This window comes from Mangifera indica, chromosome 8, assembly GCF_011075055.1.
Source record: "Mangifera indica cultivar Alphonso chromosome 8, CATAS_Mindica_2.1, whole genome shotgun sequence".
Lineage (NCBI taxonomy): Eukaryota > Viridiplantae > Streptophyta > Magnoliopsida > Sapindales > Anacardiaceae > Mangifera > Mangifera indica.
This window is the reverse complement of record NC_058144.1, coordinates 12,184,468-12,328,646: the sequence shown is the minus strand read 5'-3', so window position 1 is coordinate 12,328,646 and position 144,179 is coordinate 12,184,468. Positions and strand designations below refer to the sequence as shown.

General features: G+C 32.1%; 4 protein-coding genes, 2 long non-coding RNA genes and 1 other non-coding gene across 8 annotated transcripts; 2 read left to right on the top strand and 5 right to left on the bottom strand.

Moving 5' to 3' along the window:
- Positions 1–6,350: 6,350 nt before the first annotated feature.
- On the top strand, positions 6,351–17,207 carry LOC123222353. The gene is made up of 3 exons (XR_006503616.1): positions 6,351–6,443; positions 15,837–15,935; positions 16,832–17,207. It is a non-coding gene; the product is annotated as an uncharacterized LOC123222353 (long non-coding RNA).
- Positions 17,208–59,272: 42,065 nt separating this feature from the next.
- LOC123224331 (AT-hook motif nuclear-localized protein 23-like) lies at positions 59,273–60,760 on the top strand. The gene has a single exon (XM_044647965.1). It carries the CDS (start codon positions 59,540–59,542, stop codon positions 60,392–60,394), a length of 855 nt encoding a protein of 284 aa, XP_044503900.1. The 5' UTR covers positions 59,273–59,539; the 3' UTR covers positions 60,395–60,760.
- Positions 60,761–90,316: 29,556 nt separating this feature from the next.
- On the bottom strand, positions 90,317–92,442 carry LOC123222856. The gene is made up of 3 exons (XR_006503725.1): positions 92,257–92,442; positions 91,088–91,996; positions 90,317–91,057 (listed from the first exon to the last, which is right to left on the bottom strand). It is a non-coding gene; the product is annotated as an uncharacterized LOC123222856 (long non-coding RNA).
- An 826-nt stretch (positions 92,443–93,268) lies between these two features.
- Positions 93,269–93,634, bottom strand: LOC123223987 (auxin-responsive protein SAUR77-like). The gene has a single exon (XM_044647474.1). It carries the CDS (start codon positions 93,632–93,634, stop codon positions 93,269–93,271), a length of 366 nt encoding a protein of 121 aa, XP_044503409.1.
- An 898-nt stretch (positions 93,635–94,532) lies between these two features.
- Positions 94,533–99,935, bottom strand: LOC123222491 (AT-hook motif nuclear-localized protein 8). Its single transcript, XM_044645294.1, has 5 exons — positions 99,204–99,935; positions 99,063–99,118; positions 96,462–96,593; positions 95,172–95,333; positions 94,533–95,063 (listed from the first exon to the last, which is right to left on the bottom strand). Exons 1-5 carry the CDS (start codon positions 99,670–99,672, stop codon positions 94,797–94,799), a joined length of 1,086 nt encoding a protein of 361 aa, XP_044501229.1. The 5' UTR covers positions 99,673–99,935; the 3' UTR covers positions 94,533–94,796.
- Positions 99,936–101,583: 1,648 nt separating this feature from the next.
- LOC123224126 (AP-2 complex subunit mu-like) lies at positions 101,584–106,974 on the bottom strand. Of its 2 annotated transcripts, XM_044647665.1 has the most exons (13): positions 106,593–106,970; positions 106,323–106,500; positions 106,148–106,238; positions 105,029–105,123; positions 104,712–104,801; positions 104,580–104,628; positions 104,371–104,509; positions 103,796–103,912; positions 102,982–103,072; positions 102,768–102,910; positions 102,318–102,432; positions 102,135–102,179; positions 101,584–102,065 (listed from the first exon to the last, which is right to left on the bottom strand). In XM_044647665.1, exons 1-13 carry the CDS (start codon positions 106,673–106,675, stop codon positions 101,985–101,987), a joined length of 1,317 nt encoding a protein of 438 aa, XP_044503600.1. In that variant the 5' UTR covers positions 106,676–106,970; the 3' UTR covers positions 101,584–101,984. The 2 variants fall into 2 exon arrangements, with proteins under 2 accessions (XP_044503600.1, XP_044503602.1); XM_044647667.1 differs by lacking the exons at positions 101,584–102,065; positions 102,135–102,179; positions 102,318–102,432 and adding an exon at positions 102,439–102,578 and having other exon boundaries at positions 106,593–106,974.
- Positions 106,975–125,620: 18,646 nt separating this feature from the next.
- On the bottom strand, positions 125,621–125,727 carry LOC123224595. The gene has a single exon (XR_006504004.1). It is a non-coding gene; the product is annotated as a small nucleolar RNA R71 (small nucleolar RNA).
- Positions 125,728–144,179: the final 18,452 nt, after the last annotated feature.

Genomic DNA, 144,179 nt, shown 5'->3' with positions numbered 1-144,179 from the left:
GACCGATCTTAGTTTGTTTCTAGAGTCAACCTAAATCTAGACACCACTAACGCAATAGAGAGCTTATGGTCACATGCATATAAGAGTTTATTTGAACTTTTGAGGCATAGGGTTGTTTTGTGATAACCCAATATTCCACTCATTCACATGGTTGTTCATATTGTTGTTAATGACTCTAGAATTTCATCGAATTTCATATACAAGATCATGAATGATCGTCCATGGAGACTAGCATACTTGTTTAAGGTAAAAATACAATTTTAATCTTATTTTAAAGAACAAAGACTAAACTGTATATTTTCAGTCATTTAGATAGTGCAAAATTTAAAGGACCAAAATATAATTGAACACTTGGCTAAATAATTGAAATTAATTAAATTTGATTTTGATTACAACAAATGTATGTATGGATGTATATGCATGGTGTTTGATACATAATAAATGACATATGGTTGTTCCAATTTTCTTTTTGGGAATGTATGCTTGTAAACTTTAAAATAACGTCTGTAGGTCCTCTCTTCTCTTATTATTTTAGATGTTCTTCTCTTCTCATCTGACTCCCCTTGAATGTAATTAGAGGTTTCTTTTATTAGAAAACATGTAATTAAGAAACAAGGCCTTGTACATTTGAAGACGAAAGAGCTTTGAAAACCTGAAGACCACGACCTAGGTTGACTAGTCAACCTCTTATAGCTTGAGGGGTTTGACATTAGAATATGTTTTATACCAACACGTCTACTTTACATTATAAAATGCATGTTTAGAGTTTTATTTTTCACAAAATATCACCTCACATATGAACTAAAACTTGTGAGACATAAATAATAAAATCCCTCAAATAATATTAGTTCAAAGATTAATAATTAGTGTCTTCCAATATGACACCCCAATTAAACCTTTATCATTAGAACTTTATTCACCAAAGCAAATGGTACACTTCTACTAGGTGAAAAGTCAAGTAGTGGTCATATTGGGTCCAACTTAACTAATGTACTTTGTTTGTTCATCAAAATGGAGGTGAAGTATGTTAAAGGCAAATTGGAGATTGTATTCACCTTACTAACACTAAGAGTCACAATTAAGATTGCATAATTTGTTAAGATAATCCCTAATTTGAGATTATGGACTTTTGTGATTAATTTCCTTATTTACCTAATCAAGCCAAATTTAGCTTATTTACCAAAGTGAAGGTTTAGTTGGTTTGATGGGATCTCAGTCCACTAGGAAGTCCATTGAGACTTCTTGAATCCAATATTGGGGGTTGTTAACTTATGGAAAAAAATAGAAGTGTTTAATTTAAAATCCATAATTGAACGAATTAATAAATTAATTAAATTACTAATTCTTTATAAACAAATCACCACTTCAAACATCATGTTTCGTTCAATTCTTGAAAATGAAAATAGACTCAATAGAGGCAAGTTCATTGACTTATATAGAAATTTGAAGAGTGTACTCATGAGAAGAGATTGTATATCCTTAAAGGGGTCCCACGTATTGAGCCTGGTCCCAAGCCACCTAGGAGTAGAAGGATGCTTACTATAAGTATCTTGATAACTTTGTGGAGGTTCAGTGCCTCATATTAGCCTCTATGTGATGAAGGCATCGTAGAAGTATCGAGTTATCAAAGAGATCCGCTACACATTCCGGTTGGGCTAATTACGAAAAACAGAACTAAGAAGATGTAGCACGCCTTAGTTAGGCTCATGGAAGGCTTAGAGACTAAAACTAGCTTACTCAAGGATGATTGGATGCTTGAAGGAGCCAACTGAGAGGTCAACTTGATTCAAGGTCAAGCTTTTACGCAAATAAACTTTAAATAGCCATAACTTTTGATCTGAGAGGAGTTTTGGGGCCACGAAGCTCGTTTTGAGCTCTATAACAACAACCAACTTTGCTAGTTGGCCCAATTTGGAGGCTCAATTAAATTTTTTTCAGTCTGTATTATGCAATTTTAGTTTACCCAAATTTAGGGTTTTTGATTTTTATGATTTTAATCTTGTTTGTGATCAGGTTAGACTTTATTGAGCCCAATTGACATATTTTATTTTAATTCAATTAGTGTTTTGGGTAGTTATTTAGGTAATAGGCTTGGAAAGTTTGGAAGTTCATTGGGTCATGGGTAGTTTAGGGTTAAGTTGGCATTGTACTATATAAACTCACATTTTTATGATGAATAGATCTTTTACCGACTTGCATAATTTTGCTTACTCTTGAACTATTAAACCTTTGAAGTTATCAAGCTTTGGTCTTGTGGCATTCAATATTATGATTCCAAGATTCATTCGATTCATTCGGGTCAAAGGTTATTTAGTAACGAAATCGATTCAGTCCCAGGAAAAATATCTTCTTGGGTGTTAGGTCTTATGTCAAATCATCAAGGTTTTCGTCACTATGACACTTGAGCTATAGAAGCAACACGATGATATGGATGCACCATCCATTTTTACTTACTTACATGAACTATATAACACTCATGTAAAGGCTGAACATTATGAGATGTCAAGTACACTATACGATTATAAACTTACAAAATGAGGCCAAGTTAGCTTTATGTTGTCAAGATGATTAACTACATTGAGCAGTTGGCGAGTTTGGGCTTTTTCATAGACAATGAGCTTGCTATTGACCTAATATTGAAGTTGCTTCCTTTATCTTAGGCTAACTTCATCAATGACTTTAATCTGAGTGAGAAGGAAAAGTCCCTCAAAAAGTTGATGTAAATGTTGAGGGTTATAAAGTAAAACATGAGAAAGGTTACTACCAATGTGTTTGCCACTACTACATAACCTACTAGTGGTATGGAAAAGGGAAAGTTATTTGCTACTTCTGTGTCAAGTTTGGTCACCTTGTAAAGCCTTTCTTGAAAGCAAGAAGAAGATAAATGTTTCTACTTCAGGTATGTTTGTCATTGAGATAAACTATTCTCCTTGTACATCTTAGGTTGTAGACAAAAGATATGGTTCTTATATTTATTTTGATATGTAGAAACTATGGTAGAGTAGATTGGGCACCAAATGAGAGGTTAACCGACGTGTTATAAATGAAGCACACATTATTGCATTAACTATTGAAATTTATTACCTTAGGTTGCCCATATAGCTAGTTTTAAAATTAAATAATTGCTATTATGTATTATTTATTTCAAATTATTTAATTTCTATATCTATTTTAGATACTGAAAGATATTGTTTTCAAATTGATGGTGGTATTATAACTATCAACTTAAATGATATTTATTATGGAACAATAACATTGAGTAATGGATTGTATAATTCAAAACTTGATAAAGAGATTTTCAATGTACAAAATAAACTATCTGAATACCACATATATGTGATATTAGAGGCTAGGCCACAGAGGACCAAAATGCATATTGAAACTTCTTAAAGAAGGAGTTTTGCAATTATTTGACTTTCAGTCATATGATGAATGAAAATTGTGCCTTTTTGGCAAGAAGGCCAAAACACCTTTCACTTGACATAGTGAAAAGACATTTGAACTGTTAAGGATCATATAGAGTGATATGTTATGCCTATGATAATGCATGGTAGATATGGGGAATCTTATTTCAACACATTAACTGATGATTTTAATAGATATAACTATGTATTTTTTTGTGAAACACAAGTCTAAATGCTTAGAAAAATTCAAGAATAATTGAGAGAAACATTAAAATCCTCTTAAACAATCGAAAAGGTGAACACATAAGTACTAAATTCAGAGAATATTTGAAAAGAAAATGGGATAGTATCTAATTCCAACATAAAGGTGTATCTGATCAGAGGAATTAGACCTTGATGGAAATGGTTAGGTCCAGTATAAGTTTCACATATTTACCCTTATCTTTTGGGAGTTGTGCCTTAGAAATTGCTACCTATACATTGAACTATGTCTCATCTAAATATGTTGACAAGGCTTCATATAAGTTGTGGATTGGGCATAAGCCTAATTTAGATTACTTAAGGATTTGTGGTTGTGAAGCTTATGTAAAGAAATTGACTCTAAACAAACTAAGCTCTGAATTTGAAAAGTGTCTTTGTAAGGGACTTGAAGGAAACTAAAGGGTACTAAGAGAAAAAGGTCTTTATTATTTGAACTAGTGTTTTCCTCGAGTGAAATTTTATTCTAAAGAGTATTAGTGAGAGGAAGATAGAACTTGATAAATTTCTAGTGCCATAAGATACCACAGATATTAGGCAAGATAATGTGTCATCATAGATGGTTGATTATAGTAAAAAGGTTACTCTATCTTAGGTGGAACGTAGTAAACCAACTTAACTCACACAAGACCTAATAGGTCTAACGAAGTAGGCCACAATCTTGAAAGATTCAAGTTGCTCATAACTCAACACGATGAAATATTGGTCATCAATTATGATGAGCCTACAACCTACACTGATGTAGTTTGGAGTTCAAACTTCAAGAGATAGCTTGAGGCCATGAAATCTAAGATAAACTCTCGTGGATGCACCTGAAATGGTAAAACGTATAAGGTGCAAATAGGTTTTCAAAAAGAAAACTGATATATAAGGTAACGTGCATACTTATAAAAATGACTGATTACCTAAGGGTTCATTAAAAAACATAGCATTAACTATGATGAAACATTTTCATCGGTTGTAATGCTAAAGTTTATCCAAATTATACTTGCAATTGCAGTGTGCCATGACTATGAAATTTAGTAAATGGATGTCAAAACCACCTTCTTGAATGGTAACCTTATAAAGGATGTGCATGACGTAACTTTATGGTTTGGTTCTCGCTAGATTGGTTGGTAAGGTAAACAAGTTATAAAGGTCCATTTATAGACTCAAGCAGGCTTCGAAGAGCTAGAACATTCATTTTGATTAAACTCCACATAAGCTCATCTTTATCAAAAACAAAGATGAATCGTGTGTGTATAATAAGGTTAGTAGAAGTATAATTGTATTTCTGTTATTGTATGTCAATGAAATATTGATTATTAGGAATGATGTACTCAACTTCCAAATAGTAAAGACTTGGTTATACAAGTACTTCTCTATGAAAGACTTAGGAGAAATGGCCTAAATACTCAATATTAAGATCTATCGTGATAAATCACGTAGGCTACTCAGACTAAGTTAAAACTTCATACATAGACAGAGTGCTTACTATATTTATATGGAGGAATCCAAGAAAAGATTTTTTGTCATGTCCCATGGTGTATATCTTTCAAAAGAGCTATGTCTCCAAACATAATCTAAGAGGGATGATATGAGTCAGATCTCATACACGTCTATAATAGGATAAATCATGTACATCATGTTATGTACTAGGTTTGATGTCTCATATGTCTTTGAGTGTTTGTAGCGTATATCAATCTAATTTATGTGAAAAACATTAGATAATTGTCAAGAGTATCCTAAAATACCTGAGAAAGACTAAGGATATATTTTTAGTTTATAAAGGAGGCCCTAAGCTCATTTTGAGAGGATACAATGATACGAGTTTTCAAATTGATTAAGATGACTTTAAATCTCAATCGACATTTATGTTTTGTTTGAATGGTGGTACAGTTAAGAGGAAAAACTCCAAACAAAGTATAAATACTGATTCTATAATGAAGTCTGAGTACATTACCCTTTCTGAAGTGGCAAATAAAGTTATTTGGATCAAGATGTTCATTACAAAACTCAAAATGGTTCCCTGCACTGGATGTATCTTTTCATTGAAAGTCTTTTTGTTTAAGGAATGATTAGAATGGTATAGAAAAATTAAGACTTGTAATATAAAAGTGGGGTGAAATCAATTATATAGAATGAAAAATTAAAAATAATTAATAAATTTGTTATGTTAAAATTTATTAATAAAATAGTTTATTTTAGTCAAAAGCAATGAGGAGTGCACTTGTCTATGAATTTGTGAGTTGCTTTTCAACTTCACCTTCATCTTCTTTTCTCGATTCAATTACCTGAAAAGGTCTGTCTGTCTTTCCTTCAATCTTACTGTTATATACATATTTTTTTAATAATTTCACTGTTTTATTGACATTCAAAAATTTATAATGCTAGCCTTCATTGATTAACATTTTCCATCTTTGTCCTACATGTAATAAGCACTAGTTAATTTAGGCCTAACTCTTTTTCACTTCATTTGATGATTATTATTATTATTATTTTATAATTTACTTAGCTTTATGTAGTCGTGTTCTTCCAAATTTTAAAGAAGAATGCCCATTTCTGGACTCCAGTCACTACGGCTCAGTTGGAGGCTTTTTTTTTTTAAAAAAAAAAAATCAGTGATTACTTCATGGTAACATTGATTTTTTCAGAGGAATTTAACTGGCATTTGTTGTTTCTTTCAGGATTTTAGAGAAAATGGCTCCTGGAAAAGGCAACTTTTTTTTTATTTAGTGATGTTTAAAATAGCCAGGCTTTCGAGAGGGCCATTGAATGGCCGTGCTTCCAAGATTTCAGCTGGTATGTTTATGCCTCTCTCTTCTATCAGTATTAAGCTACAGCATTTTTTTTTCCCTTGTTGCATCGTCTGTCTCATTCAATTTCTCGTGGGATACGTAATTATCAATACGAATGGTTGCTTGTAGGATCCTTGAGTTGTATATTGGCTCACTTGGAAAAAGAAAAAGCCTAAAAGATAAGCACATCATACATTGATCATGGTCTGTTATTCTGGTACTTGTGTTGAACCATTTTAGAGTAATAGTAGTATCAGTGCTAGCAGTTACATTTTCTCTGTAATCCGAGCAACTTGCCAATATCATTTGCTGTTAAATGAAGGGAGGTTAAATAATCTTCTTAGCCTGCTGCTAAAGGTCTCCTTATCAATAAGAAAAGCTGGGTATCAATTTTCAAGAAAACCTGTTAATAGCACTGTCTTCAAGCGCATTTGTGTTTGTTAATACAGACCAAATAGGGTGGACAAAATCAGAAAGGAATAACATAACCAAAAAAAGTATTTAGGGTGTTTTCTAAGGTAGGACTCTGCTCTGTCAAATGTCAGGCACTCAAAACTACTGAGAACATTCTTCTAGTCTTTTTTACAACTAAATACCTTATATTTTAGGATTCGCTTGCTCATCTACTAAAATGTTATAAAAATTCATGGGCACTGTTTCTAGGTATGCCTTGTCCACATGACTTAGTAGAAGTTTTTTAAAATGATATGTCTTGCTATGTCGGATTCTCTTGCCAGTCTGCCAAAATGGTATCACATTCATTGTGGTGTCTCTGGTTTGTCTTGCTCACATGAGTTTGTAGAAGTATTGCTTGTTTGTCACAAGTCCAGCCCTTGCTTTATAAATTTTCTTAGAAACACTTTAAAATGATGATAATTAGTTTCTTTTAGGTTTGCAAAACCAGGCTGATTGAGTTGCTTATTTTTTTGAATCATAGCATATGTTGGTCAATATTGTATCAATGCCAATGGATTCACTTTAATTTACTGAATCTGATTTAGCCCATCGTATGGATGACTCAGTTATTTATAATGTGAAAATGAAATTAAGAAAACATAAGTTAGTTGAATGGTACTTGTTAACCAAAGATAAAGAATGTTTAATGATAAGTCTATCTTCAATTGTTTTGGTTATTAATTCAAAGTCACAAGTGCATTGTTATCACCATTTGATGCTGGCTTATTTATCTAATGGTCCCAATAGAAATAATATCACATCACTAACTGTGTACTTCATTCAAGAGTCAATCAAAATTTATGTCTGTTTTGTGTATGCAGAGGACATAATTCAACTCAAGCAACTAAATCTTAATTAAGGTTTTGTGGAGACAACAATTCTATGTGAGGGAAGCAAGGCAACAAATGTGAATAATTAGCATTGATGTGAATCATACTTTCACTAGTTCTATTAAAATTATATCCTTTGTTTATAAATCATATTAGGAGGTCAATATGTAGTTTTAGATCACCTAAATTGTATAACTTCTATATGGCACGTATGAGTTTAGCAACAAATTGTTTTAGTCATTATAAAGAGGAATCACACGATTTCATTTCCATGAATCTGTTATAATGGTTACTTTAGTGTATTGTTTAAAGTAAGTTGAATAGTTGCGTTACATTGGAGCAGAGAAAGCACTGAGTTCTATGACAATTTCTATACCATGCATTTTTCTCTTGTAAAAATAAATAGATTTCATTTTTTTTCTGAAATAATGGCCAAAGATTATTTTCTGGCCTGTGGATATTATTCTGTTAAGACTGATAGAGAATCTGTTTCCTGCTATTTTGTATGGTTACATTCTGCTATGCTATGTAGTACCCTGTCAAAAGAATGGAATACTATATTTGCATGAAATCTACGTGCCAATTACTTAACTTTATTTAGAATTTCATAGGAGTTTGATGAAAATCAACTATATTGACCATGCTTGCTCATAAAATATGTTAGTTCTAACCTAATAGAGATTTTTTACTCTTAGGTGAAATCAAAATGACTAATTTTGTCACCTTAGAGACTAATAAATGTGACAAAATCGTAGCTTACATACCATAAGATTTCTTACATGCTTTAAAGTTATCATAAGTTTTGTCTCACTGGTACCATAAAGAGCTCTCTTTCGTAGTTTTAGCTTTCAAGTTAATGAACTTACTGAATACTGATAATAACATTAAACTTGTAGAAGAGAAAGGCACATAAATCATCGCATGAATTGTGCCATTGATGTTGTTTTTTCCAATGTCAAGTGTTATTTGTTTACTCAATGCCTTGTGTGACACCCTTATAGCTGAGAATAATTAATAGATGCAAGGTGATATTCAATTTGTTCTTTTATGTACAAATCAAAGGGATAACTACTCAATTGTATAATTGTGGTCTTTTACATTCATTAGCTTATGTGTAGCACATCAGAAAAAGATCACCTCAAATGTGATTATTGTGGGAAACCTGGACATACTAAAGAATATTGTTGGAGGCTTCATGGTTGACCAACTAATTGTCGTGGTGGTAAGCGATTAGGTGCTTCCTGATCATAAGCTAATTTGTCTGAAACTGTAGAAACAGTAGTGATAGATGAAACAACCAATAGTGGAAGTCTTTTTAATGAACAGGTTTCGACTTGATTCTCCCTCAACTATGGTTTCTTACTCTAATTTTGCCAACTCAAGTACCATAAGTCAGAACAATTACAAAAGACAAACTAAAACCAACATAAATAACCCAAATCCATTTCCAGCTTTTAAGAGGTTGGTTCTCTCCTCAACTTTCTTCTTTTTCAGATGACTTTTGTGCCTTCTCCATACTTTTTAGGCCTTTTTTCTTTTCTTCTTCTCCACTGTTGCTACTCCAATCTTGATTCGCTAGCTTATCAGCCAATATAACCATGGGTCCCTCTTTATTCTGCACATCCCTCTTTTCTTGCTAATGTACTATAGCCTGAAAAGTTGTCACCTGTAGGCTTTCTGTCATAATCTGCTATTTGTATTATTTCTAAAATGCTGCCACTTGTTGAATCCTCATCTTTGGCACTTGTACTTCCATTGTTAGAGCTATTTAGTATTTTCACAGCCTGTTCATTTGGATTGATGTTTTTACTCCTAATTTTCTTTACGTATACCCGAGCTTTAACATTACCCCACCCATCCAAAGGCACTTTGTCCTCAAGGTGCAAGTGAGGAAAGGTCTGAATTAAGTTCTTGTACATTTCTCATGAATTTTTATGGTCTAGTAGATTATGCCATTTAATGAGTAGCTCCAAATCCCATTACTATGAATATCTGAAATTTAAAACTTCTTCAGGTTGGACCTCTAGCTCCCTTCTTCATTTAAGCAACGTGGAAGGGGTAGACTTGGCACTGAAGGTCCTACTTACCTCTTGAGCTGTGACACGTGAAAGACAGGATAAATTCTCACTGTCTCAAGAAGTTTTAATCTGTAAGCAACTGATCCAATTCTTTTTTCAATCTCAAAAGGTCCATAGTAGCGAGGCTGCAATTTTTCGTTTGGTTTCGTAGCTAAAGATCAAAACCTATATGCCTATAGCTTTAAAAAGACTTGGTCACTCATTGAGAATCTAATTCTCTTCTGTTCTTGTTTGCCATATTTTTCATTCTTTCGGTAGCATGCAAGTTCCCCTTTAGTCTGTCCAATATTTCATTTCGCTGTTTAATCATTGCATTCGCTTCGTCTATCTTTGAAGGCTTATCTACCAACCTCAGAAGTGGTAAGGGGTCCTTGTCGTAAACCTTTTTAAATGGTGTCATACCCGTGGAGGCATTAAATATGGTGTTGAACCAATATTCAGCCCAGGATAACCAATTCGGCCATATGCGCTATTACTCAAAACAGAAACATTTGAGATAAGTCTCAAAACTCTAGTTTAGCACCTCAGTTTGCTCGTTAGTATGAGGATGGTAGGCCAAGCTAAATTTGAGTGTTGTTCCAGATGCTTTAAACATTTCAAACCAAAAACTACTCATAAAAACATGATCATATCTGAAATGATGGTGCAAGGAAATCCGTGAAGCTGAATAATCCCCCTAATGAATATGCCAGTGATATCTCTTGTTGTATAGGGGTGACGTATAACTATGAAATGTTTGTATTTGGTTAACCGCTCAACCACTATGAGCATAATGTCAAAACCTTTCACTTTTGGTAACTCCATTATAAAATCTAGGGATACGTCTTCCCAAACTTTGGAAGAGATGGGAAAAGGCTAAAAAAGTCCTGCAGGAGAAATGTTCTCATACTTGGCTCATTGACACATTTCACATTCGGCTACGAATCATTGGATATCACTCTTCATTCCTTCCCAAGGACTGTAAATATTCTTTTATATGTCCTAAAAAAACCAGAATGCCCCCTATAGGAGAATAGTGAAATTCAACCAAAACAATTAGAACCAACCTGGACTTGTGCGGCACCACCATTCTGCCTCAATACAACAAACTTCTATTCTTCAAACTATCACTTTTGTGTGAATTAGAACCCTTCAATAAATCTTAAATAATTTGTCGAATCTTATCATCTTTGAGTATACATAAGAACATAAGAAGACATAGCTTGCAATTCCCTATCAGTACCTGGTTTCCTTAATAAAGCATTTGCTGTTTTGTTCTCGTACCCTGGTCTGTAGATGATATCAAAGTCGAATCCAAACATTTTTACTAGCTATTTTTGCTACTCATGCCCCACAATTTTCTATTCAGTCAGGAACTTGAGGCTTATTTGGTCAATTTTATGATGGAAATGCCACCATAACATATAATGACACCACTTTTGGAAGGCCATGACGATCACCATTAGTTCACATTCATAAACTGATTTCTCTTTGTTTCGAGGTGACAGTGCCTTGCTCAAGTATGCAATCAATCTCCCAGACTACAGAAGAACTGCTCCTAGCCTGAACCTAGATGCATTAGTTTCAACAATGAATTTTTTAGTGAAGTCAGGCATTGCTAACACCGAAACCATCCCTATAACCTTCTTAAAGGCTTCGAAAGCTACCTGTGCTTCACTGCTCCACTTGAAAGAATTTTTCTTTAATAAGTTAGTTAAAGGTTCGACAATTTTTCCATACCCACAAACAAACCTTCTGTAATATCCGATTAATCCCAAAAAACCTCTCAAATCTTGCAAGTCATAAGGTGATCGCCAATTTTGTATATCGTTAATCTTTTTAGGGTCGACTTCGACTCCTCTTCGCGACACAATGTGGCCCAAATAATTTATTTTGTCTCTACCAAACTGACATTTCTTTTTGTTAACCACCAACTAATGATTCCTTAACAAGTCGAATACCTTCTTAAGATGCTGGCAATGATCATCAAGTCTCTTACTGTAGACTAGAATGTCATAATAAAGAACCAACACAAATTTTTGTAGATAAGGATGAAATATATCACTCATCAAGCCCTGAAATGTCACTGGTGCATTCGTTAACCCGAATATCATCACTAAAAATTTGTAGTGGTCATCATACGTACAAAATGTTATTTGCTCTATATTCGACTCCTTCACTCTTTTCTAATGATAACCCGATCGAAGGTCTAATTTACTAAAAGTCGCAGCTCCTACTAGTTTATCAAAAAGTTCATCTATTGCTAGAATTAGGAATTTATCAAGTATGGTTATTTGGTTCAATGCTCTGTAATCCACTCAAAATCTCTAACCTTCATCCTTTTTCCTTACTAACAACACGAGGATTGAGTAACGACTTATGTTGGGTCGTATTATTCTTGCCATTAACATATCATTTACAATTCTTTCAATCTCGTTCTTCTGGAAATACGGATAACAGTATGGCCTCAAGTTTGACGGAGATGCTCCTTTTATCAAGCGAATGGCTTGATCCCTATTCCTTTTGGAGAAAATCCGTGGGGTTCCCTAAATAAATCCTCAAATTCATTCAGCAAAAGCACCAAAGCAAGGACTTTGTCAACTTTATACTCAAAAGATCAGCCTTTTCTCTTGATTTTAAGTAAAACCCATGACCCTCATTCGTGACAATTTTCAGCAGCGTACTTACCAAAAACTCCAATTTCAACAATGAAATATCCCCCTTCAATTCCACTTTTTGCTTCTCCCATTCGAGTCGCATAGTTTGCTTACCCCAAGTTAACTTCACTTTTTCGAGTCAACTGAGCCAATCAACTCCAAGTATCATGTCCATTCCTCCTAACTTGAAAAGAAGAAAATTTATTATAATTTCTCCAAGTATCATGTCCAATCAACTCCAACTATTCTAACTCCCTACACCATCAACTCAACATCTTTGCACCTCTTAACTCCTGTAACTTTTCAGCTATCCCCTAACAATACTATGAATTTGATAAATTTAATAGGAATTTGTAATTCAGTCACCATTTTATCTAAAATAAAGTTATGTGTTGCACCTCTATCCAACAACACTAGCACCTACTTCCCTTTCACATTTTCGATGAATTTCATTGTTTTTGGGGAATCAATTCCCACTATAGAGCTAGAGTTTAAACTTGCCTCTAACTCCCTCTTTTCTACCACTAATTCCTCTATCCCTTCTTTATCATCTTTTTCTAACTCTTCTTCGCAAGATATCATTACACTCATCACATCTGACGTGTACTTCTCATCACATCTGAAACATAGCCCTTTTTCTATCTAGGATCGATACTCTTTATCCAACAACCATTAAGTTGTATTTGTGTCGTTGATTGGAAATTAAAGCCAACGATTGGATGGGAGCTCTCATTGATGACATTGCACTGGTGTAGGGTAAAGCATTCTCTATTTTGTTTTGGCCAAATGGACGAAAACTTAGTAGGGGGCAGTTTGGGTCGGAATTTAGGTTTGTGGGTGGGTTAGCTATAGGACAAGTGGGTTAGGCAATAGATGTATGAGATGGGTTGAGGTTATTGGAAGCAGTGGGCTGGGGATTTGGATAGTAAGCTCAGTTACTAGTAGTGGATATTTGGCTCGGATTTGAGGTAAAAGTGTGACGGGTCAGCAGATGATAGGTTTTTGGGTAAAGCTTTTCGGATTGATTACTTGCTTTGTCTTTTATCATCGTATTTTTCCTTTCTATTTCTTGCGCTTTCTTCATAGTCTCTTCCAACATTGTTGGTTGGAATAAACGAACCTCCTCCCTAAGCTCTTCTGTCAACCCATTCAAGAAGCTTACCATCAATGTGTTATCCGATAATTCTTTTACCTCCACTGATAATAGTTTGAATCAACACTTATACTCCTTAATTGAATCGATGAGACGAATGGAGAATAGATCCTCTTAAGTTGTTCGTTCGTCATTTGGGTAGAAAAGTTTAAATGTCATGCTCCAAAAGTCTCTCCAACCATCAAATGGTTACCTACATCTCCTCTATTGGAACCAGTGAAAGGCTGCTACCTTCATACACATTCCCACTACCGTAATTCTCTCCCGTTCTGGTATTTTGTTATCATCAAAGTAACATTCAATCTTTTCCAGCCATTCCAAGGTTTTCTCCCTATCAAAAAATGGTAAATCCAACTGTCGAAACTAGACATCCCTCCTGGTCCCTTCGTGATAAATGTTATCATTTCTATCATTTTTCGTGGCTTCTTCATCGTTGCCTAACTCCTCCATTCTTGCCAACGAAGGTGCGAGCCTTTCCCTAATGGATGGGTCATGAAAGAGAGATGGTTCCCTATTAATGGGTGTTGTGTTTTGTTAAGCAGGCGTTTGAGATGAAGAAGGTCCAGCTCCCATAGGAGTCTTCCTTTTGTCACCCTCATTTCTCCTAACCATGGCTTCCTTCAAGTCTTTAAGGTATCCTTTCATCACCTCCACGCTACTTTCCAATCCTTTCATCGTAACTTGATTTTCAGTCATTTTAATCCCTACATCTCTGTTTAGTTCTTCCAATCGTCTATCTACATCTGACATCTTCTCCCAAATTACCGTCGTCTCTTTCTCTAATCCTTCTACTCAACTCTCCATTCTCGTTATGCTCTGATACCAGTTGATAAGAACCTGGAGTATGTAGAGGTTAATTGTGTTGTTCAACCCTGTCTTTGTTGTAGATCTTCACAAGGCCACTATTTAATTACTTGGAACTTCTATGATATTAGAGACTATAAATGTAACATTGTTTGAAATAATATTATAGATAATAACTACTTGTACTGATCACGTTATATGAATAAAAGAATAACATCATATTCGAGCATTTCTCATGCTAAATCCAAAACAGAAGAGAAATTATATTAAGAACTCAATGGCTGACTAGTATCATCAACATCATTGTTTACATACAATAAGTCAGAACAATTACAAAAGGCAAACTAAAACCAACATAAATAACCCAAATCCATTTTCAGCTTTCAAGGAGCTGGTTCTCTCCTTAACCTTCTTTTTTTTCAAATGACTTTCGTGTCTTCTCCATACTCTCCAGGCCCTTTTTCTTTTTTTTTTTCTCTCCACTGTTGCTTCTCCAATCTTGATTCACCAACTCATCAGCCAATATTACCATGGTTCCCTCTTTTCTCTAGACATCCCTCTTTTCTTACTGATGTACTACAGCTTGTGTTATTTCTGAAATGTTGTCACCTGTAGGCTTTCTTCTGTCATGATCTGCTATTTGTATTATTTCTAAAATGTTGCCACTTGTTGAATTCTCACCTTTGCCACCTGTAGTTCCATTGTTAGAGCCATTTAGCATTTTCACAGTCTATTCATTTTGATTGATGTTTTTGTTCCTTCTAATTTTCTTTACATATACCTGAGCTCTAACAATTTCTAAGAGTTGTTTCTCCGAATTCGCAAGCAGATAACTTAGTTTGTGATGCATTTGGTGAGTAGCTTGGGAGTGTCGTAATTAATTTCTTAGTCAATTGTTGGGTGATTTTCATAATGAATTTTACAAAATAAGTATAACAGTTGTTCAGTAGGCAATTGCTACCACTTGATCTTGACTCTCACAAATACTATCAAAGCCCAAACTAAATGAAAGATCATTGAGTCTATCAAGTCTGAGTGTGGTTACGTTAATGCAAGCTCTTAGGATCTGAGAGTTGTAATACACATTGTCTAGTGTACTGTATGCACATGCCTTGAAGTAGAAAGTGATAGAGGCTCATCATTACTGATGGCTAGTGCACTATTCTCATTCTGATTGTTTTGCCACCAAGTAACTAATAAGTCAAGACAAACATGCATAAACTAAAATGTAGCAGATAGCCGGGTTGGTTAAATTTCACCCAAGCTTGATCTAACTGAGACTGTTGTTCCCAAAATAATTCATTGTTCCAATATCTATGCATATTGTGTCAGTATATTAACTTTGTAACATCAGTATGGTCACTAGAAGTTTCAGATTCACCCATCACTCTGGGTTCAGTTTTTGGTCATCACATTTTTTTTCATTTTTTTCTTTTTCAGGTTGACAACTGCATCAATTTCAGCTAATACATCTAGAACGCTTGTACTCCCGTATGTACAGTGGACTTGATTATTGAAGGTTAATCCTCCATCTTTAAGGTATTTTATGGAGAAATTATAATAGATATCTATTCTACTTGGTAGACGATAGTTGGTATTGGATGTTCTGAATTAAAGCAATGTATGACAATCACAACTGTTTTGAGTGGGGCACAGAGTCTCCACAAGTGGAAATGAGCATAATATTTATGAGTTTTTACACAATTAGCACATTAAAAACTGTTTTAGATCTGGTAAGATCTTTATATATCTTTATGAAAGTTTGTAGGATGAAACAAAAATATATTTTATGAATCATAATCTTTCATAATTTAATGATCGATACAGAAAAAATAAACGCAATAAACATTTTTAAAAGGATACAAATCTGGTGAATTTGAAATATGCTAAGCTAAAAAAATAAAAAGCATTAACTGACTAAATAAATTTGAACTTCTAATGCTATCCTTGTTTCTTAGACAATAGGTTTTGCACATTTGCTGGGTGTGATTGTAAGACTTTGTCGTGTGAGAGACATCAAATGAGATCACACATATTGGTATTGCAAGGTTTGTGATCTAATCTGAAACCAAATGAGAAATCACAAGATTGCATACTTTCAGTGAATCCCAGAGCTAAAACATTGCCTAGGATTGGATTATTAGAACATCAATCAATCCCAGATGTTTGTAATAAAAACATTATCAAAGTAGTCCCTTCTACCTCATTGTCATGTAATTATGGCATATTCACTGGGCAGCCTTGATCGAGTCAACTAATAATACTAGATATACAGGTACTTTCAATAATTATATTACACAACACTGTTAGATGATTATTACATTTATTTTATTTCTCATTCTATAACAATTTAACATTGTATTGTTTGGAAAATTTGTTTGTGTAGTATTCTTACTTGCTTTTCATTTATATAAAGCTTAAGTTTATCAATGCAGTTCAAGCCAAACAAGCTGGCTGGGCTCATATCTAAGAACCCGTGAGCTTCAGGATGGCCGTGTTGGTTGACCTTGGAGGTTGAGTTGAGGGAGCTTTGCTTGTGTTTGGAGCTTCATCAAGCTGCCCACCACCATTGCCAGCAAGGTGCAGACAGGAAGAATCAATGCAGTTAGCAGGCAGCGTTTCTCACGGCTGGTCAATCTCTAACCACTCTCATTAACACCACACACACGTCACCACCACTTGCATATTCCTTCTCATCCTGGAAAAGAGGACTCTTCTTTGGACTCTTTTAGCTCAAACAACCATGCTTTGTTTTTCGTTTTATCATCATCTACCAATTAGTTTAATAATTAATACAAAATTCTCTTATTAGGACTTTTACCTACTTAACTCTATTCAAATATAATATTGCAAGGATTCCTGTTCCATTCATGAAAAGAATTAGTTATATCTAGGAAGGAACCCACATAAACAAAGCTCAAAAGAATCAGAATAAAAAATAATTTCTAAAACAAGAAAAAAAAGTTATAATCAACATGGTCTCTCTCTTTCTCAGTTGTGATGATCATTGTAATTCTTTGGACAAAGTTGGAAATTTTGAAGAAGAAATCACAGAGTCAAAATTACACTCATCAATTTATCTTCATGCAATGCTCTAAAGAAACTCGATACTTCCTGAATTGGTATCAGAGGTTGTTATATTTATATAAAGGAATATTGCTAGTATATGAGTAAGTTCTCTATAATTTATTAATGACGAATGTTGTGCGCAAGTCCTACATAATCTAATGTACAGTGTAATATTTTATTTGCTTTTTTTAATCCTTGGTAGTACCACTTTGTGACCAAGTCAAGTTAGATTAGAAACAAAAAACATATGGTAATCAAGGAAATTGTTTTGTTGAACCATTTTGGACTGATTACTATAAATTATTAGGTTATTTCTGGAAGTTGTGTTTTAAATGTTTTCTGCAATTTTATAGTAACAATTTAGACAACTTAACCTTGAAAAAATCCATGTTTAAATTCTCTTTTAAAATTTCCTGAATTCAATAGAAACTTCAAAATGCTTTATCAACTAATCTTGAATTTTTTTTATATAAATAGTGTGATTAACATTTTTTCATCCAAGGTTTGACTTTAAAACATATTTATATCCATTAAATGCATAAATTACACCTTTTCACTGAAAATTTAATTTTATTAATGAAAAACTAACTATAGAATGGTATAAAAGTAATTTAGCTTCCCAAAATTTTTTTAAAACAATATAATGATCATTTTGTCCTTTCAGATGAAATGTCAACCCCTATTACTTCGAAAATTGACTCTTTGACCCTTGTTCAACTAAAACATACAACATAAAAATTTTAAGAGAGAAGATGATTGTCATTGTGACAATGGAGAAGAAGAAGAATTTGAGGGTTCGACTTTCAAGAAAGAGAAGAGGGGAGTGCAATGATGAGTGAAGAGAGAGAACGACAAAACATGACAGGTTTTGAAGGTAGTAAAGTGAGACATAAATAGAGTTCATCAGTGACTGAGCTAACTTGTTAATTGGAAAGGGATGATAGAGGCCTTGCAATGGTCGTGAAGTTGAAGGGAATATGATTTTGATTTTGTCAAAAGTTATCTTGTTTCCATATTTGTAAGAAGAAACATAAAAATTATGTGGGAGATGTTGAAAAAATCTGTGCAATTTTCCAACAATTTGGCCTTCTTTGTAAATGTGAATGAATGATGTGATATGGAAGCCATATAGTAATAATTCATCGGATTATTGGTATTAATGTAAATTATAAGCTAATTTTCTTTTAAATGTGAGGCCTTACCCCCAGAAAAAAGCAAAATGGAAGAGAGTTAGCAACAATTTGCGTCCTCATCTGAGTTATCTTTCTTATCCTTTGAAAACAAAATAGACAATGTTTTTAAAACTAAATTGATGGTCAAATTGATTATATCATTGGTTTGTGGTTTAATCGATTCAATGAAAAACCAACCAATTTATCATATTGTCAAATTATTATATATTTTTAAATAATATTAAAAATTTATTATATTTTTTAAACATATGAAATATATAAAACATAATTTCAAGAGAAATTAAACAAAAATGCCTCATGTCTTAAATTCTAAGCAAAAATACTCTCTTTTTTAAGTTTTAACCAAAAATGTTCCAATTTTTTTTTTAAATGTCAATAATACTCTTGATCACTTCTATATAAACTGTCACTCTCATACCTTCCTCATACCATTCAAAAATTATCAATTTTCCCCTTTAACAATTTTCCTCTCTCCCACAAGTTCAAAATATTTAAAAAACTAACATTTCCTCCTCTCACAAGGTAGCATTGTTTAAAAAATCAAAATTCTCCCCTCCCCCAAGGTCCTCTAAGAATACTATTTAAAAAATCAAAATTTTCCCCCTTTCCCAGAGGACACCCGAGAATACTGTTTAAAAAATCAAAATTTCCCCCTCCCCTTAAGCATCAATCCAACTCAAAGGATATTTATCCACCTCAGGATTCCCTAAGGAGAAGCGCCGGCATCATAAATTCATATTTTCTTACCAAACACACATTGTTCGACTACCATTTCAATAATAAACAATTCTACACCTACTAAAGCATAATAGCCCTCAACTTATTCACTCAAAACAAGCAATAATAAATCCACAAAATCAATTATTCAAAACAAAAAGTCCTAATCTTATAATGCCCAAAATCTTCATCTAGTCGGTGCAATCTAACTATTAAAATAATTTAAACAAGACAAGAGATAATGTACTCATATTTTTTGTCATTTTTATCGTCGAAAAGCGTTAAAAATGTTGTTGAAAAAGCTAAAATTTGTGGAGAATGTCAAACCCGTGGAAGAACTCCAGGATTCTTAGTTTTCGGAATAGTGATTTGGGAAAATTATGGGTGGGGATTTGAATTTTGTTTTGTTTATATATGAGGACATTTGGTCATTTCATGTTAATGGGGATTTTTGCTTTAGTTATATAAAATTGGATAATTTTGTTTAAAACCCTATTGTTTAGGGAAATTACTTTAATATCTCTAATTTCAAATATGTTAATTAAATAATTAACATTCTATTACATAGATAAAGAAAAAAATCAATTACAAATTTTATCATTAATTCAATTAAGATCTTACAAATTGTAACTCTTTTAAGTTTTAATAAGATAAAAATTATGTAATATTATGTAAACTTGATTTTATTGGTTTTAAATAGTTTTTTTTTTATTCAACAGGTTTACCAAATTTGATCAAATTTCAAACAAATCAATATTCATATATAAGCTAAATCAGATTGTGATACTAGACTAGATTATAGACAAGCCTATGGTTTAATCGATTGAATAGACTGATTTCATCTAGTTTAAAAATAATGAAAATAAGCATGTTAAATTATCTTGCTTCCTAACCTTACAAGCTCACTCTTTTTGGTATTGCTCCAAGATCTAAAATCCAGTAGTTGAGAGCAGGGCAACTAAGATTTGTTTGTTTTTAAGGGGATTAGGTCTTTTTATGTTCACTTGATCTGGGCTACGAAGTATGTTCAAATGAATATAAATTTGCTTGTTATGAGTTATTTTGAAGGGAAATTATATTAAAAGGCCAAAACTAAGGGGGTCTAAGCGAAAATGCCCAAAATAACCAGGTTTAAGCAAAAATGCCCAACATTTGTGAAATGACCAAACTGCCCCATATATAAACAAGGCAAAAATTTGAAATTTCCCACGGTAAAAAGAGGCGGTTACTGTGCAAATCCAATGAAAAAACGTTGTCTCTCCACTGTCCCACTGTCACGCGGATTTTCGACGATTTTCTTGCTTTCCGACGACCTAAAATGGTCAAGAAGGTTAGTATGTCTTTCGTAATCTTGTTTGAATCAAGTTATTGTTCATATTATTGAGATTTGAGTGAGATTTTGCGGTTTGAAATTTTAGGGTTTCGATTTTGTACAATGCTTAAAATGTTTTGATTATTGGCTGTTTTGTTTGAATTTGTTGAGGGGTTTTGTGTTATAGCTTATGTAGATTTGATTTATGTTGAAATTTGAGGTCGAAATGATCGATTTTTGGTCGGAAAATGCCTCCAAAGCTTGCGGCAGCTCGACAGTGGGAACAGTGAATCCCACTATCGGGACGAAAAATCCCACTGTCAAGAGACATTGACAGTGGGTTAGGGGGGTTTAGTGGTTTTTTAAAACATTTGGGAGATGGCAATAATTAATTAGTCCAGTGTGGGTTCTCCTTAAATTTAACATGTCACAGTGAAATTTAACATGTCACAGTGGGCTGCCGGTGATTACAGTGGGTTGGGGGGAAATTTTACTTTTCTGAAACTGTAGGGGCGATAAGAGATTTGGAAATTACTGAGGGGGCAAGGGATAAATATTGGACCTATGTAATATAAATTTTTTAGGGGTGTAAATTGATATTTTTTATATTTAGGGTTTTTCAACGTGTAGTTTTCGAATTTTATATCCGTTTTTTTTGTTTTAGGGTTTTTCAATATATAGTTTTCGAATCTGAGATTCAATTTTTTGATTTTTGTGCCTTTTGGAAACATTTTACTATATAATGACCTAATTTCACTCAATATTTCAGTTTTTTCGTTTATAGGATATATCAACTCGTATTTTTAAATTTCAGTTTCATTTTTTTGAATTTCATCATTTTATGATATATCGATTCATATTTTCCAGATTTTCGAACGATTTATTCTATTAGTGACATTCTTATGTATTTTATCTGATAGAGTTCGAATTTTAATTCCATTTTTTCAATTGTTGACATTCTAGGGTATATCAACGTATAGAATTTGAATTTCATTTCTGTTTTTTTGAATTTCACCATTTTAGGATATATCGACTCGTATTTTCCATATTTTGGAACGATTTTTCGATTGTTATCATTCTAGGGTATTTCAACGTTTAGAATACGAATTTTAGTTCAGTTTTTTCGAATTTTACTGTTTTAGGATATATCGACTCATATTTTGAAGATTTCTGAACGATTTTTCGATTATCGACATTTTAAGGTATTTCAAAGTATAGAATTCGAATTTCACTTCCATTTTTTTCAATTTTCGTTCTTTCAGGATATATCGATTCATATTTTCATATTTTCAGTTGATTTTTCAATTATTAACATTTTATGGTATTTCAACGTGTAGAATTCGAATTTCATTTTTGTTTTTTCGGATTTCGCCCTTTTGAGGATATATGTACTCATACTTTCTAGATTTTCGAGTAATTTTTTAATTGTTGACATTCTAAAGTATTTCAACGTTTAGAATTTGAATTTCAGTTTCGTTTTTTTAATTTACGTTCTTTTAGGATACATCGATTTGTATTTTTTAGATTTTCAAACGATTTTTTGATTATTAACCTTTTAGGGTATTTCAACGTTTGAAGTTCGAATTTCAATTTCGTTTTTTCGATTTATGCTCTTTCAGGATACATCCACTCGTAATTTCCAGATTTTCAAATGATTTTTTGATTGTTGTCATTCTAGGGTATTTCAACGTTTAGAATTCGAATTTCAGTTCCGTTTTTTTGAATTTCACCGTTTTAGGATATATCGACTCGTATTTTGAAGATTTTCAAACGATATTTCAATTATTGACATTTTAAAATATTTTAAAGTATAGAATTCAAATTTTAGTTTCGTTTTTTCGAATTTCACCGTTTTAAGATATATCTACTTATACTTTTCAAATTTTCAAACAATTTTTTAATTGTTGACATTCTAGGGTATTTCAACGTTTAGATTTTGAATTTCAGTTTCGTTTTTTTATTTTGACCATTTTAAGATACTCAAAATCTTATTTTTAAAATTTTGTCATTTCATTTTTTATTGTTTTCTATTTTTCATTTTTTTATGTTTTTTTCATGAAGACATTTGTTTACATATTTGCTATTTATGAATGTCTGACGAATTTTTAAAATTGTTGCAGGATATTTCTCTTAAAAGACAACGTGTTGAAGGTGATCTGTGAATCCCTGATGAGTCCAGACACTTTTGGGCAGACCTAATATGTCGTTCACAGCGTACTGCATTATCTAGATTTTTATGAGTGGTCGATTATGGTGTACGATTCGGAAGAATCATATTTGGGGAATATGGGGTGTCTGGAGCAGCGGATGCGACCATGCATGGCATTTATACCCATATTATTAGATGCGACGAGCTTCTGGACATCTTCTGGGCGGACTCCATGATGTGATCCCCTCGTGTTATATCGAGCGACGAATGTCCCTCAGCAGGGGGAGGGCTCCAGTGACTGTGGCGTTTTTATGTTACGATTTTTTAAGTGTTTAGCGTTGTCACGGAGTGTCGATTTTCCCTGAGAGTCATCTACCTCCATGCGTCGACGTTTTACGTCGCAGTTGTATTTTCACTATATCAAGTAGCTCACGGGTGTATATTTAGTTAGCTTGTTTATTTATCGTTTTTCATATGTTCTTATGTATATATTTATTGTATGTGCGTATGTGTATGACATATTTTATCTGTCATTATATATGAATATGTATTTGATTTCATTTTTATGTGATTTGAGTGATGTTACTATCAAACATGAGTCAATATATCCTAAAACGGTGAAATTCAAAAAAACGAAAATAAAATTCGAATTTTATGTGTTAAAATACCTTAGAATGTTAACAATGAAAAAATCAGTCAAAAATTTGAAAATACGAATCGGTGTATCCTGAAAGAAAGAAAATAAAAAAACAGAACTGAAATTTGAATTCTAAAAGTTAAAATACCCTAAAATGACAATAATCGAAAATTTTTTCAGAAATCTGGAAAATACGAGTCTATATATCGTAAAACGGTAAAATTTAAAAAAACGGAACTAAAATTCGAATTATAAAAGTTGAAATACCCTAAAATGGCAACAATAGAAAAAGTCTTCAAAAATCTAGAAAATACGAGTCGATATATCGTAAAACGGTGAAATTCGAAAAAAACAGAATTGAAGAACGAATTCTAAGAGTTGAAATACCCTAGAATGGTAACAATCAAAAAATTCTTCAGAAATCTGAAAAATACGAGTCGATATATCGTAAAAAGGTGAAATTCGAAAAAACAGAACTGAAATTCCAATTCTAAAAGTTGAAAAACCTTAGAATGGCAACAATAGAAAAATCCTTCAAAAATCTGAAAAATACGAGTCGATACATCGTAAAACTGTGAAATTCAAAAAAACTGAACTGAAATTCGAATTCTAAAAGTTGAAAAACCCTAGAATGGAAAATTCTTCAAAAATCTGAAAAATACGAGTCGATATATCGTAAAACGGTGAAATTCAAAAAAACGGAACTGAAATTCAAATTCTAAAAGTTGAAAAACCCTAGAATGGCAATAATCAAAAAATTCTTCAAAAATCTGAAAAATATGAGTCGATATATCAAAATGCCCCTAAATTTTAATAACATTTCATTTGACCTCTCAATATCTATTCCTAAAATTTCATTGAGAAATTTATAATGCTTTTATAATGTTTAATATCAAAATACCCCCATAATTTTAATAAAATTTCATTTAATCCCTTCTAGTGAGTGAGGAGGTTTATATAAATGAAGAGAAGAGTAATTTTGATATTTTACAAAAAGTCATGGGCATTTTTGCTTAGGAATAGTGAATTTGGGTATTTTTGCTTAAAAATAGTGACTTTGGACATTTTTGCTTAGTGGGAGGGTATTTTGGCCATTTTTAATAATTTCCCTTTGAATTAATTCACTTGGGTTCATTTCAAAGATATGCTTTATCCAAGCCCTTTCTACAATGTATTTTTCAACTGTTAACGGGTAAGTTATGTCTTTTGTTCTTCTTCCAAAGCGATATCTATCATCCTAGCAGCCGCAAAAATGGCATGCTCTTTAGTGGGCGACTATCCTTTTCTTAGTTATAGCAACCTGGTCTTTAACATATGATCGGAGTCATATTAACCAAAATGCGACCTTGACTTATGGATTTACAATCACTCTATTGTCATTGACAGATCAAGATGCAATCCGGATTTGGCCTACGACAACTATAGTTTTCTTTGTTTCCTGTTTTCTCCCTTCTCCGTTTTCAAATTATTCACAGGCATAATGGTATTTCAATCAATTTTCATGTCTATAAATAATTAAAAACATTTTTTTTTTCTGTTAATGAAGTTAAATTTTAAATGAAAAAATATGTTTTATCTATTCAATAGGTAGAAAAGTGTTTGTTGTCAAATTTTGGGTGCCAAATTGTTGATCACTCTTACAAATATTCGTAAAATTAGTATAATAATTTATAGAAATAAAAATTAGAAAAGATTGGATTGGATAATTGATGCTGGTGTCACGTGGGAGCGTGGGAGGAATGAATGGGAAATCGCCCTTAACGCACGTGGAAATACATAGATGTTAGAGCCTCGTCAACCACAGCTTCCTAGGTGCCGAGCTTGGAGTAATGGCTTTTTCTTCCAACTTCAACTTCACTTTCTTAATTACCGCACCCTCTAGGCTTTCTGTCAATCTCATATTTCTTCTTCCACACAGATTTGCACGTGACCCACGCCACCCATTGTCATCACCTTTCCTGCTAAATTTCTACTCCGATTTAATCCCAATTCTCACCGTTGGATTCGGGTCTCATAACCGAAACTCAAGGCAAAAACTAGTTTTGAGTTTTATACTTTGAAAAAATAACTGTAACATTTGCTATTAAGAACAGTTAGGTTACTAATTTTATGCTAATTTTTAGTCATACGTATAAAGGCTTATGCTGGTTTTGGTAACTACAGCGAGGGCAAGAGTTTAGAATTTTGGGGGGGTAGGTGTGAAAACCAATAAATTAAGATTATTTATTTCTGGTTCAAATAATAATGATATAAATGTTTCATTTATATTTAACTAGGTAAGGGGAAAATTGCTCATGACATTACAAAGTCAACATAACAATACAATTCTTTTAAGAAACGAATATTTTTTCCCATATTGATCTAACAATACCCATTAGGCAATAAATTTAACAAAAAAGTGAATTACATAGATTTTGTGCAAACATAGATTTAGGCGTAAAGTTCATTTTTAAAACGAGTTTTTTTTCTGTGCAAACATGACATTAGTTTGAAAGAAATTTCATACATAAAAGTTTCTTTTCTTACCATGGTCAATATACAACATAATTATAGATTCCTGTATTTAAGAAAAACATTAAACGTGTGCATGAATGTCTAAAATTCTTATGGAACACATGATTTATAATTAATCAGAGTTAAGCTTGATTAATTGACTTGAAATTCTGTAAAGACTCTTTTAAATGACATGATATATACGGGATCTTAATTATAAATTAATTGATAATATCACTATTAGAATTACAATCACAATTAGTTTGTGTTAAGGTTTAATTTATACACTTATATATCACTCTCTTATGTTCTATTCATTAGATGTGAGACTTTTTTTCTTTCCTTTTTATTTTGAGTCTCCAACACTTCCGTTTAAATGCAAGCACCTAGACTATTAAATCTAGCCTTTCGGCTCAATCAATTTTTGGTTGGGTGTATTGTCACTTGTATTCAAGAACACTTAGACTATTAAACCCACTGTTTGACTTGTGCTCTGATACCATGCTAGAAATATATATTTGAGCTTACAAATGTGAAGATTGAAACTCATATTACACAAAATCAATTGGCTTGTGTTAAAGTCCAATTTACACACTTATATATCACTCTCTTATGTTCTATTCATTAGATATAAGACTCATTTTCTTTCCTTTTTATTTGAGTCTCCAACACTCTCGCTTAAGTGTAAACACCTAGGCTATTAGACTTAGCCTTTTGGCTCAGCCGATCTTTGGTTGGGTGCATTGTCACTTGTATCTAGGAATACTTAGGCTGTTAAACCCTCCGTTTAGCTTGTGCTCTGATATCATATTGAAAATATATATTGGGCTTACAAGTATGAAGATTGAAACTTATATTACACAAAACCAATTGACTTATGTTAAGGTCCAATTTATATACTTATATACCACTTTCTTATGTTCTATTAATTAGATGTGAAACTCCTTTTCTTTCCTTTTTATTTGAATCTCTAACACCCTCACTTAAGTGCAAACACCTAGGCTGTTAGATCTAGCATTTTGGCTCAATCGATTTTTGGTTAGGTGCATTGTCACTTGTATCTAGGAACATTTCAGCTGTTAAACCTGTTGTTTAGCTTGTGTTCTGATACCATGTCAAAAATATATATTAGACTTACAAGTGTGAAGATTGAAACTTATATTACACAAAACTAATTGGCTTATGTTAAGGTCTAATTTATACACTTATATACCACTCTCTTATGTTTTATTCATTAGGTGTAAGACTCCTTGTCTTCCCTTTTTATTTTGAGTCTCCAAGATTAATGCATGTTGGATTTATGTCATATATGTTATTGCAAGAAATAAATGGATATGTTGATTCTAAGTTACAACAATTAGGGCAATTAATTAATAATATTCCACTCCATGAAACTTTGTATCTTCCAGTCCATTTTCGTGACTCGTTAAAAATTTTCTACTTGTTTGCTTATATAATCTGCAATTTTTGGTCAATGTTTGGTGAAAAAATTGTCTCATCCATGCAGCCAATAATTGGATTAGAAGAAAAAGAACGAATAAATAAATTCCATATTTCTGCAACCAGAAATCCTTATTATTTGTATTATCAAATAGATCATAATTCATTAGACTACTGGTTTGTTTATTTATATATTAATTATTTGGAAAACGAGACTAAGGTTAAGATAAAACTGACCACAAATTAAATAAAACGACAATGGAGTCATAATCGGCCACCAGGGCCACTCATGGTCATAGTGTAGCGCCCATTATTTTTTTTCAACTTTTCCTTTTTGCCACCTTAATTAATTAAATTAATTTAAACAATGGAATCTATGCGATAATGGGTTTGATTGATTGATATTAAAAAGGTGTTTGCTAGTTGGCTTTGGTGTAAGCATACATGTATTTATTTATATTTTTCAAAAAGCTGGTTCGGAAGTGTTTGTCAACGTGATGCTGATGAGTTTCGTGCTTTTTTTATTTTAATAAATTAATCAAATAATTAATTAATACAGCTAATTAACATTATTAAATACACTGGAGTTCTTTGTTCACATAAAAGTTTATATACCTTTGAATTTAATCTTGGTGTTGTTTAATTAAGGATAATCAAATTCTGAAACACCATCCTTTGGCTACTAATCCATCTTTTAAACTTGATTTTGATGGGAAACATGCCATGCAAGATCGAGCGGATTTCGATTTGATACTGATTATGATTGGTTTGTATATATTTCCAATTAAATGGGCAAAAAAACTAAATAAATATAATAAAAGTCATTGATATATATGACTGCAGAAGAACTTAAAGTAAAAAGAAAACAAAAGACTTGGATTAGAAGTCTTGTTTTATCTGCCAAATATTACAGTCACGATTAGAACCTAAAGTTTGACCGAATTATTTAGAAGCATATTATGTTCAATATGCAATTAAATAAGAAAGAAATTCTTATAAAAAACACTAATTTTATTGCTTAGAATTAACCACAAGTTACTGAATTATAAATCCTTTGTTGTTATACTTTAGATAACTTCAGAATAACACTTGTACATTTTTTTTTTTTAAATTTTGTTAATAATTTACAATGATAAGTATCACATCCTTCTTTTCGATAATTTTGTTTATGTTTTCTTGAAACAACTTTTTTATAACCCATGACATATTTTAATATTTGACTTATTGTAAATTATAGTTATTATATATCTGCTCATTTTGACAATTAATTTATAAATAAAACCAACTGAAACAAAACTGTTCTTTATGTGGTCGACCTGGGGCGTATTTATTTATGTTTGTGGTTCAATTTTCTTTATTTAATTAGACAAACAACTATATAATAAATTATAATATAGTCCTACTTAATTATAATACGCAAATATCAAATAAACAGGAAAAACAAAATATTTGCTACTTTGTAGTAGAAAGATCCAAATAGGTTTGCAGATTTTCTTTTAAATTTATTAATATTAATTAATTAGGAAATTGATACTTCTGTCAACAAAACTTAAACAAGTGCTCAACATATAATATGACTGGACAAAAAGAGAAATTATCCGAGGTTTATTAGTTTACTCATTTCCATCATCTCCTATCTTAATAAAAAATTTTATAAAATTAAAGTCTTATTTTTTAACAATTAATTACCATTGAAAACTAAAACAGTTCTCTGCATATTATTTTATATTTATGATTCTTCTCTTCATCGTTTAAAAAATTAATCAATCGTGTTGATATATATTTTTTTAGTTGTTTAACTTTCTCTTATCATTAATATTATTTTAATGAAGGCAGATAATTAGATTGTAATATCAATGAATAGATTAAACATTAATCATTGTTTATGCTAACAAAGAATGATCTTGTCTTCTATACTGTCAATTGATTGAAGCACACTAACCTCAGACATGACACCTCAAGATATTAAGCTACTTTAAGGATCAGAGATTTTCCTTTTTGATTAATTTTTACACAAGAAAAATCTCGGTTTCCTAAAAAATTTAATCAATAATTGACACCATAATTTGATGAAGGGTAAGACCATATGTTACAGATTATCTATTAATGTTTGCAAAAAAAAATTAAAGTGTTAATTGTTATTAAGGGACTCCTTAATATGGCTAATTTAGATCATTTACCGACCTAATAATGTTAGAAAACGAATAATATGACAGATTACTTGATAAACCCGATGAGATAAAATGATTAAGAATATTAAAATGAGTTTATTTGAAAAGGAAAGAGCAGCGAGGACGTCGGATTTGAGGATGTAATTAGTGAAAGTTAACTAGAAATTTGGAGTCCAAAGACGGAATATGATTGGTTGAGGGTGATATTATCATAGAGATTATCAAAAAGATTATTACTAATTATTTAATGTTTGAAGACGACAATATAAAAGACGAAGAATTGGTGTACGCACTTGGAAGAATCATAGGAGGGTTAGTGGTTTCAATTATTTGCGCTAGTCAATCCTATTGAAGATAACTACTATGATTTATTTATTTTTATTTACAATTCATACCTCAATGCTTACCGTCTTAACTTAACCATTGATTTAATTAAAATATACCAAAACAATTAAGATAAAAACAGTCTATATGTCAAAACATTGGTTGTTGATACGTTACTACAAAACTATACCACAATTCTATTTACTTAAATCTCACTTCCTTTGACATAATTAATCAATCCCCATAATGAATTTTAATATTTATAATTTTGTTTTATGAATTGTTATTCTTGTTTTAGTGAAAAAATGAGTTGAAAAAGTCAAAGATTGCAACCTAGACGAGGTTCATGGACGAGTAATCGCGGCAAGTGTTATCGAGGTGGCGGGCGTGAAAATGGGGTGATGTCTTCGTAAAATTTGGCAACGGAGAGAATTAGTGGGTGAAGAAGAGGGACCCTTTGGAAAAGAACCCTAGAGAGAGAGGGGGAGAGAGAGAGAAAAGACGTGTGATGCAGACAAGGGAAGATATGGAGGCAGAGTTGGTGGATCTTCCAAGGACGGATCCAATCTAATCAACCAAAACCAAGTCAAGGCTTTGCATTCCTTGGCTTTTATTTTCTCTCTCTCCCGCACTTTGTTTTGTTTTGTTCAAAAGGATAGGCTGACATCAATGTTACGTTAGACTCAGTAGTCGTAGTAGTAGTTCAGACATTGATTGAAAGAAAGAGCGAGAGATTTGATCGTTATTCAGAAAAAATTGTACTTTTTTTCCTTTGAAACTTCGTCAAGAAACTCAAGCTATCTCTGCCACTGACCTAAAATTTGGGGGGCCTTGTAGTTTTTTCTAAGATTGGGATGGAAAAGGTCAAATTACAAGCTTAACCGCTTTATTAAAAATCTCAAGCAATCTGCCGATTTCTCTCCAACACGCTCGCCACGCGCTTGCTAAAATATGATCATGCTAAGCATTACATAGCAACTCTTGTAAAAAACTAAGAAATTACAGCTTTAACATTAATGCTGATAACTGAATTACTAGTTGTAATTATAAGTTGGATTAATTTTAACCCTATCCTTGGCTATGTGATGAGATGGAGAGGTGAGAGAAGAGGTCAGAGGAGGGCAAGGGAAAAGGCGAAAGAGAAGGAGTGGGTGTGGGTCGTGTTATTACAGACCCCCGGGATTTAAGGGGATATATTTTCAGAAAAGAAAGCAATTCCCAATGGAATGTGATAGCTGCCTCGTGGCCGACAGCTATACGGTGACCCTTTAAAGCGTCAAAACCTTTCTCTCTCTCTCTCTCTCTGTCTCTGTCTGCGTTTTGACTTGGAGACCAGACCACACCGGATATCGTCTCAATGTCAATCTCTCTTTATTTCTTTCTTTCCTTTTCCCAGCCGGCCAACACCCACCACCCCCCCGGCTCCCTTTCTCTTCTTGAATCTATGTACTGACAAAGAGACACACTTGACTTCTGATTCTAAAATACTTCACCAACAGCTAGGGCACGGCCTTTTAGACATGGGCAGCTTGTGATTTTTGTGCCGGCATGATTTGATTTGATATGAAATGAAATGAAAGCAAAAGCATTAGGGGTTTAACTACGTACACTTCGACCATACTCCATCTACTCATTGCTTCGAATATCATTACCTAAAAGAATTTTGATTATGGATGGCAATCTAGCTTATTGCGTCAATAAAAATGTTAAAAGAGCTTATGCGCGGGTAGTTTATAGGTTTATTGGTAGGGAGAAAGACTATTTCCCACCCAACTTTTGATGCGTTCTCACATTGTCACCCACGGCAGATAAAAATTCAGCTTTTTCATCCGTGACCAAACTGTCATCCAATTTTTCAGTTAGGGATAGGGGCAAAATCGTCATTTACTATTTAAAACCTTAAAACTTTTAAATTTTATCGTTTCCCCCTTTCAGGTTTTAAAAACTAATAACTAACCCATCCTCAAAGTTTGAAAAGTTTAGATTTCACCCCTGGGGTTTGCTCCTTCTCCGACCACCATCGACGGTCGACGCATTCGACCGATCTCCCATCTCCGACTACAAAGGACGATGAAGGACGACCCTTCGTCTCCTAGATCTGGACGACGAAGCGTCGTCTAGATCTGGAAGAACAGACGAAGGACGACGTTTCGTCGTCCTTCGTCGTCGTGTCTTCCAGATGCGACGAGCCACGAAGAGAGACCTTCGTCGAGTGATCTCCCAGATCTGGACGACGAGCGAAGTTTGAAACCGATCTCCCAGATCTGGATGACCAGCGACAAAGAGAGGTCTCTTTGTCGCATCGTGCGACGAAGAGATCTCCGTCTCTTCGTCGCACCGTGCGACGAGGAGATGAAGATCTCTTTGTCGCACCACCGCCGTCGTACCAGGAGAAGGAGGAGACCGATGACGACGCCGGAGAAGACGTCGGGAGATGAAGTTGAAGAATGGGGGTGAAATGCTAGTTTTGAAAGTTATGGGAGGCGGCTGTATTTTGAAAAATATGGAAACCCTAGGTTTGGGGGTAAAAATGTTAGTTTTTAAAGTTTAAAAACTTTAGGTAAGCTAAAAATGTTAGTTTCTAAAACCTAAGGTGGGTGAATGGTAAAACCCTCACATCAATTTTGAGAAATTAAATTGAGGGGTATTTTGGTCATTTCATCTAACAAGGGTAAAATGGACATTTTACCCTTATGCAAACAAATATCATCCATTTTAACAGCTCATGGGTGGGAAAACCGGATTTTCATCTGCCGTGGGTGGCATTTTGAGGAAGCATCAAAATATGGGTGGGAAATAGTCCTTCTCCCTTATTGATAAGAAGTCTTCTTGGTGCAAAGTTTATTAGAATAGAATTTATGAAATATATTTTTTCATAAAATATTTAGTTTTTTGTTTAGAAAAATACAATAATATACTAATTAGATTTGACAAATTTTAACATAATTTATTAATCTAATAAGATACTGTACAATATAATTCAAAAAAATCAAGTTAAGAGTACAATTTTTAACATGAAAAGCAGTTCAGATCGAGATAAAATTGATCCTAAAAAAATTAGATTGGATTAGGGTTAACATAAAATAAATCTGAATTGACCCAAACAACCCTAGAAATTTTACATAAAATATTGTATAACATCATAACAATAAAAAATCTCCAATATTTTTAATTTTATTCATTTGGCCAAAAAAGTTTCAATTTACAAAATCTCTATTCCCTAATTTGAATCAACAAAATATTATTTCGAGTCAAAATGTATTTTTGTGTATTATTTTATAACAAATCATGTTATTCCTTGATATTTGACAAATAATGTTGTTCGTAACAAATTATGTTATTACATATTATGTTTTGACATGATTTTACTTATTACATAGTTTAGATTATTCGAATCAGATCAAGTCAATTTGAAAATATTTTTGTTCAGTTTAGAATTGAAAAATTTTAACACAATTCTGTTTTGGATCAGGTTAGATTTTATGGTTTTCGATAAAAAACTCAAATTGATACAATATGCGCCACTAGGCCTAATACTAATATTAATTAAGTAACAAAGATATTTTTGAAAATTTAAAAAATATAATAAAGATATTTTTGAAAATTTAATGTGTTAAATTAAGACTTACAGAGAAGCTCGCCATAGAATAGTTTATATAAAGCCCTATAAACACTTCTAAAATTCAATCAAATAATCTAAAAAAATATTCTTAAATACTTCTGATTTTTAATATTCTTGATATATTATTAATATATAAATCATTGCATTAGTTTATAATTTTCTTTCTGAATTTGTGAACACAATATATTAATGAGATTTTTCTTATAAATTAAATTAAATTTTAGACTGCTATACAATATCAATTAAAGTTCTTTTTTTTATTAAACAACCCAAAAGGTGAAATGATATTCTCTCATTAATTAATTGTCAAAAGCTAGTTAGATGCATGAGACCTCAACAAATCTAATGGCAAGACTGGTGCATCTAAAATAAATTTTGAATTCTTGGCATATATCTGTAATTTTACATAAGAGCCAGTTTATATGTGCATATGCTTGAACCTAACGATTTTTTATTCTTTTCAAATTTTTGGAATGTCTAGCTCTAATTAATAATAAGTGAAGAAACAGACAAATGCACCAAAATTGCCCAATCTTGTCTCAGTTTGATTTCAATTTCAATGATTCAAGGTGAAGTAAAAAAAAAATATATATATATATATATATATATATATATATATATATATATATATTGCATGAGTATAAATCATTAATTCGCCAAAACAAAGGAAAATATATAATATATATGAATTAATACGGTAGCCAGTTATCGCTTGCCCCATTAATTAAAACTCAAGCAGTAATGAGTAAACAATATTGAAACATAAGCAGGTGAGTAGAGAATTATTATTAATTCTAATGAAACTTTTAATAATAATCTTTTTAAAAGGGAAAAATCCGAATAAAAAAAATTTAGGTAATATCTGTCATGTCAAGAACAAATGCAAAGGAGATGCAGAGTAAGATAACAGGTGTAAATAAAGTACGACAAAAGTATAATAAACACTCCAGGCTGCGTTTAGGTTACGTGGATCCAAGAATTGGGATTTGACGTTTATGATTCGTTTAGGCCAAACGAATATTTCCCACCCAAGGCTTGATGTTTTCTCAAGTTTCACCTATCCATGATTGATTAAATTTAATCAAATCTTAACATCTAAAAATTTTATCTCTTTTTACCCTCCTAAACTTTAAAACATAAAATTTTTCCTCAGCGTAAGTTTTAAAAAATGACAGTTTCACCCTAGGGTTTGGTTTTGAAATCTCCGACCACCTTTCCGGTTCCGTTGCCGACGGCGTCTCCCTCCTGAAGCATTCTCTCCTTCCGGTGATCCATTTCCTCCCATTTAGAGGTCCAATCGATGTCAGAGACGAAAAACTTCATCGGGAGACCAAAAACGACCGTCTTCTTAGAAGAAGACCTCTGGGAAGATGATCGTCTTCCCAGACGAAGACGACGACTTCGTCTTCGTCTGGAAAGACAAAGAATTTCGTCTTCCCGGATGAAGTTTTTCGTCTCCTAAGACGTCTCCAACGTCGATTGGACCTCCAAATGAGAGGAAAGAGATCGTCGGAAAGAGAGGATGTTTCGGGAGGGAGACGTCGTTGGCAACGGAGTCGGAGAGGTCGTCGGAGATTTCAAAACCAAACCCTAGAGTGAAACTGCCATTTTTTAAAACTTAAGCTGGAGAAAAATTTTAGTTTTTAAAGTTTAGGGAGGTAAAATTTGATTCTATTTTAGTTTATTTTTAACATTATAGAGAAAATGATGATTTTACCCTTACTACTGTTAGGGTTTGATTAAATTTAATCGATTATGGGTGAGTATTTGGTGTTTCTATAGTTAAAGGGTGAAAACTTAAGAAAACATCAAACCTTAGGTGGGAAATAATTGTTTGGCCATTCGTTTATTCAATTACCAATATCTTACATTTAATTTTCTTCTCTCTGCAGGTCTTCTTAAAGTACGACGGGACGGCTGTGTTTGAACCACCAAATTCATTGTTCATCCAGCTGTGCTATTTGCGCGCTGTTAGGGTTTTTAGATAACCCTCTTGTATTCTTACACTTTAGGAAAGAAAACTAGCGACATAGGGAATTGGCATGTCAGTAAAAATTCGGAAATTCTTCATTTTATTGCTGAATGAACGAAAACAAAGACATTTTTATCTTTTATACAATAACTAACCTCAAAAAAAAAAAAAAAAAAAAAATAAGACAATTGTTGTCATTTATTATACATGATCAAAACCATTCATTAAAAATTAATCAAACCATCACCGAAGCATAATCTTCAAAACCGTTAGATCACTCATCTTCGTTAGATTTTTTTCCTCCTGATACAAAAAGTTGAACCATCACTTCTCCTTCTTTTAACTTAGATGAGTTGATTCTCTCTTATTTATTAATTCTTATTATTGAAACGATGTGTTTTTTATTAATCACACCGATTACTTCAGCTCAACTAAAACTTTTTTAACTTTAATTTTACTCTTTATATCCTCCTTCAATTATAACTGGTAAGTTTAAATTTTTCTAAAAAAGATTAAATTATCCCAATAGCAGTCACATCAAACCTATGATAACTATGCATAGCAATATGCCCTACCTTCAAAATAAGTTGCAATATCCTCAATTTTTCACTAATCCTTCCATTAGGCCTCTCATTATTGTCTACACTCGCTATAATCTAATCTGCACCAGTTTGATTGTAATTTCTAAACCTTTCACTATTTTTGTCATATTGATCTCTTCAAGCCTCTGTTTGACTTGAACGAGTCTAACTAGCATAGTTGACTATACAACTATAAGCATCTAAAGCTAGAGGATTGTTCTTTTTTAAACATTGATCACAATTTTATAAAATGAATTTAACCTCAACCAAAGTAATATTATCACCAGGAAAGTATAACTTCAAATACACATGAACTATTGCAGGATCACATTCTACACCCAATCCATCAACTATAAAAGCAATCAATTCCCTCACCAATATAAACTGGCACTGTATTTACTGCATCTGCTATTTCATTCATCTTTTAATATATCTACTAACATCTAACATGCCTTTCTTCAAAGTTTTTAAAGTGTTTTTCAAATAAACCACTCTAACCTTAAACTCAATAACAAAGTAAGACTCTAAAGCTATCCAAGCATCACTAGCTATAAGTCATATGGCCATATGATAAAGCATTAACTTTGAGATTGAGGCCAACAACCAACGTAACAAAAGCTTATTACATTATTTCCACAAACGATACTAAAGATTGCATTATTTCAATGCACTAGTTTCATTGTCATTCTTAATAGAGATAAGAGGAAAATGACATGAAGTGAGAATTCTTAAATGATCTTCTTGTTAGGGTAGTGCCTTAGACCCCATTGATTTTAACTGATGTATGTTGTAATTTAATTATTTATTAATAAAATGTTTATGTTATTCATTCATATTAAAATGTGTATAATATAATCATAATAATAATATACCCTTAGAATAGTAGAATCGCGATGAGGAGATCGAATGATTGATTATGGAAACCTTATGAACACATTAGATGACCATTCTATAAACATCCATAATCTTGATATTACTTTGACTAAGGACATAAGAAATAATGATAAGATTATCATAGTGTTAAACGACTCCACCGAAACTAGTGACAATTCTCATACATCAAAGTTTTTAACTGACAGCTTAGTGCAATAAACGTGTTCATCAGATTGACTTGATGAAAGGATTTTCCTATGGATGGTTGCTCTGCTGTCTATAAAATAAACTCTTTAACTCACAAGCACATGTGATCTTTAAACTTAAGGTCGCCAAACCGTCTTGTACGGAGGCTATGGTGGATTAAGAAAGAATTCGTTACTTTGAAACACTAAAGGTTATATCTTAATAATAAATACTAAAAGGCATCAATGACCATTCAAAACTATTGTCACAATAAGACTGGGTTGTAGCCCAATCCAAGTTATATGTTTTTTAATATGTATCAAGTCATACTAAGGAGTCATTAAGATAGACATGTATCTATGTTTCAACCTCAAGGGATATTGATTGACAAAAGGATCATATTATGCATAACTATGACATTGGCAAAGCTTTAGAATTATTCACTAACACTCTATTGACTAGTGTTGCATCTCGCTTACAAGTGCATGAGGTTTGATAGATTAACCTAGTTCAACAATCCCAACCTAGAGATCATAGTAGGTAGTGATAGGGAGCAATTAAGAGGGTGACAATAGGAATTATAAAGGTAAGATAAAACTTCTAGTCTAAGGGTTATAAAAAGAATTGGAAGTGTTAACAATAAAGGTGAGAGGATCATTTAAGAAGAGATGATCCTTTTGCGTGTTGTAGATATAAGCACAAACATGTCGATAAGTGCATGGCTAGTCATAGGTTGTGCTACAAATACATACAACCTAACCATTTTGTCCGATAATGCACAATATCAGCGCTAACTCTCATAGAGCATACAATTAGGGAGGATAGGCTAAAGTTTACACAACCACTTAAACCTAAGCTAAAACCAACCAATTAATAGTGATAGGTTAGTTTTATTTCATTTTTGTCCTTTAAATGTTCTAATTGATTATAGTCCTACATACAGTTTGATTGCATAAGACATTGCAAAAATGATAGGTTTAAAGCCCATATTAGTCACTAAATTAGTATTGAGATGCCTAATGCTGATAAAGTGATTAGTAATTATATGTGACTAGGTGAGATAATTATTTTGGGAGGCTAGGAGTTGGTCATTAACCTGAGAGGTTTTGACAAGTTGGATTTCAGTGTGATTATTGGTATGGATTTCTTGAGTAGATATGGAGCTAAGATAGACTATAGGAAGAAGAAAGTTTAATTCGACCTTGATAATGGTGATAAGTTCATATTTAAAGAAGGACGAGTTCTCAACATGAAAATTAGCCATGTTAAGGCTAGAAAGATATTGAGCAAGTCAGACAAGATAGTCCTAGGTGTAAAAGATAATCTAGTGGTATGCAAATTTTTAGATATTTTCCTTGATTGTTTGCAAGTGTTGGCACTAAAGAAAGAGGTGGATTTTAGCATTGAGTTAGCCTTAAAGATAATGTCGATTTCTAAGGCATTATACAAAATGACCTTAGTCAAACTTTAGGAGATAATGAAGCAATTATAGGAGCTTCTAGATAATGGTTTCATCAGATTGAGCTATTCACCTTGGGGTGTTCCGATCTGATTTGTAAAAAAGAATGATGGGTCAATGTGCAAGTGCATTGATTATCAAGAGTTAAATAAAGTGACAGTGTAGAGCAAACACCCACTCCCAAGGATAGATTATTTGTTTAACCAACTCAAGGATGCCTTACTGTTTTTCAAGATTGATTTAAGATCGAGTATCATCAGGTTTGGGTAGCTGAGAAAGACATTTCAAAGATTGTATTCAAGATGAGGTATGAGCACTATGAGCTTGTTATGATGCCTATTGGTTTGACTAATGTCTTGATAGTCTTTATAAATCTTATGAATAGGGTCTTCCAGGATTACCTTAGCAACCTCATTGTGGTGTTTATTGATGATATACTAGGGTATTTTAGGACTCGAAAAGAGCATGAGTAAGACTTAAGAATTTTGTTGCAAAGATTAAGAGATAGATAGTTATATGTCAAGTGTTCTAAATGTGAGTTCTGATTGAACATGGTGGCATTCTTATGACACATAGTTTCAGTAAATGGTATCTCTATAAACCCAAGTAAAATTGAGGTTGTATTAGAGTAGAAAGGCCTAAGATAGCTAAAGAGGTATAAAGTTTCCTTAGGTTGGCATGGTATTACAAATGGTTTGTTATGGGCTTTACTGAGTTGGCCTAATCATTGACTGAGTTGATTCACAAAGATATTCCCTTCAAATGGTCTAACTTATGTGAGGAGAGTTTCTAAGAGCCAAAGATTAAAGCTGAACATTAGCGACCATTAAGAGTATTACAACTTTTTAGTATTCCTAAGTGGAAATAGGAAAACATCTCAATAGACATCATAATTAGATTATCAAGGGTCAGAAGAGGTAACAATGCTTTATGGGAGATTGTAGACAGATTGACCAAGTTGACACATTTTGTGGCAATTAAGGATACCACGCGTATAGATCAATCGGGTTATATTTATGTTTGGGAGATTATAAGATTACATGGTGTACCCAAGATAATAGTGTCAAACAAAGACATAAGGTTTGTATTCGTATTCTAGCAAAGCTTATAGAGGTTTTTAGATATAAGGTTAGCTTTCAGTACATCTTATAAAACCTTGATCAATGGTCAGACTAAGAGGATTAATTAGATGATCAAGAACATGTTGATGGCATGTTACTTATATAGAAGAGTGAATTGGATTGATATGTTGCCATTGATAGAGTTTGCCTACAATAATAATTATCAGACAACAATCTGGATTCTTTATATGAGGCATTTTATGAGAGAAATTATAGATCACCATTACATTTGGATGAGATAAGCAAGAGGAATGCTCTCACACAAGTTTTAGGACTATAGATGACTTAGAAGATAATCGAGATGTCAGGCATATTAAAGACAAGATGAGACAAGTTCAGGATCGTTAGGAAAGTTATACAAATCAGAGGAGTGAGATCTTGAGTTTGAGGTGGGTGAAAAAGTATTTGTTAAGATAGTCCCTTATAGACAAGTTATTAGATTCATCAAAAGGGCAAGTTGGTTCTAAAGTTTGTAGGATCATTTGAGATATTAGAGCATATAGGCAAAGTGCCTATCGACTTGTGTTGCCAATGAATATGGATCATATGCATAACGTGTTCCATATGTCATTTTATAACACCCACAGATACATCTTAAGGGCATTATAGTCATTTTCTAATGTCTATATTTATGTATGACTGAATTAACTAGAGTTAAATAATGAATTATGAATTTTTATGTAATAGGCAAACGTGCATGAGATGGTCATGCTCGTATTTTAGTTGTCACATCAACTGAAAATGGATAAACATTGCAATAATTTAAATATGTCACATTTGCCACATTTTAGGATTCTATACCTATCCAAGTATGCACATTTACCCAAAAATGAGAAAAGGAATCGAAGATTGATTGATTTTTATTCATATAAAACTTTTAACAATCGTTTTCTAACGACGTGGCGAGAAAGAAAGAATAAAAGGAAGAGTTATCGATTAACTTAGGAATTCCAACAATTTGGCAAGAGCTAAGTAGGATTTTCTCTGCACCTTCTTGATATGTGTATAATAGTGGAATGAGGGTTCCACCCTCTACTGAAAAGTGTATATTTGATTGTATTTATATGGTTATGATGGCGTGTTATGTTGATCAAATGAATTATTGAGGATTAGGCAAATTGATATTGTAATGCATATATAACTTGTCATAAAGATAACTTATAAATGTTTTAGCATTTGCATTTCATGGGATTAGATTATTGATCTTATAATTTGATATGTATTATATGAATCATTAATGAACTTATGATAGGATTACATTTATGTCAGAGATTTGATAATTACAAGATATGAGAAATGTCTTTGATTGATTAAACCATGACTGCAACATTGATTATTATAAGTACAAGCATGAGTAGTGATTTTAGATGATTGTATAAGTTGTGCGGTTGATTAGGTAGCATATTTAAACTATAGTTCTTATCTTTGACATGTTATATAGTATGAAATTATCAATAGGTTAAAGTGAAAACATGTAGAGATAGATCAATGCGAGAAATTAGGTATGCGTTTTGGTTTCCAGGTTCGTCATATGACTGTGTGGTATGGTACACACGCTTGTGTACATAAAACCTAAAATTTAGATTTAGTTTTCTAATGATCTGACAACTGTTAGATTTCATTGACTGGTGAAGGGTCAACTAGGGCATGAAGTTTGCCTGACCATGTATCGGTGAAAACACTAAAATACCTTTAAAAAGTACATAAATCAAAATAAAGTTGAGTTTGAAAGAAATCTTAAGTTTAGAAAAGGCACACGCTCATCCATGGAATGACGCATACCCTTGTGTAAATAATGTTAAGCATGAGGAGAACATGTTATGAGTGAAAGCTATGTATAATGTAAAGAAGTAACACAACCCATGTTCCAAAGGTATCACACCCATGTGTGTAGCACAGTAATGACCGCCTTTGAGGGGATAGTCATGTCTTATACACAAGGTTAAGCACATGTTTGTGTATCCCAAGGAGGAGGCTCATGTATAAAGAGGTAAATTAAAGGGAAAAAAAAATGAACTAGGCTAGAAGTTTATGGGTCATTTCAAGAGACAATAATAGATTTTAGGTTCGTAAATATGCCCAAGAGATGAGATTTTGATGGGCTATAAGATATGATTGGGGTGAAAGTTAAGAGGAGTCCGAGGTAATATAAGGCTCGAGATGTATACATGTTAGACATATTAGGATCATTATGGGAATGCATTGTGAGTATATACTCCTAACAACGCCCTTAGGAGGGCATATTCATAGTATGTTACTAGCTTATAATAAAACCTAATTATGATGATGTTCGATAGTCCAATAATAGTGTACGTGAGTGGACAACACAATGAGTGCTCACATAGCCAAAGTGTCAAATTATTGTATTAAGTCCAGTATAATGAACCTAGTATACAACTATAGGACATAGGTTCCCAATAACAATCATTTCACCTAGAGATGATATTGTCACACCAGTTAGGAATCTAAGGAATGGGACAAAGTTTAACTTGAGAGTTATGATATATAGTATAGATATTCTTGAGTTTAGTGTGAGTTACAATATGAGATATATGACCCAACTCATCCTAATAGGAGTTTAGTGACAAACTTTAAATGACAAAGTTAGTATAAGACGAGTCAAGGGTATTTTGGAAATTAAGTAAAAGTTAGTAGTAGAGTCTCCAACTTAGTGTTTTGTCACTCACTCCCCTATTTTCATGTGTATAGGTACAGATGATCGTGATAGCTACAAGGCAAATGGTGGTCAGTGGGTATAGAGTAATTAAGGGCATTTATGTCATTATGATTTTATCCAGTTCATGTATTTGGCTTTTGATATAATGTATTTTGCTATACACTAAGATACATTATGGATAATGTTTTATGTAGTTTTGGACATCTTTTGACATGTTTCTGTAATTTGAATTGTAAGGGTACCTTGGTTAATGTTACATCTTATTCGCAAATACAAGAGTCGACAAATAGTGTAATAGATATCGATCTCATAGAGATTAGGAAACTAACTACTAGCTTGTTTCGAAACTTGCATTAGTTAAGGAAACCATATAAATAAAAGGCTTATAATGTAAGAATACTTTTACTACTACATCTTAAACTACTAAAACTAAATATGCAATCAGCTGAAGCAATGGATAGGATACAACTGTGACACTACTATTGAGTTTCATATGATAAAAGACTTCTAGGACTTCAAGCTTCATTGATGATTCTACATAAATCTATAAATCGAATAAAATTGCAAAAGTAATCGTGATCTAATGTTGGTTAGATATAGTTCCTTTTGTAAGGTTGAGTAAGCATGTGGAAATTAAATGAGCTTCTACTTTTGTGGGTACTCGGATAATAACTACTCATTACATTTTGTGATTCCAATTATTTTACAAGAATTTAACCTATCTCTAACATTAGTTCCTAGAATAAAAAGAAATCAACCACTCATATTAGGAACATAAACACAACAACAATTATGTGAAAACATTATACTCAAATAAAATAAATAAATAAATAAAAGATTGTATATAGGTGATGTATGCATGCTCGAGTATTTAGCTATCACTTTCATCTACTATTGTGTGATGGATCAGATACTTTTGATAGCTTACGAAATGCAGCTAGTGAATTATTATATCACTTTAGTTTTTGCTGAGAATTGCTTTGAAATAGAAAGAGAGTATTTGTGTTAATGGGTTAGGTGGCTTTATATATATTCTTCTCTATATTGCAATAAGAAAATTGGATTCTTTCATGATCTCAGTTCAATGCCAAATCCACTCCTTTCTTGATTCTTTGATGTTGACAGTTGTAGATTTGTTTCTTGTTCCTTCCCTACATATTAGCCTTCTCCTAATGTGATCGAGATACTTCCTATGATTTCTTCTAATTTCTTTCTCTTTTTCAAAAATTCTTCCCTGATGTCATTCTTCATTTCCTACAAACAATAATAAAACAATTAATAAAATATCTACAAATATTAAGATTAGTTAATTAAAATCCTAAATTAATTTATTTACTAAAATATAAAAATTTATGCTTTAGACACTATATACGAGTATATATTTTGATTGTAACAATTAATTAAAAAATAATGCTTGAGGTTTTAATTAATTGTCATATGTTTGTATGCTAAAATAGTATAAGTAATGATATCTTCCTTTGGAAAGTAGCATTTCTAGAGGGGATGTTACATATTTTTGCACAAGTATATCAGTGACCTAACCTATCTGCAAAGAATTGAAGATGTTAAGCTCAAGGACAGTTCAACATATGAGAAACGTTTGGTGCATATTCTTGATAGACAAGTTAAGAAATTCAGGAGCAAGCAAATTCCTTTAGTCATGTTTTTTGGAGGAATTACTAAGTCGATGTGGTTATATGGAAGGTCAAGCAGGATATAAGATAGAGGATCCCATAATTGTTCGAGTAAATTTTGAAAACAAAATTCATTTAAGGGGGTATAATTGTAACACCCATAGGTATGGGCATTTATGTCTTTGCCTTGCATTTGAATTTAAATATTTATTATTAGAGAGCAAGGACAGTCATGCACCATAAGTGTGTATGCCTATGCATGCCTTAAGGAGCGCAAAATTGTTATTTCATGCAAGGCACATGTAAATGGCTAAGTGTTTAGGATAGACAACCATACATGCTTGGAGTACATGTTTATGCATCCTCTTGTCAAATTTGAATTGGATAAGAATTCGTTTTCTAGTAATTTTGGGACATGTTTTTAGTTGTATAACTAAAGGAACGACTATGCATGATGGATACATGACTATGTTATGTTTGGCTCACATTTACCCTATTTATGATTCCAAAGCAAAGTGAGAGAGAGAAAAAAGATTTATGTGAAGTCATTGAATGGTAGAAAGGATTTAGATTGCCAGGAAATCACTACCATACAAAGAGTTAGCAACCAACAAAAAACAAGTATGGTGTTTTATTGGTTGAATGTTTTCAGTTCGTTTAATGATATTTATGTTTTGATTTTGCATGATTCTTTTGATATTCTAGATATATTATGATGATTAAGGTGAGTAGAGTATGAACTAGTGGTAAGTAAATTTGTGATAATAGTATGAAAAGTAGACATAATGTGTTAAAGCATGAAAAGTTATATGTATTATGATGATCTAATTTGTTGGTGACTATATAATGGTTAATGATTGTTGAAAATATGTTTAAATTGTTGAAGGGTTGTTATTATATGATTTAGAGATTGTTGGATTGAAGGGTTGATCGAAAATTACAGAAATAGGTTAAACCAAAATCTTTAAGTACTAATGCATTGTCGCGCTTACATGTAGGGATGTTTGTGCATCCTCATTGTAGAAGAGAACTCCTCATACATCAAACATAAGTTCTTCCTAAGGCTTAAGCATCAGCAGTTGTGTAATATGAGATGAATGCCTATTTATAGTGAGTAGAATGAATAAGGAGATTAAGGGTTAGATGATCTTGACTTCAAGTATAGGGACTTTATAACATTAGTGAAATGTTAGGTGCCCGCTAGACAAAAAGGTAGATGAACGCTCATCACTAGTAAAGGCAAATGTTTATGTATGGTCTTAGTGAAATGCACAGTGAGTAAAGGTTAGATACGACTGTTCATGCAATGTAGAAAGATTATGTTACCCTTATGCTATATGTTGGAACAGGGATATGAATTAAGATAGCTAATGAAACTTAATGTGTCTAACTGTATAGAAGATGAAACAAATATTAATCAAAACATATTTGAATTAAAAATAAAAAAAGTTGGGAAAAGTAATGTGCATCAAGTTAGCCACCATTTGCATACAAAAGTGACATTATATGTGAAAGCAATAGGACTAAGAGAGAGTTAGATACCTATGAAATGTATCATATACTTATCACCAAGACACATTAGCTATTTATTTCAGTTCAGTATGTATAGTAAGGGATAATAGTGCTAGTTAGTTTCTCATGTGGCGAGTGAGATGCACCATGAACATGCTTTTGGTAAAGGGCACCCAAAGATGGTTATCTAGTCAGTGATCCTATAGAAATGTGTCTATGATAAAGGAGGAACTACAATCTGATTCATTGTATGATAAAGGTATCAGTATCAGTAGCCCAAAGTTCGACCAACAATCGATAGAGGATATTTGAGATGTCATACGCTTTCATATGACATCAGATATGTCGAGTTCAACTTAGTCTCCAATCATCCAAATGATGTCACCTGTGTTTTTAGGGCACAAAGATACTGAATTAAGATGGATGGGCATAAAAGATTGCTAGAAAACATCTAATAATAATCAAATGGTGTATTAGGGATGAAACATATTAGTTTATAAGATGTTGTGTGCAAGGTGCTAAGAGATCACTTACTTACTGAGTGTCTTCATTCACGCATTCCTTTTTGTTATTTTATAGGTAGACGAGATGAGTAGCGAGGCATGCGGTGAGATAACAGTCCAACTCGAGAGGTTGCATGAGGTTGGGGAGGGCAGATAATTATATCATTTTTAGTTTATATTTTATTTATGTAAAAACTTGATAGTTGGGACTTTGTGATTAATTATAAAGTTCCAGTTATGGTTATGTTTTAGACATTATATATTGGGATTATATGTTCTAAAAATAATGGCATGTTTAGTTGAGTTTGTGAGTTTGCACCTTTTTGCACAAATTTATTATAACTGTTTAATATCATGTTATATATCCATTACAATTGAGTAAAAGTTCAAGCTCGACACATCTCTTCGGGTCCATATTCTGTTTTAGGGTATGTATATGAAAAAAAGTGTTATATATATATATGTGTGTGTGTGTATGTATGTCAAATGACAATATCACATTTGTCATAAACAGTGATAATATTCTAACAAAATGCTAGCATTTTCCTGACTTTACCAAATTCTTAATATTTCTTTTGCCCTTTTATTCATTTATTATATTAAGAGATAACAATGACAACCTAATACCAGAAACTAAAATAGATAATCTATGTTTATCAACACCAATAAATTGTTTGAAATTGCTGTAAAAATCAGTAATTCAATTAAAAATTTTGTTTGTGTATTCGTTAAGACTTAAACTAAACCCTAAACCATTTTTATTTATCTATATCCAGATTATCTATTTTAGTTATTGGTGTTGACATAAAGAGGGATAAATAATTTGTTTTGTAGAAGAATAGGTCAAGAAACCTTGTGAGACTGGTATGATGGTCTACAATAGGGATTTTAGAAGGATATAAAGGCAATTCAATAATCAAATGAATAGGTGGATAAGAGGATTTGTCTTTTAATTTTACAAATTGTAAAGTCAGTAAAGAAGGAAGTGATGAAGGTGAAGAAATATAAGACTTCTTATATTGCTGTGGAAAGTCTTATCATTGATTGAAAGTGTTAGCATATGAAAGTGAATGCATAAATAATGATAAAATGGATGCACAATTGGCAGGTTTGATATTAGAAGATAATGTTAATATACATAATTGAAGTAATGAAATATTCATTAACTAAATTTAAAGACTTAAAGATTTGTGAATTAACAACATTAAACTACACGTTGATCCCCTTGTCATAACTCAACTAATCTTAGGGTATTCACCATCAATGTATAAGTATATACATATGTAATAACAAATGAATAAATACCAATTTATAAATATAAAAAAAAAATGATACAAGTCTAGATGAAATTACAAAATGGTGATTGACAACTAGCTTTAAAATTCCTACTCTAAGAATATCTTATTTGCAATATAGCCAATTAACCATCTATCTAATACCAAATGACGCAGTATGCCTATCATGGTTTTATTATGACAAAGGTTTTATCAGAGGTCAGTTACACTATAATCTATATTTGTATGGCTTTAAGGTGTTGATAACTAGTAGTGCAACAAAATTAAAAATTTAAAAACAAACAATCCTAGAACCTTGACCAGGATACTTGTTTTAAAACATATTTATCATGAACATACAAAACATTCATAGGATGTCGTAAAGATTATACATGCATTGGTGGCTCCTCCAAGTCTTTATGTGGCAAAGAAATGTATGTTATCCAACCTTCGTGAGATAGAACATTGGTATTCATATAGAGTACGAACATAGGAGGTTGTCCAAGAAAAATGCTACTAGGGCTCTTGTGTGTTGGATGGGAACATGTTCTTGGGATGAAGAAAAAATTCAGAAAACCCAACAACTAGGGTTTTTGAATTATGTTTATGTATTTTGTGAGATGGTACTCTTTTGACACAAATAAAACATTTGTATATGTATGTGTGTGCCTGCACAGGAATCTTAATTTAATTAGGATTCTAACTAACCATGCTAAAGTGACATGCATGGGTGGCACACTTGGTGTTGCCCATGCAATTCTCTAGACATGCACAACTTGGACAATACAAGTCTAGTCATGACATGCTTCCTTGAAGCATGGCTAACATCAACACCACCAAGTACATGTGGTTGTGTATTTTACTCAAAGCATGGTCAAACCAAATCTCTCAACCTAATAGACAAACTTGATCCATTCACATCTTTCTCTTTTTCCTTAAATGCCAGGATTTTCATTAAATGATCCTCGTCTTTGGGTTCAAATCAATAATTATATGTGTGTGACTAATAAACTCTTTATCAAACTGGTAGTGTTTGATTTAAAATCAAATTCAGACATAAACCAAGATTGACTTCTAACAAAGCATTATGGCTATCGGACGATAGAGTGTTAGTAGACATCTTTTAAGTTTTAACAACATCACAGTTACGTGCAATTCAATCATTTCATCAACTCATATCTCTCAAGGTTAAGACATAGAATTATGTTTATCTCAATAGTTTCTTGACATGAACTGATACACATTAATGACGTACACGGATTAGGCTACAACCTTATCTTACAGTGGCCATAAATTCAAACAATCATAAATGTCATTCAATATTCTCATATGAGTTATTTTTTATTATGTTCAAGAGTGATGAATCTTTTATTGATCAACCATAGCCTCCGTGTATCCGACGATATAGTCGTTCATTATTTTTATGAAACCTTAGTTATGATAGTATATTAGATAGTGTCAAACTATACTGATCCTTACACAAGACAATTTGGCGACCTCAAGTTATAAGATCACATGCCTCTATAGTGTTCAGTGGATTTATTTCATAAACATTAGAGTAATCATCCATATGGATATCCTTTAGTGAGGTCAATCAGATGAACATTTCTATAACATGCACCTATGTGTTACATCAAGCTGTCTACAAACAGTTTTGACACCTTTTAGTGAGGTTGCTCAACACTATGATAATCTCATCATTATTGCATTTGCCCTTGTTTATTGTAATGTTGGGATTACAAACATTTCTAGAATGTCCACTTAATGTGTGCATAGAATTCTCATAATCAGTTGTCTAATCCCTTCATTACAACAAAGGTATGTTATTCACACAATGATATAAAAAGACATATATATGAATTAAATAACAATAAATCCTTTTATTAATTAATGAAATTGAATTACATTCACAAATGTCAAATCAATTGGCTCTAGGGCATATATCCTAACAATCTCTCACTTATACTATAATTAATCGGTCATATATCTATTGCCCAATCTTACTACATGCTTATCATGCTTTTGTTGCGACATAGGTTTTGTTAATAGCTTAACCAAATTGTCATTTGTATCAATCCTCTCTATATGTATATCATTACACTGAATAATCTCTTTAATAAAGTGATATGTTTGAGTATGTGTTTGGACTTCTGATGAGACCATGGCTCATTTGCTTGAGCAATCACTCTATTGTTATCGCAATAGAGTTCAATCAGCCCAACAATACTGGGAACCACTCTAAGTTCTATCATAAACTTCTTGATCTATACAACCTCTTTTGTTGCTTCTAAGAGAACAATGTACTCAAACTCCATTGTAGAATTAGCCACTATACTTTACTTGAAGTTTTTCCAACTAATTGCACCACTATTCAAATAAAAGACAAATCCTAATTAGGACTTAAAATCATCTTGATTAGTTTGGAAACTAACATCATTGTAACCTCTAATAGTGAGTTCTTGTAGTACAAAAACTTCATCGAGTTTCACCCTTCTTCCATTAGTTCTTTCGAGAATGAATTCCTTCTTAAAGAACATGTCAGTACGTGCAAAAAAGACTTTAGGCTTATGTATGAAACACCATGCATCACATCCATAGCATGTTATCAACCACATAAAAATATTTTGGACTTAATTAATTTGCTTAATTTCAATTTGACCCCTCAAGTTTTTGTTATTTATTAACAGCACGTACAATTGAAAAAATGTCAACTTTTTGAATCTATTTGTGCAAAAAACATTCAACATGTTACTTAACCACAAGTAAAAACTTGTAGGAAACATATTTAAATATATGAAACGACATATATCAATTCAAACTTTTATGCATCAATGCAAAAAGTCTAAAATAACCTTACTATTGAAATTCAGTCCACCACATGAACCTTCCACTTGTGTTTGAAATTCGGTTGACCACATGAGAGAATATTTATTAATTTGAGCAAGATTGAAATTGTATTAGACTGGAAGAGGATGAAGACTGTGAAAGAGGTGAGGAGCTCCTTGGGATTGGATGGATATTATAGAAGATTTGCCAAGGGATTTGTAAGATTAGCTAGATTGGTCATAACTCTCATGAAAAAGGAGACCTAATTCTAGTGGACAAAGACCTGTGAGGAGAGCTTCCAAGAATTAAAGAATTAATTGAATTTAGCTCTTGTTCTTATACTACTTAAAGATGGTAGGGAGTTTTATGTTTTCATTAATGATTCACACAATGGTATGAGAATAGTTCTGATGTAGCGAGGTCAAGTGATTGCCTACGCCTTGAGACAACTGAAAGACTATGAGAATAGATACACCACACACGACTTAGAATTGGTAACAATCTTGTTCGCCTTGAAGATTTAGAAGCATCATCTATATAGGATTAAATGCAATATTTACACGATCATAGAAGTCTGAAGTAGTATGCATGGTCATATGTCATGTACAAATCATATAAAATAATGCATGTCAAAGTCATGTCTATCCTTAAGACAACCATGTATGCATGTTTGGAACATTGATTCTAGGCTATTTTCATAATAATAAACTCTATGGTTTTCTAACAATTTCTAACCTAATTTCATACCAATATAGTTTATCATTATGCATATTTTCTTCCAAATCATGTTATAGCAATATTAACTCATATTCATAAGCAAAAAGTACAATTTCAACATGTTTTCCTCATTACACAAAACATACTTCCTCTGGTACAAAATAAATAAACATAAATTATTACTCACTCTTAAAAATTTCTCATATCACTAGAATTCATTAATCAATAACTCCTATTTCATCATTATAAATCCAAGGTTCGAAACTAATTATCATGTTATCTACATCACACATAAATATTCGTATTCAACTCTAGCATTGACTAATAAACACAACCTAAGAATCCAACTCATAGTTCATCATATCAAAATCAAATATTGGAATAGCCCCTTCTTACTGTTCCTCCAAACTGGTAGATTTGATGTTGAATCCCTTTACTTGTTTGTTAGAAAAAATCCTACTCAGTGGCCAAAAAGTGGTTATGAGCAGTTAGGAATCCCTCTCTCTCCACTAGGATAAGAATGCATTATTATCTGATAATATGGAATAACGCATATGCTTATAAAATCACAAGACATGTGCTTAAATAGAAATATGATTATACTAGATGTTATGACTGTGTCCCTTGATTCACAATTATGGATATGACTTTTACTCTCTAATGTAGTATGATATCCATATCGTCCACATGATAGACTGATGAACAAGTGTGTATCCTCCATGTAGAACCGTACATCAGACCAAATTTCACATCTTCTCAACACTTAGCAAATCTCTAATCCATAAACATATATCAATATATGAAAAGACTAAAATGACCTTTCAACATACCTATGAGTATTACATGAGGCTCTATTCATCGATATTGAGGACTATGACATCACTTAATGTAAGAAGAATATTACGTGGCCTCACAGATGCTAGCCTATGTGAATGTATTGAATGTAAAAGGTATATATCAAGAGAATACTTTGAGAGAAAATTTATCTCTTCTTTTGGTGATATGCAACTTGGGTTCATGGGTTATAAGATGTGTCTCAATTTATACGAGACATCTCATAACCCTTACTCACACTATCTACCTAACTTTTGGGTAATTACACCTTGACCCATAAACCCTGATTTCTCTCAGTTAGGTGTAATATTGCGCCTAATATTTATTCCCACATATTGGGAAACATTTTCAAAGATCTAAATTAACCATATAAATAAAATCTGAGGTGATTCGCTCTTTGTATACTAAAACCCAAACCTTATGAGTCACAAAAATCAACCCTTTATTATGTGTGACCCATAGATTATCTAATAAGCTGAGAGTGAATGAAATCATGATTAATGTATAATTAATCTTTTTTTTTTTCATGGACCATGAACAACTTTTAGCAAAACATCACGATCACTCAACAAGTAGGGAATCAACGTTAATAGATTATACCTTGCAATGTAATGTTACTATTCAACATAATAATAACGTTAAGGCTATAAAGCTTCTAGATTGACCTCTATGTATGCTTACAAGATTCATATGATCAAGTTACATATCAATCTCCTCATCACAGTTTTACTAATATAAGTGTATTCATCATAAATAGTTAAGTACATACATATACAATAACAAATGAATAAATGTCAATTTTTTTATAGTAAAATAGGATACAATGTCTGGATGAAATTACAAAATAGTCATTAACGATTGGCTTTAGAACACCTTTTCTAGCAACGTTTTCATCATAGTAAAGGTTGAACCAAAAACCCTAACCCATACACATGGTGTTGAACGTGGAATAATTCTGATGATATGCTCCTTCAGGTTATGTGCACCAACAATAAGTAAATGTTAAGGTTTCTAGAACTAATAGTAAATTGGAAGTCAAGATCATTGAAAGAATACTTTGATTTGATGATTTGAATTATTTAGAGTAATGAAAAAACTCATTTGAGTTGAGAAAAAACTTTTCTCTTCAGTTATAAGATTGACATTTATCGTCTTTGGCTCTAATATTATTAGAGTATTAGGATTGACTAAATGTGAAATAGAAATATTCAAAAGAGAGAAAAATTAGGATTGGTTCGAAGATACTTAGAGGAATGAATACTAATGTTTCATTGATTGAAAAATTAATACTAACACACTTACATTAATCTCCAAATTTATGGTTGTTATAATAAAAATAAAAGTAAATGAGACAAATGTCTTATGTAATTTCAAGTCCCATTAAATTATATTGCTTATTTTACCTTTCCTTGACTTAGCACCATTATGCACAATTAATTCTAAAATAATAAAATTTAATTGAACGAATATATAGAAGATGATGTTCTTACTAAAAAATTTTTCTTTACAAAATTTTAAAATTGTCTGACTTACACTTTATTTTTTAAATTATCTTGTGTGTTCTTGAAAATTCTTGGCATGTATGCGGTCATGACCTTTTTATTGAAATTTATTAATTTAAAATGTAATGCAAATAATGAAATATTCATTAACTAAATTTAAATACTCAAAGATTTATAAATTAACAAAGTTAAAATTTGTATATTGTATGTTGAAGGGTTGCTACTCATAATCACTTATGTTAATTTAATAATTAATCCAAAAACACTAGATGTAAGTATAAATGAAATTTCCTTGAGCGGATAACACAGGTTAATGGTCAAAGCAATTTCCCTTCAGACTGGTTAATTCATTTCAACATTGAAAATACAAGTGGAAAGTTTACTCCTAATTTAATCCTATGGATGGGACAGAAATCGGTGCTGCTTACCCACATAATTAACCAATTCATTTACTAATCTCCCCTTAAATGGTTCATCCATAACGATTTTTACAAACTTAAAGTACTATAAATTTGTTATTCATGTTTCATATATTATAAACATATTAGCATATTAATCATTTAATGTTTGTAAGAAACAAGTGATTTCTATTTTCTAATGTGCCAGGAGTGCTCAATTAATATATTATAATCTCTTTCAACAATTATTCATTAAATCAATAATTTCGCTTTGTCAATCAATTCGACCCCATAAAGGTATGCTTCATTTTTTTAAAGCCAGTACTATAATAGAACTTTTAGAGACTGGGAAAATCAACAATGCTTGTCTTAATTTTTTATAAATTTCAGCCATATTTTAAATATATTTTATATATTTGTTCACATGGTAAATATATAATATGTTCTCATGGCATAACGAAAGAGCATTAAAATTTCCTTTCAATTCCTGCGTTCCTGAAACTTCACTCATCCCCAAGCTCCCCCTTCTTCTCCTCCTCAAAACCTTAAAAATATTATAAAAATGAGAACCAATTCCAACTTTATATTGATGATTTATAATTTTATAGATCAGGACTAGACTCAAACCCACCATAATGTTTCTTTATTATTAAAATGTTTCAATAAATATAATAAACAATGAAGTTGTCACATAAAAGAACAAAAATGATAATGATTTCATTTATTATATCATAAGAATGAAAAATACAGGATTCATAAAATTCCACATATATACATCGGAAGGTCTATGGTCAATTAATTAGATGCAATTCAAACTTCTAGGTCTTCTAATATGCTACGTGATAAATACATTTTATAATCTGACGAGGAAAATCGTAGTCAAATTTGGGCACTGTTGAGATTCAATGTCTCCACTGCACCTAGCCGTCGTGGGTTGACTGATTAATATTATGATTAAGTTTGTTTAAGGATGAAATAATATAATAATAATAATTAAGACAAACTAAACTTTCTCTATGATAAAAATTTTTTTAATTAGCTATAGGAATTTGAGCTCAATTGCCCGATAATTTCATGAATACGCACAGGCTTTATTATTTTTTTAATTATGAGTTAGGTAAGTCAAAAGTCAATTGTAATTTCATACTGACTCTAAGTTTTGAATCTGCTTAATTTCTTCATTTAGACTTTGTATTTGTTTTTCTTTAATTTTCGATTTTAGGTTTCTCTTTATCGCTTTCTTTTTTCAACTGCAACTTTAGTTAATTGAAGTTGTTTGGTGCGCGACCCTGCATCCCTCTCGAAGGCCAGTAACAAACATTAGACTTTTTAGTTGAGCATTTTTATCATATTTCTTTAAAGTTGAATGTTGTTTGGAATCAATACCAAATCAAAGTTTTCTGTAGCGAAATTTAATTTTGCTTTAAATTTTATCGATGGCAATTAAATATAAAAAAATTGGAATTTTTTATTATTTTAATGTTATAAAATAATGAAATTAATTGAATGATGGAAACTATAACTAAAATTTTATTAAAGGAATAGGAGGAAAACTTCCGAAATTATGACAAGAAGCAAAAGGAAGAAGCAAGAAGAAAGCTTTGAGTGAAGAAAGTGTATGTATTCATGACGAGAGGAAGGGGGTAGTTATAGGGAATTTGCCACCCCTCCAATCAATAAAAATGGTTTTCTTCCGAGCCTTGTTTTCAAGGCATTTAATGCATTTACATTACCATTTGGTTAAAGTCAAAAACATATGGTGGAAAAATCTATCATGCATAACAAATTTGTTATTTTCTAAAGTCACAGTTCTTTAGTAATTGTTAGCTATTTATAACCTCTTGCCATTAGTTTTCAATTTCTTAAATTTATAAAGATTAGAACCTTTTCTTAAACCCAAATTTTATCCTTTTTTTGTATGAGAATTATAAATTGAGTACTATTATACGAATCTATTTTAAGTACATAAATAGATACACATATATGTGTATTATCATGTGATTATGTATTATTTTATCTTCAATTCAAAATCATCTAATCATATAATGACACATATTAATATGTAGCTATTTGTATATTCAAAATAAATACACATAATTTTATTATTATAAATTTCTCATTCTTACTCTCTTCTCCTACAATTTGTTCTTCTTTCAAACAACAAGGTCAATTAAATGACCCACCCTTGCCACAACAGAAATCTTTAATCTTGAGAGTGATCATTGAAAGAGTAAGCTGGTGACGATAGGATTTAGCCTAATCCTTCAAGTGCTTTTTGTAACTATATTTTGTAAATTAGGAACATTGTGTACACACAAGATAAACTTTGCTATTATGTTTTGATTTGACAAGTGCATTGTTATGATATGGATACCTTGTCTATTTGAGCTATGTATTTAAACCAAGCATCTTCTTCTTTTTTAGCCGACTTAAATATTTGCATTTCTACACACTATTTTATTTGGTTTTGGACATGTTCTTGTTTCTTGTTTGTAGTTTTGTTTTGCTATACTTGCTCTTTTGATTTTTTTTTTTTTTTTTTTTTTGCATATTCTTCATGTAAATTTGCTTTATTAATCAAATTGTGGACAGTAAACTATTATTTTAGGAGAAGTTAGAAATTAGTTGAGTGAACAAAGAATGTTTGTTTTGGTTAAGTTCAACTTATAATGAATAGTGAGTTTACTATTTAATAGATTTGATTTTGCTAGACAAAATCCCATGAACGCAAGCTATGTTTTTTATAGTCTAACTATGCGAAAAACTGTTTTGTCCCTCTTTGCATTTCTACACCTTAAATTTGTTCTTGCCATGTGTGTTGTTTGTGTGTGAGTGCAACTGAATCTCAGCTAAATCTAAGTTTAAAATGAATTAAGCCAACCAAACACATATCAGTAACTCATGTGGGAATTCCTACTTTGTAAAAAAAGCTTATATAATCTAACTAATTTAGAGATTAAAAAATTTTATGGTTCAACTTCCCACTTAAAATTCCTGAACTCTAACCTAGGAAGTGAATCATTTTTTAACCCTTTTTTAAGTGGGATGCTTTAAATGTCTCGCACGGCCATTATAAATTAATGTACTTTATTTGTTATACGAGCATTAATTTATAGCAGTAATTATATAATAATAATATGTTTCCTGAAGACATGGTATGGCATCCAATGTAACCCTTAATTTAACAGGGTTTCTATCAAACATATAAACATTAATTAACCTATCTTAATATAATTAATTAATTAAACATAGATCGACCAATTGATGAATTTCAAGTGAATCCAACCACTGGATAACTGAATTATAAACATTATTTAGCATCTCTTATATTTATTACAATAATCTTGAATGGCTTGATCAGAGCATCTCTACACTTCTAGTTAGTTAGGTCATCTCTTTCAACAGTGTTGGGCGTGAGCTGCACTTCTCTAATTTCTTATTACTTTAAAACATTTTAACGGTTGATAATTTATCATTAATCATAAATTAATACCATTATCATGTTACCTTAATCAATCATTTATATCTCTGATATATTCTCAACTACTTGCATAATTAGTTGATCTAATAAAATGTCTAACCACAAATTAATTGATTAACACAATTTAAACTCGCCTTTTAGATATCATTTAAATTACTATCAATATTATATTTAAGGATCCATTTGTTTATGATTTAAATTTTTATTAAAAAACTAACGTCTGAATCAATTTTTTTTTTGGTTGTATATTAATGCTTTCTATACTAGAATATGTATAAGATAAAATATATTAAAAACTATAGAAAATTCTGATTTCTTGCAATGTACTCCCAGGTGGGATACTTAATCCATTAGTTACAACATTGCACATGTCTGTACTCATAACGCCGAGTACCCACTATCTATGCCTAAGACCACTTATCTTATCTCATTCACACCCGTGGCTTTCTTCTTCTCAATGTCGTAGTTCAACAAAGTGCTTTCGTTGTTGGTTCTCTTCTCTATCTCTACACATTTCAACACTCCACCATAAGTTCTCTTTACCTCTATTATACTCCAGCTTGGTAGTTTTCACCATTTGTTTATGGTTAAGTTTAGGAAAGACAATAAAATAGAGAGAGGTCAATTATCTTAATCCTTGTCTCCATCCTTATATAAGAGACGTTTCCTTATCCCTGATACGGAGATGACAAATAATCTCCGTCTCATTTCCTCTCTCCAACTTTATGGAGAAAATTCTCCTATTTTATCTTTGTAATAATTTAAAATTTTGAACGATAATTAATAGTTAAATGTTTATGGGATATATAAAGAATGTGACAAATCAGAGAGAGAATAAATTAAAGAGATAATTTACCAGAGATATATTTATCTTTGTTCTTTATTATAAGGATTTTAATCATCAATATCTTCATGCTTATCGGAGAATCTTCTTTCATCTGAAGACAAACAAGGCTCAAATTGGGTTTGGAAAAACAAATGACTATCCTTAGTTGAGCTACAGGATATGACGGTGGACTGAAAAAACCACCTCCGGACGTTCTATTCCTAATCATTCCAAATAACACTTCTAAAATTGTTTTTGAAACTTTCAAGCATTTTCATAAGATTTTTATAACAAATTTTATTATAGTTAGAGACAATAATCTATCTATGTATTATTATTATAATATCAGTAAAAGAACAAAATACAGATTAACCGATAATCTTAATTAATTTATATAATTAAAATTGATGAGAATTTGAGGTGGTCAAACAAGGGTGGCAGTGATGGCTTGAGGGGCAAGAAGAGAAAGGGCCAAGAAGAAGAGGGCCGTTCAGGGTTGGAAAGGAGAACGACAGAGTAGGACCCACGCGCCGCTGCACCATCCTCCACCAATAATATTAATTAATTTTAAAAAATAAAAATGTCCCTCTCCTTTCACGTTTGTTTGTTTCTTCTCTCAATTACTTAACTAAACTTGGTCAACTTAATCCCCTTAACCATGGTTAATTAATCTAATCTCATTCACCATCAAACTTTAATTAATTAATTATTTTTGTTTTTAAAAAGTCCAAACCCCCATGACCTTCTATCCCCACCCACACAATCTTCCTCATCTAGGGTTCTTTTACTCAATTCTTTATTTCACTGCATCTACATTTTTTTTTTTTTTTTGCGTGAAACTAACGATCCAATCATTTTTTTTCTTCATTTTAATAACATATAATTTATCATTTTACTTACAATACAATTAATTATCACACTTTCTATCTCTATATATACATCAACAAAAGTAACATTTTTTAAGTATTATTTATTAATATTTAATAAAAAAATTAAATCATAACTATAATTTAATTTTTTTATCAGGCATATCAATGTAGTCGACACAAACAAGAGTAACTCCATATAAATAAAATGTGTGTTAAAAAAAATTGCAAATTGAAGTTAACTTGAGTGAGGTTTATTTAATTATTTTTATTAATTTTGGCTTAAACTTGTGAATTACAATTAGACCAACTGCTTGTCAAGTTGTCAAATACATTTCGCCGTCGCGTTGTTTCACGCACTGTAAATAGGAGTTCAGATTGTTTTCTCAATATTTATTTAAGAAAATACTAAGAAAAATGAAATAAAAAATGTTAAAAAATGTTTGCTATTATACCTATTTAAAAGTTATTAGGGTGAGAGAAATGACTGCGTTTTTGGGTCTTTGTCCGCTCTCCTTTCTTCTTCTCCTTCTTGCCTTCCCTTTCTCTGCACCCGATGTTTCATTCTCGCTCTTGTTTTTCTTATTAAAAAAGAAAAAAGAAGAAAAAAAAAAAGTTAAAAATTTCATCTTCTCTCTATTCAAATCTATATTATTTCTCCAGTACTGCAGCCTTCACTTTCCTTTATAAAATAAACAAACCCCAAAACAGTTTTTAATTTTTATTTTAATCTTTTGTTTTCCTTGTTTTCTGTTTTTTTTTTTTTATGTTGGCATGGCTGGTTTGGATTTAGGCACAGCTTCTCGCTACGTTTCCCAGCTTCATAGACCTGACCTTCACCTTCAACACCAACCTGAACCCGAAGACCACGACCACAACAATCGAATTGGTTCTGGAGCCGGTGGCGATCAGTACCAGAACGACGCCGTTGATCATCAGGGTCTTGACCTTGTTGCCGGTGCCAACTCTGGCCATGGAGACCTCGTTGCCCGTCGGCCCAGAGGTCGTCCCCCCGGTTCGAAGAACAAACCGAAACCTCCCGTGATAATCACTCGGGAGAGCGCCAACACACTTCGAGCCCACATTCTTGAGGTGGGAAGTGGCTGCGATGTGTTTGACTGTGTGGCCAACTACGCCCGGAGAAGGCAGCGGGGAATCTGTATACTGAGTGGAAGCGGAACCGTCACTAACGTGAGTATAAGACAGCCAGCGGCAGCTGGAGCAATAGTGACTCTTCATGGAAGGTTTGAAATTTTGTCTCTTTCCGGGTCTTTTTTGCCACCGCCAGCTCCTCCCGGTGCGACGAGCTTGACAATCTTTTTGGCCGGAGGTCAAGGACAAGTTGTTGGTGGTAGCGTTGTGGGGGAGCTCACGGCGGCGGGGCCTGTGATCGTGATTGCAGCGTCTTTTACAAATGTGGCGTATGAGAGGCTGCCTTTGGATGAGGACGAGCAGTTGCAGATGCAGAATAGCGGTGGAGGTGGGAATAACTTGTTTGCTGATGCGGCTGCAGCTGGGACGGCTTCTGGGGGGCTGCCGTTCTTTAATTTGCCACTGAATATGCCTCCGAACGTGCAGTTGCCTGTGGATGGATGGGCAGGAAACGCAGGTGTTAGGCCTCCGTTTTGATGAGAATGAATTAGCGGTGATATATTAGACTGAATATGATCTATGAATGTGGAATTGATTGTGGCTGTGTTGGAGCTCTACTTTGCATTTGTAGAGAGAGTTGGGATTCTTGGATAGGAGATAAGGTCAGGAATTTATGTACTATCATCCTCATCATCATCCTTGTTTCTTGTTTCTTCTTCTCCTTCTTCTAGTTCATGTTTATTTTAGGGCTTTTTTTTGTTTGTTTGCTTCTTTTTTCTCTTCCTCTTGGGTTTTTGAACTGTACTGATTTATGGAAATAGTCTTCTTGTTAATGGTGGAATTCTCTTCTCACTTTTATAAGAAATCAATGGTTTGAGGGTATAGTTATATTATGTTTAGAAACCGAAAGTTTCTTAATCAATCAACTAGGGTTTCTTTTCTTGTGTCTTCCATTGTTAAGGATCTCATCTAACTTTCCATGTTTAGACAAATGGGTACTAATAATCCTTTTTCTTTCTCTGTTCAAATGGAGTAATCGCTGGTTTTTTTGGATACCATATAAAGAGTTTATTTAAGCAAATCTTTGTATGATTTGGTAGTACACATGGGTTTGTGTTTTGTTTCTTTTCTTGCATTGTTTTCAGGAGAAAATAAATACAACATTATAAAAAATACAATCGAAGAGCAAGGATTTTCTCAATGGAGAATTCTTTTTCGTTCGAAAGAAGTTGTGTTGTCCCCCTACCAACACAAATTCATTTATGTTAGAAGGGTGACTTTCTCTTGTTCTACTTCTCTTGGAAATGATCCTCTCCATCTAGTTTTCTATTAAATGACATTCTCTCACTTCTAAACATATTTAATATCAAAAACTTCAAGTTTCTATTGAATGATGATTGCCCATACTTGTATAAGCCCTTCTCTAATTCTTGTCAACTAAAGCTCTCTGGAAATAAAGTCAAATTTAAATCCATCCCTCTGCAAATTAATATTTTCTTTAGTGTTCCAAAATACCTACTCTCTGTCTTTGATATGGAAACTGGTTTGACCACCTTTAAAAACGTCTGTTCTCTCTCTTTGTTATATATATTATTAGCTTATCCATTTTGTATAGGTTGAGGTGTTCGATCAGCCTGAAAATTTGATGTTTATTATGGTGATCATCTACTCAGATTCCAGTGTTTCCTTCTTGATACTTTTAGACATATAGTGTGGAAGTAGAAATAGAAGTATTAGCATTGTATCTCTGAACACACTCATTGGTTAGGCACTTAGCACACTGGAAGAGAAGCACACAAAAATGGAAACGTCGTAGTTTTATTATCGATTCTCTTCCTCCCAGCGATGACAATAATTTCTTCTTCATGTCAAATATTGTGTTTGCATACTTGTCTGTCAACTGTAGCTACCTGTGCTTCTATGTGATCTCTTGAAGTATCTTTCAGTTAATTAAACTGTTCTTTGCCTTGATAAATATTATGTATCCCCTTTAATTACTTATGAATAAAATACTCAGTTTCTTCAAGTAAAAATTAATTTATAAAATAGTTCATAGGCATATAATTAGTACTCAAACTTCAAAGTGATCTGTTTAAAATCTTAAATAATATCTATTATACTCAATATATATAGTTAGTGAACTCTTTTGGGTGCGTTTAGTGAATTAATTACGAAATATTTCATACTATATATGTTTAGATTGTCTATTCCTTTAGAGCTTAATTAGTTTAATAGCTCGATCATTCTCTTCAAAATATTGGGTTTTTATATTTTTGTTAATTATGAGACTAATATATATTTATTATTAATTTCCTGCTCCACCTTAAGGTGTTGACAAATTAAATGGTTGATTGTTTGCATTCCCACCTTGCATTGAAGCTTTTGTAGTAGCCAGTAACTTTCGAGTGATTAAAAGTCATTTACATCAGTCACGATCGATCAGGTTGCTGATGGGCAATTAGGTTAAAATGGAGGCTAATTAATATATATATAAAATATGAATCATCATCTGGCTGTATTCTCCACTGCGAATCATGCCTAACTAGGTTCTGTGTTAATGGAGAAGGTGCATGCCTTGCAAGCCAATAATACTCCTATTGATCATTGACATTGATGTAAATGAAACCCCATAGTGCTTATCTTGGAAGAATTGCATTTGATTCCTTAAAACACTTTGTTTCAGAACATGCTTCAAATTAATTATTTCTTTTGTGATTTCTCTGGATATATATATATATATATATATATATATATATATATATATATATATATATATCTATATCTTTGTGTATATTATATAACAACTAATACTAGAGTTTAAATAGCAGGAACTCGTGCTTTTTAGATGAACCACCATACCCTTCAGCCCGGGAGATCTTGAAGTTATAAGACAAATTTCATCTACATTCATTTAATTTAATCACTCAACTGCATCAATTTGCAGAATGTTGAAGTGAAAACAAAAGCTGTCCCTTTTTCAGTAGAATTATCAATTTCTCGTCTTTTTCTTTTGTATTAAAATCAATACATATTAATTATTTAGTTTATAAGTAGTCTTATCTCAACAAATTGTTTTTCCTCTACCATTTTAGGCATTCTCTTGACAAAGATAAAGGTCAATTAATTAAATCCTAGAACATGCAAATTTATCTTCTTTCTGCAACATCAAAACTTTGAAGAAGTCGAAAAAAAAAAATCCCCTCGAAAGACTGAAAGTAATTTGCAATATATATATATTGAATGGATATAAAAATTTATAGTTAGGAGTATATACTTATACACATTGATCAAGTACTAAACATGTTCTTGCATAGCGAGTAATTTATCTTCACTTGTATATGCCGACATTTTGCTGATACGATGACATATTAAATACAAAAATCTCTACTAAACGACAGTTTTTGTTTATTTTGACGCATTATTTGTGTCAAAGGCCCAATTTTCCCTGTGATCATAAGGAAATATTTTCATATCCTTCATTCAATTGTTTATTTGGTCATCCTGGATAAATCTTTGAGCAAATGAATAAAGAATTATCCAACTTCTTAATCTATATTCCTGTTTCATTTTTATTTCCAAAGCTTCATCACGAGTTGACGAGGAGAAGATGATGGTATGTCTGAGAAACTATTGAATAGTAGTTAGAAATTAATAGGCTTTACCAAGATCCTTAATAAAATAAAGAAAGAATTGGAAGCAATGAGTTGGAATAATGATTTGGATTACCTGGATTGAAACACGAGGTGGCCGAGTCTTATGCGTTATATATATCAAATTATGCTTAGCACATATGCTTACATTGTTTGTAGATAATCAAGGGCAGTTGAATTTTATTTTCAATTCCCACAAGCAATACATAATTAATTAAAATTTTAATAAACTAAGACATAATGTAACCACATTTCCAAAGGCTAGCTTTTAGTTTGTGCGTAGTGATCATGAAAGAGTCGACAGTGATGATGAAGAAATCGTACTACGGAGTTTCTTTTATTTTATTTTCTTATGTCCCTTAATGGGGTTAATTATAATTTAATTTGCTTATTTTTAATTGTCATATTTAATCCTACACTTCAATTAATAAAACTATATTTTATATGTGTATATATGATTTTGTCATATCTTTAAGCATGACATGAAAATGATTTTGACATTAATGTGCTGATAAATTAATGATTGTTACAGCTGCAGGTGGTTTTCCACCAAATCAAGTCAAGAAAAGGGATGGGAAAGCATTTATTATTGCAAGAAGAAATTGGAGAGACTAACGCAGGAGAAGAAAATTTGGCAAAAGAGAATAAGAAGGCATTAAATGCCTTGACAATTTTGGCTTGTAAAAGTGTATTTTTTTTTATTAAAAGGGCGGCCAAATGTTCTATAAATACCCCTCATACTTTGTAATTGTGGCATCCATAAATCATATTTTCAATGCTTTGCTTTCTTCTCATTTTCTTCTCAATTCTGTCTTACTGCCTTCCTTCAATCTTCTTTCATTTCTTTATTTTTCATATTTGTTAAATTAATTCTATAACACGTTATCAGCACGATCTACTTCGGTATATTACATTTTTTTCATTATGTCGTTATGCTGCTTATATACGGATATCATAATGATGTCCTAGTTAACTTTTAATTTCTGTTATATTTCTGTTTAATTTTTCATTATAATAGTATCCTATTTGTAACCCGAAGTTCACAAAATATCATAAATTTGGACCTGAAGTTCTGAATATTATTTGTAACTTGAAGTTATAAAAATTATGAACATGACCCTGAAGTCCTAAATATGATTACGGTATATGATTTGTAACCTGAAGATTATAAAATCATGAGAAAATATATATAGGTTTGAAGTCCTATATTTCACTAAAATATTTATTATAACTACATCCTATTTACAACCTGAAGATTGCATAAGTGATGAAAATAATAAAATAGAAATTTAAAATATTATGTAAGCTTTTCATAATATAATATTATGAATATGAATCATAAAACTAGAAGTTTTGTGAATATATGATAAATAAGAACCTGAAGTTCCCACATAATTTTTCTCATTATATCACTAACTGTTATTTCTTTCATTAACCTGCAGTTGGTGAAAATGACAAATCTTATAAAACTTCAATATGTGGCCCTTCGATTAGATGGAGAAAATTATTTTGAATAGGCTTTGGACACAGTTCTCCATCTACAATCAATAAGCCTTGGAGAAACAATAAAAGAAGGAAGTGATGCATCCCAATAGGATAAATCTAAAACTACTCTTTTCCTTCGTCATCATAGTCATGAAGGGCTACGAGCAGAATACGTGGATATTATGGATCCACTGGAATTATGGAGAAATATGAAAGAAAGATTCGATCATCATAAATCAATTACATTACCAATGACCCAATATGAATGGACTCATTTACGCTTACAAGATTTTAAATCTGTAAGTGAATATAACTCTGTCATGTTCAGAATTGTCTTCCAAATGAGAATATGTGGAGAAAAAATAACTGAAGAAAATATGTTAGAAAAAACTTTTTCCACATTTCATCCCTCAAATATGTGCTTGCAACAGCAATATAGGGAAAGAAATTTTAAAAAATATTCTGAACTAATATTTTGTTTATTAGTGGCTGAACAAAACAATAAATTATTATTAAGGAACCATCAGACTCGCCCCACTGGTATTGCACCATTCCCTGAAGTGAACGCAACTACTAGTAGTAGTTATCGTAGGCGTAGACAAGGTCCTGAACGAAATAAGTTTCGATCCAGAGGTGGTCATAATAGAAAATCTTTCCACCTTCAAAGGACCAGAGATGAAGCAAAACAGGATAAAAGGAAAATGATACAGAGTAAACCATAGAATCATGATAGTAAATGTTATAGATGTGGTTCTAAAGGTCATTGGTCGCATACCTGTCGTACATCAAGACATCTGGTAGATTAATACCAAGCATCTATTAAAAATACAAACCAGAAGATCGAATCAAATTGTGTTGATAATCCAGACCCTGTAGATCTGTCAAACTTTGATCTTTCAGAATTTCTTCAAGACTAAGAAATTATGTATATTATAATATGTAATTAGTACTATATGTTTCTTCCTTTCAAATTTTGTAATCATTAATGTAAATTTTAAAATGAAAGGAAATGGACTCCAAACTTGAAGCGTTAACTTCAAAAGCTGATGATGGAAACCTTTGTTTGGTCGATAGTGCAACCACCCACACTATATTAAAAGAAAAAAAAATTTCCTAACTTTATCACCAATAGAGGCTAAAGTAAATACTATATCAGGATCAATCAATTTGATTGAAGGCTTCGAAAGAGCTATAATTATGTTGAACAATGAGACCAAATTAAGCATCAATGATGTATTATATTTAAGTAGAGCCAGAAGAAATCTACTCATTTTTAAAGATATAAAAAATAATGGTTATCATATTGAAACCATGAGTGAAAATGGTGTAGAATTCATTTGTATAATTAGTACTGCCTCCGGAAGAAGGCTTATACTAGAGAAATTGTCTACTTTATCATCTGGATTGTATTATACCATCATAAATGCAATTGAAACCTACGCAGTATTGAACCAAAAGTTCGTTGTTCCAAAAGCATTTATGCTTTGGCATAATCGTTTAGGCCACCTAGGATCTACAATGATGCATAGGATTATTGAAAATTCATATGGACATACATTACAGAATCATAAAATTTTATTGTCTAGTGAACAATTCTGTACCGCCTGTTTTCAAGGTAAATTAGTAATAAGACCATCCCCTTTCAAAATTGGAGGTGAATCTTCATCATTTCTGCAAAAGATTCAAGGGGATATATGTGGACCCATTCATCCACCAAGTGGGCCATTTTGTTATTTTATGGTCTTAATTGATGCATCTGCACGATAGTCTCATGTTTGTTTATTGCTTACTCAAAATGTTGCATTTGCTAAACTGTTAGCACAAATTATCAAATTAAAAATATATTTCGTAGATTATTCTATCAAGTCAATACGGCTAGATAATACTGGTGAATTTACATCTAAAACATTTGATGATTATTGTACATCTATGGGGATTAAGGGTGAATATCCAGTCCTGCATGTCCATACACAAAATGGATTAGCTGAGTCTCTTATTAAACGATCCAGGTAATTGCACGCACTTTATTAATAAAAAGTCAATTACCTACTTCTATGTGGGACATGTTATATTACATGTTGCATCGTTAATTCGCTTGCGACCTTCTTCTTATCATCAATATTCTCCTCTATAATTAGTCTTTGGTCACCAACCTAATGTATCTCATTTGAGAATATTTGGTTGTGCTATATATGCCCTTATTGCGTCTTCTTAACCCACAAAAATGGGACCGTAACATCGTTTGGGAATATATGTTGGATATAATTCACCATCCATTATCAGGTACCTAAAACCATTGACAGGTGATCTTTTTACTGCACGATTTACAGATTGTCACTTTGATAAGATAACTTTCATGTCTTTGGGGAAAAGAAAATGCTTCTTGAAGTTAGGCATGAACTTGTTGGTATGTACCTACCATGTCCATTTAGATCCTCGCACATCCCAAAGTGAAACTGAAGTACAGAGGATGCGTTTACAAATTATTGCCAACCAAATGCCTAATGCATTTGTAAATACGACAAAAGTAATAAGATCACATGTTCCAGCTGCTAATACGCTAGTAAAAATCAATGTGACTACTGAACAGTCCATTTGTGCCATGACTGATCAATCTACCTCACGCCAGAAGCGTGGTAGACTTATTGGATTGAAGGACACTATTCCTCGAAAAAGAAAGGCAAATAATCAAACAAATATCAATCATGATGATCCTAAGATAATTGAAAAATCCACACTTTCTAATATTCCTCCAGAAAAGGTTATAACCCCTGAAGAGACTCAAACCCCTGAAGTGGCACAAGTCCCTGAAGTGACACAAACCCCTGAAGTTGTACAAAATCCTGATGAATAGGAAAATGAAAATATTGAAATTTCTTTAAATAATATTCATACACGAGAGATGTGGAATCGTGAAACAATTATAACTGATGATATATTCTCATCTGTAGTAGCTATTAAAATTCTGAATGATGATTATTTTGAACCACATATTGTGGCTGAGTGCACAAAGACATGATTAACCTAAATGAGAAGAAGCAATTCAAACAAAATTAGATTATCTAACAAAATGTCAAGTGTTTGGGCTTGTAGCTCCAACACCTCAAGACGTACAACCCATTGGATATAAATGGTATTTGTGAGAAAAAGAAATGAGAAAAATGAAATTGTTAGATATAAAGCCAGACTTGTAGCCCAAGGCTTTTCCCGAAGACCCAGTATAGACTTTGATGAAATATATGCACCTGTGATGAATATAATCACATTCAGATATTTAATCAGTTTAACCGTCTCTGAAGGACTGGATATGTGTCTAATGGACGTAATTACTGCTTATTTGTATGAGAATTTGGACACTGAAATTTATATGAAACTCCCTGAAGGATATAAATTGCCTAAAACAAAAATAATCAATTTAATAGGTATATACTCAATTAAATTATAACAATCATTGTACGGTTTAAAACAATATAGACTTATGTGGTACAATCGCCTTAATAAATATTTGAAAAAAATGACTATGTGAATGACCCTATATGCCCATGTGTCTTTATCAAAAGGTCAGGATTGGGATTTACTATTATAGTAGTTTATGTTTATGACATGAATTTAATTAGAACTCCTGAAAAACTTTCAAAAACTGTTGAATATTTGAAAAAAAATTTGAAATAAAGGATTTGAGGAAAATAAAATATTGTTTCGGCCTGCAGATCGAACACAATTCAAATGGAATCCATTAATCTGCATATATTGAAAAATTATTAAAACGTTTTAATATGGATAAGGCTTATCTTTTGAGCACCCCAATGGTTATTCGGTCTCTTGATCCAAAACATGACCCATTTCGTCCTAAAGAAGAAGATGAAAAGATACTTAGTTTTAAAGTATCATATCTTAATGTCATTAGAGCCTTATTATATTTAGTCTAATGCACGAGATCGGATATATCATTCGCAGTTAATTTATTGGCCTGATTCAACTCTACACTAACCCATCGCCACTAGAATAGAATCAAACATATACTCAGTTACCTATGTGAAACTAGAGATTTGAGATTATTCTATTATGTCAAATCCCCTAAAAATCCTAGTTTGGTTGGATATGCAAATGTTGGTTATCATTCTGACCCCCATAAGGCCCGTTCATAAACGGGATATGTTTTTACTTATAATGATACAACTATATCATATGCTCCACCAAGCAGACCTTGGTTGCAACTTCTTCAAATTATTCAGAAATTTTAGCTCTCCACGAAGCCAGCCAAGAATGTATATGGTTACGGTTTGTCATCTATCATATCCGAAATACATGCAGTCTTTCTTCTACAACAAACACTCCTTCCATATTATATGAAGACAATGCAGCATGTATAACCCAAATTAGAGGTGGATACATTAAAGGAGACAGAACTAAATATATCTCACCGAAGTTTTTTTACACTCATAAGCTTCAGCAGAGTAAAAAGATTGATATCAAGTAAATAAGATCCAGTGAGAATCTTATAGATTTGTTCACTAAAACACTGCCAACATCAACATTTGAGAAGTTAGTGTAAGCATCAGTATGTAGCAGCTTAACAAGCAATCAAGTTAATCCTACTACAAAGAGGGGGAGCATTCATCAGACAAAATTTTGAAGTATTGGACAAAAGGTGCACTGTACTCTTTTTCCCTTTACTAGGTTTTGTCCCACTAGGTTTTCCTAGTAAAGTTTTTAATGAGGCAATTTAAACACGTCCAACACTAACATACAGGATATTAAATAATTATGTTCCTTTGCTTAGGTTTTTATCCCACTGGGTTTTTCTTTAGCAAGGTTAATATAATTATTTGTAAGTGGTGGAAATCTAAGGGGGAGTGTTATAGCTGCAGGTGGCTTTCCACCAAATCAAGTCAAGAAAGGGATAGGAAAGCATTTATTATTGCAAGAAGAAATTGGAGAGACTGATGCAAGAGAAGAAAATTTGGCAAAAGAGAATAAGAAGGCATTAAATGCCTTGACAATTTTGGCTTGCAAAAGTGTATTTTTCTTGACTAAGAGGGCGGCCAAATGTTCTATAAATGCCCCCTCATACTTTGTAATTGTAGCATCCAGAAATCATATTTTCACTACTTTTTTTTCTTCTCAATTTTGTCTTACTGCCTTCCTTCAATCTTCTTTCATTTTTTATCTTTCATATTTGCTAAATTAATTCTATAACAATGATGTTGCTGTCCGAAATGTTTTATACAGTGCTTATTATTTTAACTTCGAAGTTTATCCCATGATTAAGATTGGACAATGGAAGCATATAGCACAAGGATTTAATTTATTAATTAACATTAATTAAATTAATCAGAAGCAAGAAAAATTAATGGACAATTGATGGTAGGAAAGAGACAAGAAAGAAAGAGAGCATTGAATATTTATGCCTCATGGGAGCATCAATATATCTCTAGTTTTCTCACAAACCAAAATAAAAGGAAATGTTTCAAATGAAAAAGGTGAAAATTTCTTTAATTGAATATTATAAACTATATATTTAATTGTATGAAAACGAAAATAAATATTAATAAAGAGAGTGTAAGAAGAAACAAGAATAAAAAGCACAAGAACGACAATTGAAAATTTTCTCAAAGATCTTTATTTGATCACTCACAACACCAAAATACAAAATACCTCACTTCATTATTTATGTAGTACAAGTCAATAAAAATAGTATGACAAAATGTAATCTAAGAGTTGGATCTACTCATAAAAATCGATTATATTAAATAAAAATCATCATCGGTCTGTGAGATCATTTTAAGGAAGTTGAACCCTAGAACATTTAAGAGAAACAAAGAGAAGAGCAAAATATCCAACCTTCTTTTAATAAAAAATAATGAAGACTACACCCATTTTTTTACTTGTATAATCGGGTGTAAAACAATGTTTTTCTAATAGATTTAGAACTCACCATTTTGTAAAAATCTCTGTTAGTTTTCCTCTTTTTGTTATAATAGCATTACACTTCTTAACATCCTCTCTCAAGTCTGAGTACAATATATGGCTTGAAAAAAAGTATAAGTTTTATGACAACATTAACTACCAACTAGTAACTATGCACATATTTTCCAACACAACAATTTCTATATCTCAACATACTCAAACTCTTGGGGTCGGTACCCTTGAGCATAAATGCATGGTATTAAATGCATTTTCTACAATCCCAAAAAGGTGTATTTATTAAAAACATCAATAACACAATAATCCAAATCCATAACAAGGTGTCTAAAATTCACAAAAACAAGTCCCAATGTGCATAATCAATCATAACATAAAAACAATTTAATAAAGGTCTAAAATCATAAATGACCAAATCACCCCTCACCTCATACAATGTCTCGTTTTGACTCGTTGGCTCTCCTGCCACCCTACTACTCTAAAAACTTATCTGTAAAATCATAAAAAGAATACGATAAGTGAAACACGCTAAGTAAGTAGGTGACCTTTTAGCACCATATACACAATAATTAAATAGTAACTATGATTCCAAAGTGTTCCATATTCAATCTCGTTATGGAATTTTGAATGTTCCATCAATATCCCAAATGTCTATCTAAATATTTCGACACCCTATGTCCAATCTCCAATGGTTGTGTTATCCTAGATAACTAATGTCAAATGATATATATCAACGTCTCGAACGCCTAATGAAAGCATGTAACATTCCAAATATCAAATAAAAAGTGCACCTAGTACACTTGTCAATTGGGTTTCGAGCATCATGGTCATATAGATTAGCCATAATACTTTCACTGCCACACTACACATAACTCGGTGGCAAGACCACACTACACATAGTTTGGTGGTATTCACACTATATAAAGCTTAGTGGTAGGCCACACTACACATAGTTTGGTGACAAAAAAAATACATCATTTTGTGTTTTTAACTCGTAAGCCTCTAGTTTGAGTTTGTGTCATCATTCATATAGTCAAGCATTCCACAATCTTCCTTGTGTCATCAAACACAGTCAAACACTCACAACAATTCCATTTGATATTGCCTTCATTAGGGCCAATGTATCCTTAATAGTCTTCATTAGAACTTTATAATTCATTTCCCTTATGCTCATTCCTTATAGGGGTAAAATGTTCATTTTATACTTCATAAGTGTTACTTCCAAATATCCCCAAATAAACACGAGGGTTTATCCCCTCAAACTACACAAGCATGCATACTATGTACATAGGCATGCAACTTGGGTAAGGATACACGGTCATATGTCCCATACCACATGAGCATATGTCTGATCCCAAATTAACATGTATGTTAATTAACCTAATACGAGGACTATTCTATGTAATTATAGATGACCATGTATCCTATCATACATAAGCGTGTAACGTATTTTTTTTTACAAATCATCGACTTGCATAAATTCATGACTTCCGAACAACCCAATCAAAATGTAAAGACATGGCAATTTTATAACACTTCTAATATATGTTTCTCACATTCTGAACCTCTAAACTTCCCATCAATATCTGGATTATGCTTATAATTCATATATGTATATGACTACAGAATAGCTATTGCAATACATATTCCGTGCATGACCTAAAGCCATATAATCCTCAGCAAAACAACATCACATAATCGATATTTTGACTCACTACATCAACCCTAAATAACTTTAGAAGCTTATTCATGATCCATTTAGTTTATTGATCGATCACAACATTGAACAATCTCAACAATAATACTAACAATCTCATACTTCATAATGTCATTAAAACAACATAATCATTATGAACAATCACATCAACAAATTATAAAACTAGAAAGAACATATTCAATCACAACTCGATTTTCATTCAATAATTTTAGAGAAGGTACACTGACTTGCCTTTCCTCTGACAAGTGCATAATTTTTTTCTGGTAAAAATGAACCCCTTGAAATCATTTATGACTTCCAACTTTAATGGACCCTTAAATCCTCTCTTTTTGCTTTCTATTTGGTGGGAAATATGAAAAAATATTTAGCCAAATGTATTTGGACCTTTTTATTTTTATTTGTAATACATGATACATGAGTTGTATGTCATTACCCATAAATGGTAGTTTCCAAAATTTAAACACGTTGACCACATATGGATGTGTACCATAACATACATGTGTGTGTGTGTTCTAAACTTAGCCAATTTTCATACACTTCATGAAAAAGACCATTTCGCCTTACTAGCACACACAAGCATGTGGCTTCCTACAAGATCATGTAACCCCAAGATCATGTACACACAATAAACATTATTCATAAGGAAAAAAGACAAAAATACTTTCAAACATACCTATGAATGTTATATTTCTCTCTCTTTAAAAGAAATTCATCCCTAACATTCACTAAAATAGTTGTGGGACCTTTTTATCTCATGTCTTGCTCCACCTCTCAAGTTAACTTCTCAACCAATGGTTTTTCCAAAGAACCTTTACTAAAGAAATTTGCTTATTTCTTTGTTGGTTAGTCCATCTATCCAAAATCTTAATCAGACATTTTTCATAAACTAGATTATCCTTAAGTTCTATATCTTTAACTATTAACATATGAGTTTGGTCACTGATGTACTAACACAACAAAAACACATGAAACACATTATGAATGTGGTTTATACTTACTAGCAATGTAAGCTGATAAACAACCTTACCTATACGTTTTTAGAATCTCAAAAGGTCTTATAAACCTCGGAGGAATTTACCTTTCTATCCAAACCTCATCACATGATAACACAGTGCAACTCTTACTAAAACCATATCACCTACCTCAAACTCCAAGTCTTATCTCCTCTAATATACATAACTTTTTTTTACGATTCTAGGTTTGTTTTATTCTCTCCCTTATCAGTCTTACATCCTCAATCATTTCTAAGTCATCTTTGGTTCTAATATCTGTGTTAGAGTATCTTTCTTGCCAATCTCATCCTAATAAAAAGTTGATTTATACTTTCTTCAATAAAATGTCTCATACAAAGCCATATGGATGGTCACCTGATAACTATTATTATATGTAAACTCCATAAATGATAACATATCAATCTAACTTGCTCTTCGATCCATACAACATGCCTTTAATATGTCCTTAATCACTTGATTCACTCTCTCGGTCTAACCATTAGTTTGAGGATGGTAATCGATATCGAATGCTAACCTTGTACTCAAAGACCTCTATAAACTCTGTTAGAAAGCTTAAACAAACCTTAAGTCTCTGTTTGATAAAAGATAAGTTGGCTCTAAGGTTTATGAGACCTTTTAAGATTCTGAAACATGTAGGTGAGGTTATCTACTGAGTTGCATTACCAATAATCATGAATCACATTTATAACGTGTTATCATTGTTGCATAAATATATTAGTGACCCAACTTATGTATCAAGCATTAACGATGTGAAGCTTGAGGATAACTTAGTCTATAAGGAACGTCTAGTGCATATCTTAGATAGACAAGTCAAAGAGCTCCAAAACAAGCAAATTCCTTTAGTTAAGGTAAAAAATAGATCTAATACATGACCCCTAATACTAAAAGTTGACTCGGATGCAACCATTGAAACAAGCATAACCAATACATCTTATACAACCAAAAAGAGAATTTGATATCTTAGGGAACTCATCTTCCACCAATTCAAGATATCAAACTTCTTGTTTCTATCATCATCAATGTCTTTGACTAGATATTTATCCAACTTAGATTTAGGTTACATAGCTTGTTATCCAACCCTTTACTCGTTTTATGTAACCATTATGACATCTTTAAGATCAAGATTTATATCACCAATATCAATATTGCTTATGCCTTGAGATTCCTCAATTGATTGCATATTATAAGAAATATTATGAGAAATATTAAGCAAAATGTATTCTTCTAATAAAGCATATAATGTCTCCTTCACTTTTATTTTCAACTTATCAACATCAACAACATCATATAAATGATTAATAACTCAATTCACATACTCTTACTTGTACTAGTACCACTACAACAAACAACATTTAGGTTAATATTATTAATATTTTTTCCAATATTTATCAAAATTTTCCTTCATCTTTCTAGCCATTTGACATAATTTAAGATCATTACTTTTACACCATGTCGAAGTCTTCAAACCAATGTCATATATTTCTTACATATATGCATTACTTATAACATAAAGAGAACCAAACACACGTAGAGTTGAATCATAAAAAATTTTTAAAAAAGCAACAAATAACAAGCATATTCCCAATCAATAAGCATAGACACGTCTTTAAACTTGTCCTTATTAAACTTATCTTTATACTTGCTATCTTAGAGCTCTAACAAGTCAAATGCTTTTTGAAATTTTATAGCGACATCTAATATCAAGTAATACAAGTTATATCTTGTTTCAATATAAAAAGCTAACAAACTTTTACTCTCAGTTTTTTCATACTCAACACAATCTTTAAACCTTTTCAATTTCATTAGAGAAGACCTTGCATAACTTACAGCATAACAAATTCTAAAAATGGAGTCATCCATGTCTTTTAACCCTTTTTTTACAATAAACTTAGTATATGTGCACAACATCTCATATGAAGATAGTCACCATTCAATATACTACCATTTCAACGTTCTAATATTTGCTTAAAATAATTTATTCCCGTATCATTAGAATTCACTTATTAACAGTTATGGTGACATGTCTGTGTTTTTGAAAGATTAAAATTTTTTATCTTTTTTTTACCACATTCAAGGGGTATTTCTTGCATCTATTTAAGTGCTTACATAAAGAATCAGTACCACTTTTAGTAGGACAAACAAAAACAAACCTACCATAATTACAGAAAGCTATCATATTATCTCTATTTTCACATTCATTTTTTGTGAAGTGATCCCACATGCCAATTTTTTTTTTATTATGAGCACTACTTATAGGTTTGGGGTTTTAGACAATAGTGGAGTCACAAAATCTCTACTGTTGTCACTGTTGGAAGACATCTACAATGTGAATAGAAAATATTAGAATATACAGTCATAACTTTGGCATTAGCTTTTGTCATGCTATTCAAAAACTTTATTCATTTTACACTCTTGAAGCGAAGAAAAGAAAAGTATAGTTTCCTAAAAGTCACTAATTAACTCCATCTACATCTAGTGTTTCAACCACTATATTAAGGCTAAATATTTTTGTGTCCATCTAAACAAATGTGTTATTCAAATTCATGATATAATTCTTTTCTTTTAAGATCTTGGAGTGCATAGAAATCAAAACTAAAACAATAAGATAAGCAAAATTCCATTAAACCAAATCAAACAAATGTGTTATTAAAATATAAAGTATAATTTTTTTCTTTTTCCATTGGTTAGGATTTTAGCAAATACATAAATATAGAATTTGCTAAAAGATAAACACGTATGTATAGTTCATTTCTACATGTGTCCTACTTGTCAAAAAAACATGTCATTTACGAATTTGAGCAGCAAGTTGTCACATCCCATATGCTTTATAGATTATAGATTATAAAATAATATTAAAAGAGTGAGTTGGAGCAATATCAACATAGTTGGATGGTGGGAAAGACAACTCTTTCTTTCATTTACTTTATTTATTGTCCTTTGTACTTGAGCTCAAGACAATACAAACTCTTTCCATTAAGTTCAAGCTAAACTATTTTCTTTCTAAAAACATTTTCATACTAGACTTCTTCTTAACAACATAACACAATTGTTTGGTAATTTCTCATTTTGTTTTGAAAACATGTTTTCGATACATTTTTGCAGATTGAAGGATTTTACCAGGTTGTTAAGCTTTATTAATTCAAAAAGTGACTAGTAAAAACCACAAATACAAGCTCCTACATAAACAACACTCAAACCTAAGAAAATGTAAATCAATCTACAAAAAATATTCAAAATAAATAAAGTAATTTTGTGATTAAGCCTAAGTATACTAAAGTTCCAGGTGCCTAAAAAAAAATTCAAGTGAAAACAAACAAGAATTTCTACCTAAATAACCCAATGAATATAAAGTGGATCTCCAAAAGTAACAAGAGAATCATTTTCCTTATACAATCTATATAAAGTGAAATTCAGCTGCCCCATCCACCTATTGAACTTAAAGTCAAACAAGTTTTAGATTGCTAGGAAACTTACAAATTTATCCCCATGTGATATTGTAAAGATGATAAGAGTGAAAAATCCACAACAATTAGTATCACACCTTATGTTGAAATATGAGTCTGACAAAGAAAAAAAAACATAGAAGAAGAGAGATGGATTACAAAGAAGAAAATAACTGCAACGAGAAATATTTGACATAAAAAGAAACGAAAGTTAAGTAAAGGAAAATTAAATTAAATACCCCATCCTACCTTAAACTAAGCAAAAATACCCCTTTTTTTAACTCTCAAACAAAAATGTCACAAAAAATTTTTAAAATACTAAGACTACCTTTCATCACTTTATATAAATGCTCACTCTCATATCTTTTTCATATCATTCAAACTTTCACTCTTACTTGTGGGTTCACTTGGAAGGAAGAAAATCACTTCATAAGAATAAGATATTTATATGAATCTTAATCCAAAATTTAATTTTATTTGTTAAATCAAGTTCATATATTACATAAAGGAGGCATTTAGATATTTGATAATATATTAGGATGTTAAATGAAATGTTATAAAAATATAAGGGCATTTTAATATAAACAATGTATTAAGCTTTTAAATAAAATGTTATAAAAATATGGGACACCTTATCGACTATGTCCACCTGATTCTGTAGCATGTATCATCATTGAGTCTCTGAAGCTCCTTCACAATCATTTGGGACACCTTAGTTTATCGAAACTATAAAAGATGGTCTCTGGTTTGTCACATTTATCATCCTTTAATTGTGAGTCCTATTAGCTTGGAAAACATACTCATATATCGTTTCCAAAACGTGTCAATAATTCGACTACACTACCTTTTGAGTTAGTCCATTCCGATGTATGGGATTCTAATCGAATCATGTCCGTTTTAGGTTTTCGATATTTTCTTACATTTATTGATGATTATTCACGTTGCACTTGGTTATTTTTAATGAAATTGGATTTAGATTATTCTATATTTTTGAATCCTTTTGTATTGAAGTTGAAACACAATTTTCTACTACTATTCATACATTACACAATGATAATAAAAATGAATACTTTTCCTCTCCATTTACTAAATTTATGGCTTTCAAGGGAATTTTACATCAATCCTCTTATGCACATACTCCACAGCAAAATAAGATTGTCGAATATAAAAATTGGCATCTTATTAAAACTGCTTGTATCTTATTAATACATTGTCATGCACTTTTCGTTTTTGGGTAGATGTTGTTCTTACTGCTTGCTTCTTAATTAATTGAATGTCTTCTTCAGTTTTGTAGGATTAGGTACCTCACTCTATTTTATATTTTAATTAGTCGTTGTTTCCTCTTCAACCTCATGTCTTTGGTTATACGTGTTTTGTTCATGATTTATCTCATGATCGAGACAAATTGTTTACTCGTTATATTAAATGTGTCTTCCTTGGATACTCGCGTCTTCAGAAAGATTATCGATGTTATTATTCTGACACACGTCGCTACTACCTTTCTACAGATATTACATTTTTTAAGTGTTCTCTTTATTTTTTGTCTTCCTCTCAACTAGAAAATTCTCCTATCACAAAAGTTCTTCCTGTTTCTTCCATTGTTCCCAAACTAGATTCACACTCTGAGCCTAATACTTGTCTTGTCTCCTCCAAATAGTCACCTTTTTCTACTAGTGCAGATCTTACACCCATTAATTCTTTTACAGGTGATGACCTTGTTTCTCCTTCAGGTGAGTCAATCTTTCTGAACCTAGTGCACTTATTTCCTGCTCCAGAATCCTTTGTCTCTACAGTCTTATCTCTTGATGATCAATTTCCCATTATCATTCACAAAGGTATGCACTCAACTCGTAATCTTCATCCTATCTATAATTTGTTCAGTTATCATCATTTATCTTCATCATACTATGTTTTTGTATCCACTTTATCCTCTGTATCTATCCATGTTACTATTCATGAGGTAATATATGATCTTGGATGGCGACAAACAATGGTGGATAAGATGACTACTCTATATGCTAATAGTACTTAGGAACCATTTCCATTGCCCCCTAGTCATTTAACGGTTGCATGCAGGTGGATCTATGCTATTAAAGTTGGTCGTGATGGTCAGGTTGACAAGCTGAAAGCGTGGTTGGTTACTAAAGGTTACGCCCAGACATATGGTCTTGATTATTATGAAACTTTCTCGCCTGTAGCTAACATGTCATTTGTTTGCCTATTTTTATCTATGGGTGTCATTCACCATTGGCTTTTGCATCAGTTAGACATCAAGAATGTCTTTCTTCATAGTGAATTACAAAAAGAGATCTGTATGGAGCAACCTCCTGGTTTTATTGCTCAGGGGGAGTCTGGATTGGTTTGTAAGTTTTGTCATGCTTTATATGAATTGAAACAATCTCCTCGCGCCTGGTTTGGTCGCTTTAATACTGTTATTCAAGAATTCTACATGCTACGAAGTGAATCTAATCATTCATTGTTCTATAAATATACTCCACAGGGACAATGTATTTATCTAGTGGTCTATGTTAATGACATTGTTATTACAAGAAGTGATCAGAAGGATATTGAGCAATTAAAGAAACATCTGTCTAGTCACTTTCAAACCAAAGATTTAGGTCAATTCAGATACTTTCTTGGTATAGAGTCACCTAATCTAAATCTGGAATTGTCATCTCTCAAAGGAAGTATACATTGAATATTTTGAAGAAAACAGAAATATTAGATTGTAAACCTATAAACTCTCTCAAAGACCGTAATACTAAGCTCTTATCTGGGCATGGAGAGCTACTTACAGATCCTAGGAGATATCAAAGATTAGTTGGGAAACTCAATTATCTCACCATCACACGATCAGATTTTTTTTTTTGTTGCTAGTGTTGTAAATTAATTCCTTCAGTTTCCATGTGACAGTTATTGAGATGCAGTGATTTAGATTTTGAGATAAATTAAAAAAGCCACTAGAAAAGGGTCGTTATATGAGAATAAAATACATACTCAGATTGTTAGGTATTCAAATACTGATTACATAGGTTCTTTGTTAGATAGACGTTCCACTTTTGGGTATTGTGTATTAGTTAGAGGGAATCTAGTAACATGGAAAAGTAAAAAGCAAGATGCTATTACCAGATCTAACGTAGAAACAGAATATTGTGTTATGCGCTTAGTCACTTGTGAGCTTATCTTGTTAAAGTTATTGATTCAAAAATTAAAGTTTGCAAAAATATCACAAATGTCATTATTTTGTGATAATCACACTGCTCTTCATATTTCCTCGAACCATGTGTTTCATAAAAGAACAAAACATTTAGAAATCGATTGTCATTTTGTTTGAGAAAAAATTTTGTCAGACTATATCTCTACAAGTCATGTTAGTTCAAATGAACAACTCGCTGATATACTTACTAAATCACTTTGAAGTCCTCAAATTAGTTTCATTTGTAACAAGTTTGATGCATATGATTTATATGCTCCAACTTGAGGGGAGTGTTGAACTGTATTTTGTTAAATTAGAAAAGCTATCAAGCTATATTATGATAGAATATGCAATTTTGGGATTTGATTTAATTTGTTTCCTTTTATACCTTCTTTGTAACTATATATATTGTATTATTTTGCTATCTATTAAGATAAGAAAACAATATTAGAATTCTTTCATTCTGTTTTTCCTTGTTTTGTTTGAATTCACATCAATATTATCTATATTCCAAAAATATGTTAATTTCCTTTATTCAGTTATTACGTTTTATCCATTGTTTAAGTTCTAATTCATACTTTATCAAGTAAGTTACGATAAAACTTAAAAACTAAAAAAATATGAAATCAAACATATAACTAGTAAACCATTATAAATAAATATATACATAACAACTGTAAAATCATATGAATAACCAAAAATAAATAAAAATGTATATCTGCGATCTACTTGATATAGTGAAAATATAACTGTAAAGTCGAATGCATACACATCAAGGTGGATAACTCGTTGGAAAAATTCAGGGTTCATGAAAGCGCCAAACACTCTATGAAGTGCAATAGAAAAATATAATAGTCGCTCAAACCCTTGCCCTGTTATGGGACACCCTCCGCTACCCGCAATATCAAAAGCTTCTCTCATGGTGTAAGCCTAATTGTGGTCCAAAAACTCATCTCCGCCAGTAATGTCAAGATGAATGTGATGTAGGGTCACATCCATCGCATGAGCCTATCATGTCTACCTATGTAAGTTGTCTTGAAGTCATATATGGTGATTGACTAACCACGCAAATCTAAGACCCAACAACCGAATAAGCACAATCAAAGTTTATATTGATGAAAACCTATAAACTTAAGAAATTGTAATGGACACACATGTTGTATATAAGTAAATTATAACAGAAACACGCATATACAATAACCTATTAACCTCCCTTCATGGTTTGTAAAACAAATTGGGCATGTAATCCGCCTCTACCATCTTCATGAATAGTTTTGGTCGCTCGTACTCATCTAACAATATGGTACTCTAACTCTCAATGTCATCCCGATATGGCTCATGAAGAATGTGTTGATTGTCATCCAACTCTATGAGACAATGACCTACAGCTCGTACTAGTGTTGAGGTAGTAGTGTCAAGAATGAATCTACATATTGAAATAGATATAAAACATTAATTGTATTATATTTTCATGAATATATAAAATATTTAAACAAAGTTGATAGATATAGACCATTTACATCATCAATTAGTCACTCACGCAGTTCAATAACTGTGTGCCAAAAATCTACTTTTGACTTCGTTCATATTCAATATACTTCATGTTGGGCCAATGTTGTAGCTCTAGTGTACCATTTGAGGAAAGGTTCCTCACACTCTGTAGTAGAGGAAGGAATGGTCCTAATCTGTCGTTTCACCCTCGATTTTATTGGATTTTTGTATAAAATGTGAATGAACAGACCCTTCCAAATGACCCTACCATGAGCAGTCTACACCAACTAAAAAATTACATAAAATTCTTAATTTAATAATTCACCTTAATTAACAAATACGATAAAATCAATTAATGTTATCTTTTTGACATATAACGAATAAGTAGGAGAACTCTCTATTATTGTCGAGTCAACCATCTATACCTCCAAGATAAATTGAAGAAGTAATTTAATATTATCAATAATTAATATATCTATAATTATACATTTAATTATGGATATAACTCATCCTACCCTTCCTATAACATAACCTCTAGTAACTTGTCCCTTTGTGAACTAATATGAATAACATTTTGTTCACGCTAGAGAGGTCAGCAATGAACCACGATCGCTCATCTTGAGAAGAAAGAAAAAACAATGTAAATATACATAATAATACTTAACTGTATTCAACTAACTTAATAATAACAGTCTACCCAAACTCCACGATCAAGGAAGGTATACGTGGAGAGCTTTCGACTAATACTCCCTCATGGCCAGTACCCTATACGAATATTAATAATTAATGTTTCAATAACATTTCATATAAAATATACTAACAACAATTAATTACAAACCTCATGTGGGGGAGATGATGCAATCATAAGGCTAATAGGTGAGGACCTTTCAACACCGTTGCAAGTGTTCTATACGAAGTTAATATACATGTTAGACAGATGGGTAAATACAATTTATGAAATGAATAAATTGTATTTACTTTGTCTCTTGCTCGACTGTATCCGATTGTGTACACGTCATAATGTCCCACAAACTAAAAAGACATTTTCTTTCGTAAAACAAACACTAGTCCCACAAACTAGAAATCTTGTCCAATATCATATTACCCTAGCGGGCCAATGTAACATCTAATAAGGATAGAATGGATGATGCAGTCGATGGACACTCGTGTGTAGGGTGCTCGATAGCAAAGGCCTGAATGTCGTAAAGATATGTGGTCTTGGTGGTTGGGTTCTCAATGGTAGGACATGTAGTTTGCTCAGGTGATTGAACATCGATAGGTGTCTTAGGACTTAGGGCCTAAATGTCGACAAGTGGCATAGCTTAAAAAGCTTCATCACTATTGAGGAAGGTGCCGAGGTGGATGAGGATGACCAAGGATCTAACATACCGGTATAAGTAACAATGTTAGTATACCATCGTGTAATTTCCTCAATTGATAGCAGTTAGACCGAGAAAGTATCATTTTATTCATTCAAATAAATAATTATAAATATTTGCATTAATTAACTAATCAATTAACAATTACATACAATATCATCGATGAATATAATTCTCATATTACTTCATCCAGGAATATCTCTTGTATGCAATTGAATATTTGTGGAGAAGGATCAATAACAACCAATTCCACTTAATTATACAAGGTATCGATTGTCTCATAGATTCAAAACTACAATGTAAACATTACTGTTTCAATTCAATTAATAATTTTTTCTCTTGACAATCAATATATATATATAATTAACAAATATACACTTTCTTGGAATGCAAACAAAAACTCATAAATATCATATTTATGCATATTTGGCATTTAACTAGAGTAAATCCTCTCACTTAACTAGGACATCGATTGGTATGTCATTTTCCACACCGAAACACCCCATAAGTAGAAATTGAAACCTTCAAGTGATCGACCAATTGGAGATACTCTGTAAATACCTTCTTTCATTTGTCGTTCCTCAATAACACCATATGAAGGTAATACAACATGGTCATTTCGACGACGTAAATATCATCATCCCCCTATGACCTCATTAAGAAAATACGCTCCAAATCATGATATTGTATCTTCTGACAACCTCAAAAATAGGTATCTCAAATCTTATCTCCAAATCCCCTAGAATATATGATGAAAAAACAATGGTTTGACTAAATAGTAGCCCGATCATAAGTGCAAACTCATATAGGCTAAATCTCACGTCAACATCATTAATCCTAAACCAAAACTTATTTCGTTGTAATCTCCGATACAACTGTCGCAATATGAATGAATGCACTATTACTTCGCTAAATCTTGTATCTATAAATCAAAGCAAATGTCCAAAGTAAGTCCTCTTAAACAACTGCAATTATATCTTTGTCAATGTAAATTTAATCCTAGACGTTACATTTCACTATACACGAAAAGTAATTGTTGCTCGAAAGTTTGTATCTCATTCAGGATTCTTAATTCTTTGTCTTCATGTTTTCTTTTATGAAAAACATTTTGTCAAAAAGAAATTATTATCATGGCAAAGTTGATAAGAATTTCAAAAAATATATATGTACATAAAATCATATACAAAAATAAAAAAGCAGACCTCAAATTTGAAAACTATATGTCAAAAGACCCTAGAATAACAAAAACTAATAAATCGACGTAAAATTTAAAAACTACACATCGAAATACCTTAGAATGAGAAAAATCAAAAATTTAACCTAAAATTTAAAAACTACACATCAAAATATCCTAAAATGATAAACACTAAAAAACTAATTAGAAATTCAAAAACTAAACTTCAAATACCTTAGAATCACAAAAACTAAAAAACTGACCTTAAATTCAAAAACTATACTTAGAAAAATGTGGGAATGACAAACACAGAAAAATAGATTTAAAATTCAAGAATTATACGTCAAAATACCTTAGAATTACAAAAATAAAAAAACCAACTTAAAATTTAAAAACTATACGTCGAAAAACTCTAAAATGACAATCATTAAAAAATATACTTGAAATTCAAAAACTATATGTCGAAATATCCTAAAATTACAAAAACTAAAAAATTGACTTAAAATTCAAAAAGTACACATCGAAAAACTTAAAAATGACAAAAATAAAAAAACCAATATAAAAATTGAAAATTATACATCGAAAAACCTAAGAATGACAAAGATTAAAAAACAAACATTAAATTTGAAAAATACATATAAAAAACCCCTAAAGTGATAAAAATAAAAAAACCAAACTATGAATCACAAAAATCGAAAAGTAGATTTGAAATTCAAAAATTATATGTCAAAAAACTCAAAAACAAATAAAATCGAAAAACAAACATAAAAAAATACTGATTTCCCCCTTATCTATTTTCTACTCTCCTATAGGTCCTAAAATTTAAAAAAATATTAATTTCCCTTCCCCTAAATTCACCCAGGGGGCTATTGTTCAAAATACCCCTCCCCCAAGGTTTCCCCCGTAGTCCCCCAAGGTCCTCACTATTTAAATTTTCGCAATTCTCCCTGCCCACATGGCGTTGACCCAACCCAAGAGAGATTTTATCCACCTTTGGGAATCTTGAGTTCCCTGAGGTGTATCATCAACTAAAAACATCAATTTTTTGATCAAAAATTATTATTTCAACATCTTATTTCAACAATAATCGAATCTAAATCTATTATAACATAATAACCTTAACAAATTCAACCAAAATAAGCAAAAATCATTACATTTTATGTATTGTTAAAAAATAAAACCTTAAAATAATAACGCTTAGAATTTTTAACAAATTGATCAAATCTAAAAAATTAAATAATTCAAATAAGACAATGGATAATATATTAACATTCTTTGCCTCTTTTGTCATAAAAAAACTTTAAAAACTGAAAAAATTTGAAAAAGTTGAGTGGCCATCAAACAATAAAAATCTCCGATTTTCCTCTAAATTTTAACAGTGAATTCAGAAAAAATTTGGGTGCAGTGTGAAATTTTTTTTGTTTATACGTAAGATCATTTTAGTCATTTCAAATAAATGAGATATTTTTGTTTAATATTTAAATTTTGGGACAATTTTCTTATAACTCTAATATTTAAGGCAATTACTTTAATATTCCTCAAGTAAATAGATTGGATTTGTCAATTATTTAATAAGTTTTATCTTTGAAATTTTTAATCAAGGAATATGCACAATTTTTAGGAAAATTTTAAAAAAGTCTTCCAAAATAAAATTCATTAAAACAATTTTTTTAACTAACTTGAAATTTTCCCACTAACTATTTTTATAGGAAGGAAAAGAATATTAATAGTAAAACATAGAATTGACAATTTTTAATACAATTCATTAACCAAATATAACAAAAAATATTCGGTTAGGGGTGGGATTGAATCCAAACCAAGTAGATCAATCTCAGAATCCAGCTCAACTCAATTCAATGGGGCTCAAATTCATTTGATTTAAATTCTAGCTAAAAAATTTAGCTCGTTTTTTAAACTGAGCCAAATTTAAGTTAATAAATGTTTGACTCAATTCAGTTTAAATTTATAATTCAAATAAATAACTTGAATTTATGACTCAATTCAGTTTAAATTTATGTTTCAAATCAGTTTAAATTCATAGTTTGAATTCGTGATTCAAATCAATTTGAATCAATAATTTTATATATTATTCGGATAAAACAATATTGTTTTGTTAATGAGAAACAAACTCGAACCACAAATTCAAACTATTAATTAGAATAATAAATTTGAGTCGAATCAAGTCATAAACTCGAGCTATAATTAATTTTAGCTTGATAAACTCAAATTGAACTATTTTCCATTAAAATAAAACTCAAGCCAAGGAATATTTAGGCAAGGGATTCTAGTTCCATAAATTTTCACTGGGTACTTGGACTTACCCTTATAAAGAATTATCAAACAGAACACTAAGACTGGATTTAAGCCGAACTAGCTCGAGCTCGGGCTCAGCTCGGCTCGGTTCAAGCCCGAAACGAGCCGGACTCTGCTCGGCTCGATCGAGCTCGAGCTGGTTCGCTTGGCAGGGTAGATTTTTTTAAAAATTTTTTATACAAAATGACGTCGTTTTGATCCATATATATATACACAAAACGATGTCGTTTTGATATGAAAAACGAGCCGAACCGAGCCAAAAACGAGCCGAACCGAGTTCAGCTCGAGCCGAACTCGAGCCGCCCCTAAATAAAGCGAGCTGAGCCTGAGCTGGCTGCGAGTCGAGCTCGACTCGACTCGAATTCAGCCCTACAGAACACTACACTTGGCAAACCAAAAGAGAAATTAAACAATCAATGAATAAATACGATCATATTAATATCATATCTCATAGTTGCATCCCTTTTTATCAATTTCATGTTTACCTCTAATAGAAGAACTCACCTCTCTCAAGGGTAAAAACATTACATAATTTTATGTCATATTAAATTGTATCAAATCAAAAAATTTTGATATAATTCTAATTTAAGTTGAGTAAGGATTAAAGATTTATAACTCAAAACTTGAACTAATATAATATAAACACAATCCAATAACAAAAATTGTTTGGTCTACTAAAAGCTAGAAAATTATCACCGATAAAATTTCTTATAATGACAAATATTATAAATGTCACAAAACATTTAAATTTATTTTACTTTTCATAATTTTTAATGGTTTTTACTGTAATTGTCATAACAAATACGCAAGTAAATATATTTATATAGTCAATTATCATAAATACCACAATCAACTTTTAATTCTTTTTAACTTCTCATTATTTGTTGTGATTTTTAATATAAATGTCATAATAAAAAAGTCACCAAATAATACTATAGAGTGAATTATAATGGCAATTATAATAAATGCTACAAAATATATTAATTTTTTTTACTTTCCATATTTTTTTAGTGGCTTTTAGTATAAATTTCACGAAACATTCTCTTTGTGTCACTTGTTATAAATGCCACAATTGGGTATTAATTATTTATCTACATGTCACTTTTAGTGGTTTTTAATTAAATACCACGAAAGAAATATCACTAAGTATTTTTATAGTAAAATGCCATAATACATCATTAATTTTTTTGACCTTTCATGATTTTTAGTGGCATTTTATCAAATACCACCAAAAAAAAAAAAAAAACCACTAATTACTCTTTTGGTTGAATATTGACTCAATTAGTTTACTCTGTAACAAACGTCCATTTAAAGTTAGATAATGTAAAGCTCCAATGATACTTCTATATGAGATCTTCAAACAATTCACCATCCTCACAAGACAACTTTAACCCAACGGCCATAGATGTTGCACTAGCATTAGCATTAAACATGTTTGTTTTTATCAACAAATTTGTTGCATCCTTAGATTGACATAAATGCAACCCACCAGCTTCCCTATGAGCTTTAAGTCCCAAAAAGTAACTCAAATCCCCTAGATATTTTTAGTGAAAACTGAGAATTTAGATCCGTAATTAGTTGTACAATATATCCCTCACCAGACCCTGTTATTAAAATATCATCTACATATATAAGCAGTAACACTGTCACCTTTTAATCTTCAGCACAAACAAACTTGTATCTGAGGCAGCATTTAGAAATCCTCTACTCACTAGGGTTGTTCTCAATTTATCAAGCCAAGCTCTTGGAGCTTGTTTTAAATCATACAAGGCTTTGGATTGCTTACAAACATAAGAAGATCCTCTAAATTTTCAAAACCCTTAGGTTGGGTCATAAACACTTCCTCTTGTAGCTCTCCATTCGGAAAAGCATTATAAGAGTCCACCTGATGAACCTTCCACTCAAAAGAAACATGCAAAGCTAGAATACTGCTAATGGTTACAGTCTTTACAACTGGACTGAAGGTCTCTGAATAATCTATTCCAAGATTTTGCTGGAATCTTTTTGCTACTAACTTGGACTTCAATTTCTGTACCATACCATTTGTATGATATTTAATTCTAAACACCTATTTGTGTCTAACTATATTCATGTTAGAAGTTCTTGGAACTAAAATCCATGTCTGATTTTTCACAAGAGCTTCATATTCCTTCTACATTGACTTAAACCTTAATGGATTTGACAGTGCTTCTTGGACAGATTTTGGCTCACTCACAATTGATAGAGCAGTTTGGGTCAGAAAGACTCTTGGTTTTGGCAGGCTACCGGTTTCGGACCTAGTTATCATAGGATGAGAAGATGTAGTTACATGTGAAGGGTTATTGTAAGTTCTCTCAACTTTTATTTGCCTTTCAAAAGGAAGAAAAACTTCAAGATTTGTTGTGGATTGAGTGTGTAAATTTTCAGAACAGATTGGCAGTGTGGAACAAGTTCTTTGGATTTCTTAGTTTTCAGAATTTTGATTTGACAGATTAGAAGCTTTTGGTGACATTGAAGGATGAGATTCCTGTGTTTTTGAATGAGGAGATTTTCTTTCTAGTGTACTTGTGCTAGAATCAGACTTATTTTCAGTGACATTATCATATGGTTGTGGTTAATTTGTATAATCAAATTCCAAATTGACAGTTGACCAGGGAATCACATACTTGTCTCCACTTGGTTCACTTAGAGCACTTGTATCATTATTGCATGAATATTTAAAACAAAATGCATTATGTGATGGTAAAAAAAAGTTGTTTGATGCATCAAAACATAGTCAAACCTTCGATTTTCTTTCTGAACAAAGTTCTGATTTTCCTTGAAGGGAAAGGAGTTTTCATCAAAATTAACACTTGCTACTATATAGATTTTTCCATTTTGACTTAGACACAAATTGGCTTTTGTGTGATAAACTATATCCAAGAAAAACAAATTTTTGAGTATGTAATTCCAGTTTGTGTCTATTGTAAGGTCTTAGGAAAGGAAAACATGCACATCCAAACGTTCTAAAAGACTTGTAATTTGGTTGTTTTCCAAATAATAACAAAAAAGGAGATTTGAAGGACAAACTGGATAGTGGCATTCTATTTATGAGATAGACAACTGTATGAAAAGCATTCCACCAATATGAAAGAGGTATTCTAGCTTAAGAAAGTAGCACTAATCCTAACTCAACAATCTGTCTATATTTTCTCTCAACTCTACCATTTTGTTGGTGAGTGTAGAAGCATAAATTTCTGATTAAAATTCATTGTTCTTGCAAATAAGGCATTAAGGCTTTATACTTTACCCCCAAATCACTCTGAAAACTTTCTATCAAATTGTCTCTCTACAAGTTTATGAAAATTGATGACTTTTTATTTTACTTCTGACTTTGCTCTTTTGAAGTGGATCAAGCATGTAAATATTAAAGGAATACTTACTTTCATTGTACTCAATTAATATAAACCTACTAAGCTTTGTGACAATCAATGACTCCACAAGGATTCTAATCTATTTCTAGACTTAAATTTCCAAGTTTAATGATTGCATGAACTAGTTGTGTACTTATCTTTCGATAACCTACATGAACCTACAAACATGTATGATATCTGGTCATTAACATCACACAAGACGTTAATTCCTATTCATTAAATCAAAAGCACCATCATAAATTTTATTAAACAAATAATAAAAGCAACTGCATAGTTGAGGATTGAAAGATCTCTTTTAATCCATAGAAAATATATTTAGCCACTCATAATAATAATAAAAACACAAATCAAATAACAAGAATAATTCATGATATAATAAAGAATTAAGAAGAAGTTAGAAATCTTGGGAAGACATTCAAATCTTGATCTTCTTGAATTCTTGAAGTAATTAGCAATTCTTGTTCCTTGATCTTGAGTTTTTGTGTTAAATCCTTGATTTACAATGAGTTTTAGGCGGTTGGAAGGCTGAAGAGGTGGAAAGGAAGTATATTTTGTATGAAAAATGTCTTTAAATAGTTTGGGATTGATAGCTAGCACGCATCTGGGAGTCCTAGATATACTAGGATTTTGTAGATTCTGTCAAACATGCTCGCAAATATTTTCCTATTTTGGTTATACTAGTTTCTTGTTTCTGCTTGCATTAGTTTCCCATTTCAGCTCTCTATATCAGGATACTTCCACCTACATTAGGAAATCTTGCTTGATTTAAGCCAAGATGTCAAATTTTTTCCAAATTTATCCATCTTTGTTCGAAATTTGTCTCTAAATCTTCACTAAATATCTAAGAATCACAAAATAAGGAAAAATCACGAAATTAACATTAAAATTAAATAAAACTAACAATATCTAACTAAAATGAGGAAATATCATTAAATAAAACTAAAAATATTCTAACTAAAATGTACCTAAAAATCTAATGATTAGACACTAAATGTATATAAATTATGCACTCAACAGATAACCTCTACTTCTACCTCTACTTCTACCTCTACCTCTACCTCTACCTAAGCCTTAAATTCTGTCATACAACTTACCAGTACTAACATTATTTTGAAGCTATCCAATGTGAACAAAATCTATATCATCTGCCCTTGAATAGAACACTGTAGCATTTTTCTCTTCTTTAACTCTACCACCTACTTGTGTTGCTACATTCACTAGACCTCCTTGTAAATCAACTACATACATTGAATTTCTACTCATCCTCTACTCAAATTTTTGTAAAACATATTTTGCTTCTGCAAAAGTTATAGTTTTACTAGGAGAATCTAGTTTTACTGTAATGTAAACTACCACAGGGTCAAGTTCTGGACCTACTCCATCTGTTATATACCCAATCACATAATCTCCAGTGATAACTTGCCCACTAGATGTCAAAGCATCAGCAACTTTTGTCATTGTTTTAACATATTCACTGACACTCAACATTCCCTTCTTAAATGTTTGGAAAGTTGACATTAATTGCATCAATCTAATTTTAGAATCAGCAATAAAACTATTCTGCAGTGTATTTCATACCTCAGTTGAGGTTTCAAACCTAGAGTTAATATATTACTAAACATGCATTTTGTAATTGAAAGATAACAACCAACTCATTAAGAACTTGTCTATTCTTTTCCATAATGAATAATCAGGATTCGATTGTTTAACCACACCAAAATTACTTTCATTTTTAACAGCTATAAAGGGTGAAGGGTAGGGTATTAAACCTATGAGATGATCTTCAAGATCAAAAGCGCCCGTTGCAACCAATAAGCGTGATCTCCAATATCGTTAATTCTCATCATTCAGCTTTGGATTGATAGGTTGCAGGTTCAACAATGAAAAAGCACCAAATTGAGTTATTCTAGGGTTTGATGACAACCCAAACGAATCATATCTATCTGGAGTACTAGGAACTCCTGAAAACGAAGAACAATTTGCCATTGACGTTAATCTGAAGCTCTGATACCATGAAAATAAAAACTCAACTCACATAGCAGAAAAAGAAAAATCTCTTCATTTTATTTCATAATGATTTAAGGGAATACAACCTCTATTTATACTAATACAAGATGTGTCTTGAATAATCAGTAATCAATCTCAGCCATTGATCAATAACAGAAAAAAAAAAAAAAACTTCAACAAATAAAAAAAAATTTTGCTTATCTTTGTAGCTTACGCCATCATCATGTTTTGATAATTTGAAATCTTCTCACGATCTTAATGGTTATAGCCTCAGCGAAGAAACAGATCTATTGGATGAGAGAAGCATACAAAAAAATGAAAGAGAGAAGAGGCTGATGAAAAGTTCCAGAATACTCTTCATGTCAATTAATCTAAATCCCCGTTTTTATTATTTATTTTTTTTATCAACATTGCATTTCAAAATAATTCCAACTAAATGTTACTCCTCTGTTAACTTTGACAGATTCCGTTAAAAAAATAAATCTTCCAACTTACATTTTAACATGTTTATTATCAAATTTTTACACATTTCATGCATTTATCGACTTTATTAAGTAAATAAAAAATTTGTTGAATGGTTACATTTGTCTCCTACTTGTCTTTAAAAAAAAAAAAAAAATCATACTTTTTAATATTTTGAAAGAGAGAAAATTTTGGAAATATTTTGTTCTCCAAGAACAGTTGAAGCCCATTATATATAGGACCATTATATTGAAGCTCATGACTCACGGAAAAGCCCACTTCTTGTACACTTGGCAAAATAGCCTTTATCCATGAATTATTAGTTCTTAGTGGAGCTGGGGTAATTAGGGTAATTAAATAGATTAAATCCAAATTATTCTAAACTGTATAAATTTTAAATTAACTCCATGTGTATTTTACCAATTATGGTTTCATATTAGCCCGTTAATTTTTTTAAAGAGACCTCAACAATAGTTTCCCAAATTTGAAGGGGGAAAACGTTTTTGCACCAAACAAGCTATACAGAATATGCTGGAATTAGGCCTGGCTCATTTTACTAATATATACAGAAATTAATTAAAAAAGAATATATGGGGACGACGATGTGGAGGCCGAGAACTAATAAAAAAGATAAAAGAAGAATCTATTGTATTTATATTATCTTATATATTAATTATCATTACAATGACCGATCTGTTATCATACATGTAATCACAAACTATACGATTTTTTTTTTTTTTTTTTTTTTTGCAGAAACATGTAATCTAATAATCATGAGTGTAGAAGTCAATAATCTCTCTGATATTAAGCTGAAACAAAGAAGAACAATCACTGTACAGCAACCACAACATATGCTCAAACAAAATTGCATCTACACCCACTAATACAACTCTCTTTTCGCTCTTTGTTTCATCAATATTATCATAGCCCTCCTTCTTCTTCATGACTGTATCAATCAAAACCCTAAAAGGGTTTTCTTCTAACACAAAAGGGTCCACCAGAAACTCTCTCTTCTCCTTCCCCACCACCACGGTGACCGGTTCCAAGCAGCCAGCTTCTTGTGTGAGAGGGTGATATGCCAAGCGTGAGCGCTTTAGCAGAATCGAAATGGGAAAAACCAAGCAATCCATTGATGGGTTAGAAGAAAATGGAGAAAGAAGGCATGTATGTAATGTATATATGTGTATAATTATAATTTTTATAAATGGATGACGGATGGAGACGTTGGTTGGAGCCTAGAAGTGAAAGTGAAGGTTTTGATGAAGCTAACGGCTATACTCAATTTATAAGCAAACCAAGGCATAAGGGAAATGATAATATATTGCAAAGACCCTAGAGTTTGCAAAATTGTAAAGTGAGATACGGCTATTAGGTTCTGTCAAAACAGTAACTGTTTTCTTTTTTACTTTGAAAACTTGTATACTCATGCTACCCTAGATCCTAAGCTAACTCTATGAGAATATAATTATTTATGGGTGTCAATTGAATTTATCTTTAGTAGCTCTACATAAATATATGTAAATTCCTTTTTTTACCCGCAATCTCAACAAAAAAAGGTGATTATCTTATGTTCAACGATTAATTTGTTCATTGTTGTTGAGTTTGATGCAAATAATAGTATCTTTTTATTTGTCTCAATAATAATAAAATTACATATACATATTTATATTATTATATTATTAAATAATTAAATAATTTTAAATTAAGAATATGTATAAAGATATTACTCATTATTTGAAGGTCCCACTGTTGATTTCTTTGCACTAAAGGATAACATGTTAAACTTGGACTATCTTCTGCCCCGAAACTAAAGCTGCAGAGGACTATAGAAAATGAGAGATATAGGACAATCTTACAGAGCAATAAAATTGGCCGTCCCAGCGGGCTGCAAGTAAAAATAGATTACTATACAATTAATTGACACATTATACAAGGTTAGTCTGCTTTTAATCGTTAATTTTTTTTCCTTCTCGTTGGTATGGCCGTTACAATCAACATGATCCATGGTTATTAAATTTAGAATTTGAATAGATAAAATAACCGAGAAAACATAAAATTTAAAAAACCAATTGTGAGATGTTATGGCATTCTAAGAACAGGCAGCATTTCCATCAGAGATGCCAGAAAAACTACGAATAAAGAGCGAAATACATAAAATAATACCCAATCTAAATAGGGAAAAACAAAAGATCTTCTACCATCTGTATTTCAATGATATGCATGTTAGCAAAATAGGAGAATTGCCATGTCAGTAGCTTTAATGCCACATTTCTGTTAAATGAAGCATAATCTTCATTGCGAAGTTTGGCCAGACCATAGATGATACATATGCATATTATGAATCGATTGAGAAGGATTACTGAAAAGTCCACCAGCCCGGTTAACAGGGCTACTGCCGTTTTCATCTGAAGATTCACTTGAACCTCCGTTGGAAGCAGGACTAGACGTCACAGGTGCACCAAAGTTCAACATACTGGGTGTTGCCGCTGAAGATGGCCCGGATGTCAAATTATTTGAGTTTGATTTTTTCCCCTCCACAATAAAGCTTCCCACAATAATCTATCAGGAATGGAAAATACAGATTAATTTATGTATCAGTTACTCCCGTACCTTATAACATGTACAATAGAGTTCTATAAGTAGATGCAAACAATGGTAGACTGATACCTGCACTGGAGATGCTGCCACTAGCATTCCAGCAACTCCACCACCCAAAACTCTGCCATCTGATCCTGCAAGGGACACACTCAATCCACCAGTTCTACTGCAACTACCATTGTCTTCAGAAAGCAGTAATGATCCTGAGAGTGAAATAATTTCAAATCGTCCCTGCAAAGAAGAAAAGTTAATATGAGAAGGGGAAGTATATAATTTTCGAAGAGAAAGAGTTTGGAATTCAGATCTACTAAAAGACATGGTTTCTCATTAACCCAGAGATATTTTACAAAACAGCGCCTGGGAGAAAGACCCAGCAGTTTGTAGATAGCCCTTGAAAGAGATGGGAGGGAGATGTCCAAGAGTGCATGAACTATGAGTCAACAATTTACAGAAGTATATGCAAAATCATTAGAAGATATAACCACAGAAACTCATCCAAAAATTTGATTTGGCAATAGGCACCAACTATTGCCAAGCCCTGAGGTTCACATGCGCTACACTCGTCATTTGACCATATCATATCACAACCGTTGAAGAAAAAAGCATCCTAACTTGCTCTTTGACTTGGCAGATATGTCAAAATCCTACCATCCCAATACAGTATTTCCATTATACAGTAAATCCAGACATTGTGATTACAATAACTGCCACATATGGGGCCACAAACCCAATAATCACAACTAATAGCAATACCATTACACAATGGTACAACAGAACAAAAATACACCACTTCTAACTGGTATAGAGTGCTCATGTTGGACCAAATTTTAAAGCACAGAAGCAACAGTAATTTTGAACAGCTGCTTCCCCTCGAGCTTTTGAAAATGAATAAACTCTGAAAAGCTCCTCAGCTTAGGTTATCACAACCATCTCTACCAACAGTCCTTTCTTTTAATACAATTTTATTAAGGTTCCTATACTTTTATGTAAGTACTAAATCTTTGTGAAAATACAAAAGATCTAAACTAAACAAATGTTCAAAATCAAAACAAAAGGCGTCACACATGTAAAAATCACTAATCATGAGTGGCTTCCACAATGAGCTAGTTTTTGAGCCTGTTTCAGGAGCCAGTGCGTCTATGAAGCAGTTTCAGATTGCTATTTCCCCCCATGTTGATTATTATTAAGATTTTTCAATAGATTAAGGGAAAAAAGGCTTTTATGTAGAAATATTTTGGTCATCCCAAAGTTCTACATTCCACAGCCTTAATTTTTTGGAAGCCATCTTACCTAAGATGAGTCATAAATAACATCCACTGTATTTAACTCAAACACAGGATATGGTTCATCAAAACGTACCTCATATGTCACAGTTCCACCAGACATTGCTGGTTGGCGAAGGGTAACATTACTGATTGCACCATTTGCAGAAAGAATACATACTGTCCGAGGCCCTTGCTGTGAAAATCCCATTATTTTTGCGGCTATGTCCTGCAAATCAAAAAGGGGCAGATTATATTTTGAACAAACGGATCCCTTTTAAGAGAGAGAGAGAGAGAGAGCTAGACTCTTTACACTCCTTCATGGCCAACATAAATATTAAACAAATTTATAGAATCCTATTATGGAAAAACCAAAAGGAAACAAATATTTGAAGGAAAAAAATAATAAAGCCCATGAATAATTTCACAACATAACAGTATGAAAGAGAAAAAATTGGACGTTAAACTTCTTTCATAATTTTTTTTTTAAATGAAGTATCTATACTCTTTAATATTGTAAAAATACAAAGCATAATAAAACTTTTTTTCTAATAACCCACATCATGAAGCTATTCTCCTATGCATTAATGATCGTCATATAAGGCAGTATATTTATGTAATCTACTAATTCAATAAATTGCAATGTGCATCTCTATCTTCCCCGGTAAATGCATTGCATTTGTCAGATGTGTGTTTGAAACCACAAATGTGAATAACATTTGATAAGTTCTACAGTCACCACACACTGGATACATCAAATGCAGAAGAGGCAAGAACTGCATAGAGCAATCAAATAGATTAAAAACACTACATATATGAATAAATTGTGTTTTCCTTCTTGTTCCAGTTACCACCCACCGACTCTCAAAATATATTTTAAAAACCCATGGAAGATGCCTGCCCAATATCTACACAAGAACATCACAGAGTCTAACTTCTCCAATTTATGTCTGCTTTGCATTTCAATTATCATGCTAAAACCTTCAATGAGGAAAGAATATTGTCTCTGTTGAATGAAATCAATTTTCTTTCCTGGTTACATAAAAGGTAAAATACAATTTCTTTGAATCAAACATGTCAACATACAAATTGATGATTCATCTTCACACTTGGAAACCACTGTTAAAAAATGATTAACTGTTTGCAGTGTAAAAAGAAATCTACAGTTGTAATAATGCTGGCAATAGGATGTAAAAACTTAGCACAAATCAGTAACTCTGAGACCATTCAGTAAAAAATATCATCATACTGCTTGAATAGTGTTTCAAATTTCTGCTAATCTGCTAACATTTTAACCAAATTTACCAAGTTCTTAGCAAAAGCAAATAGAAACTAATTAAGTAACAAAAAACAAGAAGAGGAAGAAGAAACTTTTATGATCATCCAAATCATCATTTTCCAACCAAAAAAAATAAATTAATGACAATTCTGAACATCAATATAACAATATCAGGAATTCTATCAACAATAATCATAGGCTATGCATCTTGAAAAGACAAAAACCCACTGACAAAAGCAGAGAGCACATCAAAAATAGGAGGGTGCATATAAACTGCACATGACATTGAAATTATCATGATAACAAAATCTTTTAGATATTAGCTACAATTCGTTCAGATAAAATCCTTCATGATTTGCATTAAGTGTCATGAACTAATTGTTTAGTGATGTAGAAAATATCATCTTAAAAAGCTTTCAGTATGTTCTGACACACTAATATAAATGTTAGTTCAAGACTATATGCACAAAAAAGGAAGCAGTGCAATCAGATATAAAAAGAACAATACCGCAAGTCAATGGCATAGCCCACTGAGGCTTCAAGATTTATTCATAAATTTGCTAACAATAATTTAACATCAATGAATCATTAATTTACAATTAATTGGATAAAGCATAGGTATAAATTCCATACATGTTTAGAGCTTCTCAGATAATATTTCCAGTTAAGACTCAGGAGTCTCAGAAATGTAGTTTTATGGTGTTTTTTTTTTTTTTTAAATAGTCATTATAAGCATTTCTAATAAGCTTATAGTAGCCATGAAAAAAAATAAAACAACTTGAGATTAACTTAACCTAATAACTTAAGAATAGCATAACTGTTTATCAAGAGGAGAGGTAAAATATGATACAAACCTTAATTGCAAGTCCGTAACCCTAAATATTAACAACTCAGTGACTAATGCGTGTTGGGTGACAAGTTGAGTGATAGCGTGACTGATAATTGTTGGGTAAATGGTTGAAAGATGTTGTACAGCATATGAAGTTGTAATACCTTTGAGACTAAATCATCAGATTCTTTGCATGGAAAATAGCATTTTTCCCATTAATTAGATACCATATAGAGAATGCAATATGTTATCTTTCACATATTCGAAAGTATCCCATTCATTCAGGTGTGTTTTCTTTTGCTCCTCAACAGGGGTTGTGCACACATTCCAGAGCATGGGGCATCCTAACACATTAGATTACGTTAATTAATTTATATGGATCACCTCATGTGAAGCATCAATTTCCTTCTTCAGCTACTAAGCTAAAGCTAAAGAATACAAACAATAAATTTAAATCAATTAGTGATATTATTAAAATACAAAAAGAAAATACAATTTCGATTTATAGCTAAAGCCATGCAAATGGAAGCCAATTGACGCCAAGATTACTATGACAGAATTAAAAAAAGAAAAAAGAGATTCATCTATACCTCGCCGGTTTTCACTGTAATCACATGAGGGGTAAAACCCACCCCTCCAGCTCCTCCTGTTTACAACAAAACGATGATTGAGTCTTGACTCTCATCTACTTCTAAAATTGTAAAATATTTCACATATTCATTAAAATTTACCCAATGCGTCCAGCTGCCTTTTCCCGGAACCCGGAGGTCGGCCTCTGTTTCTTTTGGCTGGAGGCTCGGAGGCTGACGTGTCACCCCCGCCACCAGAATCTCCCCCATGTGAAGCAGGCGACTGGGTAGGCGCCAGTCTGAGCGCAATGTTGCCGTCTGGCGCATACTTTCTCGGCCGGCCGCGCTTCTTCTTCGAAGGATCAATGGCAAACCCACCACCACCTGCCCTCAAAGACTGTGATCCATCAAAGGGGTTGACAGCAGAAAGCGAATCAGGAGGCTTAGACTGAGGCTGAGCCTGTGATTGCGACGGTGATGGAGACGGTGGAGCCAGCGAGCTGAACTGGAACCTGTTAGCGGCATGGGCCGCGGAGGAGGGAGGCGGGATCATGGTGGTGTTGGTGGCTAAAGAAGAGGGCCCCATTAAAATGTTTGAATGCCCATGTTGTAGTGTATCTCTGGCATCCATTTCTCATAAAAATGAGAAAACAGAATGAAGAAAAGGGATTCTTGTTTGGATTCCAAGAAACGTAATATAGATTTGGTTAGTGAGTTTTCTCAAGTGATAAGTTTAAAAAAGAACAGTGATGTTGAGTGAGGTGAGTTATCTACTTGAAATGGAACTTGGAGTTTAGTTTAGTTCTATTCCATCTCAATTACCTCAACAAAGAGAAAAAGGAATTGTAAATCTGATCTGAGAAGTTAAGTAGGGTTTTAAATTGGTTTCAGGGGCCTTGAAGTTAGAAGTGGTGCAATTACGCCCATTGTTTAAGGGAACGTTGGTGGGTAACGTGGCAAAGGGTTATAGGTTATGAAGGGTTTGGTTACTGAGATAGAAGGGTAATATGGGGAAATGGAATTGTATTAAAATCGATCCAAGATTGGTAGATTGGGAAGAATCTTTTTGAGTTGTACTTTAAATGATATTATTTCATTTTCTTTATAGTCATGAATTTTTCTAGTATCAATAAATAATTCAATGTGCGAAAAAAAGGCACAATTTGGTCCTTCTTTAGTGTTGGATCTTCGCGTTCTCAATGTAGCACTTGATATGCAATGTTTATGTTGCATGCCATTTCACTGTATTGTTAAAACTAGTTTGACAAAACAAATACCAAAACAATAAGCTAGCACATATAGAATTGAAGTTGTACTTTTCTTCACAAATGCATGTAAGTTTACTTAATTAATTATTTATTTATTTATTAATCTTAATAGCATACTTTTATGTCTTTTGTCATGAGCCAACACGTCTGAGTGTGACAATGCATTATCGTAATGTAATCCGCATGCACACAACAATGCAATCAACAAGAGTGTCTAAGTTTTTAACCCATTTATGGAATGTGCCAAGAAATGGAGCATAAAATAGTTGAATGATGGGAGATATTCATAAAAGCCTTAAGTGGTTGAATATTGGAAGACAACATTTATTGTATAATTAACTTCGTAAATCTAATATGAAACGGTCATTGTACAGTCAAATGAATCAAGCGAGTAATCAAGGAGTTCAATTATTTTTCTAGAAAGTTTCACTCTTTCATAATATTTGTTTGATCTATCTTTCAGTATTCTTGATTGTGTTTTTCTTACTTTCATTTTGCAACAATTTTCCTATTATTTTTAAGCAAGTTTGGAATAGGAGACTAACTTAGCGTGAGTTTCAATTAATTTGCATTACAGCATCCAACTGTGACACGTTGCAAAGGGAAGAAAATCTTCCTTGGTCAATTGAATAATAAAAGAAACTATAGAAGTGCTTAACCCACCGCAAACTGTTTTCTAGCTTGCATTTCACATAATAGTAAAACAAAAGTGGCTGTATATTTGGTGACGCGCATCGCATGATTGAATCTGAAGCAAAGTCGCATGTTGCCTGCCGGTACCAATAAAAGAGACAATTGGCAACATTCCAAGCATATGTCTCAAGAAGACAATAAGATCAAAGATCCCAAAACTAAACCCTACAAATTACGTATGAGTCAGGCAAGGCAGAAGGTGTAATGCAATTTTAAAAAAACAGCTCAAAAGCGCTTTTTGCTGTCTCTAAAACAAAGAGCAATGATGGGCCAAAAGTTAAGCAACAAAATATTCCAACTTGGTTAAAGGTAGACATATTGCATTGAGAGTCAAAATTTCAAATGCTCATGGAGTTCACAGCGTCAGGACTTCAAACTACTTTTCACTAGTTATGAATGCAAAAGCCAAAAGTTACTATCAATCAACAAGGCGGGCGGAAAAGAAGTAGAGAATAATAGAAAAGTATATTCTGCCTTCAAAGACACTTTAAGTTTTGAGGGTGTAGCACAAAAACAGAATTCAGCAGCGAGTTGTCCTCTTGTAGAAGAACAAACTTTAATATATCTTATAGATCCCAAACTTGAAAAAATTCCGGTCATTTTTATCCACTAAATCTATCACTAAAAGTAAACATAGCTGTAGACAATCGCAATAAACAATGTATGTATTTGTAAACAGAAAACAAAACAAAAAAAAAAGGGCTCGGTTTTCCAGTTTCTACGTTGCTGGCCTTGCCTTTACATCACAAACATCCAACCAAGATAATCAATCACAATAAATAATATTGACAGAACAACTCTACGGTGAGCAATTAACCATGCCCAACTATACAAGAAAGCAAAACCGAGCTGTATCATTCGAGAGGGATGCTATAGGCCAGTTCAACTTCTCACAAGGCAGATCTATGATATAACATAACTAGCAAAACATTCCCATCTCTGCTTAGGTCAAGTAGAATCTCACTGCAGCAATCCCATGTTGCTAGCATCTAATCTCATATGAACCAGCTTTAGTAATATAACGGACCCACTCAACAGTGTTGTAGCCACTCTTCTCCCATACCTAGAGAAATGCTGGGGTCAATTCTGTGTTTTTTGATTAAAACAATGGCATTTTAAAAAGATTAAATACCTTTAAAAATCGAACACGTAAACCAGAAGCTGTGAACATGGGAACCTGTAACAACAAAGACCAACCCTATAAGAGTTTTCCTCCAAAAGAGAAGAACAATGAATTGTGCACAAGAGACAGTGGAATGCTTCACATGAAAATCTAAATCAATGAAAAACCCAAAAAAGGAATATATTTAGGAACCTGGAATTCCATCTGAATTGGTGGCCTTGTCCAAGACTTCTTTTCTGCCATCGTGGAAATCAACTCAATCTCTGCGCTCATGGTTGGCTCAGTTTGGCCAGGAAATTTTCTTATCCTGAATTTTTTGTAAACATGACACTTAAGCAACAGTCTTGGAAATAAATTAAGAAAAATGAACCATATGAGACATTTCATCTCAATCTCCTCAGTCGGGGTTCATAACTAGCTTTCCAAAAGAGACCATTCTTTCATCAATCAGATCTATTTCAGATGCAAAAGGGAGAGAGATGAAAGCATTAGGTAAATTTTTGGGACATCCAAGTATCCAATGAGAATAAGGCAAACAACTATTTTCTGAAGATTACACTGAAACCAAAATAGAGAAAACTGCATAATAATGCAGAATATAAGATCAAATAAAAGACCGACAGAATGAATTAAAATACTCACTTCCAAACCAAGCAATCAATTGAAGGATTGTACTTTGCTCGACCTGATGTCACTCGGAAACTTGTCTTTGCTGTCTGCTTTGGTACAGGAATTTTGATAACAACCCCAAGTGCAAACATTTTCGCACCAAAAGCACTCTTTACCTAAAATTTACAATTTATTAGTTAATTGCAGAACCATGAACATTTTACAGAAAACTTTGAATACTACAGACCTTAACATTTACTTCCATGCGTGTTCGACCAAGCTCCTTAATTGTTGGCAGGACGCGGAATGGAAGATTAACACCCTCAGTTATACGATACCTAATTCACTCATACAAGCAATCAGGCACAAATAAATTAAAACTTGAGCAGCCACTGAGCAAGTACAATACATTAATATCTTCCAGAACTTTCATGTAATAATGACAGTGATGACATCACAAAATGAAACAACCAAGTAACCAACATGGATGAAGAACCTAAGAATTAAAGGTGCAAAAGTTGGTTGAAAGAGGGAAAAAAAACTACTTTTTTAATGAAAAAGAAAAGAAGTAGAAAGAGAACAAGTACAGTTTATAAAGACAAAAAGATTGAGTTTGTCAGACAATATGAAGTAGTTTGGCTTAAATAACTTGCACATTTAACATGAAGACGAATAGCATAAGTGATGAACAAGTGGGAAGGCAGGACTATAAAAGGACATATAATACAATACATGGGGAAAAGAACAACTAGGCTGATACAACGATGTGAAAAAATTGTCAACTGTTAATGCATCAATGCTAATATTATTAAACAAATTTTTTGACCAACCTCAGTAGTTTTTGGCCTATAATTTATGGCTAAGTGATTGGTAATTCTATAAAAAGCAGCTCACTTCAGCAGAGGATGGGTATAAGGAAGCTAATTTCACTTGCACAATACACATAAAACAAAAGTCCACATGCTTTCGTAAAATAGAATGTCATCACACAGTTCTATGACCATGATTTCAAGATTTAAGTTTGCCAGCATAACAAGAGTTTAGACAATTTCTCAACTTACTTCATCAATTCAAATTCACCATCCGGTGGCACAAAACTCACAGTCTTCTCCGAATTAAACCTCGTCAAGTTCACACATTGATGGAAAGTAACATCATCAAGCTCAATTGTTTTACCACTGTAGCAATAGCAGTTTCAATCAACCACATGAAGAGAAAAATGAATTATATTGCAGTTTTTTTATTTTAGATATATATAATTTCAAACAAATGCAACACTCAACATATTGAAGAAACAGAGCATAAAATTTGACTCATATATAATTCTACAAGCTACTCTTTAATTTCAATAAAACTTCTACAGTTGAAAAGCAACCAGATTAAAAGAAAAATTACAGAACAATAGCTAACAATATATAACTTTCTGAGAATGATAAATCCTTCAGACAGAATTTAGTAATGTGTAAACAAATAACTCTAACATTCAGTTAATTATTAATAAAAGAGTGGGCTAAGTAAACCCCTCAGTTTCCCCACCAAAATTTAAATAAATAATATTGCAATGCCTAATAGTAGGGGGAAAAAACAGCAACATGGCAACTCTAGCAGATATTACATGGAAGCCATCAGAAAGTACCTTTTAGTAGGACGGGACTTCAGCTGTGACTCTTTCTCAAGACCAATTTTATCATTCAAACCCAACTTCAAATCAGGCATTCCAGAGAGGAAGCATTTCATAAGAATCTTTCCCGTAACATCACAACGTAGAACGCTACCTATGATCACCAAGTTGCTTGTAAACAACAAGACAACACTCATCCAAACACTTAATAAAAATAAGCCCACCTTTTGATGACATGAGAAGATTTACACTTTCCACAATATCAAGAAAGACCTGCACAAAATGTACAATAAAATTCAGCACATTGGTAAACACCAAGGAAAAGATAATGAGAGAAACATTAACAATTTAATCACCTCATTTTTCTTATAAACAAGGCCCTCTCTGCGCCAACCAACTGCACCTGTAACTTGTAATGTTGCATTTGGTACAGGTTTATCTGTAGGCTATTAATTTTCGAAGTGATGCAAACAAAAGATTAGAGACTACTCAAATGGCATGAACATTGAAAAACAAACTGAGCCTTTCACTGTGAAGATGCAGCATACACATTATTCAAGGACAACGAGGAAAATGTTTCAGAAAAATGAACGAAAGATGAAACATCAAAAACGAAATCATTAAAGATTTTCATAAGAAATAGCATTTCTGAAAATATAAAAAAACAACTAACCTTGGATGAGAATGGTGAGCGCACTCCTTCTTGAGTAATATAAAGCTTTAAAATCTCAGGAGAAAGATTTTGTGGGTAACCAAAATCCATTATTTCTGCATTTCAGAGGTTGATATCAATCACCCGTACAATCTCATGAAAATTTCGATACTAAGAATAGAGTAAACTATGCATAATGGTATTGTTAAAAAAGAACACTTTACATTTTAGCATCAGTAACCTGTATATCCTTATTTCTAACTGAACCAGAAAGTATCAACTAATCTCTTTCATTTGTTATTAGTCAGCAAAGTAACATTTGAACTTGACGGGTTATCAATGGACCGAGTGTGCAATGTATATCTATACAGGTCTTACTTTACATAATATATTTCACGGTTGTATCAATTATAGCATTGAACTCTATCCAAGCTACAACAGGATAATTTCTATATTACCTAAATGTTTATCAGACATTTTACTAATCCAGAATAAAGTTTTCCATTCTGGACTGAACAGGCATTTATAGGCCAAAGATTACAAATCTTAACACAGCATGCAAGGATTCTAGAATGGAAGGCAACAGGTAAAATTTAGGTATAAAATGTAAACTAAGCTCATGAAAATGATGAACCAGCTATTCAATTTCTTATTCCACCTGAGAAACTTACTACATTGCAGAAATATTAAAACTAATAACATCTAATAGATCCAAAAACAAAAGAAACATAGGGCGTGCAACACTTTATGACATATTACGGCATCAAAGACTACAAATTTGTTTTTTTCCTTTACTAAAGTTCTGAAGTTCAATAACCTCATAATGTCAAAAATCTCTTACTAGAGAGTAATTACACCACTTTGGAACTTCAGAGGTTGCGACCTCTAGCAGACTATGGGAATTACAATATTTTTCATTAGTCACAGAATTGTGTCTGTAAAAGCAAATAAGACACTAGTCATGTACATGTCAGAGTGCTTACTATCGTATTAACCAGATGGTACAGCAGTTTTCCATACCAAAGTATACTTGACAAATATTCAAAAAACTAAAGGAAGAAAAGGCGCCCATAAAACGCATTAAAACAAAAGAACAAGAAAGAAACAAAAACAACTAGGATAACAACTCAAACTCCTTACCATCCAACAGCTCATAAATGAGAACGAAATTATTCCGGATAGCATCTTCATCAAAAGCCCCACCAAAATAAGACTTAAACAAAGAAACCGCCTGCATAAATCAAACTTGGAAACTCAAACACAAAAATCGCAGCTACAAATACGAAGCTACAAACAATAAGAATGGGCTAACTACCTCAACGACAAACTTGAAGGCACAAGCCACATTCGCATTGCTGCTAACAACTATAACAATATAAACATTGCTAATTCTCATATAAAAGAACGAGCAACCTCCGATCTGCCGTACAGGACACGTACCAAGCTCTTTCGTTTGCATAATATGCATTCGAAAAGCGTCAACCATATTTCCTCTAAAATTAATTAATTAATTTACCACATAATCGATATACTCGAACCGTAAGAAATGATAAAAAAGATGAACGATAACAGAAGAGAAGCTAACCCAACATCGTCACGATAAAGACGATTGATGAGGACATCGCCACGGAGATTCAAGAAGTATATAGCCGAAGCAGCCACCGGCATGTCGGATCCAGTTGTTTAACGATCGGTATGAAACGCCGGTGGAGATAGGTTGAGATCTAGAAAACTGACGGTGATAATTTGATTTGGGGATCACAAAAAGAATTGACTTGGAGTAATCTGTACCATCTGAAGGTGTCGAGTTATGTAGTGTAAAATGGAATTTCGTCAGTGTAGAAAAATAGAAATTATAATAGAAATTCAAAAAATTTCGCGTTGCATGAGGGAAACTCGCATGTATTTCGAGGAGTGTGTTCGGTTTTTGTATTACCAAGATTGGATTTGAATCAAATCGCATGTATTTCGAGGAGTGTGTTCTGTTTTTGTATTATCTGGATTTGAATCAAACTGAGTTTAAATTTGTTTGAGTTTAAACTTAGTTCAACTTATATATAATAAAGTTTGAATTCGAGTTTGAGCTTGTAGAAGTCAAATTTAAATTTGACTCGTTTTGAGTTTGAATTTTTAATTATTTTGTTATTAAAATGATATCATTTTAATATATATCAGTCAAAATGATATTATTTTATATCATTGAAAAATTTGACGAATAGCTCAAACTCAAGCCCTCGAACTCAAATAAGCTCGAGCCTTCGAGCTTAAATAGACTCGATTCAAATTCAATCCTATGCATTACACTTGCATTTTATTAAGTTTTATAATGAAAATTTTTTTATTTAATTTTTTAAAAAAATTATACATTATTAATTTATTGAAGAAAAATGTTATACATATCCAAATCTGATATACAAAATGGTACCCACTTATGTGATATCCAACATGGCAGGCGTCATCTCAATAGACAGGTTGACTTGTTGCCACATCAATAGATAAAAAATGGCCAAACGACTATTTCCCACCCAAGGTTTAGCGTTTTCTCAAAAGTCCCCCCTTTAACTATGGAAACACCAAACACCCACCCATGGCCGGTTAGATTTAACCAAACCCTAACGGCTGAAAATTTTATCTTCTTTTGCCCCCCTAAACTTTAAAAACTGAAATTTTCCCCCGCCTAAGTTTTAAAAAATCACAGTTTCACCCTAGGGTTTGGTTTTGAAATCTCCGGCGACCTCTCCGGCTCCGTTGCCGACGGCCGCTCCCTCCCGAAGCAACCTCTCCTTCCGGCGATCTCTTTTCTCCCATTTGGAGGTCCGATCGGCGCCCGGAGACGCCGTGGGAGACGAAGACTTCGTCGGGAAGACGAAGTTCTTCGTCTTCCCAGACGAAGTCGACGCCGTCGTCCTCGTCTGGGAAGACGATCGTCTTCCCGACGAAGTCTTCGTCTCCCACGGCGTCTCCGGGCGCCGATCGGACCTCCAAATGGGAGAAAAGAGATCGCCGGAAGGAGAGGTTGCTTCGGGAGGGAGCGGCCGTCGGCAACAGAGCCGGAGAGGTCGCCGGAGATTTCAAAACCAAACCCTAGGGTGAAACTGCCATTTTTTAAAACTTAGGGTGGGGGAAAATTTTAGTTTTTAAAGTTTAGGGGGGCAAATTAGATTCTATTTTAGTTTATTTTTAATATTATAGCCAAAATGACAATTTTACCCCTACCACCGTTAGGGTTTGGTTAAATCTAACCGGCCATGGGTGGGTGTTTGGTGTTTCCATAGTTAAAGGGGGGACTTTTGAGAAAACGCTAAACCTTGGGTGGGAAATAGTCGTTTGGCCGATAAAAAATTTCTAAAAAAATTATATTGATTTGCCCATCCTAAATCAATTCCTTTAAAATTCTAAAGTAAGAATCACACAAACTTTTGACTCTCACAATTTGTCATTCGCCATCCACAAACTACCATTTGCTGAAACCACCGTCGACCTTTATCGATTGAAACCAGTGTTAATTGTCTTCTCTAAGTGGGACTTCACCACCATCCGCGGTCACTAAAGTTGGTTTATTATTATTTTTTTGAAACATTAAACAATTGAATCTTCAATCTCTTTCTCTTGATAATTACAAGAACTTGATAATTATAGATTTAGGAAGTGGTTGCTTGGTGTAAGACATTGGATTGAATTTATTTTTCATTACTTTTAGAATTTCTTTCTCTTGATAAATTTACTTACATAATATATTTATTTCTGTTTAACCCATAATTGAAAAGAAAATGTTGAAAGAAGCGCTTTATTGAGTGTTAAATCAACAAACCTAGTGGTGTGGCTTTGATTTTTATCTAGTTTAGATTTTTTTATGTTAATTGAATGTGGGATTTTTTACCCTAAAATCAAACCTTCCATTTCCTTCTCTTAATATTGAGAAATATATATTTCTTGAGGATATTTTTGTTTTGATTGTTGGTCGAATCTTGTATGGGATAAAAAGAGAAATTAATTAAATTACCCAAACTAAAATGAATTTGCCCAAACTTTTTAAATGTAAACAAAACTAACCTATTTCACTATGAAGACAAAAATGCCCTTCATGAAAAAAAGAAGATAATGACGAAATTTTCCTTCCCAGCCATACTAAATCACGTATTTGGGTTGATAATGTCATGACGCTCCGAACTATTTTCTCAGGCAAATTTGACAACGTTTCCAACGACCAAAATGGATGAAAAGGTTAATAAAACAATTTTTATCATGTTTTTATATATTTTAGTGTAAGATTTAATTGATTGGATGTTGTATTTGGAAGTTTAGACTTAGGGTTTCAAATTGAAATATTTGATGAAATTGTTTGATTTGTTGGTGTTTTAGGTTAATTTTTTTAGGGCTTTTGTGTTAGATTAACTGTAGAGTTGATTATTGATTAAATGACATTTGAAAAATGAAGTTTGGGAGGTGAAATCTCACCATACAAAATCGGTAATCACCACACAAAGTTTTTGATCACCACACAAATTCGTATGGTGAGATTTCTTGGAGACAGAGAGATTTTGTGCACTTTTCAAAGTTTTTAGACCACACGAATTCGTGTGATTAGGTATCAAAGTACGAGCTTTTAAAAAATGAATCGTGTGGTAGGGCAAAAGTGTAAATTTGTAAAATAGGTTGACACGTGAATTCGTATGGTTGACATGTGAATTTGCATGGTAAGGGGCAAATTACAGTTTTTTCAAGTTTTCCTACCACACGAATTCATGTGGTGGGAGTTGGGAGGCAGAATGAAAATTTTAAATTGTGGGTGTTTTCTAACTTTTTCATATGAGGGGGCAAATTGAATTTTTTTCATTTTAAGGTTTTTTGACATGTGGAATTTGAATTTGAGGTTTGTTTTTCTTAATAATGCACCTATGCTAAGAATTAACTCATTTTTAATATAAATTTGATATAATTGTGATTTAATTTTTTTTATAAAGAGCTCCACAAAAGAGAAAAATGGGATGATAGAAATGGTGAAATGAGATTTCATATCGAAAAACACTTCAAGACTTAAGATATTACACGTGGGTATAGAGATGTGGGAGTTACGATTAAGAAAATATTAACAAAGAGGTAGTTAAAAATGTTTCGACGTACCTATTTTGGACACTTCCTTGACCGTAAAGATGACTGATTTAATGGAGTGTTAATACACTCTTTCATCCTAAGAGGGGTAAATAAACGAACTTGAGTGATGAGTTATGGTTTAAAGTTAATGAAGTTGACATCAGGTTTAGCTCATATGAGTTTGCTATTATGACAGGTCTTCGATTCAGTTGAATGTTGAATATTGACATGTATATTCCATCAAAAGCCATATATTGGATCCAACATACATATTTTCATGAGCATAAGTTAGTTACATATATTGATCTAAGTTACATTTTCCAACAGAGGCCTTGGAGGGAGGACGACATTGATGTAGTAAAATCGGTCCTGTTGTATTATCTTCACATAGGGTTATTAGAGAGTGATTTAAAAAAAACAATCCCCCAAAAGATTTTACAATTGTTGGTCATCTTGATGGATTCAATACATACCATTAGAGAGTACAGGTATGATAGATAACATATCGATCGATCTATGATAATATCTCCCGAATTTGTATAGATTCTGGCCCTATAAAGAAAAAGGATAACCTTATGAAATAATATGGTATCATGAGATTCCCATTAACTTTCTAGGTAATTGTATCATTTATTAATTTAAAAAAATTGTAATTAAAATAGAAATGATTTAATACAATTGTAATTTTTTAAAGTAACAGATTTAAGTTAAAATTACAGCTTTGAATATATGAGACGTTGGATACACTACATCGATGGATGGATATCGCATTAGTTTTAAGATCTGTATACATATTGATGTGGCATACGAAAGACATCCTTGGATGGAATGTTATCCTAACTATTTTCACCAGAGATGCAATAAGTAATAATTTGCTATTAATTAAAATATGAATAAGATATAACAAAGTTTACCTAAACAAAATTTGCAACATGATGTTAATTCCCCACTAATTTTAACTCTAGTTAAGAAAGCAATAGACTAGTTTGACGACATCATTCGATACACAGGAATGTCGGATACATAGTGTTCTTCATCGACATCCTCTTCATCTTCGTCAAGAAAAACATCATCTACTCCTCCTAACGTTGCTTCTCTGATCGTTGCTCTGACTTATATTAAGGTTATTGTTTAGCCTCATGTCATCTAGCCCACTCCTCTCGACACCATTGCTATAACCTTGCCATCAAGCGTTTATCACCGAAGCCCTTTATTGCGCCCTCTACCACTGAGCGCATGTTAGATGATCTTCATGTTATTGAACAAGATTTCTTTGTTCATTACTTTGATGTTGCATTGGCTCGATGGGATAATCTCATCTTGGATTGGAAAACTCGTATAAAGGACACACGATCTCATCTCTACAGAAATATTGTCATACAAGTAAAAAGGTTAATGATATACATGTTAATTAAATATGCAAACATGAAAACCCTATAATAATTGTATATGTTGTTACAGTCTCCTCATAAAGATGATGACAGACCATCGAGAGAAGGTCCCTCATTCATATCTCTATCTATAATTGAAGTAAGTACTAAATTGTTAAAGTATCTTGAAGATGATATTTCAGAAATACTTTGATTATCTTTTAATTTGTGATTGTTGATATTGTTACAACATCGGTTTTTTGATAAGGGATGATCGAGGGACAATCCTATATTAACTTTTGATGTTGGTTATGAGAGATCATTGCATGAAGTTTCCCCATTAACACCTTCTTTGATAATTTAGGTAAGTATAATGTCGTATATATATGTTATATATGAATTCAACATTCGATTTTTAATTCCTTGTTAACTCATTAATGTTGACATTATGAGAGTGTCTTAGGGTTGATAAAGTCATATCAAGGAGGGATCTTATATTAACATCTGTTTTGACAATAGAGGTACATACAACATCGACTGTATACATTATAATATTTGTTAAAAACTTTGATTAACTAATATCAAATGTTAATATTATTACATGATGTCGACGATGATAGATCACTCCATAAGGATTCCTCATTAGAGCTGGACTCGAGCCGAGCCAGCTTGAGCTCGAGCTCGACTCGGCTAGGTTCGAGCTCGAAATGGGTCGGGCTCTGCTCGGCTCGATCGAGCTCGAGCTGGCTCGATAGATTTTTTTTAAATTTTTTATACAAAACGACGTCATTTTGATCCATATATATACAAAAAGATACCGTTTCGATATGAAAAATGAGTCGAATTGAGCCGTAAATGAGCAGAACCAAAAACAAGCTGACCTCGAGCCGAGCTGATTTCAGCTCGAGTTGAGCTCGAGCCGGCCATAAAAAAATTGAGCTGAGCCCGAGCTGGCTGCGAGCCGAGCTCAGCTTGGCTCGAATCTAGCCCTATTCCTCATTATCCCCTTATTTGATAATTCAGGTAAATATAACATCGTCTATATATGTTATATCTACATTCAACATTCAATTTTTGATTCCCTGTTAACTCATTAATGTCAACATTGTGACAATGCCTCGGGGTTAATGAGGTTGCATTGAGGAGGGATCCCATATTGACATTTGTTTTGACAGTAGAGACACATATAACATTGACTGTATACATTGTAATATTTATTAAACACTTTAATTAACCAATATAAAGTGTCAATATTATTACAAGATGTTGGCGATGATGGATCATCCCATAAGGATTCCTCATTATCACCTTCCTTAATGATTGAGGTAAACAATTTGATTAACCAATATAAAATGTTAATATTGTTAATCATAAGTAGTCATTTACTTTTTATTTGTCGTTATAATAGGATATCTAATTCTTCCATCTCAACACCCCAAACAAGGGCAAAAAGGTGATTGATATTATTTCTCAAGATAACGAGTTGATTAACATTACCACTCAAGAGGACGATGAGGTTCAGATCCCAACATAAGGGAAGATAGTACAGGTATACAAATTTAATTAAGGTTTTCATTATATCTTATACCTAATAATGAAAAGTATATTATTTATTTACTATTTTTATGTATTTAACACCAGTTGGTCAAAAAATTGATATAACTGGCCTAACTTTTCTTAAGAATTCTCTGACCATGAGTTTTACTTTACAGAAGATATTGAAATAGATTTGAAAATCTCACAAGTTAATATAATTTTTAATGACATATTATTTGTTTTTGCATAGTATTTTCACACATTTCATGGTTGACTTGTCAAGAAGAGATCAATTGTTCTAAGCCTATACACAAATCAGTTGAAACCAAATATCCAACTGGTAAGGTCGGTTATGAGATTATCGAGGACCGAATGTGAGAACATTTTCAAGAAATGGTATGATGAACTTGACCTTCTCAAGAAAAGAGAGGTGTACGACATAAGGATGAGGACCAAAATTTCCTTTTGGGGTACAGTGATAGGCATATCTAAATGGTTATCTAATGAGGTGAATTCACTTGGTCAATTAATTTAGTTCTTTAATATAGAATGTTAGTGAGATATGTGATTATGTTATATTATCTGTTTTTACAACACATGAATTCTTTTTTGGGATTATTATGTTGGCGACAATATGACATAATGGATGAGGTTCGTTAGAACTGGATGATAGTTTTGGCTTGTTTTGTTGCACATCTCCCTCACAAGTATATTTATGGATGAAAGATTAGTATAATTACAAGTTTTCTCCACTTTTTACACGACTAGTCGATATAGATTTTCCCCATGACTTACATTTGCAACCTCAGGGTGTGATGGATGAGGTTCAAATTTGATAATCAACTACCTTATAAGGATTAATTAATTAAGGTTTAATACATGTATTCTGTCAATTTGTACAAGTTTTTATTTCAATAAACTTTGATAATACATATTGTGTGACAAACGTCCTAGATTTTAAAAGGTAGAAGATCGTAGTTTATGACTTATTACAAAATTTTACTGTTGACCTGAAGTTGTTTAGTATGAAAATGTTGGGGTATATATTGATGATCCACATTTACTAGTTATGACATCATTTTGGTTTCATCTCACACAGGACAAACTTCATAAGACGATCCATTTGCATTGCATAGGGTGGTAGATATACTGCAGTAAGCGTCGTTATTAAATGATTGTGGTGCGTTCATATTACACTACATTGAGTACTTGACACTTGGTCAACCTTTATCCTTTAAAGCCAAGGACTTCTTATGTCTATGCAGGAGCTTTGTTGCACAGTTATTTTTTTTTTTGATATTGATTGACCTTTGTGTTATATACATCTGTATATTTATATATGTTTATTCATTTATATGTTTTCTGCATTAGTATGTTTATATATTTATGTGTATACTTATATACATTTGTTCTTTATATAGTTACTATAACTGAATGGTCAAATCAACAAAAAAGATGAAAAATAGATATATGAACTCAACATTGATATATATAACGATTACAATAACAAAATTTATAGATACATTAACAAGTACAATCGCAAGTTTTATAGATAAAATTAAAAAACTCATCTCAAACTTTATATATAAAGTAACAAGTACAATGTAATATCTTCAGGTATGTTCTAAGGGTATTTATGGCTTTTGACCCTACTTTGAGACATTTCTAGTTTTAAGTATATATGTTCAAATGTACGTATGTGTGTGTGTATATGTGTGTGTATATATATAAAGAGAGAAAAGACAAAAAAAGAAAACTTTAAGCCTTTTTCCATCATCTTCTCTTGTCTTTTCCAGAAAAAAGCAGTTTTCTTCACGTTTTTGCTTTGTTTTTTAAGAAACGTTGATGAGTTGAAAAGGTTTTTGAAGCTAAGTAAGAAAGCAAAAGAAGAGGAAGCACTTTAGAAGCCTTGGTGGTTTTGGTGATAAAAAAGGGAAGACAAAGAGGAAAAAGCCCAATTTGACAAAGATTGACTTGAAATAAGATAAGTGGAATTATTCTTGGCATGTTTCATGTTTTATGCTTTTGATTCTTTGGCTCTATGTTATAAATGATGATTTTGAAGTTGAGAAATGTTGTTGTGCTATTTAAGGTATCTATGTGTTTGATTTTGTTCATGGCAAAAAGTTGGATAATATTTATAGTTTTGCCATTAATTTCGTCCTACGTTTTGACTACCTTTTCTAATTAATCATGAGTACTACTATAGTTTGTTGGAAAGCTCTTTGAATTCTTTTTTCAATGATATATAGCTTGTATAAATTAAAGACCGTTTGAACTGTTAAAGTGCATGAATAAAAAGACTACCTTACCAAGTAAACAGGAAATACAGTTTTTTGCTATTGATTTTATCTCATATTTTGACTATCCAATATAATGAATCATGAGTGTTATTATAGCTTTTTAGAAAGATATTTGAATCCTCTTTTCAATGACATATAATTTGTATGAATTGGAGACCATTTGAATTATTAAATTACATGAACAAAAAGACTATCTTTCTAAGTGAATAGTCTAATGAACAATAATTTACAATTTTTGGAAAGAAAGAAAAAAGGAAAAGGAAGAGAAAAAGAAAAGGAAGAAAAGAAAGAAAGGAAAAGAGAGATAAAGAAAAGAAAAAGAAAAGCAAGAAAATGAATTCGGGCCTCAGGATTTAGGGGTTGTCCTAAGAGTATAGTTTGGTGGGTTATAGATAGTTTTTTATGAAAGCAAGATTAGTAAGAGATAACACACGTATGCATGCTATGAACTATAAAGGGGCATTTTACACTACACTACCCATAGTAAGGCACGTCTACAGTAGGATATAAACCCATAGTAGGGTCCACCCATAGTAGGGTCCATTCGTAGTAGAACACAATTCATATTTAGAAATAGTATAGTAGAAGAAAGGAAGAGAGTTCGAGCTTAGAAAAATGCTAAATCCTTATAGTCAACTTCTAGAAAATATCAAATGGATATCAAATAGGACAAAGTGTGTCCCAAATAGTAAATGATAAACTAGATTATTCCTTCGATTCTTTAAGAAGGCTATGATGTGAGATTGAGTCCCGAGGGTGATTTAGAATAGAAAAAGAGATATTTTACTTAATTTTTTCCCTTTACTGAGTGTTCTTATCTCTCACTTCCTTTTCTTTCATGATTATAGGTACAGGTGATCGAGGTAACTGTAAGGCAGAGTCAGGTCAACGAAGATAGATTTGGGTTAGGGTTGGTTACCTATGGTTTTTGTTACACACATATGATATTGCTAATTTTTGGCTCTATTCAGATAATTGTATAGTTGTATCTAAGGACATGTATATGATTACTTCATGATCTCAAATGTTTTTAGATGAGTTTTCATATGGGATATATATATCTTTTGTTCACTTTTAGATTTTCAGTTTTTTCAAAATAATTTTAGAATGCTTTTAGCGATGAGTTCATTTTAAAATTTATAAAATAAACGTTCCAGATATTAATTCGTAACATTTTTTCCTTTAGAAAACAACATTTCTCGAGAGGGATGTTATAAGTTGGTATCAGAGCCTAATTTTAGAATCCCAAAAGATGTTTTCTAAAACAAAGTGGAGTAGTCTAAGTAAAACAGAGATGGAATACCCCCTAGCCACACTGACTACCCTCGCAGCTAATCACTGTAAGTTAAGTTTTCACTTATAACTGCTGAGTTTTATAGGACTGATGTGTTTATTTTAAGGACCTATGAGCCAAACACTAGTAGATCCCTCTCAGAGGAGCTAGAGTGAAGGAGCAGCTCCTTAAGTACCCCAGGGAAGACTTAGTGCATAAGATGTGTAAGAGATTTTCAAAGAGATGATGAGTGAGCATAGAGGTGCTTCTACGCAGGAAAGTGAGATGATGCACACACTACCGACCCGAAGGCATGATACGATAAAGGTTACTTTAACATCTATAATAGCCCTTGTGAGGACTCAACTGCATCTTATTTTGAACCTCCCTAGTAGGCACCAGCCTAAAAAAATTGATAGTGCAAAGGAACTAATAACAGTTGAATAGTAGTTGGAATTAATAGAGAGTGTAATGGCCTTATTTGACATGACTGACCAGAAGAGAGTAAGATATGTCACCTATCTTTTTAAGTCAAGGGCAAAAATATAGTGGAACTTGGTCAAGGAAACAATTAATGTCTCAGAGATGACTTAGTCCAAGTTCAGGTATCGATTTGAGGCAAAGTACACAGGTGTCAATGTTACTTGTATTAGGGTCTAAGAGTTTATTACTCTAGTACAAGGGACAGATTCAGTAAAAAAATATTCGATGAAGTTTAATCAGTTGTCCTAGTATGCCTCTGAGATAGTTAGTACAAAGATCAGAAATATACAGAAGTTCGTGTACGAGCTAGATCCAGAGATAGGCTGAGATGTTATGACGAGGGCATAACCACCCAAGACTTATGTAGAGGCCCTTGATAGAGCTTTGAGGGTAGAAGATTTTGTGAATAGGAGGTTTGGTTAGACCACAAGGAAAATGGTTACACCTTCTACTACCATACCAGTTCCCCCGATGAACAGTAGATCAGTTTCAGCACAAAGAGGCCCTCCTTCAAATCGGGATAAGAAAGGTAAACAACCTCTCCAATTCAAAGGTATTAAGTTTAATTGTTACAAAAACTGGAACACATTTTTTAAAAAGGTTAGACATACCATTAAGAACCTCAACATCTTCATCATTTGAAATTTCAACAGATATGCCATTGTCAAGATATCTTGGTCTCATGCTTATCTGAATGTTGTTTATCCTTTTATCTATGTTACACTTTTTGCTTACCATTTAGATTAATCCCTCGAATGTCTTATGCTCTGAAATTTCAATTAATTTCCTATTACCTCCAACATATTTTATTATATTGTTACCTTTTCTATCCATTCCACTCGTATCTAATTGAAACATATTCCGCTATTTAGATTAATTTTATAATGATCTATAAATGTGTGAAAATATAATCAATATAAATAACATGACCAAAAATACTATTTAAATATTTGTGTTAAATTATTTTATTAATAAGTTTGAGATTCGTGATTTTATTTCTATTGCATGATTACACTTATTTCATAATTCTACTACGTATTGTGACTATTAATATGCTTTGAATAATTTGATATTAATTTTTAAAAATATCACTTCACCCTTATATCATTAAATATTGTTTTACTCCCTAAATATTATCTAATATCTCTAACACTCTTTATTATAAAATGTCATTTCATCTCTTACTATTATAATCACAAAATACCCTCCCATAATTTTTTATCATTTCAATTTTTATATATAACTCTAAGTTATTATATATGACATCATATATAATTGCATTATCAATAAAAGTAATAACCATTGAAGTTATAGTATATATAAATACCTCGACATCACAAACTTTTTTCTTCTCTGTTAAAATCACGATTACAAACTTTTTTCTCTCTCTTGAAATCTCTCTCGGATAATGAGTATAATTGTATATGTTAATGGATAAAGAAAGAAATATGATTTATATAGAATAAAGGAAGGTTAGTTTTGATATTTTTTGGATATTTAGGGCATTTTTGTTTAACTCCTTTAAAATCTGGGTATTTTCGTTTAAACTACAAAACTATGGGTAATTTAATTAATTTCTTAGATAAAAATTCGATTTTGTTCTTCAAAGTTGGGTTAAGGTTAGTTTTTCACTTTTGTTTAATTATTTTAAGGCTTTTTAATTGTATATTTATTAGTCTAGTTTTTTTAATGATAAATATGATAGTTGAAGTTTCAACTTTGATGTAAAATATTAATATTTTTGTGTGAATTGTGATTCGTGAGTCACTAATGATAACATTTGATTTTTAAGACATTTACAAATCTTTAGAAATTACAGTTATTTTACAAAGAAACCAATCTTAGATTTAGTTTAGAATTCAAAGATGTAATGGTATGTTGTTGGAGCTAAGATTAATTACAAGAAATAGTTAAATTAATGTCAAAATTGTATACCAATATTTTAGATCTAGTTTTTGCTTTAGAATGCTTGTAGACATTCTGTCTTTTTTTTCTTTAATTATTCTTCCTGCAATAATTTATGTAAAGTTAAATTTAGAAAATCGATTTTCAACATAAATACAAATTTCTATGATCGTTTGCATTTATAGTAAAATAACATAAGTTTTGATTTATTCATCATCAATATTTAAATTGTACTGATTGGAAGATTACGTTGCATGTTATGTAAGTGAGGATAAAAATCAGACAAATGTTAAAATTAGTTACTCTTCATTCACTAGTGTTAAACTTGGTGTTTGTATTGTATCAGAGTTCCAAAGATCGAAGAGTGCAGTCAAACATATTCTAAGAACATTTCTTCTTATTTCAATGTTATGAAGGTATTTTTATTTCTTTATAACAATCTGTTTATTCATTAATATGATTTTATTTTTTTTTAAGGTTTTGTTTCAACCTTTTTTCATAATATTATTTATTCTAGTTCTAACTAATTTAATATCAATGAATTAAGATAATTATTTGGAAGAAATTAATGATACAAGAAATTTAGAAGAGGAATGAGAGCCTAAGCTTGGAATGGTTTATGATTTATTAGAGAATCTTGTTCAAGACTATAAAACTTATGGAAATAAGAAAAGTTTCGAAGCTATTATATGATCTACAACAAAAGAAGATGATGGAGATATGAAATACATGGTGTTAGCTTGTTCTTGTCATGACAAGGCTAGAAGTAACTGCAGGAATGCTTTTAAAATGTATCTGTGACAAAACAGATTGTAAGGCTTGAATTCGTGCAATATGTTCAAATTGTAAATAGACAATATGTTCAGTTATATTAGATCATAACCATGCACTAAGTAGTCCTGCCAAGACTAGATACTTTAAGAGTAATCCGATAATACATCTATTTGTGAAGAGAAAGCTTAAAGTGAATGATAGGGTTAGGATAAGACCAAATAAAAATTTCAATGTCTTAATGGTTGAAAAATGTGGTGTTGAGAATTGCAAGAACTATATTGAAAAAGTAAAGAGACTACAACTTGGTATTGGAGATGTTTCTGCAATCTAAAAATATTTTCTTAAAATGCAAAGTGAGAATTTAAATTTCTTCAACATAATAGATTTAGATGAAGAGGGTCATCTTAAGAATGTTTTATAGGTAGATGCAAAAAGTAGGGTCACATTTAAAGAATTCGATAATGTTGTGACATTTGACATTACATATTTGACTAAAAAATACGATATATTGTTTGGTGCTTTTGTTAAAGCTGATCATCATGGTCATTCAACATTATTTGGTTGTGGGTTAATATCCATTGAAGACTCAAAGATATTTGTATGATTTTTTCAATCTTAGCTTGCATGTATGTTAAATTGTGCTCCTAAGGCAATAATTACTGATCAAGACAAGGCAATGCAACATGCAATCGAGATTGTGTTCCCCTATAAACAACATAGGTGGTGTTTGTGGTATATAATGAAGAAATTATTTGAAAAATTAATAGGTCATTGTGAAAATTAATATATTAAATTTTATTTGCAAAATATTGTGTATGATTTGTTAACAAGTGATGAGTTTGAAGAATGATGGAATAAGTTCATTGATAAACTTATCCTTCACAACAATGCATGGCAACTTGGATTATCTAATAAAAGATTATGTTAGGTGATTGCTTTTTTACATGATACTTTTTGGACAGGTATATCTACTACGTCGCGTAGCAAAAGCATGAATTCATTCCTTGATTGTTATATCAATTCAAAAACTACTTTAAAATAGTTTGTAAAAGTTATATGAAAATGCATTGCGTGATAAAGTGGAAAAATAAAGGGGGATTAATTTTAGATTTTTCAAATCATGGATCTTTTGCATAAGCGTTTATTCAATTGAGAAACAATTTCAAGATGCATATACCACTACAAAATTCAAAGAATTTCAACAAAAGTTTCCTACTAAGGTCTATTGTGGATTGTCTTCTTCTAAAAAGGTTGATTCATATATAAAATTTATAATACAAGAGGATGTTGTGGTTGGAAAGACTCATCATTGTATTCCTTTTGTTTGCTTTGATGAATCAACTTGTGATATTTGTTGTAACTATCGAAGGTTTGAGTTTAGAGGAATTCTATGTCTACATGCGATTGGCATGCTAATTAAGAAGCAAATATCATATTTACCTAAAAAGTTCATTTTAAAGTGATGGAGGAAAAACATAAATAGGTGTCATACCAAGGTCAAAATATGTTATAATAGTTGGAGCACCAATCTTAAAGGGCAAAGCTTTGATAAATTGTTTAATTTATTTAGCATTGTTACAAATTTAGCATCAAACAATAATAAAAATTGTAACGTGGTAATATAAATGATAATTGATATGAAGAACAAGTTGATGTCAAGTGAAAATGTTAGGAGAATTTATAAAAGTTTAAACATGTCAAATAATAAAATGACAAATTGTGAAGTTGTTGATGGTACTTCCAATAAGGTCGACAACAAAATTCTAACTCCACAAACTGTTCATAGCAAAAGGTATCCTCTATTGAAAAAAAAGCAATCAAAAGTTGATCAAATTCTTCGTAAAGTAAAAGAGAAGAAATTGCATATGCAGAAATTGATTAGAAAGGGCTAAGGTAAAAATTTAGTATTTAATTTTAACTGAATATTTAGTTTTTTTTCCATTTGTTTCATGATAAATAACAAATTGCTTGTATTTCAATAATGTTGCTGGAAAGCTATTTTAAGGTGTCATCTACAAAGTGCGTGTGTGTTTAAATGCAAATTCTTTACTTTCATATACGCATGTAAATGGTGGAAGATGAATTTATCATAGGTGTAACACTGGGATAGAAACTTTTGTAGATATAATAAGAAAAGTGAGGATAATCTATTAATCATGTTGCAAAATTAGAAAAAGATTTTTGTATATTTTGATTCTCTTAACTCAATGACTGAAGTATATAAGTTTTTTTATTATGAATTTTAATATATGATTGATTTTTGGAGTCACATTATATAGACTTTTGTATTTAGAAGGAGTTGCATATATATCATACAAAATTTTCAAGTTTTATAGGAGTGTGGCTGAAGTTGGTTTTGGAGGCAAAATTCTGATACAGACCTAAAGATTTTGTTCAATAAGGTAATTGTAGTTGTTGTTCTATTTCCAGAATGCACACCAATATTCCTAACCAAGTTCAAGCACTTAAAAACAATGGAAGTAAATATGATGAGTTGTATTCAATCAATGTAATCCAAACAACAATAAATAAAAGATATTTGTACTGAGTAGTTTTTCCAAAAATATAATTACAATAGTTCAACAATCAACTCTCACTCTATTTACATCAGTCTCTCATACACTCATAAGATAACCAAGCAAAACAAATTGAAAATTTTGGACAATTTCAAAAATATTTCTAGCAGAATCTTCTTGAAATGTTTTTAGACAGTTCTAAAAATTTTAAAAATTTGTTGATTGAAGTTGTCTACTGTAGACTAAGATTTGTAGAAGTTTGGTCACTATTATGACACAATTCTAGAAAAAAACTGGACAATTTCAACTTTGACTAGAATGGCCATCGACAAATTTAGTTTTGCACTTGTAAGGACTTAGATTTTTTAAACAAGTTTGGGTAGATAAAACATCTAAGGACTTGCATTTTTGCATTAACAAGACTCTTGGACTAATTTTAATCTTCTCAAATTATGAGGCCATATGGAAGGGAGGCCTAAGTAGCCAAAAACAAAAAATGACGTAGCTTATAAAGTTAACATCTTTGAAGCAGCTAAACAAGACAATTGCTTGCAGAGGGGACAACTAAAATAACAACAAAAGCAACTAGAAGTACGAACCAAAATCTAGGAAGAATCTAGGCAAAATGGTTGGGTAGAGTGTAGCTAGAGCAGACTGTAGTGACTTTTTCCATTATCTAACTATGATAAGATTTTGCAACCATGAAGTTAGCTCACTTTGTTAAACTCCAATAGACATATGCTGAGTAGCCACACTTCTAGAAATGAATACAAACAAATAACAAATCAAGGAAGTAGTCCATAGACAAGCAAGGGTTGAACTTCAACAGAAACACCATTGATTGATTGCAAGTTAGGATACCATTAGATGCAAACACTTACAAGTATGAGAAATCTACAAAGTCTAGAGATTTTGAGGCCTACTTTTGAAGAAATTGTAAGGGCAAAAGAGCAATAAATAATGCAAAAGCATAATGGATAGCCAAAGTAGCAAACATGGGATGTTTCTAGCTGTAATGTCTCAAACTTACAACCAACTTAAAATTCATTATGCACTTAATGTACCATTAGAAAAATGTTATACCTACCTAAACCTGATATACAAAATGGTACCCACTAATGTGGTAGCTAACATAATAGATGTCATCTCAGTAGCCACATTGACTTGTCGCCATATCAGTAGGTAAATAATTTTTGAGAAAAAAAATATTGATTTGCTCTTTCTAAATCAATTCCTTTAAGATTCTAAAGCAAAAATTAGACAAACTTTGGACTTTCATGGACTACCATTGACTGAAACCATCGTCAACCTTCATCCATCGAAAACACCATTAGTTGTCTTCTCCAAGTGGGACTTCACCACCATTGGTTATCACTAAGGTTGGTTTTTTTTTTGAAACATTAAACAATTAAATCTTCAATCTCTTTCTCTTGATAAATATAAGAACTTGATAATTACAAATATCAGGAAAGTTGATAAAACCATTAATTGTTACTATTTTGATTTATAATTTCCTTGTGTTGTGTGGAAATTTGATGCAATCTAATAGAATTACTTATCTTTTTGCTTTTAGGAAGCTTTGAGCAATTTTGGAATAAATAGGGCCAAAAAGAGGAAAAACTGGAGCAGATATATTAAACTGGAAATTTCGTAATGCAGACTAGGCGTGGGCACGTGAAAGATGAGAGCAGAATCCGGAAAGCAGATCTGAACGTCCAGATCTGTTGCAAGAGTCCATAAAATATTAAGATTTGCTTCCAAGGAAAGGGATAATCACCAACTGGAAAAGATGATTAATTGAGCTAAATAAGGAATGATATTTTTGGAAGAAGAATTTATATTAAAAATACATATCTTTTCCTTTCTTTTTGGGAAGATAAGTATCACTTTGCTTGATTGGATTAGGAGATTAGGATTAGTTTCAATTTCCAGATTTTTAGTAGGAAGAAAATATATATACTCTTATTTTTATTTGAGAATTATAAACCATTGTACTTAGAGAATTAGAGAGAAAAACATGGTCTACAGTGGCTGAATAATTTATCTTGGTTGAAGGGATCTGAAACCATGGAACTACAATGATTGTGAGATTTATTTTTGTTCTTTAATGCATCTTTTAATTATTTGAGTACTGGTTATCTTTCTGAATTATTTTTCATGATTGTGTTGGTTGATTTCTAAGGTGCGCAATTAGTTTATCAATTAATATAATCTATTGCTAGTTTAGGTGCTGAATCCGTAATTGTTCAATCCACCTAATCGAAGTGGCAACTAGGTTTATCGTTTGCTGCATCAGAAACTTTAAATCCTAGGAAAATAATCAACTGGATTAAATGCAACGTCGTACGTTTGTGTTGTCTTGCTTCGTTGGTCTTTCTAATTCGTAATGCTATTGTTTAATTAAATTTGAGATCGTATCCGAATTATTAATCAATAAGGGTTAATTGGAATACATGTTTTTGGTTAACTAATCGTAAGGAATGACAGGTTAATTCAATACCACAACGAATATTCAATTAATTAATTTGATATTTTGTTTCAATGATCAATCGTAGTTCCAATGGTGGATGTGACCGAAGACCAAGGTTTGTTAAATCGATTTATTCATTTTAGATTATTTTACTAAATTTTTATTTATTATTTTTCATTATAATTTGCATTCACTTCAAAACCCCCCTTTTTATTTATTTGTTTCGATTTATTCGTAACGACATATTAATCAAAGCTCTTCGAGGGATCGATCCCTACTTTCCTTTACTACATTTTTGTTGCAGGAATTTAGGATTTAATTTGGGTGTCAACGACAACACGTACCAAATTTTGGCGTCGTTGCCGGGGAGTTTTTAATTTCTATGTTCGTTACGCGATCTTTGAAACAAGCTAGTTTACAGTTTGATCCAGAAATTGAAAAGACTGTAAAAGGGCTGAGAAAAGAAGCGAAAATGAGACTGCAAGCACACAAATCAGTTCACGAAACAGAGGAAAACATGGCTGAAAATCAGACTTTACGAGAGCTTGCTGCTCTAAATTTAAATCAACAACCACACTGCATTACTTTTCCGAATTTAGATGTTAATGCCACCTTCGAATTAAAATCTGGACTAATTCATCTTTTACCTATTTTTCGTGGTTCCGCAGGTGAAGATCCTCATAAACATTTAAAAGAATTTCATGTGGTGTGCACCGGAATGAAACCGAATGGAGTAACCGAAGAACAAATCAAGATGAGGGCTTTTCCGTTTTCTTTGAAAGATGATGTGCAAGATTGGTTGTATTATCTACCCGCTGGAAGTATCACTACTTGGCATGAGATGAAAAGATTATTTTTGCAGAAATTTTTTCCAGCATCAAGAGCAGCCAGCATAAGGAAAGAAATCTGTGGCATTCGGCAGCATACTGAAGAATCTTTATACGAATATTGGGAGCGCTTTAAAAAACTTTGTGCAAGCTGTCCACATCACCAAATTAGTGACCAACTGCTTATTCAATATTTCTACGAAGGACTTCTATCAAATGAGAGAAATATGATTGATGCGGCAAGTGGTGGAGCATTGGCCGACAAAACACCTGAAGCAGCCCGGAATTTAATTGCAAATATGACGTCGAATTCACAACAATTTGGAAATAGATTAGACCATTCGTCTCGGCGCTTCAATGAGGTAAATGTATCTTCTCTTGAAAGACGACTTGATGATCTAACTACTCTTGTACGTCAAATGGCTGTAGGAAAAACAGAGGTAGCGAAAGTTTGTGGAATCTGTTCGGTAGGAGGACATCCGACTGATATGTCTCCAACACTTCAGGAGGACTGCTCTGAACATGCTAATGTAGTGGGCGGATTTTTAGGACAGCAGCAGCGAAATCATAATTATAATCCCTATTTGAATACTTACAATTCAGGTTGGAGAGATCATCCTAATTTTCGTTATGGGAATGCACATGTGGATCAGCCTTCAAATAATTTTCAGCCATACCAACAACATTATATTCTTAGACAGCAGCAACCAACTCAAAATTCTAATTCAGGTACATCTCTTGAAGATATTGTTAAAAGTTTGGCTACTAACACTGTGAAATTTCAACAGGAAACCAGAATCAGCATTCAAAATTTAGAAAATCAAATGAGTCAAATGACTATTGCAATCAATAGGCTGGAAGCACAAAATTCAAGCAAACTGCCGTCACAAACTGTGATAAACCCAAAGGAGAATGTTAGTGCCATAATGTTGAGGAGCGGAAAGGAGCTGGAGATGCCAATTAAAGCACAACTTGCACCAAAACAGCCAACAGAAAACAGAGAAAAATTGGCAGCAGAAAATAATTCTTCCGAAAAGGTAGTGACAAGTAAATATCCTCCTCTTAGCGAATATAAACCTGTTCCTCCTTTTCCTGAAGCCTTAAAATTGAAGTACGACAGCAATGCGGATTTATATGAGACCTTTCGAGAGTGTGAAGTCAATATTCCACTATTTGATGCAATAAAACAAGTGCCTCGCTATGCTAAATTTTTGAAAGAGCTGTGTACATTGAAAAGAAAGCAAAAACTCAAAAGGTATGAAAAAATAAAGGTAGGAGAAAATGTTTTAGCCATAATTCGCAAAAATCTTCCTGAAAAATGCAAAGATCCAGGTATGTTTTGCATCCCTTGCACAATAGGAGGCACAAAAATTGAAAAAGCCATGTTAGATTTAGGAGCATCTATTAATGTAATGTCATATTCTATTTATTCTGCTCTTAATCTTGGACCTTTAGAAAAAACTGGCACAGTTATTCAGTTGGCCGATAAATCAAATGTATATCCTAAGGGGTTAATTGAAGATGTTCTTGTTCAGGTGAATGATAAATTAATTTTTCCAACTGATTTTTATGTTCTGGACATGGAAAATAATGACCAATCTGCACCTATTTTGCTAGGAAGACCCTTTCTGAAAACAGCTAAAACGAAAATTGATGTTCACAAAGGCACATTGACCATGAAGTTTGATGGTGAAGCTGTCCAATTTAATATTTATGATGCTATAAAATATTATGATGTGGATTTTCCTGTGTATTCAGTTGATTTAATTGATTCTCTAGCGCAGGATATACTTGATGGTGATGATAAGTTAATGGTGGCTAACCATAAAAATATATTGAAAGAAAGAGATGAATTTAAATTAATTTCAGTTGTGCAGAATGCAGGGACAGAGATGAATGAGTTCAGAGAGCTGAAAAATACAGGTAATTTATTTTATATTGAGCTGCCAGTGCCTAATGAAAAATTGTTACCTTCTATTTTGCAGGTACCAGAGCTGGAACTGAAACCTCTTCCAAATCACCTTAAATATGTGTACCTAGGAGATGAGAAAATCTTACCAGTGATCATTTCCAGCAAGTTAAATGAGCAGCAAGAAGAGAAACTGGTGCAAATTCTGAAGAAGCTAGAGATTCAGAGCTTAGCGACATCAAAAGTATTTCAAGTTAATGGCCATAGACTCAAACTGTTTTACAAAGGAGTGCCAGCTGAAAACATCGGAGAAGTGGAGCTGAAAGATCCCGGATAAATAAGATGAAGGCATTACGTCGAGCCAATGATTGTAAACAAAGGCGCTACTTGGGAGGCAACCCAAGCTTTCTATCTTATTTTAATTAATGCTTAAATTTTAATTTTCTAGACATTTGCTTTAATTTCGGTTTATGTGTTTCAATTTTAGTTTTAAATTTCAGTTTTATGATTTTTGGATATTTAATTGGCAATTATTTTATGATTTTCGCTTAGGTTTATTTTAATTTATTTTCATGTTACTGTTCAATCGTCTTCTTCCTCCTGCAGGTTCCAGTGAGCTGTCTGTAAATGTTCATGGGGGAGAAATCTGCATTTTGGTATTTTGGAACTGGGTCATGTGCTTCTGTCAAAAGTCTAGCTTCTGCTTTGCTATTTTCTTAAATTCAAGGGGGTCATATGATTTAGTGTGATTATAAGGCTGGGTTTATTTGCTTCCAGAGACCATATTCGCCAAACCTACGCCTCACAATTTCTCTCCAACTAAAATAAAAACCTAGCAGGCCCTTTCCTCATTCTGCAACGCCATGGTCAGAACCCATTCACATGCATCAAAGAGCAGCAAAAACCCACCCATCGGAGGCCTCCTACACCAGAGCTGTTATCAAAATCTGAAGAATCCTCCATCAATTGCAACTCTCCAAAAATTTGAACTACTGTTCTTTTTCCCCAAATCCAGAGAAGTCTTCTTTCCTTTTTCTTTTAAATTTCAGTTCTCATTATATTATGTTTTGTTTAAATATTGAGGACAATGTTTAGTTAAGTGAGGGGGAGGGTTTATTTGTGTTTTCTGCTGTTTATTTTTCTGTTGTGTACTATTCTGTCCTTCAGTTTTATTTTATTTATTTATTTATTTTTTCCTGCACTGTTTTGTTTACTTGTTTTGTTCTTCTCTGCTCTAGTCTTCTCTGTTATGCTTTTCTATTCTGTTTCGCTGTCAGTTTTTTTTTTTTGTTGTTCTGTCGTCCTTGTGTTAGGCGTATTCTGTTATGCCTAAAAATTTTTGCTTTGTTTTGTCTATGTTGCTGCTCCTTACTGGATAAAGTTTGATTTTTATGGCAACTAGTGTATCCTTCCCTGTTTTTAGTCAGCTAAACAGTCCATTAATCTCACTTTGAATGAATTAATTTGTATGCATACCTTGGAATTTAGCCGATTCAATAGGAGAGCATTGTGCACTGATTTGTTAGATTAATTAGGGGTATGCATTTAAACAAATTTTGATAATTGAGTGCTCGAGTTTGTTTGAATTAAGGTGAATTTAATTAACCCGTGAGTTTTGAGCCGAAAAAGATTGAAACATTCATATCAATCTATATTTTATTTGATGAGTGATATTCTTCCATGTGAATATATCTCTAGAACTTGCTTTGAACCGTTTTGAGACCACATTGAAATATGCATGCATGGAAATGATAAAGGCATTCTTGTTTAAAACCTTTAGCTTAAAAAGCCAACCTATTTTAATTTCCCTAGTTAACCCTTTGAGCCTTACAAAATCTTTGATTCTTTGTGCTAAAACCATATTACAAACCCAAGCCTTCAAGTAAAAATCCTCACCCAATCATGAAAATTAGCAAGGCATTTAAACTAAAATTTGTTGCTTGGTGAATTTGTTATCTTGAGAAATTTAAGTATGGGGGAAAAGGGAACTTAATTGTATAAGAAGAGATGATGAAAAGAAGTTGGCATGGATAGTGCTATTGAGATTGCCTTATGTTGTTATTTTTGCTACCCAATTCTCTTAGTTATTCAAAAAAAAAAAAAAGACAGAAAAGAAAGAGAAAAAAAGAAAAGAAGAGAAGAGAAAGGCAATGACAAGTGGTAAAGAAATGTGGTGAATGTGGTGGCTTTAGCTTTACATTTTTATTCCCCTTATATGTTTAAATGTTTTGTTAATATTCATGGTTTTAACCTTTTGTATCCATTAATCCTCACCTTTACCCAAAGCCCCATTACAACCTAAAATAAAGTCCTTTTGATTTATGCATGTATATAATCTAAGTGGTGGAGATTTGGTGCATGAGCAAGCTTATGGTAGAATGTTTGCATTAGAAGAATTTGAGCGAAACACCGAACCATTAAACACATGAGTGATATGAGTGATAACCGTGAGGATGATTCACCAAAGCTTTATACATGCTTTAGAATGCGATTGTCTTGATTTGTCTTTGTGCATACTTCCTTGTAAAGTTTGATAATGATGTGTGTTGATGCTTGAATCTTGGTTGGGTTGAATTTTAAGGAATGCACACTTTTTGGTATCGTGAGAAAAGAGATTGATGGAACATTTTTGTGTTTGTTTTGTCTTTCTTTTTGTTTTACTCGAGGACGAGCAAAAGATAAGTGTGGGGGAATTTGATAAAACCATTAATTGTTACTATTTTGATTTATAATTTCCTTGTGTTGTGTGGAAATTTGATGCAATCTAATAGAATTACTTATCTTTTTGCTTTTAGGAAGCTTTGAGCAATTTTGGAATAAATAGGGCCAAAAAGAGGAAAAACTGGAGCAGATATATTAAACTGGAAATTTCGTAATGCAGACTAGGCGTGGGCACGTGAAAGATGAGAGCAGAATCCGGAAAGCAGATCTGAACGTCCAGATCTGTTGCAAGAGTCCATAAAATATTAAGATTTGCTTCCAAGGAAAGGGATAATCACCAGCTGGAAAAGATGATTAATTGAGCTAAATAAGGAATGATATTTTTGGAAGAAGGATTTATATTAAAAATACATATCTTTTCCTTTCTTTTTGGGAAGATATGTATCACTTTGCTTGATTGGATTAGGAGATTAGGATTAGTTTCAATTTCCAGATTTTTAGTAGGAAGAAAATATATATACTCTTATTTTTATTTGAGAATTATAAACCATTGTACTTAGAGAATTAGAGAGAAAAACATGGTCTACAGTGGCTGAATAATTTATCTTGGTTGAAGGGATCTGAAACCATGGAACTACAATGATTGTGAGATTTATTTTTGTTCTTTAATGCATCTTTTAATTATTTGAGTATTGGTTATCTTTCTGAATTATTTTTCATGATTGTGTTGGTTGATTTCTAAGGTGCGCAATTAGTTTATCAATTAATATAATCTATTGCTAGTTTAGGTGCTGAATCCGTAATTGTTCAATCCACCTAATCGAAGTGGCAACTAGGTTTATCGTTTGCTGCGTCAGAAACTTTAAATCCTAGGAAAATAATCAACTGGATTAAATGCAACGTCGTACGTTTGTGTTGTCTTGCTTCGTTGGTCTTTCTAATTCGTAATGCTATTGTTTAATTAAATTTGAGATCGTATCCGAATTATTAATCAATAAGGGTTAATTGGAATACATGTTTTTGGTTAACTAATCGTAAGGAATGACAGGTTAATTCAATACCACAACGAATATTCAATTAATTAATTTGATATTTTGTTTCGATGATCAATCGTAGTTCCAATGGTGGATGTGACCGAAGACCAAGGTTTGTTAAATCGATTTATTCATTTTAGATTATTTTACTAAATTTTTATTTATTATTTTTCATTATAATTTGCATTCACTTCAAAACCCCCCTTTTTATTTATTTGTTTTGATTTATTCGTGACGACATATTAATCAAAGCTCTTCGAGGGATCGATCCCTACTTTCCTTTACTACATTTTTGTTACAGGAATTTAGGATTTAATTTGGGTGTCAACGACAGCACGTACCAAAAGTGGCCACTTAGTGTAAGGCATTGGATTGAATTAATTTTTAATTACCTTCAAAATTTCGTTCTCTTGATAAATTACTTGCAAAATATACTTATCTTTGTTTAACCCATAACTGAAAAGAAAAAGTTGAAGGCAACACTTTGTTAGGTGTTGAATCAACAAACGTAGTGGTGTGACTTTGATTTTTATACAATTTTGGTTTTTTAAGTTAACTGGATGTGGGCTTTTAAAATTCAAAACCAAATATTTCAAGACAGTGAATGTATTTAATTTAGATGGTGTGGATTTTCTCTTTTCATAAAATTAAACCATTTTGTTGTTGTTTATATTATCTGGTGGTTGATTCTTAATTATTATTGATGTTATTGTACTATGGTTAACTTGTTGAATGCCCCAAACATAGAGAAAGTATTTAAAATTATTTTAGCCAAAGAAGAAATGGCATCGGATGTTGATTTGGAAGATGGATACTTTGGTAGTGATATAAAGGTATAGTGTTTCTGTTTTTTTTTTTTTTTTCTAAAGTTTCATGTGTAAATTCTTTATTTAAAAGTAGAACTTTTTGCTTCTAATTAAAATAAATTTTGCGTTAATAATTGCTTTATTTTAAACTTTGTGTATGTTAATGGTAAACTAAGTGCATAATGAATTTTTAGTTGGTTATAAGTTTAAGACCTTACAACAAAAAAGTCCCTTATGAAGGATTGAATGACCTAAATGGGGGTGGGGGGAAGGGAGTGAATTAGACACTCTAAAACAATCTTTACCAAATTGAGAATTAAACCAATTTATTTAATTTAATGAATGTTGACTATTTTAATACAATTTATGAGAATAACAAGAGATATTTTGAATAATCAACATAATCAAAATAACATAAGACAAAATATAAGTTTGAAGGATGAAAAAATCAAACATACGATATGTAGTGGTTTGGCACAATCCGGCCTACGTCCACTCCTCCAAGCTATCTTCCTTGGAATATTCTACTAATCATTTGTTAACAAAATCCCAACCAAGCTTTTCTTCATAACAAAAATAACTTCTAATGTGCTATTAACCTTTACAAATACTAAAACTCAATTTCTTTCACTAAAAATTTTCTAGTCTCTTCAAGAGTGAACCTTACTCTTTTACAATGTGAATTTTTGTATGAATTAGAAATATAATCTCTTTCAAAAAGTATATATGAAAATTTAAGTTTAGTACAACCCAATGCAAACGAAATCAAAAAGTGTATAAGGGTTTTGAATAGAGGAAAAAATTTGCAAGTGAATAGTTCAAAATTGATTTGTTCTCAAATATATGAAAGTTCTTAGTGGCAAAAGTCAATCCCAAATGGTTTTGATAGGGTTTATATAAGAGAAAATGAGGGAAGTTATCATTGTACACAAAAAGTAGTTGTTTTAATTTTCTAAAAAACATAAAATTCAATCAATCAAATGTGACATGACACTTCTTGATGGAGGCCTCGTGGGAGCATCCAACCATAAGGGAGATTTGCCACACATTCCAGTCGGGGCCAATTACAAGAAGCCAAGCTAAGAAGCTGCAATAGGCCTTGGTAAGACTCATGAAGGGCTTAGAGACTAAAACCAACTCACTCAAGGAGGACTGGATGCTTGAAGGAGCCAACAAAAAGGTCACCTTGATTTAGGCCTAAGCTTATGACAAAATCTAATCTAAGCACGTAAAAAGACTTTGAACGACCATAACTTTTGATCTAGGAAGAGGTACAGGCTCGTAATATATCAACGCAAAGCTCGTTTTGAGCTCTATAACACCAACCCACTTTGCTAGTTCCACCCAATTTGTAGGCCTAAATGAAGGTTATTTATTATGTATTAGGTAGTTTTTATTTACCAAATTTAGGATTTTTAGTTTTTATGAACTTTGGTCTTGTTTGTAACTGGGCTAGACTTTATTGAGCCCATTGACATATTTTATTTTAATTTAATTAGTGTTTTGGGTAGTTAATTAGGTAATAGGCTTGGAAAGTTTTGGAAGTCTATTGGGTCATGGGTAGTTTTAGGGTTAAGTTGGTATTGTACTATAAAAACTTATTTTTTTAATCATAAAAGGATCTATTGGCCGACTTTGCATACTATTACATAACCAATCTTTAAACTTATCAAGATTCATCTTGTGGTGTTCACCATTACAATACTGAGGTTCGTTCAATTCTATATCAATTCGGATCAAAGTTCATTTCAGTGATGAAACTGATTTAATCCTAAGAAAAATGTCTTTTTGAATGTTGGGTCTTCCGTCAAATCATCAAGATTCACATTACTTTCGTGGTGTTTACATGACAGTAAACATTGGAAAAGTTATAGCACAATTTAGTCAATCGGAATAAATTCAATCAATTGAATTTTTGAAAGTCAAAATGTATGGCTTTTAGATAATTTTGAAGCTCCTATCGAAGAATTTGACTGGTCAAATTCGGTCAACCAAATTTTATTATATTTTACTCCCTACAATTTTGAAAATTTATATTTGCACCCTAAACGTTTGAAAAGTGACAATTTAATCCATTTTTGAATATTCTTTCAAAATCAACTTTGAGATATAAAAATGTATTTCACAAAACTTCATTATTTTAAATGAGTTAATAAACTTTGATAAAAATTTGACTTAACCAAATAAGTTTGAAAAATAACATTTTAAGCCAAAATGTGAAAGATATATGAATAAGTTTTTGAGTGAGCTTTCACATGTAAATAAATATTCTAATAAAAACAAATGATCCAAGATTATAAACATATCTATCTAAACTTGAGTCCTTATTCAAATCTTTAAAGAATTCTTCATTCGAGTCTTATTTTTTATTTCCATCTTGATATTCCTTTAAGGCCAAAGGACTATTTCCCACCCAAGGTATGTTGTAATGTCAAGTCTCCCCCCTTTATCTATGATAACACCAAATGTCCACCTATCAGCAGTTAAAATTAATGAAAGTAAAGGTAAAATCGTTATTTTCTCTATAATATTAAAAATAAACTAAAATATAATCTCTTTTTGCCTCCATAAACTTTAAAAACTAAAAGTTTCCCTCAACCTAAGTTTTAAAAAATGATAGTTTCACCCTAGGGTTTCGTTTTAAAATCTTTGGCATCATCTTCGACTCCATTGTCAGTGACTTCTCCCTTCCGAAGCAACTTCTTCCTCCGACGATCTCTTTCCTCCTATTTAGATGTCTGATCGACGTTGGATGTCCGAACTTCATCTTTTTAGAGTCGTCTTCATTTGGAAAGATGGTCATCTTCCCAGAGGTCTTCTTCTGGGAAGACAATCATCTTTCCAGACGAAGATGACAGCTTTATCTTCGTCTGGGAGGACAAAGAACTTTGTTTTCTCTGACGAAGTTTTTCATCTTCCACCGATCTTCCGACGTCGATCGATTATCTAATGGGAGAAAAGAGACCGTTAGAGGGAGATGATGCTTTGGGGGGGAGAGGCCACCGATAATGGAGTTTGAGATGATGCTGGAGATTTCAAAACGAAACCCTAGGGTAAAACTATCATTTTTTAAAACTTAGGCTAAGGGAAATTTTTAGTTTTTAAAGTTTAAGGGGGCAAAATGAGATAAAATTTCAAGAGGTTAGGGTTCCGTTAATTTTAACTACTGGTGGGTGGGTATTTGGTATTATCATAGATAAAAATGGGACACTTGACATTGCAGCATACCTTAGGTGGGAAATAGTCCTTTGGCCTTCCTTTAAATGTATTAGGTAAATTCTTGCAATTTAAACTTACACTCAAGTAAAGTCATTAGTCAATATGCTTAGAGACATATTAGTTTGTTGTCATCAAAATAAGGGTATAATAAGTCCATGAGTCAACACCTTGTTTATTGGTTTGACTATCCATTGTGCTTTTGCATTATTTATTGCCCTTTTAGCAACTACAATTTCTTCAAAAACAAGTCTCAAAATGTCTAGACTTTGTAGATTTCTCATACTTATGGGTGTTTACATCTAATGGTATCCTGACCTATAGTCAGTCGTTAGTGTTTTTGCTAAAGTTCTACCCTTACTTGTTTGTGGACTATTTCCTTGATTTTGTTGTTTGTTTGCATCTATTTTTAAAGGTGTGGCTATTTAGCATGTGTTTATTGGAGTTCAACAAAAAGGGCCAACCTCATGGTTGCAAAATCTTATCATTTCTGAACAATCGAAAAAGTCACTACAGTTTACTCCAACTACACTCTACACAACCAGTTTGCCCAAATTCCTCCCAAATTTTGGCTCCTTCTCCTGTTTTTGTCCCCTCTATAAGCAATTGTCCTGTTTGGTTGCTTCAAAGATGTTGACTTTAAAAGTTGCGTCTTTTTCTATTTTTAGCCTCTTGGGCCTCCCTTCCATGCAACCTCGCAATTTGAGAAGATCAAAATCAGTCTAAGAGCCTTGCTAATGCAAAAATGAAGGTTCTTGGATGTTTTATCTACCTAGACTTGCTTCATAAATCCTAGTCCCTATAAGTGCAAAATTAAATTTGTCAGTGGCCATTCCAGCCAAAGTTGAAACTACCTAGTTTTTTTTCTAGAATTGTGCCACAACAGTGACCCAACTATTGCAAATCTCAATCTGTAGCAAATAGATTCAGTTAACAAATTTCTAACATTTTTCAGAATTGCTCAAAAATATTTCAGGAAGATTTGCTAGAAAAATTTTTAGAACTGTCCAAAATTTTTAGTTTGTTTTGTTTGGTTTTCTTATGAGTGTATAAGAGGTTGGTGTAAATAAAGTAAAAGTTGATTACTGAATTATTGTAATTAGATTTCTGGCAAAATTGCTTAATACAAGTATCTTTTATTCATTGTTGTATCGATTACACTGGTTGAATACAACTCATCATATTTCCTTTCGTTGCTCTTGAGTGTTTAAACTTGGTTGGGAATATTGGTGGGATTTTGGAAATAGAATAGTAGCCTTAGTCACATTGTTGAACCAAATCTCGAGGTTTGTATTAAGATGTTGCCTCTAGAACCAACTTCAACCATACTCTTATACAACCCTAAAAATTTTGTATAATATTTATATAACTCCCTCTAAATACATAAACTTATATAATGTGACTCCAAAAATCAATTATATATTAAAATTCATCAAGTTTTAACAAACTTATATATTTTCATTATTAATAATGGTGAGAAAATCAAAATATGTAGAAAATCTCTTTCTAATTTTGTAACATGATCCACAGACTATCCCCACTTTTATTATTATATCAACAAAAGTTTCTCAGCTAGTGTTACGCATATGATAAAGTCATCTTTTACCATTTAATGTGAATATGAAACTAAATAATTTACATTTAAGTACACACTCACTTGATAGATGACACTTTAAGAGATCTCTCTAGCAACATCATTGAAATACTAGTAATTTATTATTTATCATGAAACAAAGGAAAAAAAATTAAATATTCAGTTAAATTAAAATACTAATTTTTTACCTTAACCCTTTTAAATCAATTTCTGCATATGCAATTTATTCTCTTTTACTTTATGAAGAATTTGATCAATTTTTTATTACTTACTTTTGAATGAAAGATGCCCTTTGTTAGGAGTAGCTTGTGAAGTCAGAATTTTGTTGTCGATCTCATTGGAAGTACCATCAACAACTTCATAATTTGCCATACTATTATTTGACATTTTGGACTTTTATAAATTCTACCAACATTTTCATTGAACATCAACTTGGTCTTCATATCAGTTATCATTTCTATCACTATGCTACAATTTTCATCATTGTTTGACGCTAAAGCTGCAACAATGCTAAATAAATTAAACAATTTATCAAACATTTGCCCTTCAAGATTGGTGTTTTAACTATTATAACTTATTTTGACCTTAATATGACACTGTTTATGTCTTTCCTCAATTGCCTTAAAATGAAAATTTTTGGTACATGAGATATTTGCTTTTCAATTAGCATGATAATTGTATATTGACATAGAATTTCTCTAACTCAAACATTCAACATTTGCAACAACTATCGCTAGTTGATTCATAAAAGGCACACGACAATGAGTCTCTCCAACCACAACATCTTTATGTATTTAAATTTCATATAAGAATCAACCTCTCTAGAAGAAGACAATCCACAATAGATCTTAGCAGCAAGCTCTTGTTGAAATTCTTTGAATTTTGCAGTGGTATATGCATCATGAAATTGTTTCTTAATTAGATAAGTGCTTATGCAAGAGATCCATGATTTGAATGATCTAAAATTAGTCTCACTTTCTTTTTCCACTTTATCATGCAATGCATTTTCATATTGTTTTACAAACTATTTTAAAGTAGTTTTCGAATTGACATAACCATCAAAAAATGAATGCATGATTTTGTTGCGCTGCATTGTAGATATACCTGCCCAAAAAGTATCATTTACAAAAGTAGGCACTTAACATTGTCTTTCATTATATAATCAAAGTGGCCATGCATTGTTGTGAAGGTTATGTTTATCAATGAACCTATTCTAGCATTCTTCAAACTCATCACTTGTTAACCAATCATACACAATATTTGCAAAGAAAACTTAATATATTCATATTCACAATAACCTCTTAATTTTTTTGGCAACTTCTTCATTATATGTCATAAACATCACCTATGTCTTGTATCGGGGAACATAATCTTAATTGCATTTTGCATAGTCTTATCTTGGTAAGTAATTATTGTATTAGGAGTACGATTCAACAGACATGTAAGCTGAGATTGAAAAAGCCATACAAATGTTTTTGTGTCTTCATTGGATATTAACCCACAATCAAATAATGTTGAATAACCAAAATGATCAACTCTAACAAAAGCACCAAACGACATATCATATTTTTTGATCAAATATGTAGTGTCAAATGTCTCAACGTCATTGAATTCTTTAAATGTAGCCTTATTTCTTGCATCCACCCGTAAAACATTTTTAAGATGACCTTTTTCATTTAAATCTATTGTGTTGAAAAAATTTGAATTCTCATTTTGCATTTTAAGAAAATATTTGTGGGTTGTAGAAACATCTCCAACACCAAGTCGTAGTCTCCTCACATTTTCAATGTAGTTCCTACAATCTTTTTGTAAGAATTGCAAATTCTTAGCATTGCTTGCTTCAATTATTAAGGCATTGAAATTTTTATTTGGTCTTATCCTAGCCCTATCATTCACTTCAAGCTTCCTCTTCATAGATAGATGTATTATTTGATTGTTTTTAAAATATCTAGTCTTGGCAGGACTGTTTAGTGCATGGTTACGACCTAATATAACTAGACATATTGTCCATTTAGATTTGAACATATTGCATGAATTCGAGTCTTACAATCTATTTATTAACTGGATGCATTTTCAAAACATTCCTGCAGTTACTTCTAGCCTTTCCATGACAAGAACAAACCAATGCCACGTATTTCATATCTCCATCATCTCTTTTTGTTGTAAATTGCATAATAGCTTCAAAACCTTTCTTATTTCTATAAGTTTTATAGTCCTGGACAAGATTCTATAATGAATCATAAACCATTCCAAGCTTAGGCTCCTATTCCTCTTTTACTCTTCTAGTATCATCAATTTCTTCCAAATGATTATCCTAATTCATTGATATTAAATTAGTTAGAATTAGAATAAATAATATTATGAAAATGGTTGAAACAAAACCTAAAAAAAAATTAAAATCATATTGATGAATAAAAAGATTATTATAAAGAAATAAAAATACCTTCATCACATTGAAATGAGAAAAAACATTCTCGGAATGTGTTTGACTACACCAACTTTAAAATTATGAATGATGAGTAACTAATTTTAACATTTCTCTGATTTTTATTTTCACTTACATAGCATGCTACGTAATCTTCCAATCAATGCAATTTAAATATTGATGATAGATAAATCAAAATTTTTGTTATTTTACAACAAATGCAAACGATCATACAAATTTGTATTTATGCTAAAAATTGATTTTCTAAATTTAATATTACATAAATTATTGCATGAAAAATAATTAAAAGATAAAAGATAAAACGCCTACCAACATTCTGAAACAAAAACTAGATCTAAAAGTTTGGTATACAATTTTAACATCAATGTAACTATTTCTTGTAATTAATCTCAACTCCAACAAAACACCATAGGATCTTTGAATTCTAAACTAAATCTAAAATCGGTTTCTTCGTAAAAATACTATAACTTTGAAATATATGTAAATGTCTTAAAAATCAAATCTTATCATTAGTGACTCACCTGTCACAAATCACACAAAAATATTACAATTTTTCATCAAAACTGAAACTTCAATTACCATATTTATCACTAAAAAAATTCTAACTAATGAATATATAATTAAAAAGCCTTAAAATGTTTAAACAAAAATGAAAAACTAACCTCGACCCAACTTTGAAGAACAAAATTGAATTTTTATCTCTTACAAGATTGAACCAAAAAAGTAATATTTTTAAATTAATAAAAAAGGGCAATTTGGTCATTTTGTTATCATTCAATGTTATATTTATCGTCTGATTATTTTGTTGGTATTAATAAAATAAAAGAAACAACCGTTTTTCTTTTGCTATTGCAATTTACATCTTTCATTTCCTCTTTTTGAAATTGATTCTTTTTGTTAGAAAGGGAGAGAACAAAACCTCTTGTTTACCGACCAGGAAGGGAAGTCGACGGGGTGACTATTGCCATGTGAAGACTAACGTAATCGCTAGAGGAGAGGTAAGTCATCGATTCCATTCTTTTTACACTGAAATTTTATGTTAAAGCTTTGCATGTCGTAAACTATATCCTGAAAGTTGGTAGGAGATACATACATATATATATATATATATATATATATATATGAATATATGTATGTATCATGAAGAAATGGTATACAGTATTGATGATGATGATCGGCTATCAGAAGTTTTGGTGATTATGAGTATGAGAGAGGGTGAGCATGGATCTCTGATGAATAATAGGAGATGCTAAAAAAAAAATTCCAAAAATATTGTTTCAGACATGGAAATTCACTAATATATGTGCAATAACAGACACTAGTTACACTTACACGGAAACTGTGTGGTGATGCTATGGCTAGATCGCCATCCAACACTGTTAGAAATCTGGTTCTGAACAAATGTGTGAAGTTGATGTTGTCTTCTATTCAAAGAACACAATTTCCATTATGTGTCTGTAGCAATGCAGAGGAAATAAAAAAGAGAAGAAAGAATTAAAACATGTGTAAATTGATTTTGGTAAAAATGATATTATGCATGCATCCACCATTATCACAATACATTTGCGCCATTTAATTTAATCACAGTGAGTGGATTATTTAGTTTTCTAAGTGAATAAAATACGTTTGAGTGATGTAGGGTTATTATTTGCCTAAATTAATTTATTGTTTTGAATAATAATTTTTTGGATTGTCTTTCCAAATTAATAAATAAATAATTATATATATATAATTGCACGAAATAACATAATCATATTAATAAAAAAAATAGTATGACTCGTACGTCCTGGTCTTATGAATATTCTAACCGTTTGATAAGACGTCTTGGTCTTATGAATATTCTAACCGTTTGATGAGACGTCTCAGTTTCAAATATTAGAAAACTACTATTAACTAGATATAGGATAATGATGTAAACATCTGTGATGGATGTTTGAATTTGAGAAATATGAGGCAAGAGATATTTGAGATAGATGTCTTAATACAATGGCATAAGAGACACTTGAGACAGGTGTCTAATCGGGTGCGTCAATGACACATGATAGTGAGATTCCTTCGAGAATGTCCATAAAGATGATCAAATTTATTCTAAAAGCTTATTGAGTTTTACAACTCATATAGTTATTTTAGGGTGTTGTAGGTAGGCAAAACAACAGGACAAGCAGAGAGGCGAGTGGATCAGCACGTTGAGATGCGCTTTCAGCTATAATTATTTCTTTTATTTCTATTTCGTTTATTATTATAATAATTCACTTTATGGAATTTATGCGTTCCATAATTATCAGTTTATTTATAATTTCTTAACTTTTTTTGGGAGACCTTGAGACACTTATTGATTTCCAACAAATAGCGTGTGATGGTTCTTTATAAGTTTCAAGTTGTATTTTATGGTTATTATATTATTTCTTTAGGAAAAAAAAAAGAAGATAATTACTACTAAGGGTCAGTTCCAAATGAAGGGTGTTACATTTTTGGTATTTGAGCACGATTTTGAGCACTTAAAAAAAAACATTGAAAATGACTTCCTTTATATCATGTGCGTAAATTTGTAGCCAAAGCAGTGTTCATCACTCCCATGTCTTGATCGTTGTAAGTAAATACCTCTTATACTTATTGATATGCCGTGTTCAAAGTACAATGTGGTTTTGTAAAAAGAGAAAGAATATAAGGAGGTCTAATAGATTGAATGCTCTCATCTTAGAGGAAAGCCATTTAGAGGCACGAGTACCAACACCAGTACCAATTCTGGTACCAAGGATGGTTGAGGTATCAGAGATCAGAAATATTGTTCAAGAGGTGCTAAAAGAGCACCGAGAGCTGTCTACTAGTATTTGACATTCAGTTGAGGCACTAGTGGTTTCGGTCCAACCACCACCCATTTAATAGCCTATTCAGTCCCTAACCTAATGGATAGTTGGCATGAGGGGATAGACACACGCAATTTATGGATTAGCAAGTAGATATCAATCACCAGAATTTAGGGTTACCACATATCTAATTGTGACCCTCGAGTGGTTAGAGCCTATGGAGGAAGCCATAGCCATGTTTACTATGATTGACTAGGAAAATGTGAGGTATATTGATTACTTACTTAAAGGAGATGTCAAGGCTTAGTGGAGACTCATGTGTACCATTCGAACTGTGAAGGGTATAACATAGGTCGATTTCAAGCGAATGTTTGATGAAGAGTACAAGTAAGCAAATTCTATGATATCTCAAACCCAAGAGTTCTTTAGTTTGAGACAGGATAACATGACAGTTCAAGAATATTCTGCTCGATTCAATGCTCTCGTTATGTATGCTCTAGGGGTAATTGGCACGATTTAGGGTAAGATAGAGATATTTGTCTAAGGATTTTGAGCCAACATTGCTAAGGAGGTGATAGTAGGGAAACATGTTTTACTACCTATTTTGAGGCTTTAAATAAGGTTATATAGGTAGAGATTATACGGGAACGTATAGATGGAGAAAAAGACTCATGGGTAACAAACAAAGGAATCAATCATTATACAGTTTCAAGGGAAATAACAAGTCGGGGTATCAATAGAAACAGAGACTCAAGAGGGAAAAGGATTTTTGAGTCGAGAGGTCTAAGAAGAGGCAATAGAGTTAAAAGACTTCATCATGAGGAACCTCTTGCTTGTTAAGGATCTTTGAGTCGAAAGGTCCAGTTAGAGGATCTATTACAAGTATGAACAATTAGGGAATTTTGCCAAAGAGTGCCCTACCAGAGTTGGTGTGACTCTGACAAGACCACAACAACTTTAGATGAAGGATTGGCCAAGGTATACACCATCGCACAAGCACAAGTTGAGGCCCACCTATCTGTTGTGACAGGTCAATTACTTTTTTATACTATTCCTTTGTACGCTTTGATTAATTTGGTTGCCATTTTATAGCTCAAGGATTAATTGAGAGATTGGGACTAAAGCCCATAATAGTGAACCACATCAGTATCGAAATGCCATATGGTGACAATACATTGAATGATAATATGTTGTTGCATCAAACAGTGGTGTTAAAAGGTCGAGAACTAATAATATATCTAACCACGTTTAGGATGCTTGATTTTGATATGATCTTGGGAATGGATTTTCTCAATAAGTATAAGGCTGAGATCAACTATAGGAAGAAAAATGTCAAGTTCAACTTGGATAATGGTGACAAATTATCATTTGGTGAAGGTAAACTATTAAGCATGATAATTAGCAGTATCAAAGCTCAAAAAATGTTGAGTAAGGGATGTATTGGATATCTAGCACATATGGTGGATAAATCTAATTTAATCCACTCTGAGTATAGAAAACACTTTAGTGGTTTATGAATTTTTAGACATATTCCCTAATAATTTGTCAAAACTAACACCTAAGAAAGAGGTAGAGTTCAACATCGAGTTGGCTCTGGGAACAACACCAATATCAAAGGCACCTTATCGTATGGCCTCAGCAGAACTTTAAGAATTAAAGAGACAACTATAAGAACTACTTGATATTAGGTTTATTCGACCAGGACATTCACCATAGGGTGCACCAATCCTCTTTGTCAAAAAGAAGGATGGATTGATGCACATGTGTATCGATTATAAGGAATCCAACCGATTAACCATTAAAAATAAATACCTAGTACCATGAATTGATCAGTTGTTCAACTAGTTGAGAGGAGCTATAGTGTTTTCAAATATAGACTTGAGGTCTAGATATCATCAAGTTTGAGTTGCAAAGAAAGGATATCCTAAAAACTAAATTTAGAACTAGATACGGATATTATGAATTTGTGGTGATGCCTTTCAAGTTGACTAATGCTTCATTAGTTTTTATGGATCTTATGAACAAGGTGTTTAAAGATTGGTTGGATAACTTTATCATAGTCTTTATCGATGATATTTTAGTATATTCCAACACTTGGGAGGATCATAAGTAACATCTAAAATTGGTGTTGTAAAGACTAAAGGATCA

Coding starts and splice junctions, on each gene's coding strand:
- LOC123224331 (XM_044647965.1), top strand. CDS start 59,540: ATGGCTGGTTTGGATTTAGGCACAGCTTCTCGCTACGTTTCCCAGCTT.
- LOC123223987 (XM_044647474.1), bottom strand. CDS start 93,634: ATGGATTGCTTGGTTTTTCCCATTTCGATTCTGCTAAAGCGCTCACGC.
- LOC123222491 (XM_044645294.1), bottom strand. CDS start 99,672: ATGGATGCCAGAGATACACTACAACATGGGCATTCAAACATTTTAATG. Junction 95,334..96,461: donor GTGGAACTGTGACATATGAG/GTACGTTTTGAT, acceptor TCTTCTTTGCAG/GGACGATTTGAAATTATTTC. Junction 95,064..95,171: donor TGGCAGCATCTCCAGTGCAG/GTATCAGTCTAC, acceptor CATTCCTGATAG/ATTATTGTGGGAAGCTTTAT.
- LOC123224126 (XM_044647665.1), bottom strand. CDS start 106,675: ATGCCGGTGGCTGCTTCGGCTATATACTTCTTGAATCTCCGTGGCGAT. Junction 102,911..102,981: donor GCATGGAAGTAAATGTTAAG/GTCTGTAGTATT, acceptor TGTAAATTTTAG/GTAAAGAGTGCTTTTGGTGC. Junction 102,433..102,767: donor ATTGATTGCTTGGTTTGGAA/GTGAGTATTTTA, acceptor CAAAAAATTCAG/GATAAGAAAATTTCCTGGCC.